This window comes from Lacerta agilis, chromosome 1, assembly GCF_009819535.1.
Source record: "Lacerta agilis isolate rLacAgi1 chromosome 1, rLacAgi1.pri, whole genome shotgun sequence".
In the NCBI taxonomy this organism is placed as follows: Eukaryota; Metazoa; Chordata; class Lepidosauria; order Squamata; family Lacertidae; genus Lacerta; species Lacerta agilis.
The window spans coordinates 73,708,599-73,852,777 of record NC_046312.1 but is presented as its reverse complement, the minus strand read 5'-3'; the positions used below and the strand labels follow the sequence as shown (position 1 = coordinate 73,852,777).

Below are 144,179 nucleotides of genomic sequence, written 5' to 3'. Positions count from 1 at the left end.
CTTGTCATCAGGCACCTAAAGTGATGGAATAAGGCTGATTTATAAGTGAAAGTGTTAAGAGAAAAGCGTCTTTGCATGAGAATAGTCATGGTTAGACCTGGGCCACATCAGTCTTCAAGTTATATAAGAATGGGGTATTTCATATGCTTGAACCATGTGTCTGTTTATATTGAAGGGATGCCATGAATGTTCTTAAAAAGATGAATTAGGTTTTTGTCACCGAGAGGTTTTCTATTTGCCACCTCCAGTTGCAATTTGCTTTATCTCCAGTGTCCAGCTGCCCTACAGCCACTTGGGGATCTTGATGGAGACAGTCTCAGGTTACCTGAAAATTGTTTCCAAGCTAGGCTTGGTGATCATGTGGAACCAAGAGGATGGCCTTCTGGTAAGAATATGAATGCTCAATATGCTGTTTTGTAATGAACAACCATGACACTATTTATCTTGTGTTTGTTAGCAAGTAAGTGGTGATTAAAAGTATTTGCAGTTTAGATATGATGCCATCCATTTCATTTTGAAATTAGGTAAAAACAAATTTTGAAATTAGGTAAAAATGTCTGTTTCTGGCATTGAAGATTGCCTAATGCAAGATTACCTTCTTCTTAGTAAAGAGCAGGGAAACAAGAAGAAAGCCGTTGCTAAAAATGAATCGCTTTTCTCATGTAATCAGCATTCCTGAGTGCATATCTTTTGGAGAAAGGTCTTGAGCTGCACAGTTTAGAAGATAAAAGCACAAGGACAATCCAGCACTTAAATTCAGACTATTTTAAAAGTGAAATGTAAAGATAGCTACAACTCTTGGGATTTTTAAAAAGGGTTTTTTTTTGTTTTGTTTCAGTTTAGTCATGAGTGACTTCATAAGTCATGCCTGATATTGTGAACCGGAATGATTATTCAATACGGTATATCCTATTGCTCTCTTGAGCGCTTGGATCATTTCTTTGGTGGTCTGGTCATTATGTTTCATCATGTTGTTATCCTAATTCAGTGGGTTGGATCAAAACTTGAAGAGGCAGAGCTGCACTAACCAGACACTCTTCCAGGCAGAAGTGATGAGTGTGCTTCCTTTCATCTCCCTCTTCTCTCTTCAGCCCCACATGCCCCCACTCAAATCTGTTCCAGGGGGTTGGGGAGCCTGTCAGACCAACATGGAAGATGATGTGGTGTGGAAGGGTTCAAGGAAGAAGGGGGAACTGTTCTAAGAATAGAGAGTAATCAAAATCAGCCATTCGAAATTAGCTCAGTCAGGTTAAATATTGAGTTCATCTATACATCAGTAATTCACCACTCTCATGCAAAACCTGCCATCAGCTCTCATTTTTATTCATCATATTCAACACTCTGTGCTTTCACTATACTTATCTCTTGCTTTCCCCATTTGTTTTAGCTTGAACTGAATGAGAAATATGCTAATCAGACTTGTGGACTTTGTGGAGACTTCAATGGAATCTCAACTTTCAATGAATTTGTTTCTAACAGTAAGTATACAAAAACATAAACGCACACTGGCAGTTCTGTTGTTATTGCTTCTGAAAGTTCATTTGTAAGACGGCAATGTTTATTTTGGCAAACACTTGTGAAAGGCTGTGTGGCATTTTAAAAGGACCAAGGCTCGTCTGCTGAAGTGATCTCTTACAAAAATTGCAGTCTTTGTTTTCCCTGTCTTTTTGTAGCTAATTGTGTAAATGGTCTATTACATCTTTAAAACATGATTATTATTTTTTTTACAATGTGGGAAAGGGGCTCCCAATTTCGAATATACGAACATAGGACCAGTTACAGGTAGGTAGCCATATTGGTCTGCCATAGTCGAAACAAAATAAAAAATAAATAAAAATCCTTCCAGTAGCACCTTAAAGACTAACATAGGACAAACATAGGAAGCTGCCTTATACTATTGGCCCATCTAGCTTAGCACTGTCTATGCTGGCTGGCATCAGCTCTCTAAGGTTTCAGACATAGTTCTCTTCTAGTCCTACCAGGAGACACCAGGAATTGAACATGGGGCCTTCTCTATGTAAAACACTTGCTCTACCACTGAGCTATGGCCCTTTCCTGAGTTTGTGTCAAGCAAGGAGAGTAATGATGTAGCAGAGAACACCCCCCTCCAAGTTTCTGACCTGGCTATATCTTGTCTCCCTGACCTATGCCACTATGTGGTGCTAGTCTGGGATGCAGGATCTTTCAAGGCAGACATGGGTAGGATTCCTTCATGGAAGTTTGAAAGAGGGCAGACCTACATTCTATTTTTAGTCATATGCTCCTACCCACCTGTCCTAAAGGATAACAGCCAATTCAGCAGGGAATTCACCATGGATCTTGTACAACTTCTGGTTTGATGTGGCCAGGAAGGCATCTTGGTTGGGATTGCCAACAAGATGATGCAGACAGATGTGGGTGTTTTTACTTTTCCCTCAATGACCTTAGTGGGAACTATAACTGTTAGATTAATCACAACTTGTTAATGCATAGGTATGGGACAAAAATCTGGGCTTTCTTGGGGTAAATGGGTAGAGGTGGAGATTTATAAAATATATCTTTCCAGCAGTTGACCTGGCTGTCACCTCATGGGCTCAAGCTCTTGCTTCTGCATCCATCTCCCAAACTTATCTAGCATAAAGCAAATAAAGTTGTGGCCTGTGCCACCCTGGACCGGTAGGGTTGGCTCTACCCTATCTACTCCTGCTCTAACTACAATTTTAGGATGACCATTTTGAAAATAATGCTATTCATACTTATTGCAGACATCAAATTGAATCCGGTGCAGTTTGGAAACATGCAGAAGATGGACGGACCCACTGAAGAATGCCAAGATCCTTCCCCTTCAGCTGCAAGCAATTGCAGTCAGGAGTTTGTAAGGATTCTTTTTGTTGTACCTTCTTTTTAAGGGAGATCTGATATTTTCTTTCCCTTTGCTTTGTCTTCAGGGAATGTAGAAGAAACTGAGACAATGAACTTTTGGAAATAAATGCTAACTTACAAATATCATTGGTTAAAAATCAGTACTAGTTCAATAGCTGACTGGTGCTTTACGAAGCCCCTTGTTTACACACACTGTCTATTTCCTACTTCCAGAGTACTGTCTGCCAAACTGTATTGACTGGTGAAGCATTCATGGGCTGCAATGCACTGGTTGAAGTACAAGATTACATTGATGCTTGCATACAAGACCTGTGCAGCTGTGATAAGTCTGCCACTGATTACTGCATTTGCAACACCTTTGCTGAATATTCCCGGCAATGTGCCCATGCTGGTGGACTGCCAATGGAATGGAGGACAGAAGATCTGTGTGGTAAGTATCTCTGAAAGGCACTTCTGCCTCTCTGGATCAGACTCATCAAATCATAATGTGGGAGGCACTGTTGTAGGCCATCTAGCCTAATCCTTTGCTTGATGCAGAAATCCAGTAATCCCAACAGATGGTTGCCCAGCCTCTGCTTAAAGACCTCTAGCGAGAGAGGGAACTCTCCAACCCCATGCAATGGCTTCCATTCTTGAATAGAACTTTCCATCAAAAAAAGATTCTCCTCCTGTTCCACTGAAATCTACCCCTGTAGCTTTAGCCCATTTGATTTAGTCCTGTCCTCTGGGGCAGCAGAAGACACACATTTTCCCTGTTTGGTGCAATAGTTCTTCATGTATTGTGCTTTCCTGTCCCTGCCTAGTATACATATACCCAGTTTCTTAATTTTCCCCTCACTGGGCTGGTTTTCCATACTCCTGCTTAAAAAACCCCTCACCAGAACATAAAAGACCATTTGTTTAAAGCAATTTCACCTCAAGAAAACAACAAACACAAAACTTACATAGCGGGTAATCTAATGTTTCATAATTCATGTCTCCTTTCAGCCAAGTCATGCCCTTTCAATATGGTGCACCAGGAATGTGGATCCCCCTGTTCTAATACTTGTACCAATCCTGAAAGGTCCCAGCTCTGTGAAGACCATTGTACAGATGGCTGCTTTTGTCCCCCAGGTAAGTCAACAAACACATGCATTAGGCTGACAGCAGGGGCTCCAGGTATTAAGAAATAGCTTTCCATAGAAAACAGCTTCCTCAGTTACAGTTTTAAATGAGATAGTCATGATTGCTATCCTCTGCTATGAAAATTAAGGGTGGTTCTTACTCTCCCCCCCCCCCCGCTTTGGATTTATTTTCCTTCTGTGATCTTATTCTTTCTATATATCTATATAGAGTGCTTTTGTGTATCGGCAAATTAAAAATTTAATATATGCACACTTCTTTGCATATTTTATTTTTATTTTTTAAATGTTTTCAATTATTTTTTAATATTTCTTGCTGGAAAGGTCATAAACACTATTGCAGAAAGGCAAAATAGAAATACATACAATCAAAAAGATTGTTCTTTTTCGTTTTTTCTAAAAAATGCATGTATTCATTTATTCCATGCTGAAGTGCTGGTGCTATTCTGAGTAACTTTCAGTTTCGGTGGGTGATGCTTAGTGCTTAGTTCTAGTATTAACAGAAAGAGGAAAAGGAACTTTGCTGAGACTGAATGACTGGCAAGTTTTATGAAGGCAGGGTGTTCAGTTGGATGGCTCAACGAACTGATCCAGCATGGTAGCTTGTATGCTATTAAAACAAAGCAAACCTGGTCAAGAACACACACACACACACACACACACACACACACACCTCCAGGTGTTTAATGTGTGGGAATGCTGAGGATGGCAGGAGAGGATATATTGATTTTTAATATCCTTCCCAAATGCGCTAGCAAGTTTCTTCACTTAGCAGAGTGCATCCCCCTTCTTACGCAGGAGAAAACTGGTTGCAAACTCATGTGAGTTTCTTAAGACAATAAATAATTCAATCTGGGTTGCCCAGATTGAGATATGTTCCAATATTCCTGGTAAGACCCCTTTTGAATCCCTCCTAAAAGAATAAAGACACAACAGTCTTATTCATAAGTAACAAAAAGTAGTTTTAGTTACAGGTAGGTAGCTGTGTTGGTCTGCTATAGTTGAAACAAAATTAAAAAATTCCTTCCAGTAGCACCTTAGAGACCAACTAAGTTACTGGTATAAGCTTTCGTGTGCATGCACACTTCTTCAGATTCAGTAGTTTTACTCACGATCAGGCAGAGCACAGTGTGATCCCTGAAGGCAGGCTTTAGGCTTAAAGTTACATACATGTACAAACAGGTTTACCCCATATGGGAGATAACATGGGGGACTGCTCTGGCAGCCAGTAGTACAGTCCAGGTGATGCAGGAAGCAGACAGGATGAACGGGAAGGTCAAAAGGGGGAAGGTAGCAGCATGACTTGGCCTTTTACCAGGTCTGGAAAGGTCATGCTCACCTATTAGTCACATGCAAGGAAGGATGCTCCAGGCCAGGAGGAACAGGAAATTTCGACTGGCTGGACCAAACATTCCCTTGCATGTCCACTCTAGCAAAACAAGGAATGTTGTGCTTGACTGCTCCCAGTGGATTACATCCCACATAATGCAGCTCCCACAATGCCACTTTCTCGAGCTACTGGAAAATGGTAGATTGCCATCAGGAGTCTGGCATGACAATACCAAAGTCAGTGGAACGGTGTAATGTGCCTCACAGATCTTAAAAACAATGAAATTGATACCTAACCTACCTCCTTATTCTTTTAGGCACTGTGTTCGATGACATAAGCAGCTCTGGTTGCATCGCTGTGAAGGACTGTCACTGTACTTACAATGGAGACACTTATTCTCCTGGAGCTTCTTTCGCATCCCAGTGCACTGCATGGTAAGACACCCACATCTGCTCATTCCTATTGCCTAAAAAATAAATGTGATGGGAATAATGACTCAAGTGTAGAATGTTGTGGTATTAAAAAAAGAATCTCCATATTGATGTTTAATACTTTAGTGTCAGTTGTGTCAAATGCTAAAACACTGCAGCATGGAGCCACATGGATGCTCCCTTGGGTTCCAGAAGAAAGGTAGACTATAAATGAAATGAAATGAATTCATAAAATAAGCTACAAATTACTGAAAAAACATCAACTGACAGGCATCAGATTAATATGAGTGAATTAATATGGCTGAATGTCAAGTACAGGTATCCATATTCAAAGGATATACTGTTTCTAGGATATCCCTCCAGGTATATTTGACATCAAAACTCACAAAGAAGAGGAGATATTTGAGGATTTTTAAAGGAGCAGGTTAATGTAATTGTGAAGGAGGAGGCGGGGGGAAACCCCATATTATTATTATTATTTTTTAAAAGCCCATTGAATGCATTCATATAGTATATGAAGGAGATGCAGGTTTAAAGAGGCTTTTGTTCAAATATGCAACATCAATCCATTTCTATTCCAAAATTAACCAAAGGGCCCCATTTCGGCAGTGTGTTTTGAAATATGAAGCCTTGAGGAATACAGGGGTTATGATTTCTTCTTTATTGTTTCAACGTCTTTTCAAAAACAGTTAATAACATTGCTATATCTCATCAAGGAACATTAGATTACCTACAGAAAAGTTGTTCATTAATAAAAGACCACACCCTACAGCAGTACTTAAAGAAAGGGAAATAAGTGTATTAAAATAACCTAGCTTTAGTTATCATACTTTTCTTCTTTGTTTGTTTTGTTTTCCTTGTGTACATTGTCACCTGATGCACACCACTCTCTTCTCTTCAGTACATGTACTGGAGGCCAGTGGGCCTGTGTCAGCCTTGACTGCCCCGGAATGTGCTCTGTTGAAGGAGGCTCCCACATCTCCACATTTGATGAGAAACGCTATTCGGTCTTTGGAGACTGCAGCTATGTCTTAACTAAGGTAACCAAAAGGCAATATTTAACTTTTGGGGAGGTTTTGCATTGGAGAAATCCCCACATGCAGGGATCGAAATGGCTTGGTTAGAATGTCACAGGGAAAAGGTTTGATTTAATTAAGCTATTGACATCAACAGTAATTTTTTATACACAGGAAATCCCAGCAAAGAGTCCAACATAAAATCAGTATGTTGAAGTCAGCAGGCTTTTGCAAAAGTCCCATAGGAAAGAACTGCAGTTGCCATGCTTTGAGGATTTCATATGCAACAGTTCAATTCAGCCTTCCCCAACCCAGATATTTTGGTCAACAATCCCCTTCAGCAGCAGCCAGCATGGCTCTGGTTGAAATCCAAAAACATCTGGAGGATACTGGGTTGGGGAAGACTAGTTTAATTCACTGCTGTTTAAGTATTGCGGTGTATTCCTCAGACTGGGAAACCAAGCACATAGAGTGTGTTTTAGTGGCTGGGGAGATGGAATGGGGCCTGGAAAATCCTGCGTCTGGGTCCCTGTTGGATTTCATGTGTATGCTACATCTGATTGACACAGCCTCATTGACAAGGCTCATCTCACACAAGGCCAATTGAGACTAAGCTAGTTGGACTTAGTTCCCATTAAATTAATGGGACTTGAGTTTAGCCACGACTTATTTTCAATGGGGTTAAAGTATGACTAATTTAGTTTACATCCAGCCCAGAAGCTTTCACTTCAAATCAGCACCTCTCCTCAGATTACCCCCTGTATAAAGCCCTAAACCAGGGATGGGGACCCTGTGGCCTCCAGACAGTCAGAGATGATGGGAGTTGTAGTTCAGCAGCATCTGGAGGTGTTGGTGTTGGTCCAGCAAAACTTTGGGAGCTCTTTTACCCCATGAGCCCTCTTGCCCATTAAGATAATGGAGAGGATGCCCTATTCTTGTGCTAGCTCCTTGCAAGGAAACATCAATGGGAGCAAAGGATAAACCCTATACAGCATTGGCTCCTGTTCTGTGAAACACCCTTCTAAGAGAAATGCCAATTCTTTGATCTTCCTGGCCTTTCAAATGCAAGGTAAAGTATGTTTGTTTAGGCAAGCTCTTAATCTTCCATAGGAGCTCGGTATGATATTTGACCTGTTAAATTATATAGCTGTCAACTTTCCCCTTTTTTAAAGGGAAATTCCCTTATTCCGAATAGGATTCCTCGCAAGAAAAGGGAAAAGTTGACAGCTATGGTTAAATTATCACGTTTTAGTCTTATTTATATCATATTCTGTTTTTTAAAACATGTTAGCAATGTGTTGTAAGCACGACGTTATATTGTTTTAATTGTGGGAAGTTGCCCCATATTGACAATGAAGGGCAGGCTATCATTATTTTAAATAAACAACCCAACTAGCTCAAAAGCCATGCAGTAATGGTTATATAAAAAGCCAGGCATTGCATGCTGCCTACACTCTGTATTCTTCACTTCCAGCTCTGTGACAGCAATGCCTTCACTGTTCTGGGAGAAATTCGAAAGTGTGGCTTGACAGACACCGAGACCTGCCTGAAAGGCATCGCCATCAGCATAGGTGGAGGAGAGACAGTAAGTATGGAAAACAAGGCCCAAATATATGCTTAAATTACACACTGATTTATAGAAGCACTCCCCCTGATTACACACTGATTTATAGAAGCACTCCCCCTGCCCCCAGTGAAACAGCAAATATGTTCAGTCTTATGCAATATGTGTAGAACTGCTCAGTTTTATCTCCTAGTCTCAATTACTGCTCCTAACAATAAACCAGCTGAACTTCAGTCCCCTTGTGTGGCCCTCATTTCCCCTCTAGGTTACAGTAAGTCCTTTCACAGTCTAGATTTCATAATATTGCAGGCCCACTGCCCCACAACCTCAAACCCTCCACCTTTCCTTCCTTGCACATTTCCCTTCCCTTCCTGTTTCTTTGTTTCCAATGCTGCTTTCTTCAAGTCTCCTTCCCCATATCTATCCTTTCCTCTGGTTACTGTTTGTTGGCCTAGTGCTCCCTTTCTTCAACTAACTTGCATCCGGTTTCTCCCTCCCTCCCTTTGCTTCCTTATCGCCTTGTGATTCTTCCCATTCTCCGGACTGCCCCACAAAATTGCTCTGATCCATAGAGAGCCGTGTGAGGAAATTGACAGTTGTCCCTTCCCTCATAAAAGCTGTTCCAGACATTCTAGCAGCTTTGTTTCCTGAGCTGTTGAAGCATTCATGAACAGTCCATTTCCAGCACAATCAGCTGCTGTCAGAGGCTTCACTGCTACAGATGCAATACAATTTGGATTTTGTTGGCAGTTTATGTGCATGAAAAGAGTAGGGAAACAGGGAAACAAGCAGATATTTCCTGTGGTAAATATGATATTTTTAACCATACCTGTTCATCATTATCTTCACCTTTCTCCTCTGCCAGGTAGTTGTGATCAAGTCTACTGGGGTCGTGTATGTGAATATGATCCTTTCTCAACTGCCTATCTCAGCATGTAAGTTTTCCTTTTAGAGATAACATGTGTGGCACTGTGGGTTAAACCACAGAACCTAGGGCTTGCCAATCAGAAGGTCGGTGGTTCGAATCCCCGCGACGGGGTGAGCTACTGTTGCTCGGTCCCTGCTCCTGCCAACCTAGCAGTTCGAAAGCACATCAAAGTGCAAGTAGATAAATAGGTACTGCTCCGGCGGGAAGGTAAACAGCATTTCCGTGCGTTGCTCTGGTTCACTAGAAGCAGCTCAGTCATGCTGGCCACATGACCCGGAAGCTGTACGCTGGCTCCCTCGGCCAGTAAAGCAAGATGAGTGCCGCAACCCATGAGTCGTCCGCGACTAGACCTAATGGTCAGGGGTCCCTTTACCTTTTTATGACATTCATCATTCTTCACTCTCCTACTTTATTATTGTTCTCAACATGAGGGATACCTTCAGCAAGGCTCTTATGATGTTCTTAGAATTTTAGACTTTTCTCTTATGCTAGAAGGCTATTTACTAGGGGAAATGGTTAATATGCTTAGCATAAGCAGCTGTTACCTCATTGTTAAGTATGCAAAATGCAAACACCCTCGTACCCTCCCCCTTGTAGCAAATGCCATAGCCATATGAATCGTCAGTTGACACCTGATGAAATGTTTGATCCCATTGGTAAACTCATTATATTCCACTTCGACAGCCAATGTCACCATCTTCAGGCCTACATCCTTCTTCATCATTGTGGAATCAAATTTTGGCCTCCAGTTACAAATCCAGCTCGTGCCCATCATGCAATTATTTGTACGCTTGGACTCTGCCCACAAAGAGCAGACATGTGGTAAGTGAGTCTATTAGTCATTAGTCTTAAGACATAGAGGAAATGTTCACTGAAATCACTGTGATACTGTATGAAGGATTGCAAGGATCTAAAGTTGAATCCTGACAAGAAAGGTGTACTGTTTGGGGATAACAGGAGGTGGGCAGGTGTGGGGGACTCCCTGGTCCTGAATGGAGCAACTGTGCCCCTGAAGGAGCAGGTGCCCAGTCAGGGAGTCATTTTGGACTCACAGCTGTCCATGGAGGTGCAGGTCAATTCTGTGTCCAGGGCAGCTGCCCGTGGACTGTCTCGCCAGAGTGGTGCATGCTCTAGTTATCTCCCGCTTGGACTACTGCAATGTGCTCTATGTGGGGCTACCTTTGAAGGTGACTCAGAAACTAAACTAATTCAGAATGTGACAGATAGACTGGTGGCTGGGAGTGGCTGCCGGGACCATATGACACTGGTCCTAAAGGATCTTCACTGGCTCCCAGTACATTTCTGAGCACAATTCAAAGTGTTCGTGCTGAACTTTAAAGCCATAAACGGCCTTGGCCCAGTATACCTGAAGGAGCGTCTCTACCCCCATAGTTCAGCCCAAACACGGAAGTCCAGCTCTGAGGGCCTTCTGGCAGTTCCCTCACTGTGAGAAGTGAGGTTGTAGGGAACCAGGCAGCGGGTCTTCTTGGTAGTGGCGCCCACCCTCTGGAACACCCTCTCATTAGATATCAAGGCAATAAACAACTATCTGGTTTTTAGAAGACATCTGAAGGCAACCCTGTATCGGGGAATTTTTAAAATGTCTAATGTTTTACCATTTTTATGTGCTGTAAGCCACCCAGATGGGTGGGATATAAATAATAAAAATATTATTATTATTAAAGTCCCCCTGGTTTTGTCCCAGGTCTCTGTGGAAACTTCAACAGTGTCCAAGCAGATGACTTCAAAGCTGCCAGTGGAGTAGTAGAAGGAACTGCAGCTGCTTTTGCCAACACGTGGAAAGCACAGGCCAATTGTCCCGACATCAAAAATATTTTCGAGAACCCATGTACTCTCAGCATAGAAAATGGTATGTGCACTGCAGAAAATATTTTGCAGCTTTTCTCCTAGGACACTCTTTAACCAACAGCCTAATTAGAAAGACCCTTTAGAATTATTATTTTTTAAGCAGAAACTCACATTAACTCTAAAATATTAACTATTGTATGATAGAAATTGCCCTTGTATAGGGCTGGTAAGGACATAAAGGTAATGTTGACTTTTTAAGCCTTTATATTCCACCCTTCCTTCAAGCAGCATCCTAATTCTTCTCCCTCCCATTTTATCCTCACAACAACCCTGTGAGGTGAGCTTGTCTGAGAAAATGTGACTGGTCTTTGGACACCTAGGGATCTTAAAAGCTGGGTGTGTGAGTCCAACACACACTCTCTAAGTCATAGTTTGTTGCTGTATGCCACACCGGCTCTCAGATGACAGTGGCTCCCTGTAAGAGAAAAAAGGCTTTGTGCAGCTGGAACAATCATTGCAGACTATTCCACATTATCCAGATCACATTATCCAGATCACACTAGAGAAAAGTTGCAAGGCAGACAAAAGATGACGGGTTAAAGCAGATTATAGGTGACTTGAGCAAGCAAGCACAACTATATGATGCAGAAGGAAGGCAGAAAGATACAGTTAACAATGAGAACAAATTCTAATACAGTATTTTCTCTGATTGACTGGCTGGAATAGGTCCTCAAACTCTGATAGCAATTCTTACATGCCTGGGTGGAGGATAGAAAGGGATGCATGAACTAGACTATTGTACAAAGGTGACGTTTGTAGCTCTGCCCTGCCCACCACTGGCATAAGGTCCCTGAGAGGTTGCACAGAAGGGAATGTGTTCCTTGGGCTGAAACACATTGCCCACCTCTGCAGTAATATGTATAAAACCACATTGCCCTCTGTCTTTTACAGAAAAATATGCTTCACACTGGTGCGGCCTGCTGACGGACAGCAATGGACCCTTTCAGAAGTGCCACTCTGCAGTAGAGCCTACTGCTTTCCACACGGTACTTTATACATTCTCTTTCTTTGAAGTACCAATGAGAATCTGAATGTAACTCGGGGGGGGGGGATTAAACTTGCCAGAATGGATAAGCAACACTAGGGCTTCAGTATACTCTCTGCCAGGGGACGCGGGTGGCGCTGTGGGTTAAACCACAGAGCCTAGGGCTTGCCGATCAGAAGGTTGGTGGTTCGAATCCCCGCAATGGGGTGAGCTCCCATTGCTCGGTCCCAGCTCCTGCCTACCTAGCAGTTTGAAAGCATGCAGTGCAAGTAGATAAATAGGTACCGCTCTGGCAGGAAGGTAAACGGTGTTTCTGTGCGTTGCTCTGGTTTGCCAGAAGTGGCTTAGTCATGCTGGCCACATGACCTGGAAGCTGTACGCCAGCTCCCTCAGCCAGTAAAGTGAGATGAGCGCCGCAACCCCAGAGTCATCCGCAACTGGACTTAACTGTCAGGGGACCCTTTACCTTTTATACTCTCAGCCAGACTTTCTGCCATTAATGTATATTATCAGTCCCCATATCATGTAACCCTACATATTCACTTCTTGCTTCACTACTGAATATAAACATCTCCTCATTCCATTCTGTGTGGTTGGCCACATAGTTTGCCAACTTCTGAGGAAGAGGTTAACATGTAAACAGCTGGTTCCCAGGAACCCCCAGGTCCTCAGTAGTTTAAAGCAAGCAGTGTGAAATATATAGAGGCATAAATCTGTTTTTTAAGATTAAATTCATAGATGAGTTCTGCCTGTGAAAGTTTAAGAGCAAATGTCCCTGAAGGGGAGAGTTAATATTAATGGCTATTCTCTGTGTTCCTAGACCTGTATGTTTGATACCTGCAACTGTGAAAGGAGTGAGGACTGTATGTGTGCTGCCCTTTCCTCCTATGTCAAAGCCTGTGCTGCAAAGGGAGTGCTGCTCAGTGGATGGAGAACCAGCATCTGTAGTAAGTTATGAGGATTTTGTAAACCAAAAAGCAAGTGACCAGAGGAGATTTTCAAAGTGTTTCAAATAGAACTCAAAACCATGATTCACCCCAACATTTGGAATTTTTTCAGTGTCGCTGAATTATTTTGCAAGTTTTCTTAGTAGTAAGTCTCAATGAAATTAGTGGAGCTTACTTTTAAGTATCCAACATGGTGCTAAGTGAATCTCTGTCAGCACAAGATGGAAAGTTCTTCTCTTTTCTCCCCCCCCCCCAGCCTGGGCACCCCCTAAATGTGTTCTTGGAGTTCCCCCAACCCTCAAGAGCAGGTTTGGGGAGGGTGCAGGGTGCATAATACATAATGTAACAATGCATATTACAACCGATTTTTTTAAAGAAGAAGAAGAAATAAATCCATTTTAAAAAAGAAAAGGTAGTCTTAGCATTTTGGGTTTTAAAATATACTGCAGTTGTTTAGAACACCACTTCATTTTTGTGACTTTATTTTTAATGCATCTGCTTCTCAAATAAAATGAGCTGCTAGAGAGAAACATCTGCTCATCTGTAGATGTGTGTGTTTTTCTATAGAAATTCAACTGCTGCCTACTAGTAAGTGGCAAAGAAGGCAGTTTTTTTATGTTGGCTGCCATTTTGAATTTCCTGAAAGTTTTGATCAGGTGAGCAGATGCAGATGAGGCTTACAGGAGCTGCAGAAGGTTCAGAAGGAAATAAAGTTATTGCTTGCCATGGGAGGCAAATCACAACCCAAAAAAACTTACAGTCTTATGTGAATAATGGAGCATGTGCTAGTTTCTCTCTCTAGTTACACCAAAGAATTTTTGACAGCACTGGATAAGAAATGTGGAGTAAAAGACATATTTTTCGGAAAAGATAAAAAAAACACAGAAACTATGAAATGAGTAGTTTTCAAAGCTGTGATTCAAAGATGAATCTGGAATCACATAGCTTGATTCAAAGGCCAAAAAATTACATGGATCAGTCACGTTTTGAACAGGCTCCTTTTCATAAACCCACACAAGACAGTAAATTCTCTTCTGCGAGTTAAGTTTAATTCAAGGCATCCAAGCAATCATTCATATAGTCTTTATGCACAAAGCAGCATACGTCACTTTATCCAGAACATCCCATCACACCTGGATGGTGAGGCAGACATCCCAAGCTTCTCCCACCTCTGGGACTAGAGCCCAGCATCTTGATATACAGATATGCATCTAAACACACACAACCAATATTTTTGAATATACCGGTGCATTGTACCCTGCCGTGTCTAGTAATTTATAGCCACAGTAGCCCTTAGATAACCTCTGGAACAACTTCTTTTCCCTCTCTCAAGCCAAATACCAAATGTGTCCCAAAACCCTGGTTTACCGTTACAACATTAATTCCTGCCAACCCACCTGCCGATCTCTGAGTGAGCCCGATGTCACCTGCAACATTAAGTTTACCTCTGTGGATGGATGCACCTGCGAAGAAGGGATGTATATGGATGAGAGTGGCAAATGTGTGCCTGCTACCAGCTGCCCCTGCTACTACAAAGGGACTCCTCTACTGTCTGGAGAAGTTATCCATGAAAATGGTGTCATATGGTAAGTGATGGTTTGAAATAAGCATTGTTATGAGGTGATGGGAATAGCCAAAATTTCCTTCCATAGGACCCTGCTCCTAAGCTGCCCTTAATTATGATTTTTTTAAAAAAAAAAAATTAGAAGATTCAGTCAATTTAATTTTGTAATGTCTGTTGCTTAGATATTGGGTGCCTTTGTGACACATTTCTAAATGCCCCAAAGTTTCTTATTTATGTCAGAAAAACATAATAGCCCAGCTTGATCAGACCAAAGGCCTGCCTAGTCCAACATCTTGTTCTCATAATGGCCAACCAGAAGCCTGTGCAAAGATCACAAGCCACTTATGAATGCAATAGCAACCCTGCTCATGCTCATTAGCAACAGGTATTCAGAGGCAATACTGGAGGCAATATAAAGACATCATAATTAGTAGCTGTGGGTGGCCTTATTCTCCATGAATTTGTCAAATCCTCTTGTAATGCCTTCCAAGTTGTGAACCATCACTATTTATCTGGTAATTAATTCCATAGTTTTACTATGCTTTGTGTTTCCCTTTGTCTGCCCTATATCTCCCACCATAAAACTATCGCATCTGTTAAAAATGGGCTTTCTAGTAATGGCTGGTGGAGGGTGTGGGTGAGGAGAGAACTTGAGACTGGCAACAACACTACAGGTGCCCTGTGGATCTCTGAGGTCTGTCCACTCCTGATAAAAATGCCTCACCCCAGTCCAGATCCACCAAGGGGGAATTCTTAAAGCATTTTAACAGGCTATTGAAAGGGAAACCTTTCCCTTTTGGTCACAAGGTGACAATTCAGCATTCCATACTGTGAAGGATTTGTTGTTGCTGTCCTTTAACCAGGCAAGAGCAACTGCTCTTCATAAAACTGGTTCAATTTTTAAGTAAGAAACATTCTTCATCTCTTGCAGCACTTGCACACAGGGAAAGCTTCAGTGCATTGGAGAAGTGAAACCACAACCAGGTAAGCCAAATCAAAGAAAAAGATAATAGTAGTTCCAGAGACCTTGTAAAATTGAAATATTCAATTGGACTTTGAGTCCTCCGCAAATTGGTTGAAAATATCCCATAGGTTCCCTCCAATGTACAGGTGTGAGTTGTTTTCCAGCCTTCAGTGATGCAAGTTCCTATTATCTGCTAAGCACCATAGCCAAGATAGCCACCATCCTCTGTCTTAAAATTGGCAGTGAAAGTATAATGTTGGCATAGTACAAGGAGTTTTATGTGTGTTTTTAAGTGAGGTGTTGATAATGGTGTGCCCTGAACTAGTTTTCATGACATACACTCACTGTTATGGTGACTAATGTCTAATTTCAAAATGAGATTTCATCTAGCTCTCCTTTCTATCAGAATGTTTTGCTCCCATGGTCTACTATGACTGCACCAATGCCACAGCAGGAGCCACTGGAGCTGAGTGTCAGAAGAGCTGTCAGACCCTTGACATGGGATGCGTAAGTGTGACTATATTGTAACCATGTCAAACCTAAATTACCTGTTCAACTTATGCATTACATTGTTCCCATGATGATTGCAGTTATCACTTATTTCCTGAATTTATGAAACTGTCAGCACCGCTCAGCATTCATCATGGTCTCCTGTTACAAAATAGGAGTCATGCTGATGGGTGATCAGGCAATGACGAGAGCTAGCCTACAGAACCCATCATAAGGTACTTCAGGGGTAGAGACAGGGAGGCGCAGGCCATGGGGTATGGTATGGTAAACCAGTTTAACCACCATGTTATGACTTGTGAATCACTCTTATACCCAACATTTTTTAAAAAATATCAAGGGTATCAAAAATATACCAAGTCACAATCTAGTGATTTCTAATAACATTCTCTCAAAGAGTTCAAGAAAAGTTTTGCACACCTAAACTCCCCTGAAAAAGTAAACCTGAAGCAGTTTTGCAAAGCTTGCTAATTAATTGACTCTCCATTGGTAACCCATCAGTAGAGACAGATACTGATTTGAATTTGTCTTCACTCTGTCTAGTACCTTAGTCACTTTTGTTTCTCACCTATTGATTTGTCAAGTAAGATCTTTTGCTGCCTTATCTTCTGTTACAGTACAGCACACAGTGCGTCTCTGGCTGCATGTGTCCCAAGGAGTTGGTGGCGGATGGCCAAGGTGGGTGTATAGCTGCTGAAGAGTGTCCATGCATTCACAATGAAGCTACATACAAGCCAGGGGACAGCATCAAAGTGAAATGTAATACTTGGTACGTACAGCCTGTTATAAGCTGAACTAAAATTATTGAACTCTTCCATCTAAATAGGAAAAGAAAATCAAACAAAACATCCCACTGTGAAATTTAACCATGTTTCTGTCTTTGCAGTACATGTAAGAACAGAAAGTGGGAGTGCTCCACTGAACCCTGCCTGGCAACATGCTCTGTTTATGGAGATGGTCATTACATCACCTTTGATGGCAAACGCTATAGCTTCAGTGGAGACTGTGAATACACACTGGTCCAGGTATAATATTTTTCTCCCTGAGCACATGCTTTTTTGAAATGCAGAGACTTTAGTCTTGATATGGCAAACTGTGTTCATGAACACCATATAACCTTCTTCTCCACAGGATCATTGCGGTAAAAACAATTCAAATGCAGGAACTTTCAGAGTGATCACGGAGAACATCCCCTGTGGCACCACCGGGACAACCTGCTCAAAAGCCATTAAAGTCTTCATGGGGGTAAGTAGCTTCATGCAAGATGCACGCAAAATATGACTTGTGCACCTGGACAGAACTGGGTTATATTAAATCTACAAATGGGGAAATCATGGAGTGCAAAGTAACTAAATTGGAAAGGTAGGTAGCCGTGTTGGTCTGACGTAGTCAAAATAAAAAAAAATGTCCAGTAGCACCTTAGAGACCAACTAAGTTTGTTCTGGGTATAAGCTTTTGTGTGCATGCACACTTCTTCAGATGCACTGAAACAGAAGTCACCAGACCCTTATATATAGTGGGAGGGTAGGGTGTTTTTTTTTAGAAGTGTAGTAGGAGATGGATGATTGACTCGATGGGTATGGTAAACCTGTTGACGAATGTTAATGACTGGAATTAGTCCTACAGGAAAAGCAAGGGATAGTATGCAGATGACCAAAAATAGCCTTAGCATGTGTAATGAGACAAGAATCCAATATCTCTATTCAGACCAGGTCTCTCCATAGTTTTCAGTTTAGTAATAAGTTCTAATTACTTGAAAGAGAAGTTGCTGAATTACAACTTATTGTTGCTTTTCATCTTTCAGAACTATGAGCTGATACTCGCTGATGAAAAATTTGAAGTGGTACAGAGGCTTTCTGGTGGAGGTGAAGTGCTATTCAAGGTCCGCTACATGGGAATCTACATGGTGATTGACACCACAGCTGGACTGGTCCTGTTGTGGGACAAGAAAACCAGTATCTTCATCAAACTCAATGACGAATTTAAGGTATGCTGAGGATGCCAGATCAGATTATATAGGGGTGTGTGTCTAATGAAAGAGAAGTGCTACAACATTCTTCCAGGAAATTCTGTAAAGGAAAAACATTAAGAGCTAATGTTAGCATTTAAATATTCCAGTCAGTTGATTTATCAGATGAATCCCCTTACTTGACCTCTTAATAGTTTAACATAGGTTCTTTGTCTGTATGAAGAACTATTGATAGCAATGAGAAACTGGTCACATTAAAAACAAAGTACAAGACAATGTACTAATTTCATTTTATGATGAAGTATGACTCTAGAAATTACCATTGATTATTCTTTATGTGATCTCATGGTGGGCTTCCCATGGGCATCTAGATGACCCTTGTGAGAAAAGAATGCTAGACTATATCAGCCAGATTCAGCATGGCTTTCTTTACATTCTAGCTATCATTTCTATCGCAGAACTATTTTTTCTTGCATGATCAATGTGCATAGGACTGGTTACAGGACAGTGATAGATAACATGGTGCCTGACATCAATGGCTGCATCTACTTTTGGTCCCATCCATCACTGTGATGCAGCCTTAGGAGGGTTGACCAAGTGTGAATGAATCAAACCCAAGGAGATTACCACCTCTGCTCTCAAAGACTCCCTAATGGTGCAGAAACAAATCACTCAAGTTTCTGGGTTTTTTTTATTTGTAATTATGGTAAGCAGTATCTGATTCCATTCACTTTTCACAAAAGAACTGCATATCATTATTTTTTTAAAGAATCTTTTTGAATGAAATTATTTTTTAAAAAATGTGATTGAGAGTGGGTGGGGAAATCAGGCTATGCCATTTTTTTCTGCTAAAAAAAGCAACTGTTAAAACAATTGTTCTTCTAGAAGCCTAAAATATAACTTTTAATATACTATATATGTTACGAAGCTATGCTTAAACAGGTGTGCTAATTCAGTGTGATGCATGTGTTTGATGTATACATAGGGTCCCTGAGCACATGAAATTATCAGTTCATGTAATGGGGACAGTCAATCTATCCTCTGCAGAAATTAACTAAAAAGTCCTCGTGAGTGGGAGAGCCCACAAAGTATGACAGTCACTATAAATAATCAAAGTATTATTCCATTTTGAAAATGCAGGGTCTCTAATCCCAGGAAAATAAATCTTCCACTCCTCATTAACTTGTGCATGTCTCTCTGCAGGGACAAGTTTGTGGCCTCTGTGGAAACTATGATGGCAATGACATAAATGACTTCACCACCAGGAGCCAGTCTGTTGTAGGAGACGTACTGGAGTTTGGTAACAGCTGGAAGGTGTCTCCCACTTGCCCAGATGCCCCAGGCAGCAGAGATCCTTGTTCTACAAACCCATATAGGAGTTCTTGGGCCCAGAAGCAATGTAGCATCATTAACAGCAAAGTGTTTGCTTCCTGCCACTCTCAGGTATGGGCAAATGCATTTTTAAAAGAATATATAGGACACTTGAACAGCTCCAAGCTTAAGACTTGATGTGCCTGCACTTGGGACAGGCTGTACCAACCACTGCATAAGAGCAACATAAAAATGTGTTGTCATTCTGTCATAGCAGGTACCTTACAAAAATATTGCAGGTAGGTATTCCAGGGTTTTGTAGTTCTCAAGTCAATGGGTCTTGACTGGACTTCTCTTTACAGCCAACTTTGCATTTACAGGTGATGCCTATAACAGTAAAATATTAAGATACAGTTGGTCCCTTTGTCATAGGAATGTGAAATGTTCACTTCACATGCCACCAAGAGTCATTTTAAATACATTGCCTTGCAAGGAGTTCCACTACAACGCAGTGTAGCTAGGATGAATCTTGCCGAATTGGTTGGCCTGTGGGAGGCGTGGAGATATTTTGTCAAGTGTGCAGGGGCTGAGCTCAGCCCCTACGCACGTGGTCGGGTCGTGACGCCCGCAAATCCACCTCCCTTCAGTGCGGAAGTGGCCTTCTGGGTACATTCACAGTGCTGAGGACATGGCAGCTATATAAGTTGTGCATGTTCTTCCATCAGTCTTGAGATGGATCAGCACAAGGAGTTTAGGAATCTTAATAACTGGTTACCTTTGCACACTCTGTTCTGTTCTGTGTACTCCTAGACAGAATCCAGAATATCTCTTCTGCAAATGAAACAGAACAGAACAAACCCTTCTGTTTGAGGATGCATCTGAGATCCTGTGGAGGTTCCCACTGGAGGAAGAGGATATTGTTTTTGCCATTTCTCCCTACGATTCCCCCAGGCCACAACCACACTGTTCCAGGTGGTCCCCCAGTCCTTCAGCTTTTCAGGGGACATAGGGGCTACAGAGGAAAGTGGCAAAAATCACCTTCTTCCTCCCTTCATTCAGAGAAGTAGTCCATGAGCTCTGTTTATAGGATCTTATAGGACCTCACACTATCTTATGACACTTCAATTATGGCTATAATTTTTTAATTAAAAAGCTCACTAAAAATAGGATAAATCCCCTTAATATATCTTTTCATTACCTTTAACTGGAGTTTAATAAGACCTCTCAAGTCTAAAACAATATTGGAGCCAACTACTTGTAGGCTATTAAGAACACTGACTGAAATTTCTCCATTTCTTCTAAATAATCATTGCTCTGATGATTTTTATATCATTGCAAGCATTTCAGCTAATAATTTGGATAAGAAAAAGTTAAATATGAGCCCCAGATTGGTTAGGCTCCCCAGCACAGTAAATGCCTTATGTTAACACATTTAATAGATAATTAATATTTAGGGGGTTGCCAACCAATTTTACTTCTTCCTCGGTGGATGCATAAAAATACCCTTTGCTTCAGTGACAAATTACTTCCTTGACAATTACTAATGGTAGATTATACATAACCTTTTCACGTCCTCTTGACGTTTTGGAAGCATTCATGTTTATTATTAACAACAAATTGCCACTGCATGCAATTCTGTTGCTATAACAAAATGTGCAACTTGAAAATAAAAACGACTGATGTCACAAATTTTCCATGCTGACTTTGTCAGAGAAATGAGAACTGTAATTGAAAAAAATCAGAAAATTCACACTCCTTCTCTGGCCATGGCCTGCTAAGACTGAACCACAAATCAAACCATGTGTATTCCTTCTCTAACAGGTTGAACCAACTAAATATTATGAAGCCTGCATCTCTGATGCCTGTGCTTGTGACACTGGGGGAGACTGTGAATGCTTCTGTACTGCTGTGGCTGCCTATGCTCAGGCGTGTAATGAAGCTGGCAGTTGCATTTCTTGGAGAACTCCATCCATTTGCCGTGAGTACTGCCCATTCCTTTTAAAGTAATAACAAAAAGATAGATTAGTGAGAACAAGGAGTAGGCTAATGTTTCTATATTTGTAGCACCATACTGTATATGGTATGTGGTAGGATGGCATGCGGTAGGTTGGAGCATTGCTGAATGTTTACATATTTTTGTAATCCAATTTCTGCATTCATTTTGGATGCAGTGATGCGATCACAACATGATTCCTGCTTGTCACATTCATATCATGAACATTTGAATTTATCCCAAATTTGCAAGAGCTAAATGTCTTCAGAATGTGCTAAATCTCAGCATAAAATCATCATCATCATCATCATCATCATCATCATCATCTCAGGGTTAAATCTTATATTCAGAGAGTTGTGTGGTTGGTGTACCCTCATGTCTCCATGCTGCTCTGGAACATAGGAAGCTGTCTAATACTGAGTCAGACCACTGGTTTACCTAGCTCAGTATTCTCTATATTAACTGGCAGCAGCTCCCTGGGGTTTCGGGCAGAGATTCTTTGCCAGCTCTACCTGGAGATTCCAGGGATGGAACCAAGTAAGTCCCTTATTCCCTGAACCAAGGAACTCATGGGTTCCTCTCATCCTTAGGATCCCTGGGAAAACCCAACACTCACAGTTAAGCTTCTCCTTCCTTTGACCAATGAACTCCTGTACTGTAGTTCCTGCATGCAAAACTTGGCCCAGCCATCCAATCCCCTCCTTACTGTCTTCCGTGCTGCCAATCCATTGCTGCCTGTGACCATGAGGTCAAGGAAAATAGGAAGACTTTGCCTGGAGCAAGTACCGCTGCTGCTGCTACTGCCTGCCTGCCTTGTTATTCATTAAATTTATATACTGCCGTTCATCCTAAGATCACAGGGTGGTTTACAGTACAAAAACACAGAATACATGACGTAATAACAAAACAAACCAGTAACATGTTAAGAAGACCATAGATCTTTTATATTTTGGCAGAGGAAGTGTAGCCATTCACCAGGCCCAGCATTCACCACCCAATCCTACCTGTGATTCACCCAGTCCAACATCTCTGATCCTACCTCCTACCAGCTGGGGAGAAGATATAGCAGGAGGGTAACTGGGTCTGTTCCTGACATCCCTGCTCACAAAATTCATTTGATGGTGTTCCTGACTGGTGAAATGAATAATGACACTGGAAAAACAAGCAACTAATATTGCTTACCAGATCACTGAACATAGAAATGAGAAAGGACTGGCATACAGTGCAAGGATAGGTATTGAGTGCTGTGAAATGAATGGATTTTGCTTGAAAGTAACATAAAAAACCTTTCCTCCTTTTGCAGCTCTGTTCTGTGATTACTATAATCCAAAAGAGGAGTGTGAGTGGCACTACCAGCCTTGTGGCTCTCCTTGTATGAAGACTTGCAGAAACCCAAGTGGAAAATGCCTGCATGAGTTACAAGGCTTAGAAGGTACAAGGATTGTGGACCTTACCCTTGATCTACAAATGATGATTATAGGAAACTAAAAGCTTCATTTTATATTAATTGTTATAAAAACTGTGGTTGCCCAAAATGAAATGCTTGATGCTCTGTGAAGATGGGAAGTTTGAGTTAGGAAAAGGGAAGTTACTGTTTAGTCCCAGTCCAGGGGACAGGATCTAGCCCAGTGGAGGGATGTGCTACACAGAAAATTCAAGGTCACATGCTGCTGGTCCCTGCCTGGGATCCAGAAGCAAAGACAGACTAAGCAGAGATTGGGTTTCAGCCGGGCAAGGTCAGATTCTGATGATCAGGATAAGGCAAAGTAAAACACAGATCAGGTTCCACTGAGGTCATTCCAGCAAAGTAGAGAGTAGATCCAGATAAGCAGAGTCAAGTAAAGTAGAGGTTGGGGTCCAAAAAAGGCAGATGAGCAAACAAACATAGTAGTAACACCCTAGTTAGCTCCAAGTGAAGTCTAGGCTGGAAAGTTGTTCCAGCACCCAACTATCCTGGACTGAGCCTTAAGTAGGATTGCTGCTTCATTTGGGAAGCTAACCCAGGCTTACTCAAACTCTGCCCTCCAGATGTTTTGAGAATACAATTCCCATCATCCCTGACCACTGGTCCTGCTGGCTAGGGATCATGGGAGTTGTAGGCCAAAAACATCTGGAGGGCGAGTTTGAGGAAGCCTGAGCTAACCTCTTCCCTGATGCATAAAGCCCTTATAGTTAAAGAGGACCAGCCATTAGGAGCCATTCACTTTGGAAGCTTGGGGGAGACCAAGGTTCAGTTATTGCCTCTAAGCTGGATACCTGAGTTCAAGGAAGACAAGGCAACTTCTTCAAGGTGGAGAGGTGCAGGCATCATGTGCTCCTCTGATGCTAGAACACCCAAGGAGGCAGGAATGTCTAAAGCTGGTTCTGAGGTCAATCTTCCTTTTGATCAAGAGATCCCCTCTGCATCCATGGCCTCTTCTCCTGAGCCCCAGCCTTGCTAAATGACAGTTGCTTGACTTTTCTGGAAGGGTCATGGTATAAATGCAGAACAACCTACCTCAGGACTCACAAAGATTCCACTCACAGAATCCTCTGCTGGACCAAAGAGCTTCTGCCAGTGGGGATACACAGTTGGATTCAAGCCAGTGTGACTACTAGCCTGAGTTTATGGATCAACATATGGCTTAGAATTGTGAGATCAAGATATGGCAGGGATGGGCAGCCTGTGGCCCTCCAGATGTTGTTGTACTGCAATTCCCATCATTGGCCATGCTGGCTATGACTGATGGGAGCTTGAGTCCAACAGTGTATGGAGGCCAAAGGTTCCTCATCCCTGGTTTATGGTGTGATAGCACCATACACAAAATCATCTTAAAGGTGGTGTAGTGGTTAAGAGCGGTAGACTTGTAATCTGGTGAACCGAGTTCGATTCCCTGCTCCTCCACATGCAGCTGATGGGTGACCTTGGGCTAGTCACACTTCTTTGAAGTCTCTCAGCCCCACTCACCTCACAGAGTGTTTGTTGTGGGGGAGGAAGGGAAAGGAGAATGTTAGCCGCTTTGAGACTCCTTCGGGTAGTGATAAAGCGGGATATCAAATCCAAACTCTCCTAACATTTGTACAGGGTATGGTAAAATATCATTTCTTAGAGCAAGGTCTCTTTCTTACCACAGGCTGCTATCCAAAGTGTCCAACTGATAAGCCCTATTTTGATGAAGATGAGATGCAGTGTGTTGATCTTCCAGCGTGTGGCTGCTTTGATGGCAAAGGAAACCACTATAAACCAGGAGAAAAAATGCCTTCACAAAAGAGCTGTGAATCATGGTAATGCTTGTCTTTCAAATGATGAGAATGAGAATGTGAATGTGAATGTAAAATTGTTTAAAGTTGTGGCAGAGGCATAGCATGCTCTATTTCATACTGCAGAAACAGGTTTGAGAAGGCAAAGTTTGGAAATGTTCTCCTTCAGATTAATCTGCTCCAGCATGTCTTACTACATTATAATATGGGTTCCATTCTTTTCTCCTGCCCCACCTCTTTTTGAACTTCTACTGTGGTAGAAAGAAAGTTTGCCTCAAGGCTCTAGTGAAATTACTACTGCTCTTCACTTTCACTCAGCTAATTTGTTTCTCCTCTTCTGTAGGTTCTGGTGAGGATTCTCTGCTATCCTAAGTGCTGTGCTTCTTCCTTTTATATAGGGACAGATTCTGATATTTAGGGCTGTGTACACACCATACATTGAAAGCACACTGAAAGCACATTCCCAACCCCAAAGAGTCCTGGGATCTGCAGTTTGTTAAGTGTGCTGGGAATTTTAGTTCTGGGGTAAACTACAGTTCCCAAGATTTGCTTTAAATGTTTGTTATGTACACAGCCATTGTTCATGCTGATTAGTAGAATGAATTACCAACCGAATCAGCTTTAGGAATAGAGCTGGAGGAAACCCTGTTTTTGAGGGTGTAGGGCAAAAACGATCTGCTACTGGATGTCATGGAATTTAGTTCTGAGTAAATGAGTAAAACCAATTAGAGTCAAAGCCTAAAGTTGCTTTCTCAATCCAAGAGTAGTAATTCATTCAGAATTTCGCCTCTATAGACATTATTTTATACTGGTTGTATATACTTAACCCCTGGAGGCACACTCCATTGTCTCTTGAAGCAGATGGATGCCAACAACTAATATAAGGAGGGCTGTTAGTGTCTTATTTGCTTACTAAAGAAAATTAACTACCTTCAAATGTGTTTTGTTTCCTTTCAGCTATTGTTCAATGGCTGGCAAACCAGAGTGTCGATATGATGAACTTGGTATGTCCTCAGTGCTAAGTTTTAATATGAATTGTGAGTGATTTGGAACAGCCTTTTACATTTTAAGAAGTTTAATGCTGACAATTCTTTTGAATGACAGAATGCCACTGTATCTATGAAGGGAAGATTAGCAAGCCGGGGGATGTCATCTACCACACAACAGATGGCATTGGAGGGTGCATCACTGCGATTTGCAGTAAGAATGGAACAATAGAGAGGAATATCTTCCCATGCACAACAACACCCACCACTACCACTACCACCACTGCACCAACCACTACCGTCTTTAACTTTTCCAGTACCTCTTCACCAGCAACCACTACTGCAGGTAAAAACTCTGATGATAGTGCAATCGTATGGTTCACTCCCTCCCCACCCTGTTCAGTGAAACCCATCTACAGCACACTGGAATTAGTAGATTGTAGTAGAGTAGAAATTTCAAGAGCATTACCATGCAACGTTGTCTGTGGATTTCTGTAGTTTCTTTACTACCTTTTGCATAACTGTATGGTACATTGCTATGGCAGAGATACAGTACTGCCAGTACTGCATGGGCATTTTTTACCCTTAGCATTTTCTGAGCTGGTGGAAATGAATACCAGCCATTTCAATCAATCTTGGAAGGGATGGGTGTTTTCTGGGAAGCCAGGATGAGAGGGCTACCTCTCCAGCTCCAGCAATGCTAAATATGACCTGCGCCTCTGTAGTTTAAATCATTCAATGAAATGTGTAAGTATGCTTTAGAAAACAATAAGCACTTTTTTACTATTGTGAAGAACTACTCATAAGTAAATGTATATAGGATACTTTTAAGTAAGCCAATAAGCTGTGGTCCCTCCTGTGATGTGTTTCCAATCTCCCAAAGAGCTGAGGAGAAAAGGGGAGGTGCTTCACTCCAGTTCTCCTTAACTAATTTCTGGGCAACTTGCAATACCCTGTTTATTCATAGTGCTTCCACCCATCTCATATGTGCTTCATTCAGTTTTCCTCCCATCTCAATCAGCTGCTATCCGGTTTCTTGATTCAGGTCTCTGAGGAGCTCTAGTCTCGGCAGCCCATATCACTTTTCCTTCTCATCTCCTCACTCGAACATTTTGATTTTACATTGTGTTCTTACGAAAGGAAATAGAGATATTTAAAATCCTGTGTTACTCAGCAACCAGTTCCAGAGGGGTCCAATGGACTGGTTCAGTCCAGATGGCTCGGATGAACTAAGTGAACTGATTTAGTTAAACCCTCAAAGTTTGCTTCCAGACCACCTATTTCTTGAGCATCCATTCTGATTTGTTTGCCAGGGAGGTTAGATAACATGGTTTCGAGCCAATGTTATCCCACCTTTTTCCATGGCATTTCCCAGTCTCATTGCAAGTAGCCCAGTTTTAGAAGGGAGTGAGTTTGTTGCTCAAGAGCACCAAATCAGCTTCAATTGCACCATATGAATTTGCTGGTATGTGACTGAATCTCACCTGGAAATGGTGGCAGTCTAGAAGAGCCCCAAGGAAACTTCCTTCTTACATACAGCTTCTACTGTACATGCTTAACATTTAAAAGTCGAAATATGCATGAAAATACTAATGTGCCATTTTATCTTTTTACCCCCACAGTGCCTGTAACAACATCTGTTTGTGTTCAGGAAGTATGCCAGTGGTCACAGTGGTATGATGTGAGCCAGCCTGGCTCTGGAGATGATGATGGAGATTTTGATACTTTTGAAAAACTAAGAGCAGAAGGATATAAAGTCTGCAGAGCTCCAAGTGCCGTTGCCTGCAGAGCTGAGAAATTCCCCAATACTCCATTAAGTGAACTGGGTCAGAAAGTAGAATGCAGTAAAACAGTGGGGCTAATCTGTTACAACAAGGATCAGCATCCAATGAGCTGCCATAATTATCAAATCAAAATCCAATGTTGTAGCTTTGAACCATGTGGCATTACTGCATCGACACCCGGGACTACCCACACAATAACACCAACTACTCTTCCTGTAACAACTCCTACTCCTGTAACAACACCAAGTCTACCACCTACCACAACTGTAGTAACCGAAACAACTAGCATCTCAACTACAACCCCAGCAACCACAACAGAAATACCACAGCCAACACCTTGTAAACTCACATGTAAATGGACTGAATGGTACGATGTGCACTTTCCCACTTTGGACAACAAAGGTGATTTTGAAACATACGACATCATTAAGGCTGCAGGAAAAGATATATGCCAAAAACCTGAACGTATAGAATGCAGGGCAGAGAAATATCCAGAGAAATCTATTGATGAAATTGGACAAACTGTTCAGTGCAATGTGTCATTTGGCTTTGTTTGCAAAAATGAAGAACAGTCAGGAATCTTGCAGATGTGTTATAACTATCAGATCAAAGTATACTGCTGTTATACTGACTGCTTGACCACTACTCCAGAAACTACGACAGCAAGCACAAGTACTGTTTCAGTAACTACCACAGTTACTAGTACAACTCCAGAAACAACATCTACATCAATAGTGACAACTAAACCAAAAACAACACCAGTCACAACCACACCTACTACTACTAAATCTACAACCACAACTACTACAACCACAACGTCCACTACAATTCCAGAAACTACAACGGAAACAACACCTTCTACAACTAAAATTATAACCACACCAACACCAAAAGAAACAACACATCCAACTGTGTCAACAACTACATCAACAACCTCACGGATTACAACAAAAGGTACAACCACAGTGTCAACTACTTCTGAAGCAACAACACTAACCACAACACCTCCAACTACAACACAGTCACCAACAACAGTAACAACTGTTCCAGGGACAACAAAAAGTTTAGAAACGACAACAATTTCAACAACAGCCCCTTCGACACCTGAACAATGCACTAAGGAAGTTTGTGAATGGTCACAGTGGTATGATATAAGTTACCCAGGATCCGCACCAGACGATGGAGATTTTGATACATTTAAGAATATAAGAGCCAAAGGATACAAAGTCTGTAAGGCACCAAAAAATGTTGAATGCAGAGCAGAAAGATATCCTGATACACCACTAAATGAATTAGAGCAAAAAGTAACTTGTAGTAAAACAGAAGGACTCATATGTTACAACAAAGAACAACTTCCACCAATTTGCTATAATTATGAGATAAGAATTGAATGCTGTGAAAAAATAATTGTACCATGTCCAACAACCAGACCACTAACAACTACAAAGCCTTTAACTACAACCTCACAAACAACAACAACCAGCAAAACAACCACAACAGCATCAACACCAATAACTACTACCAAAGGAAAGACTATTATTACAAGAACTCAGACAACTACACAGCCATCAAAAGCACCGCTACTAAATGGAACAACATCAGTCACAACTCAACCGCTACAAACAACAAAAGTCACAATAAGGACAACACCATTAATAACTACAAAACCTGAAACACCGAAAACTAAGCCAACAACTGAAGTAACAACAACTAAGCTAGCAACAACTACAAAATTGCAAACCACCACAACACAGACAACGGAAACTACCACCAGTGTCATCACAACAACAAAAGCAACCACCACACCTGTGGTAGTAAGTACGACTTTGCCTAGAATGACACCAGAAAGGACTACAACGGTGACAACAACCAGTGCCACCACCACCAGATCCATTCCCACCACCACTCTCAAACCAACCACTAAAGCTCCAGAAACAACAACAACCACCACCACACCAGTAACAACTACAGCACCCAAAAGTACGACAACACAACCAACAACGACAACCACCACCACCACCACACCTCGACCAGCAAGCACAACCACTTTGCCCACAACCACTGTGCCAGTCACCACCACAACTACTGAGATGACTACCACCTCTCCAGAAACAACAACCTGTGGACCTATATGTCAGTGGACTGCATGGTTTGATGTTGACTATCCCACTTCTGGACCTAACGGGGGTGACATGGAGACATATAACAACATTCGGGATGCGGGTGGCAAGATCTGTGCCAAGCCATCAAAAATCCAGTGCAGGGCTGAAAATCACCCTGACCTCAGCCTTGACAAACTCGGTCAGATAGTAGAGTGTAATGTTGACTCTGGACTAGTTTGCAGGAATGATGAACAAATTGGGAAATTCAAGCAGTGTTTGAATTATGAGATACGGGTGTTGTGCTGTGAAGTAAACCCACGTTGCCCACCTACAACCATCCCAACTACCACCACTCCCAAACCAACCACTACAGCTCCAGAAACCACCACCACCACTCTAATAACAACTACAGCACCCCAAACCACCACAACGCAGCCAACAACGACAACAACCACTACCACCACTCCCAAACCAACCACTACAGCTCCAGAAACCACCACCACCACCACCACACCAGTAACAACTACAGAACACAAAACCACCACCACACAACCAACAACGACAACCACCACCACCACCACTACACCTCGGCCAGTAAGCACAACCACCTTGCCCACAACCACTGTGCCAGTCACCACCACAACTACTGAGACGACTACCACCTCTCCAGAAACAACAACCTGTGGACCTATATGTCAGTGGACCGACTGGTTTGATGTTGACTATCCCACTTCCGGACCTAACGGGGGTGACATTGAGACATATAACAAGATCCGGGCTGCAGGAGGGAAGATCTGTGCCAAGCCATCAAACATCCAGTGCAGGGCTGAAAATCACCCTGACCTCAGCCTTGACCAGGTTGGTCAGAAAGTTGAGTGTAATGTTGATTCTGGACTGGTTTGCGAGAATGATCAGCAAATTGGGAAATTCAAGCAGTGCTTGAATTATGAGATACGGGTGTTGTGCTGTGAAGTAAACCCACGTTGCCCACCTACCACCATCCCAACAACCACCACTCCCAAACCAACCACTACAGCTCCAGAAACCACCACCACCACTCCACTAACAACTACAGCACCCCAAACCACCACAACACAGCCAACGACGACAACAACCACTACCACCACTCCAAAACCAACCACTACAGCTCCAGAAACCACTACCACCACCACCACACCAGTAACAACTACAGAACCCAAAACCACCACCACACAACCAACAACGACAACCACCACACCTCGGCCAGTAAGCACAACCACTTTGCCCACAACCACTGTGCCAGTCACCACCACAACTACTGAGACGACTACCACCTCTCCAGAAACAACAACCTGTGGACCTATATGTCAGTGGACCGACTGGTTTGATGTTGACTATCCCACTTCCGGACCTAACGGGGGTGACATTGAGACGTATAACAAGATCCGTGCTGCAGGAGGGAAGATCTGTGCCAAGCCATCAAACATCCAGTGCAGGGCTGAAAATCACCCTGACCTCAGCCTTGACCAGGTTGGTCAGAAAGTTGAATGTAATGTTGATTCTGGACTGGTTTGCGAGAATGATCAGCAAATTGGGAAATTCAAGCAGTGCTTGAATTATGAGATACGGGTGTTGTGCTGTGAAGTAAACCCACGTTGCCCACCTACCACCATCCCAACAACCACCACTCCCAAACCAACCACTACAGCTCCAGAAACCACCACCACCACTCCACTAACAACTACAGCACCCCAAACCACCACAACACAGCCAACGACGACAACAACCACTACCACCACTCCCAAACCAACCACTACAGCTCCAGAAACCACTACCACCACCACCACACCAGTAACAACAAAAGCACCCAAAACCACCACAACACAACCAACAACGACAACCAGCACCACCACCACACCTCGGCCAGTAAGCACAACCACCTTGCCCACAACCACTGTGCCAGTCACCACCACAACTACTGAGACGACTACCACCTCTCCAGAAACAACAACCTGTGGACCTATATGTCAGTGGACCGACTGGTTTGATGTTGACTATCCCACTTCCGGACCTAACGGGGGTGACATTGAGACGTATAACAAGATCCGTGCTGCAGGAGGGAAGATCTGTGCCAAGCCATCAAACATCCAGTGCAGGGCTGAAAATCACCCTGACCTCAGCCTTGACCAGGTTGGTCAGAAAGTTGAGTGTAATGTTGATTCTGGACTGGTTTGCGAGAATGTTCAGCAAATTGGGAAATTCAAGCAGTGCTTGAATTATGAGATACGGGTGTTGTGCTGTGAAGTAAACCCACGTTGCCCACCTACCACCATCCCAACAACCACCACTCCCAAACCAACCACTACAGCTCCAAAAACAACCACAACCACTCCACTAACAACTACAGCACCCAAAACCACCACCACACCTCGGCCACTAAGCACAACCACCTTGCCCACAACCACTGTGCCAGTCACCACCACAACTACTGAGACGACTACCACCTCTCCAGAAACAACAACCTGTGGACCTATATGTCAGTGGACCGGCTGGTTTGATGTTGACTATCCCACTTCCGGACCTAACGGGGGTGACATTGAGACGTATAACAAGATCCGGGCTGCGGGAGGGAAGATCTGTGCCAAGCCATCAAACATCCAGTGCAGGGCTGAAAATCACCCTGACCTCAGCCTTGACCAGGTTGGTCAGAAAGTTGATTGTAATGTTGATTCTGGACTGGTTTGCGAGAATGATCAGCAAATTGGGAAATTCAAGCAGTGCTTGAATTATGAGATACGGGTGTTGTGCTGTGAAGTAAACCCACGTTGCCCACCTACCACCATCCCAACAACCACCACTCCCAAACCAACCACTACAGCTCCAGAAACCACCACCACCACTCCACTAACAACTACAGCACCCCAAACCACCACAACACAGCCAACGACGACAACAACCACTACCACCACTCCAAAACCAACCACTACAGCTCCAGAAACAACCACAACAACTCCACTAACAACTACAGCACCCCAAACCACCACCACACAACCAACAACGACAACCACCACCACCACCACCACTACACCTCGGCCAGTAAGCACAACCACCTTGCCCACAACCACTGTGCCAGTCACCACCACAACTACTGAGACGACTACCACCTCTCCAGAAACAACAACCTGTGGACCTATATGTCAGTGGACCGACTGGTTTGATGTTGACTATCCCACTTCCGGACCTAACGGGGGAGACATTGAGACATATAACAAGATCCGGGCTGCAGGAGGGAATATCTGTGCCAAGCCATCAAACATCCAGTGCAGGGCTGAAAATCACCCTGACCTCAGCCTTGACCAGGTTGGTCAGAAAGTTGAGTGTAATGTTGATTCTGGACTGGTTTGCGAAAATGATCAGCAAATTGGGAAATTCAAGCAGTGCTTGAATTATGAGATACGGGTGTTGTGCTGTGAAGTAAACCCTCGTTGCCCACCTACCACCATCCCAACAACCACCACTCCCAAACCAACCACTACAGCTCCAGAAACCACTACCACCACCACCACACCAGTAACAACAGCACCCAAAACCACCACAACACAACCAACAACGACAACCACCACCACCACCACTCCTCGGCCAGTAAGCACAACCACCTTGCCCACAACCACTGTGCCAGTCACCACCACAACTACTGAGACGACTACCACCTCTCCAGAAACAACAACCTGTGGACCTATATGTCAGTGGACCGACTGGTTTGATGTTGACTATCCCACTTCCGGACCTAACGGGGGTGACATTGAGACGTATAACAAGATCCGTGCTGCAGGAGGGAAGATCTGTGCCAAGCCATCAAACATCCAGTGCAGGGCTGAAAATCACCCTGACCTCAGCCTTGACCAGGTTGGTCAGAAAGTTGAGTGTAATGTTGATTCTGGACTGGTTTGTGAGAATGATCAGCAAATTGGGAAATTCAAGCAGTGCTTGAATTATGAGATACGGGTGTTGTGCTGTGAAGTAAACCCACGTTGCCCACCTACCACCATCCCAACAACCACCACTCCCAAACCAACCACTACAGCTCCAGAAACAACCACAACAACTCCACTAACAAGTACAGCACCCAAAACCACCACCACACAACCAACGACAACCACCACCACCACCACTACACCTCGGCCAGTAAGCACAACCACCTTGCCCACAACCACTGTGCCAGTCACCACCACAACTACTGAGACGACTACCACCTCTCCAGAAACAACAACCTGTAGACCTATATGTCAGTGGACCGACTGGTTTGATGTTGACTATCCCACTTCCGGACCTAATGGGGGTGACATTGAGACGTATAACAAGATCCGGGCTGCAGGAGGGATGATTTGTGCCAAGCCATCAAACATCCAGTGCAGGGCTGAAAATCACCCTGACCTCAGCCTTGACCAGGTTGGTCAGAAAGTTGAGTGTAATGTTGATTCTGGACTGGTTTGCGAGAATGATCAGCAAATTGGGAAATTCAAGCAGTGCTTGAATTATGAGATACGGGTGTTGTGCTGTGAAGTAAACCCACGTTGTCCACCTACCACCATCCCAACAACCACCACTCCCAAACCAACCACTACAGTACCAATAACGCCAACTGCTTGTTTCTGCAAGATTAATGAAACCATTTACAGACGTGGTAAGTAACCAATGCAGATTTCTATAGGCTTTGCATATCGCTTTTTACTTAAAAATATAAAACTAATATTGCTTCTGGATTCATTTGCATATTCTTTCCATATTTTTGCTAAACCTTATTTTGCTTTAATACATACATTGTTCATTACTCTTTCATTATTTTGTGCCACTATGTTGTATGTAACAAATATTTACAGTTTAACTCTTCAATTCCCTTTTGTAGGTGATACGATTTACAATAAAACAGACAGTGATGGTTGCCTTTTCACAGCCGTTTGTAGTAAAACATGTTCTGTTGAGAGATATCAAGGGCCGTGCAAACTAACAACACCCAAACCCACTCCGACAGTTGTTGTCACAACCCCCACTACTACTATTGCCACTACCACTACCACAACTGAGCAACCTGGATGCCCAGATGCTAAACCACCCTTAAAGGTACCAATCTCTTTTCAACTTGTATTGAAATAATGTTTTTCCTTTGGAAGTTGATGCACAGTAAGCTGCAGGTTTGGTACCCGGAAGTACTCAATAGGGCAACAGGGTTTAGCCTTATTTCTTCGCAGTGCTTATCTTCTGGCTGGTTGGTGGTTAGGTTTGTATTAGCCTGGGTGCTATGTAGGTGTGTAACTCCAGTAATCCATGAAGTATCACCAGCTGCAAACCTGAGTGCTCCAGTCCTGGGGACGGGGACATTTTCAAACTTTGTATCAAGTGAGTTTCTATCTGTGTAGTACAGATGTGGGAATAGTGGTGAATTTTCTCTATTTATTGTGTAGGAAGAAATTGCCTCTAGATCAGTTCTGCATGATTCCCCCACATGTCATGACTTTGGGGGCTTTTAATATTTGCTAAGGTGTTCCCACCCCCCATGATGTGGGTTTAGAATGTGCATTCAAAATGTCCAAGCCGGAGGTGGTCTTGGGAAATCTAGTACAGGGTGATAATGGGTTGCCTAGGTTGCCCAGTGACTATCCAGGTATTTGAATATCTGTCATATGACAAGCGGTTGTAGGGCTGAGGAGGAGATATGTTTGCTGCATAAAAGATACATAGGCTGAGGCTTCATAACCAGGTGCCTGGAAGTGCTTGGACCTCACAAGAATACTTTAATAGGGGAATGCCAAGACTCTGTGGCCATGAGTGGCTCTGCCTGATTCAGCGTACCGTATTTTTCGCTCCATAGAACGCACCGGACCATAGGGCGCACCTCATTTTTAGAGGAGGAAACAAGGGAAAAAATATTTTTCTGGTTTTCCTCCTCTAAAAGCCCTTTTTTGTGTTGTTGTTTTTTTGAGGATCAGCTAAAAGTTTTGCAGCTTTTTTGCAAAGGGAAAAGCCCTGGCTTTTTTGAGGATCAGCTAAAAGTTTTGCTGCTGTTTTTGCAAAGGCAAAAGGCTTTTTTTTAGGATCAGCTAAAAGTTTTGCAGCTTTTTTTGCAAAGGGAAAAGCCCTGGGGTTTTTTCCCCGAGGATCAGCTAGGTTTTGCAGCTTTTTTTGCAAAGGGGGAAAAGCAAAGCTCCTTTTGCAAAGGGGGGAAAGCAAAGAGGAAAAGCCCCATTTTTATGAGCTGTAACTCACATTTCTGAAAAATCTTAAGGAAAGGGAGCCATTTCTACAGTTTCCAGACAGATAATCTAATCAGCCAGTCACATGTCCTGGGGAAACAAACAACCTCCCTCTGCAGCACATTCAACAAAGGAGGGCGGGGCTGAAAGGGAGCCGGGACTCTTATCTCTCTCCCGATCTCTTGCTGATCAGCTGCTGAGCGGGGTCCTTTCAACACTCCCTTTTCTCTTTGTAAAATAAAAAGCATGATCCTCTTTTGGCCCCTGGGCAATTCAGCTCCAGGGACCACCATTCGCTCCATAAGACGCACAGGCATTTCCCCTTACTTTTTAGGAGGAAAAAAGTGCGTCTTATGGAGCAAAAAATACGGTAAATCAGAAATCAGTGCAAATCAGAAGAATTTGTTACGAGGCATATAGTGTGGTGAAAGTTATGATAATCTGGACCATTAACTGTCTAATCAACTGCTTCAAACAATCCCTCTCACAATTCTCCTCTGCAAATCTTAATGTCACTTAGACTATAATCCAGTCCACACATAGCGGGGAATATGTCTCGGTGGGACTTACTTCCAAAGGGGCATTTATAGGACTACGTTGTTGTTATTATTATTAACAGGGTATCCTTGGAAATTTGCTGAATATTCACCAAACAATATTTGTTATTTAACTGTGTAGTGGTAGCTGATATGCAATGGTATTTAATATTTAACAGTATTTGCTGGTGGCCAATGGGACAGAAAAGGTATATGCAGTAGCCTGTGTTAAAGTAACTTGATACAGCTTTGGAGGAGATGTTTAATTAATTAATTAATTAATAAAAACTAAGATAGGTGGAATAAACCAAGGAACCAGAAATTATTTATGACCTGGCAAATAGAACGTAAGTAATTCAACAAAAAATATAGCAGGATTAAGGAGTTTTCCATAGTAGTCCCAGACTAGACATGCCAAAATTCATAGATATGACTAATATAGGTCCATTAATTTCAATGGGACTGCTCTAAAGTTTAATTGGATACAACCCAATGTGTTTTATTAATAATATTCAATAACTGTCATTCCAGTGGTGTAAAGGGCAGTATTCAGCACACTCATTCTGCCAGTGCAATGACTTTTGGCTGCACAACAATACTTTCCCTCCCTCTTCTCTTGCCATACCTGCCGATCTGGAGAGATTTGGGGAAGGTGACCATGGGATGAGAGGGGGGAGTTTGTGCAAGTGGAAATCATTTCACTCATGGAACACGTGCATTGGATACCACTGCAAATATTTGATAATGATAGTTCAATAGTAGGCAATAGTGTTTAGTACCGGACAATATTTGACAGCTGGCAGCATCAAAATGACCAAGTGCTAGAGACCTTTAGCCCTCCAGATGCTATTGGGCTACAACTGCAACCATCCCTGACCATTGGCTATGCTAGCTGATGGGAGATGGAGTCCAGCAACATATTGAGAGCCACAGGTTCCCCATCCTTGATGTAGGTGCAAAGCTTATGTGGTTAACCTCTGGTTGGCTGGTGCTGAAGAAAACTAGATACCAGGAGATTTCTGTTTTCTTAAGTAGGTTGCATTCACTTGGTATAAATAAGCAGGAACCAAAGAAGACGTGCCTATCAGTTATATATAAAACCGTACATAAAGCTTAGCTGGGCCTAACTGTAAGTGTCAGTGGCAACAATGTCTTTCTCTTCACAGACTGGCGACAAATGGGTATCGAACTGCACCATATCAACTTGTGAGGGAAACAATAAAATTTCTGTAAAGCAAGTACAGTGTCCACCAGTGAGGAATATTGTTTGTGAAAATGGGTACCCACCAAACAAAGTCTTCAGCGAAGATGGCTGCTGTTATCACTATGAATGCGAATGTGAGTGAAAATAAATCTCTAAAGAAGCACTCATGACTCTGTTTTCATGGTGCAAACATTACCTCAAACATACTCTTGTTTGAGTCATGGTTCATGCTTTTCTTAAAGTCTAACTTAAGTCCTAATGTTAACATCCCCTCCCCTCTAATTTATCAGGTGTTTGTAGTGGCTGGGGTGATCCTCACTATATCACATTTGATGGAACGTACTACACCTTCCTGGACAACTGCACATATGTATTGGTGCAGCAGATTATACCTAAATACGACAACTTCAAGGTTCTAATTGATAATTACTTCTGTGATGCTGAAGATGGACTTTCATGCCCTCAGTCTATCATTGTTTACTACAAAACTTCAGTGGTAGTGCTAACCCGCAAACTCTTTGATGGGGTGGAAGCTAACAAGGTAAAAACAGCACACTACTTGAATTGCTTCTTTTAATGTATTATTTTATAGAAAATGCAACAGGACTGAAGGAGCTAGGCATATTTACTTTAGTGCAGGCACTAAATGTTTAATGGGCAACTGTAAAAAGGCTATGTGCAAGTCAACTCACTCACATTTGATTAGCTTAGGGACACAAGGTGACAGGTAAAATGTGAAAAACACATTTTGTGAACAAATCGGAACTGAATGTCAGCTGTAAAAAGCAGCATTGTACATATTAAATAGCGCAGCAAGTCTGGGATCCAAGGTGATTTTCAGTCTCACAGTTCCTAACACAATCACTCACACTCCTCCTTTCCTTCTCAGACATTCAGGGAACCCTGTGCAGTGGTCTTCCATGAGACACAGGAGGCTATCACAGGAAGGGGAAATTGGCAAACATCTTATATGGAGTGCTATTTGTGTAGATTCAATTCATGTACTTTAAGTTTATTTTTGTAGAGCAAGTGGAATATGAATTCCATAATAATAATTCCATAATAAATAATTTAACAACATATCTACAAAAGTAGATAAATTACTTAAAAGCATAGCAAAGCATAGAGAATTCCTCATTGTTGCAACGTTAATCTCATTTACAGATCTACTTCGATGGTAAGATTGTCAACCCAGGCTTCCAGAAAGACGGCATTTTTGTCTCCATGGTTGGTGTCAACATGGTAGTTGAGATTCCTGAGATTGAGGCTTTCATCACCTTCAGCGGTTTGATCTTCTCAATAAAACTTCCATATAGCAAATTTGGCAACAACACCGAAGGACAATGTGGTAAGGGGGAAAAAATGCTTTACTCCTGTGGAAATTCATGTTGTTCCATCAACCATTGGTTCACTCTTTGGAACCAATTACCAATTTAAAGTTAAATCAGTACCATGTTTTTCATTTCAGTTTCACTTTTGTTATTTTCAAAATGCACCTTGGTTTCTCTTTTGACTGCTCCCCCTCAAAATCTCATTTATTTCCCCCCAAATTCTGGATGCCAGATATCCTGGATACTGCTGAAAATTTTGAGGAGAAAACTCAGAATGGAATAGCACATTTGCTTCAAAAGAAAGGAGAATGTTTCTTCAATCAATAGCATGATTTAAATGTTATGTATTTCAGTGATTTTAGCATTGCACTGAATGCAAATCACTGCGTAGTTTGTTGCAAATATATAAAGCTCTCTACCTTCCATTGTGTTCTGAATCTGTTTTGTTTTCCACCAGGTACCTGTACAAATGACAGAAAAGATGAATGTCGCTTACCAACTGGCGAGATAACCAGTTGTCCCTACATGGCTCCCCATTGGAAAGTCACTGATGACAATAAGAGCTACTGCAATAACAAAACAGTACTTCCTGTCACACCAACACCAGCAGTACCTTGCAAACCTTCCCCTGTTTGCGATATAATTTTGAGCGAGTAAGTTGGAAAATTGTTCTAATGTATGCTTTCCTGCTTAGATAATATGATAAAAGTATCCTATGGAAGGGGAAATAATGTTAAAGTCTGATGCACAACTTCCTCGGGGTCACCTCTACTGAATAGAGTGGGATGTAGTTCTGAGCCAACATGCATAGGATTTCTCTGTACAACGGCACAGCTATATAAAAGACCATTTAGCTCAAGTTCTAGACAGCTCTACCTCTTAATATAAAGGTATGCAGGGCAGAGGGTGTCTTAACACATCTAGCTTCACATTTCTTCAAGCCTGCATATCAAATCCACAAATTCACTGAAAAAATACATTTATAGTTATAATAGGGTTGTCATATTTCAAAAAGTGAAAATTTGGACACAAGCGTTGTTGACCAAATCCTGGCTATATCTGGGAAATTCCGGACGTATAGCAACCCCAAGTTATAATATTCTTGTTGCTGTTATTGGAAATTTGGCTTGTGAAACTTTGTTATAAATGTGAAAGTTAGTTTGTGACAGCCCCCCCCCCCGGTGCCGCCTTTTTAGGCTCTTGATACAATCAACTCATTTGCTGTGCATTTAAAACAGGCTTGCTTTGCACCATACAGCATCTTTCTTCCAGAAAGCTACAATTCTGTTGTGAATATGGGTTATATTTTATTCTGGAGGAAATACAATTGTTACCATTCCCTTTTGTGTCATATTTTTTGGCTGTAATTGAAATTAGTGAAAGCTGAAACCTTTTTTAAAAATCCTGTTTTCCAGCTCTTCAAATCCCAGAAGTGAAAATAGTCTTATTCAAAAATGTATGTTCATGTCAAGTGTTTATGATATCTTTTACAGTGTCTTCCCTGATTATCATGTCTTTGTGGTTTTGTTTTACAGAGTCTTCTCTGATTGCCATCAGATCATACCTCCAAAGCCCTTCCACCAAGGTTGCTCCTTTGATTCTTGCCACATAGTCAATACCACCATGCAGTGTTCAGGCTTAGAGATATATGCTTCACTCTGTGCCTCTAAAGGTGTTTGCATTGACTGGAGAGCGAAGACTAATGGTTCATGCCGTAAGTACTGGGGTGTTAATCAATGCCACAGTTTCTTCACAAATTATACAGCCATGGGAGCCTTGTTCATTAAATACTTCGCATGTGTCAGTTTTATTTTTGTAAATAGATCCATCTTAGTAAATTGTAGTTTAATGACTAAAATACAGAAATATGAGAAGACATTCTCAGCCTTTGAGAGCCTCTTCATTTACTGAGGTTTTAGAAAGGCACATGTCCAAATGAGATCTAGAGTCTGGGCCCTTCTGGTTCATTGAAGTATAGTGTTCTGTCTTTATGATCACAGGAATGTGCCATCATGTTCACAGGAAGCATATCTAATAAAAACAATTATATGAATAGAAGCAGAATATATGGCAACTAAACATGTTGAAATGTGGCTAGAAATTTTAGGGTGTTGGTTTCTGTTTGCTTCTTTTTAACAGAGACCCTCCCATGCAATTAACTACCAATAAAAGGAGAGAAAGAGTGTGAGGAAGGTAGCTGCAGTAGCTGTAAATGTAAAGTGTATCAAAGTATGTCTTTATGTTCACCTTGGTTTATGTTTCTCACCATGTTTAGCATACAGCTGTCCTGAAGGCAAAGTATATGACCCATGTGGCCCTATCAACCCTCCCACATGTGATAATAGGTAAGGAAAGAACGGAATCTTTGTTTCAGGTCTGTTTTACTCCAGTTGTTGGAGCCAGTGTTATGTAGTCAATAGCATGCTGGATTTGAACTCGGTTCAGAGTCATCACCCTCTTAACAGTGCTGATGATTCAAGGCACAGGCTGAATTTTCACATTGCAAAAGGGTGCTGTATGACCGTAACCCATGCTTTCTTTCTGCAGCAGGGCTAGTCACCATAATGGCACTGGCATAGTTGAAGGTTGCTTCTGTGCTCCTGGAACCAAGCTCTTCAACTCCTACAATGATATCTGTGTAGAAGAATGTGGTAAGTGTTTTTATTTCAAGGTCAGAAGAGGGTACCACACTGCAGCAACACTATATGGAGTAGAGGGTTCCTGAGCTGCAATTCAGGTCAGCCTAATCTAGGTTGCCTCAGCAGAGAAACAGAAGCACCAAGAGAAAGTGATTTCCAGAAACACCAGGAGTAACTCAATAAGAAGTAATAATCACTCAAGAGAATGTTATGTGATCAGTGGTCACCTTGCACGAGTTTCAGAAGGAAATGGAGTCTTGATACAATGAGGAACTTCCATGTATTCTTCAAACATGACATCCACAGCTACTGAAGATACAACTTTAATGCCCACATCTTCCAGAGGGATAGTCATGTTAGTCTGTTGCAACAAAAATAGCCAAAGAATCTTGTAGCAGCTTAAATAATTATAAATAACAGGCAGGATTCAACGAATGAGCCATGCTAGCAGAAGCCTGCACAAGGTCTTCCACCAATGCAGCAGGGCATTCCTTGTTTCTCCTCCCTCCATGCAACCCCACAACTGGCTCTGAAGGAGTCAATAAATGCTTGTGCTGACTTAACTAGCACTATGTTGAATTCCTCCCACAGAGTTGTTTAGTCTTTAAGGCACCACAAGAACTTTTGTTGTTCTTTCTGGTACAGTTCAGTCTTGGCAGCTCCTCACTGTCCCAGCACCTTTTCACTGCCCTTTGACCCAGATAACAATGCCAGATTGCGCTGTGGCCTGTTTGCTCAGGTAGATAAATTTGCTCCAGGACTCTTTGGGAACAGCAGTGCAAAAATCTCTGTTATTGCATTTCTTTCAGGTTGTACTGGACCAGACGGGATGCCCAAATTGGTAACTAAAAATATATACTTCATAAAATGTGGATGGGTCACCTCAAAAGGTGTTGGGAGCAGAGGCCGATTCAGGGCACCACAACTGGTTCCCCTGTGCTGGGTGCCAAGCCTTGGGGCGCTGCAACTATGATGTAGTGAATTGAGCAGAACAGAAGGTGAGAGGTCTCACCCAGTAGAGAGTGCCTCTTTTAAGATGCAGTGCCCCCCCCAAGGGATTGTACAGTAATTATTATGGCTTTAATCAGCTGATTTACTGGAGGCACCCTTTTTGTAGAAAAAAAATGGAGCAAGTAATTAAACTGATTATTCAGCTAAGTATTTACAGCCTTAATATATGTTGATGGCACTCTTTCTGACATGATCTCTGACAAGGCAAATTTAGGGATGGTAAGTCTTATTTTCTTTTAAATACCTTTTGTTTATTTTTTATTTATTCTTTTGTAGCCTGGAGCAAGCTGGATCAGCAACTGCAAGGAGTGTACTTGTGAAAAATATACTCTTAAAGTGCAGTGTACACAAAAAATATGTGCAACACCTGTCCCAGTGAGCTGTGAGTTTGAAGGCTTTGTGCCTGTCAGCGTCACAACACCTGAAGATAAATGCTGTCCTCAAATGAAATGTGGTAAGTACAATCTCTTGCCTGTTTGAAACAAAATATATCATGCTTCAATCCAGTGCTGCATGAGCGGAAGACAGCTCACACAACCGATCTTCCCCTTCCCTTCCTCTCTACCCCCTGCAGCCCCCTGTATCCTCCTAAAAAGCCTTTTTCTGGGGCTGATGGTGTGTGGGGGGACGACGACTGCTAAATACTATGGGCAATGTTATCTGGGGCTGAAGTGAGAGGGTGGAAATGCCTAGAATCAGTTGGAGAAATCTTGTACTAATGCTAGTTTTCTCTGCCCATTTTTGGGTGGTTCTTTCCTCCTACTGAAACTGCAAATGACATAATCTTATTTATTTATACATACATACATACATACATACCCTGTCCTTTCCCCTGGTGACTTTCAAGGTGACTAACCCACATATCCCATGCTGTCTAGTAGAAGAGGCTATCACTTCTCAGCCTGTTGGCTTAAGAAGTTTGTGTTGGGTACGGGGGACTGAAGAGGGAGGAGGCAAAGGGAAAGGTCCATTATACTTAATTTCCTTCTGCTTCTGCAATGTCGGATGCAATCCATTGTGAATAGCTCAAAGCAACCACTTCCAAATGGGTACCTTTTTCACTTAGGGAAATTCCCATTAATTACACCACAGGAAGTCCTACAATTGGGCTGAAGCCCTGTGCTGTAAATCATGTGGCATAGTGGCTAATCTATCCATACTACAGGAGTGCTGGTGGGCAGAGTTGGGCAACCTGTGGCCTCCAGCTGTTATTAGACTGCATCTCCATTGGCCACAGGGGCTGGGAGTTGGAGCCTGAAAACATCCTGTAGAGATTCACACCTCTTATTCAGACACTGAAGCATAGATTTCTCTGGACATAATTGGAGTGTTGAAAAATGCCCTGTATGTTCTTGTTATAATGAAAATATCATGACTTTCTTTTGTGGCTTTTAAATTTTTTGTCTTATATAGTATGCAACACTAGTTACTGTCCTGAATCCATTGAGACCTGTCCAGTAGGATATGAATTAAAACAACAAAAGCTGCCAGGAGATTGCTGCATTAAAGCCACTTGTGGTAAGAACTGAAACATGACATTTCTCAGGGGTATTTAAAACTTCTCTCCCCTCCCCCTTCCCCTCTCTCTTCCTCTCTCTCTACAACTCCCCACCCTCCAGATGAGTCATATTCCATCCCCACCTCCCATGCTGTGAGCTGGCATTTCAGTGGCCGTTTTGCCTCTTCAACTGTTTTTATTTACTGTTGCAAGAACCCTGGACTTGTTCTGAAGAAGCAGGTGTTTAATTTGTTATATATCCCATATCTGCTGACAAGCTGGTCAATTAAGCTGCTGCTGGCAAGTCCCAGTTTTGTTGGAGCTTCTTTTGCGAGGGGATATTTTGTAACATATACACACACATTTCTGCAAACCTGCATAAGGTAGGGTTTGCAGAACCTCAAGTTGAATCCTTACCGCTTGTGTACTTGATCCTGGCATGGTTACTAGGAGCAGACATTAGGGTGGATCCATCCACTTCCTGTCTACATCACTTTCACATGTGTGTATCCATAAACCTATTCTATCCCATTTCCATGCTGATCTGCATTTTTCAGATGAAGTCCCCATGAATGTTCAAATTTAAATACCTGTTTACATTTACTAAACAATTTTTCTCCCAAACCATATATTATTTAGGATATATATTTCTCTCAAAATATGTATTTAAATGTATATTTTGAAATATTCATATTATTGAGAACCACATTGCAGCTTTCAGTGAAGTTTAAAAAAAATGTAATCATTTTTTCGATATAAACATCAACCACAAAAGACACATACAACAAAAACCATAATGTTTGAAATCTGGTGGATAGTTAAGTTCTGATCTGTGCATTAGTCTGAGTCGTGCACATCAGGTTAGTTTGTACTGGACGTCCCAAAAGACTGAATTCCTCAAACAACTCTAAGGGAAGAACTCAATGCACACTCATCAAGAAACCATTTGAATCACAGCTACATTGGTACAGTGGTGCCCCACTAGACGAAAATAATTCGTTCTACGAGTGTCTTCGTAGAGCGAATTTTTCGTCTAGCGAAGCGGCAATGGAGTGCGGAGGTTTTCGCGCGCAAAAAAAAAGTCTTGCGGGGCAGCCTTCCGCTAGCGAATGCCTTTTGTCTAGCGAGTTTTTCGTCTAGCGGGGCACCACCGTACTTCCTTGTTTGCCTTCAAAGGTTCTGGACACACTATGCATCCTGGTAACACTAGTTTACCTCTCACAGAGCTACAATTCCCAGAATCCTTGACAAATTACCATTTCCAGGATTATTTGAGTCTTTGGCAGAGAATGTGTTTTACATGCATTTAAAATGCATACTCTGTAGCATACAGAGCAATATTCCATTCTTATCAATGAAAAGAAAACTTGGAGATTTATTCCATTGCACTTTTCTGTTTTACAGTGAGAATACCCGGCTGTATTGAGAAAGACGTATTCTACAAAGTAAGTACATTTTATAATAATGAATGCTAGAAGCAATAATTTGTTTGTTTATTTGGTAAATGTATAAATCACTTGCTCACAAAAAACAGTTCATGTCTGAATCTATATAAAGCAAAACTAGATTACACAAACCAATAAAAAAAGAAATATACACATAGCATTATTTAAAAAAATTATTTATTAAGAAAATGATCTCCACAGAAATGATTGATGCCATACGCACTGTGGGCCCCCTCGATTTTTGTTGTTGTTGAGGGGGCCGGGCCCCCATATTGGTGGAGTTGGGCATGGAACAATGTTAGGATGTTGTGTGATGTTGTGCTCGCAATGTCAGGACATTGCATCTTTGCCCTCAATGTGCATCAGAAGATGGTGCCTCTGATTAAGGCGGATTAATAGTGAGTGTGTTTAGCCCTCCATGAAAAGCTTTTAGAAGTTGTGATGTTACTGGAAAAACCATGCATATCTTCCTTTGATTCAAACTATAAGCTATCACAGTAGAAATACTTTAGCATCCAAGAGAATTCTCAATGTATCCTGCATTAAGATGCAGAATTTCCCCCCTTTAAATAAGTTGCCTATCAGTTCAGATCAAAGGAAGGGAACAGAAACCCTACATTTATTTTTCATCCCAGATTAACAATTCCAAATCCATTCCACAACCCATAGATAAATATACCCCTTTCATGGAAACATTTATGCATCCCGGTGAAAGGGAAAAAAACAAAACACCTTGGTTCATAAGTTGAAAGGGGGCCTGCTGGGGTTCTTTCAAAGAATCCTGAGCTAGATGAAGCAAAACAATCCACACATTTTCAAGTATTTTTTAGGATTAAATGAGCTTGTATACTCAAGATTAAATGAAGAGGCTGCATCCAATTGGTGATCCTTCACTGACAGAAAGTCTATGATCCAGTGGATGCTTCTGTCAGCAGAACAGAAAAAAAGCAAATTACAGTGTTTACCCCTCCTACTTTGCCACTTTGCCCCCCCCCCCAGCCCCAAATCTGCTTCAGAGGGTTGGGGAACCCCACAGAACAACATGGCAGGTGGTGCAGGAAGTTATAGTGGGAGAGAGAATCGCTGAATCACCTCCCTGCTCATGACACTGATGGGTCAATGGGCTTTCTGTCAGTGGAGGAAGACCAGTTGCATACATCTGTGATATTTCTGATTTATGAAAACAGTTTAGAATTATTCAGCACCATTTCTCCTCTGCCCTTTTTAGCCTGGAGCAGTTGTTCCAAGAGGAGACTGTGAAACGTGCAGATGTTCTGCTGAGCAAGATCCAGAAAGCCAAATAAACACAGTGGAATGTGTGTCACAAGTATGTGACAAAAACTGCCCAGTGGTGAGTTAGTGTTACAAACTGTTTTTCTAAATTCCCAGCTTTTCAGGAATTTATCTGCAAACCTAGCTATTTCATCTCCTTGATCTTATGAATCTCTTTCCATATTTTCCTCAAATACAGGCCCAGGAATACAAGGAAATCCCTGGACAATGCTGTGGTAAATGCTCAGTGGTAGCATGTGTTGTGAAAGAGGGACCCATTGTTCAGGTTATCAAGGTAGCTACATGCAATCTCATGTTCTATCATACTTGTGTTTCTCATGCTTGGAATGGAAACTTAGTAGAGGCCATGAATAATATTAACTGAAGCAATAATTAATAGTTCTGCATTTAAATGCCCATAGTTATCTTTTCCTACTATTGCCTTTTTTCTGCTCCATTGGATATTTTGAGTATAAATCTTTAGCATAAATCTTTTTTTGCTTGTGAAATGAATTGTGCTGTATAAAAATAGTAAAAAGGGAGAAAAAAGAAGCTGCCCCATCAGATGGTTGACCCATATAGCCTGGAAGGCCAATGTTGCGTTGAATCCCCACATTTTGTTAAGGAGATACCGATGCCTTATTTTAATTTGTAGTGTAGTTTTTATTGTAGCTTTATTAATGCATATAGCCTAGTGTTGCCTAGTCTGATTAGCAAGGACTCTCCTGAGTCTTACCTGTAGACTTGCAACCTGAAATCCCTGAGAGATGCCAGCAATTAAACCTGGAGCCTTCTAATGCCTTCTACTGAGTCCGGCCATTGGTCTGTCTAGCTCAGAATTGTCTAAACTCAACGGTTCTCCAGAATTCCTTTTCCTTTTTCGGTACCACTCAGCCTATGTTCTCTCCCAACCTTCTTAGGGTGGGGGGGAATCCAAAATTTCAGGCAGGGCTCTCCCTCAGCCCTACTTGGAGATGCATGGGATTCAGTCTGTGACCTTCTGCGTGCACAGCTGATGATCTGCCACTGATTTACCCCCCTTCCCCATAAAGTATGGGAAGCATGTGGTCATCCACCACTTCAACCCATCCCAATCCAGAGAGAATGCTTGAAAGTAAGATGCCACGTGTGACCAAGCTATGCCTTCAGACATTTGATCACACAGTCTGTTTCTCTTGACAGAACACAGTCATGAGTATCTGGGGGCAGAATTCCGACTCCGCGTGCCTGAGCTAAAGGTTTCATATATGGCCAAATCCTTGTGTCAGGGAGGCCAATTAAGTCACATTTAGCAAAGAAGATAGGCATGGAGAGAGAAAAAATGTATGTGTGTTTTATGTATATGTGCATTTGGGACAACCAGAGACCAGGAAGCAATGAAAGAAGGGACACAGTTTTATCAACAAATCCACATGGGGTTTGTTTGTTCTTTCCTTCATCTGTGTAATATGCACCATGATGAATACAGATGGCAAAAGCAGAGGGCATGTTTTGTTATAGTTTGATAAAGGTAGCTCAGTAGAGCTGAGTGGAGGCAAGTAAACCTAGCTGTGAATATGAGGGTTATAGTCTTTTCCACATAGTTTTAATAATGACCTTTCCTTATAGTAAATTTATAATAAATTTCCTTTGCTTTTTTACCCTCTCTATATTGTCTTGGTGATACAATCAAAGCCCTTTGTGTCAGCTTCTAATAATATAATTATAACTCTGACTTTTTCAGCCTGGGGAGATTTGGCATAATCCAGGAAACAACTGCACCACTTATGAATGTGAATTGGTTGAGGACCAGTATATTCTTGTCCCTATCAAAAGACCCTGCGCTCCACTTAACTGCCCACCTGTAAGTTTACCAATATAATAAAAAGTCTTTGTTAGATTAGCTACTCCATGAGATCAGGGTTCATCTAAGAAAAGCTGAATGAGGGTATGTTTTTTTAAAAAAATGCATAAATCATATGGGTTTGTTTAGGTAGTTTGGAATTATTATGATAGACAAGTGTCCTAAACCAAGCCTAAATTAACAGAGTCAGACTTGGGCCCTTATCAAGTTCCTGGTCTTATATCTCTTCAGTTCCCTACTTTATTTAATGCAGTCTGAGAAGTGTGATTCACTAGATACTGTAATGGTTAGATGAAATGTTCATGTACCGGTAGTTATAGAATTGTTGTTTAGTACTGTATAAATACCGTAGTCTAATTTTGGCCCATGTCAGTTTCACACATATTCTTTAATAAGTGTTTCATCCTGATTCTGCATCAACTGGATTATTATTGGGGGGAGGTAATATTTTAAAATGTGGATTTTTATGATTGTTGTTGTTGTCATCATCATTATTAAACACATGCAAATATGCATTTCCCCCCACAAAATATTGTATAAATTTCCCCTTAAAATACATACTTTTATATGCATTTCATAAAAATATTAATTATACAATAATACAACAAATATCACATAAAATCAAAACAAAAGGAACTTAGACAGTCTAAGGAGAGTAAATAAGATGAAGCAAAATGTCAAGCAGGAGAGAGTAGGAGAATTACTACACAGAATTGTATAATAGTTGGCAATGCTGTGTACAGTAAGAGATGTAAGGTATAACTTCTAATAAGCAGGTGGTGAATTATTCATTGAGAGATTAATTTACCCCAAATGTGCACATAAACATTTTTGTACATATTCTAACCTGAAATATACATTTTACAAGATTTTTAAGTGCAGAAAACTGCAAAAAAGAATGCTACTTTTGTTCTAATCTTTGCATTAGTGCTTAAAAATGCAGCCCAATAAAAATCTTAAAGCATCACAATTACAGTGCTTAAAATTAATAGAAGTTATTAACTGTATTGTGGGGGACAATGTGCTTTGGAGTCTATGGGCCCAAATATTGTTTACCTGCCTTTATTCAGTCCTGGCAATGGTGTGGGTCTCTCGTGGCCACAAAGAAACTGTATTTGTTCAGAGAATAATAATTGTTTAGGTATCTTTAAATTCATCTAATCCATTTTGGTTTTTCAGGAGAATGTGAGACTGAGTGAAGATGGCTGCTGCAAGGTGTGCGGACCTCCACGTAAGTTACGACAAAATTGTTAAAATAAGTTTGCACAGCAAAAAAAAATCAAAAAAAAAAAATCCCACAATGTACTAGAGCAAGGAGTGGGCAATCTGTGGCACTATCTGCACACGTCCTTATTTCATATGGTCCATAACTTAATTTCACGTGGGTGGCAAGGAGGAGAAAAACAGGGGAACGGGTTTAGGGGGGGAGAGAATGAAAGGTGTGTTAGAAAGAGAGGAAAAGCTGTGCCCCCCTTACCTTTGTCTCAAGCCCTACTCACTTTTGACTCTGGCCCAGTACCACCAATATGTGGTTCCAACAGATTATGCCTGAGGGGAAAAGGCCCTCTACAGGGGAAAAAAAGTTTCACACCCCTGCAGTAGACTGTGTTTTTGTCTATATTTGCTACAATTGGGCAGGAAGTGAGCCAATAAATTAGCTGTGCAGATAGAATGTGCTAAGATTTTCCTCTGCACCTTTGCAGCATAGGTGCAAGCCTCGAGACTAGTACTGTGGAACGAGAAGTCTTTGTGGTCAAATGTATAGCACAGGCTTCTTTGTCAAAACATACTAGTGGCATTAGACTAGATCAGTACAGGAGTTTATCATGTCCTTTCCTCCCTTCCTGACATTCCAGTGCGTCAAGAAGTGGGTTCTGATTATGATGGACCTACCCAGTGCTATAGAAAAAAAGGTGCCAGAACTCAGCAGGAAGGCCTCCCTTGTTCTCTTATAATGACAATGGTGCCCACCTGAGAGGGCCTGCAACTGAGTTCCAGCTGGGGGGGGGGGGAGCCCTGGACCTACAATTCCCCTTTCATTGGCATTTTCGACAGTTTGCACGTGTGCGCGCACACACCACCTTACCCTACTCAGTCTTCTGTTAGGCAGTATTTGTGAGCACACAGTCATGATGGTTTTTGTTTTTGGTTGTTCTCCCCACTCACAGCGGGAGATTGTATCCCAAAGAACATCACAAGTCTCATCAAACACAATGGATGTGAAGCTACTGAACCTGTTGAATTACGGTACTGCGAAGGACACTGCGGCAGTTCTTCAATGTAAGTAGAAAAGTGGGCATTGCTGCCTCCCCCGTGGAACAACTTTCACTCTCAAACTCTAACACCCAATAAATAGTCCAGGGGTCATTCAGTTGAAGTCCAGGTTGGCAAGACATGGGAAATTGTGCTGGGAAGCAGAGCACTTCATTTTTGAGCTCAATTATGTACTCATTTGACAGGTAACATCAGGCAATTCACTTTCTTGTAAAAAATAAAAATAAAAACTACTATAAATACTATCTGGACAGACCTAGAGAATTATATAGAATCCCTGGGATCCCTATATCCTACTGCAGTGTTTATCATTGCAGGGGATTTTAACGCACGTATGGGAGTAAACAATGTACACCCATTACAATCAGATTCTGAAACCAGGTATTTTCTTAGCCAGAGGTACCTCCCGTCTGTCTAAAGATCATAGATGTAATTATTCAGGGCTTTGTTTAGCCCAAGTTGTAAGGCGGAGGGACTTGCTAATATTAAATGGTATGATAGAGGGAGATTGGCCCAGGGACCAAACCCACTTTTCGAAGCATGGAGGCAGTGTGATAGATTATATTGTGATCTTGCAATTTGCATATAAGTTTGTTATGGAGTTTGAGGTGGGCCATAATATTGAGAGCGATCGTTCACTCAACAATGGTACTTGCAGGCCCAGTATTTAACAATTCTTTCCCCAAAACTCAATCTATCTCTAATGCAAACTTAGGTGTGACTGCAGGCAATAGAATTAAGTGGACACCAGTACTCAATCTATTCTAAATGAATCATGTCAGACTGATTGCTTCGAATACAAATGAAAGTGGAATGATGACACTGCAGGTTGGTGTGAGTGGTGGACTTGATTCTGCAGCAGCTAAAATCTTCTTTGTTTTCTCTTAGATACTCTTCTGAGGCTAACACATTGGATCACACATGTGCATGCTGTAAGGAAAGCAAAACCAGTGAGAGGCAAGTGACACTGATATGCCCTGATCGCTCCACCATTGAATATTCATACATCCATGTTGACGCATGTGATTGTGTGATCAATCAATGTGATGTGAAGCCCAGTCCGACACCAGGAGAGCAAGAACAGCAGCAGCAGCAGCAGCAGCAGCAGCAGCAGGAAGAACAGCAGCAACAGCAGCAAGAAGAACAGCAGCTTGGCCAGAAATAAAAACAGGAGCCAGGACTGACCTAGACATTTTTTAAATGACCAACACCAATAATTAACAGAAGATGAATTAAAATGAATCTTGCTGTTTTGAAATAAAAAGTATCCAATGCAGCAACTTGAACATACAGATGAATTTTTCTTCTTCTAAATCTACTCTTGGCAGAAAAGTATTTTCTTTTCTTTGGGGTGCCAAACAATTAGAAATTCTAGGTGACACTTTTCTTGGGGCAAGGCCTTGGTGAGACTACACTGTGCGGTCACAAATAACTTGGAGAGGAAAGTATTTGGCACGATAAAATGTTAGGGTGGGAGACAAAAAAAAGGACTTTAGCTTGAACTCTTGTGAAGTTATGATGCCAATATTAACAAAGCATTGGTACAGACACTGGCATTTCTAATACACCCAGAAGAATTTCCACCACCAAGTAGCACAAGCTAGTCATAACTTTGGAGCGGAAAGAGCTACTCATAGTGTCCAGTTCCATTTCAGTTCCATTAGTCAACATGGTCTGTTCTCCATCACCTTTGCAAAAGTTAGATCTCACTTTCATAACTTGGTCAGCCTTTTTTGTGTTTTTCCCCCGGGTTCGTTCTTCTACAAACTTCAACCTCTCAAAGGCTGTGGGGCTATAATACTCAGATATTATTTGTAGATCTATTTTTGTGCAAAAAAACTCCCATGAAGTATGGCTGCTGCTGAAGAAGACTGTTTACATGATATCATCAGCATATTAATTGTATGAAGATCTGGATTTTTAAAAATATAAATGTTTACAAAATGAACATAAGATATATAGATATATTTGCCGAATGGTCATATGAAGAACTTTTTAAACCAAAGTAGTAAATATCAATAATATAAATTCTGTTCTAGGACAATGAATTATTTTTTAACGTTGTACAATTACTATTTATTTGTTTCTGGAAAACAGACTATTTTCTTCTGTATTAGCACCATCTGTCAAATGATGCCTGGTTGAGGGATATCTTTACCTTTTTCTGTTTTTATTTGTTTCTTAAAGAGAAGAGTTTCAATGATTAATAAAATTTTAGCATTTTGCACCTGTTGTGTCATTTAATTTATTTTTTTACTACTCTGATCTGCCTTTGTGATGTACACCAATTCCATGTGTCATTCAGGTTGACCAGCAGCCACTGTTTTCCCTCAGAAATATAATGACCACAATTCTGCCATAGCTGTTATGCCAGACACCCATAGCTCAGGTGACAACTGGACCAGTTCGCATATTGGTCACTGCTCACCCAAATATAGCAATTTAAAAGCCACTGCATTAAAAAAGAACACACCAAAACAACTAAAGATCTTTGTGAACTTATGAAGCTTGCATCTTATGCTGAAAGTTAAGAAGTTTATTCGGAGTACATACTGTCTGCTGCTGAGTTCTTACTGGTTTCCAAACAATCTGTTTATTGAGCATCCATCCTGATTTTCTTGCACAAAGTTCTCTTGGAGTTTATACAGCATTAGCATTCATTCTCATTTGTTTCTGTGGAGGTTATGCAGCATCCCAGCAAGCCATTATTATTGCACAGTTTCCAGAGCATTTTCCTTTCACTTTCCTTATTGCAAAGAGACCAACATTTTGGGGAAGCAGAATTGATGTGAAATAGTGCCAAATCCAGTATGTGATTTAATTCTACTTGTAAAACAGTGACAGCCTTGATGTGTCCTTAGTCACAAGCAAGGTGTCTCTGGTTTAGGCAACACAGACAAGATGTCAATCCACATACAGTTGTAGGAAAAAATGCATTAAATGTTTTAAATGCACAATGTGTTTTTAACAAACAGCTCTTGAGCTGTTCTGATGAAAGGAGTTAGCAATACCATTAGTGCATTGTACATAACAAGCAAAAAAAAAATTCAAAAGATGTTTCCATCACATGCTGATGGAAGGGCACTAGAGGGCAGTGCATACACAATTTACCACAGTGTCACATTTCAAAAAGAATTGTCTGAGAGTGGACCACTTTATGATTCAATTATATTTTAAACTTAATAAACCAAAGTCTGATAGAAAAGGCCTATTCCAGCAGCACATATATCTTCTCAGTGTAATCCTTGGTATTGAACAGCCATTTGAGGGAGATCAGCAAAAAAACAGGGCCAAGATTTCAAAACCAATGGTTTACTAGGTAAAATAATTATATTCTAAATATACATAATCTCATTACACTAGCAGATATCCAGAGCAACTTTATTATCTCCAAAGAAATTGATTTAACAGTAGTTCTAAATTGTGTTCCACACTGTAGCTGGTGTTGTGCAATGGTTACAGTGTTGGATTAGGAGCTGGGAGACCTGGGTTCAAATTCCCACTCAGTCATGAAGCTGGGTGACCTTGGACCAGCCACTATCTCTCAACCCAACTCACAAGGTTATGACGATAAAATGGGGACAGAGAAAGACTACTGTTGGACCATCAAACGAGAATCCCCTGTGCAAGTCCACAAATGCAAGAGCTACAAGCGCAAATTCTTACCTGAATAATAACAGCTTGTAGATACTGTGTATCTCAAGGGAATTTTTTTTATATCTCCAACTGTACATAGATATACATGTCATTTTCAATGCTATACATGTCTTTTTTTTATATAAAGAATTTATTGGTATTTTCCATAACAAAGAATACCATCACCCACCCACATTTATACAAAACAAATACAAACATAACCACGATTCTTCTTGTTTACACACACACACAAAAATTCTAGTTCCGAATCTTTACAATTGACTTCCCCTGCCTTCTCTCCTTCGGTTCCAAATCCAGATTCTACTTTAATAACTTCATCTCCCTAAAAATTGAATTCATTTAAAAAAGTTCAAATCTAAACCATCATCTTAATCCATAATAATTAATAACAAAACTTTATATCTTAACAAATTATTCTTATATCAAATCTAAGCAAACTTCTTCTATCCCTTAAACTGCTGCTAAACAAAAAATTCAAAATATCCCTTTTCTTGTTAGAAAATAAAATAAAACTTAATGTCTTAACCCTCCGATTTCAGATTACCATAGCAAATCATTTATATTCTACACTTAATATACTTCACCCTATCCCCCCTCTATCCATTGTCCTTCTCCATCTTACACCGGAACCACTCCTCAAATTGTCCTCTTTCCTTGTGTGTCCACAGATCCAGACACAGTCCCCAACAGTCCTTGCATCGAACATCAGGGTACACTGTTCATCTTCTTTCAGCTTCTCCCATTCAATGCTGCATTCTTCTTCTATTTGTAGATATCTTAATTTTTTGCCCTTCACTCCCGAGCTCTCACCTCGGGGGCTGGATATAACATTCTTCACCGTCCCAGGGCTGCCACCGCCGAAGGACGTTTCTTTTTCCGGGAGTCGCCAAGCCATCTCTCTCAATTCTTCAATCATCCCCTTCAGCTCTTTGCCAAGGCTCTATTCCATAGTGTCGAATACCTGAAAGGTCTCCTCTGTGGGAAGTAAATTTTTCTTCATATCCCCACTCAAAACCTTCAATTTCTGATTAAGCAGTTCCAGTTTCAAAATAATAATCCTTTGTTCATCAGTTAGTCCAGAGTTCAGAACAAGTTCAAAAACAAAGCCCAACATGGTGAGAACGGGCATAGGTATCAAATTTCAGTTTCTATTTCAATGTTTTCCATCTTATACCAGTAGTTTTCCACTTCGACTCAGACTTTTCGCAGCCATTTTCCCTGAAACCAGGGCGCTAAGACCATAACTTTAAAAAGGGATATTCTCCATCCTCTTCCTCCCCAAAGGGAGATCTAAATAGTCTCACTTGTGAAAAAATCCAGACATTGTAACCATCTTGGTAGCAACAGTGTCATAAACCGTTATTTTCTTGCCGCTGAAGGGAGGGAGGCAGACTTCCTTTCCCTAAAACCTCCCGGATCGTTAAGACCACAAATTTAATCCAGTCAAGTACTCACAACCACCGGGCTTCATTTCCTTTCATCTTCTACAGGGAGAACGTCGTCGCTCGTCACGGCCAGCACTCGCCGCTTTTCCGCCCGGTTGGGGCATATCCCCTAATGGCCCAGCTCCGCGATCCCCTCTCACCCCCGCTCCCCCTTTACAGGGGGAGCAAGGGAAGGGGACGGAGCTTAGCGGGCCCGCCGGGGAGCCCGAGGCGCAGGACGCTCTTCCCGCGCCTCACCGGAGCCCCGCTTAGCGGTAGCGGGGCTCCAACCCCCGGGCTGGACTGGGTCGCCTCGCTGCCGAGGCAACCCACGACCGCCCGTGATGGCGACCTCGCCGGAAGTCAATCAATGCTATACATGTCATGTTCAATGCTATATAAGTCACTTACATTTATGCTCATATTGTACTACTTTGGTTATGTGTTTAATAAAATATTGAATTCTTGCATTGTGAAAAACGAAGATTATGGTGAAAAGTGAAAAACACGAATTGCAAAAAAAACTAGAGCTTACAGAACAAAACCAACTTCAGATGTGAAATCAGCACGTTGAAATTAGGTTAGAACAACTGCAGGTGTCAATGCAACAAAAAATTGTTCCCCAGTGATATTATTATGGGCATGTAGATAACTATTTCCTGACACACTATGCGGATTGGAGCGAATTCATTATTATTATTTTTTAAAAAAAGTTTGTGCTCTGGTTACACTTGTACATTGAGGAGATGCAGGTGAACAGGCAGGCAGTGAACCAATGGATTCAAGATATAAGAAAGGAGGTTCCAACTTAACATCAGGAAGAACTTTCTGTTCAACACAGGAACAGACTCGCTCAGGAGGCTGTGAACTCTCCTTCCTTGGAGGTTTTTAAGCAGAGGTTGGATGACCACCTGTCATGGATGACTTAGTTGAAATTCCTGCACTGCAGGGGGTTGGGATACAATTCTATGATTCTCTGTGTGAGGCAACTAGTGGTAGTTTACTGCCTGCCTGTGCAGAACCTGCTCCCCTTCCACACAAATACACACACACACACACACTCCTCTCCACTAGCATAGGACAACAGAGAGGTACATCATCTTACCCCACTCATCCAGCCATCAACATTTGGGTGGGATAAGGTCCTGGAACATTCCTTATATGTAGTCTTACTCTTTTTTTGGCCTAGATTTTCTATGAAATGGATAAGCCATCTAAAAAGAAAAGAAAATGTTCTCTGCAAAAAAAGGAAAGTGTGGGTTGATAGTACTCTATTCTCAGGAAATTAAGACAGTTAAAATCATGTGTCATGTTGCTTTTCTTTGGAAAAGAAACCAACAGTGTGGAGCATAATCCTATGCACATTTACTCAGAAGTAAGCCCCACTGGGAGCTTACTCTCAAGGAAGTGTTTGCAGCCCCAATTTATTTTATTATTATTATTTCAATAACAAGTAACACAACTCATAAGGTATTATTAAGGCTAGGGAGAGGAAGCAAATAATAACAAAAAACAACAATGGGGGAAAAACTCATTTCCTTTGGTTTCTGGAATGAAAAAAATAATAATAATGTTGATTTATAGTCCTTGCTGCTTTAAAATCCCACTGGGAGAAGAGGATGTTTGACTAGAGGGGCCACTGGCTTTCTTATATGAGTGAACTCTCCTTCCAAAAGTGCAGATCAGCAGTGACAAAACTAGACAGTTGTTGATCACTGCTAGCAACATTAAGATGAACACTGCCATCAAATGCACAGTCACCTGACAAGTTAACAACAGGAGATGGACACTGAGCATTTCTAAGACTTAGAATGTATGAGTATGCAATGTGTGTGTGTGTGTGTGTGTGTGTGTGTGTGTGTGTATGTATGTGTGTGTGTGTGTGTGTGTGTATATATATATATATATATATATTTGTTGGCCTTTCAAAAGGGAATATCTCCCCGAGGTGGCAATAGTACCATGAGCACTGGCACTGCCGTGCTTTAACTTACCATTCCAGTATTGCACAATAAAACCACCTGTTTCCTTTTCATGGTGTTGCAATTTGTTTGCTTTAGCAATCAGTTTAAAAGCTACTGCTTACCCAAACGATTATTTCTTAGATTTCTTTTCCATGACATTGGAAGACTGTGTGTGACCAGCTCCTGTATCAGTATTTACATGAGTATGAAGTTTCTTGTGACATTTAATATATCTGTCAGAAAACTCATAAAAGATCTTTGTTCTAGCAGCCCAAGAAACTGAAACCATTAGGACAGAGATACCCAATGTAGTGCCCTCCAGAAGTTTGGACTACAACTCCCATCAGCCCCAGCCAGCATGGACAATGGTCAGGGATGATGGGAGTTGCAGTCCACAACATCTGGAGGGTACAATTCCCAGCACCCTTAACAAACTACAGGTCTCAGGATTCTTTGGGGGGAAGCCATGGCTGTTAAAGTTGTTTAAGGGTGCTTTAAATGGATGGTGAAGAAGTGATCCTGGATTGGGAGAAATAAGGTGTCTACTTCGGGTAACGACCACCTAAAAGATAATCTCCATTTCAGACCCCCAAGTGATAGCTGCGCCCTGCAGAAGACAGCTTCTGCAGATACCATCTTATTGAGAAGTCTGTTCCATGTGATAGAGAATATGGTCCTTTTGTGTGGTGGCACCTACTCTTTAGAATTCCCTCCTGTCAGATATTTGGCAACAACTTAGAACCACCTGTAAGTAAGAGATATAGCTAATATGAGAGCAAAATATCTGTAAATATAATGAGATTTGACACCACTTGTATTATTGTAGAAAATTATGCTGTGATATTTTTAAAGAAAAAGTTGATTAATAACCTGCCTTTTAATAAACTGATCAAATCATTAATAGATTAAATTTGTACATTAACAAGACTTTAAGAGAGGTGTCCTTTTGAGGTATTGTTGGTAGTTACTACTAATTAAATGAAAATTGTCCCTAATCTTTGTCAGAAGAAAGGGCCCATTGACAATGTTTTATTTTTATTAGGTACTGTATCACAGTTAATGGTCAGAACCACTATAGCTGGAACAACAGAGGTGTGCTCTGAATGTTCACCCCCACCCATTAAAATCTGACTTTGCCAGTTAATTGCCTCCCATTTTTAAAATTAAACTTTATTATTTAATTAAACTTTATTATTTCGTGCTATTGGTACATTAAAAAAAATCAACAACATCAATATTTAAAGAATCGACCAATTAGACCAATTAAAAATTGAAACCCTAGTTAAAATAACCCTGAATTACCTTCCCCAAGGATATCACATTGCTTACAATTACAGGACAGCAATGCCATGTAGCCATCCAAAACCTATTCCCTGGCCTCCAGTACACAACCTAGGTACTGCGTATTACTTAACAAAAGATGCCATTCATGTTATACAAAGTGCCCAGTTCCAACTTTGTTGTTTCTACCTGTTGCTCTTTTTTTACTGGGAGAACTGACAAAAGCGCCTTCATTAGCTGCAAAGTGTTACTGAGATCCTTCTGGAGACTGCCACCCCCCCCCCCCCATAATTAGGGAGTTTTGCTACTATATTGGCATTGACTCAGTAGCCTACAGCTCTCCCTTTTCCAGCAGTCTGTCACTAACAGCTGGTTTACATTGAATATGCTTCCTGTGATACAAGCAGAGGCTGCCATTGTGGAATTGCCCACCTGGCTTCCTAATATTGTGTATTATGGCCAGTTACAGGGAGCTTGACACAGTGCAGGTGCAGTGGGTTGTCTATAAGCCCCCGCACCACAATGAGCTGCCTGTTACTTCACCCCTCTTCCTCTTTGTAACTGGCAGTGAGAAAGGATGGCCCACCCACACTGCCCCATCAGCCGGTACTATGCATACCCGACAAGTGTCCCGGAAAAACCGAGGCACACTGTCCGTCCCTGTCCCCGTCCCCCCTGCTACAGAACAACTGTCATTTTGGGCAATGTGATTTCCGTACCCTCCAACATTTCTCCGATGAAAATAGGGACGTCTTAAGGAAAAGTGGGACATTCCAGAACCAAATAAAAAACTGGGACAGCTTCTGTAAATCCATGACTGTCCCTGGAAAATAGGGACACTTGTAGGGTCTGGATCTCTCGTGATCTTGCCCAGAAAAAAACCAACACACTTTTTTTCAGGGCCACAATCTCACATGGTGCAGCAAAATGCAAGTTTTGGGACATTGTAAGAGCATAGCGCTGAAAAAAGAGCATAGCGCTGAGAAATTATGTCTGTTCACCATGAAAAAAAGGCAGTATAAATCCACCCTCCGTCTTACGAACATAGGAAACTGCCTTATACTGAGTCAGATCATTAGTCCATCTAGGTCAGTACTATCTACTCTAACCAGCAGTAGCTCTCCAGGATTTCAGGCAGGGGTTTCTCCCAGGCTCCCAGTCCCAGCTGGAGATGCCAGAGATTGAACATGAGACCTTCTGCATGCAAAACAGATGCTCGGCCACTGAGCTATGGCCCTTGTTTTGAAAAAAACAACAACCCCAAAACAAATACTGAGCAAGCGTAGTCTTGAAGGAAAAAGGAAGCATACAAATCCTATGAGAGTTAAGTGTCTTGTTGCTATGAAATCCTTTGCAAATCTCAGCAACATGTCAGAATGTGGGTGGAAACCTATTCAGTAATGGAGCAATTGACCAGTGGACCACAATTACCAGTAATGAAGACTGGTCAGTTAGAGCAAATGGAGCATTGCTCCACCAACCTCATTCTGCTCTAACTAGTTCCTCTTGCCTGCCTTCTTACTTATGAGGCTGTCAGCTTCCTCCTCCTTAGTCTCAGTTTTGCCCATGTAGAACTCAGCAGGGAGGAGGATGCAGACAAAACCAGAAATAGCTGGCTCTGCCTTTCACCCTACCAGTCCCAGTGGGTACCAGGCACCCCCGGATGATAGCTTTATCCTTACTTTCATGCTCTAGAAGCCAAGAGAAACATCAGCTTCTCTTTACATTGAAATTCTTTAGTCAACTTCAGCTTGACTAGGTAGCAGCAAACTGGGCAAACAGAAATCACACAAAAGAAGCAGACAGACCTTGCTATTATGGGATAAGCTGGAGCAGCCTCCCACCTCCTGCCTACCAGCCTATTTGAGGTGTGGCGCTGGCGGTATCACTGTGTGACGTGCTTGTACTCTGTGCCATGTTACCCAGGCTGAGTGCGTCAGCCAGGATTCATGTGAAATCCTTCTCAAAATACGACTGTCAGGTGAAAAGATGATGAGATGAGCTATGGAGATGAGCTATATGTGGCAACCATGAGTGGAAAAGGAGGGGGAGCAATAAATCAGGTGGTGAACTTTATTCCTCGCACTTCAGTAGCAGTCAGAGTCCCAGGATGCAAGCGATGTCCCACTGAATGGCAAGATTCATATTAGTTCTTATGGTCCTGTATTTTACCCACATTGTTTTGTTTTGTTTTGTTTTTTAAAAAACTGAGGCCATGGCCATGAAACGAAACTTGAAATGCTCACCAACAGAGATTGTGTGATAATGAATTCATTCTTCATGTCATCTTATCCCCCTGCCTTTGAAATAACAGTGTTCCTTTATACAGCATTAATAATTAGTAAAGATTCCTTCTCGGTTGCTGCCTCATAAGGTCAGATAAGAAAATATCTGAAGTAGGACCCACTTTGGTTCTAACCTCTAACTGTGACATAGATGTGGTCACAGTGCTTCACTGGAGACTAGGCACAGTGGCAGAAGCTGCCTCTATTATAATTAAGGTGTGTGTCATCATGGTCAGGTCTGACATCTCCAGGAACAGGAGTACAGTGGTTGGTGCACTGGCAGCGAGCCTCAACTGTTCAAAAGTGCTCCTGGCCACTGCTGAAACCTAGGCATTTGGGTTCAGGGCTGGATCCAAGGGGTACCCTCAAGTTGCAAATCCGAGTCCTCAAATGGAGTGACTCTCTCTGAAACGGGCTGAACCCCTATTTCCCAATCTGATGTTATTTGTAACCACAAGCCTTTTGGTTTTACTCCTGACTTTTTTGCTTGCTCCAACATTACTGTTTGGTTTATATCAACTATTTCTTTATTTATCGCATGCTGCACACAAAAGTCTTCAAATGACTCTCACTTATATAGCACATATAAAAATAATACATTACAATAAAAACGTAAAACAGTTCCTTAAAAAAATCCAGATGTCAAATACAAAGCAGAAAAGGCTTGGGTACGGGTAGGTTTTTATCTGCTTTGATTCCCCCACCACATTTTGGCATGAATGTATTTTTAATTTTTGTTTGCTTGTTTGTTTGTTACAGTTCACTTAGGAGCTGCCTAGAGTGCCTCTTATTGAGGCAGAAAGGCAAGATAGATTTTTTAAATAAAAAACAAATAAGCACTGCGGAAGGTGAAGGCAAGAGGACGGCCTGGGAAAATTCCTATAGAAAAGGCCAGCCCTGCTGCACATTCAAGACTTCTCTTCCCCTCCCATCACATTATGTACAAAAAAGTCATGCAGGAGGTGGCCTTGAGTGGGCATTTTCCATCGAACTTCTGTATTTTCAAGTATTGTTCCTGACTGGAGGGCTCCCCAAGCAACTTGCCTTTGATCCCTTGCCTGTCATGATTTCTAGGAAAGATACCTTTCTTCAGGCTTGGCGGGGATCAAGAGAGAAGAATTCCAATTGTAAATGAAATCATTATTTTAGCCACCAGCAATGATCAAGAAATGTCACTTCAAAAGTGTCTCTGAGATACAAGGATGTCAGCACACTGCCTCCAAGATAAATAAAATCCGCCTGCGTAACATTTTATTTTTCACAGCCTTCCCGGCACAGTGATACAGAACAAATTCTTCAAAGAAGGGGAGGATATAAGCAGACTTAGTTTCACATGACTCCACATGAAACAAGGTGCTCTGCAGAAATGATTACACTGGGCATTCTTTATGGCAATTATCTTATTATCCACATGCTCTATTTTACAGCAAAGTGGGGTTTATGGAAATGTTTTGTTATAGCTTGCCAGGAGTAAAATTACACACTGCCCAATACTAGCAGTTTGCCCTTTGAGGATTTCAACATGTAGGCTTCTTCACTGCAGACAACATGTTCACAGAATCCTAGAATGGTAGAGCTGAAATGGACCCTCGGGGTCTTCCAGTCCAACTCCCAGAAATGTATGTTCACCTGTGGACATCTACAGATTAGGATCAGTCATTGTGCTCAATGATAGGGGTGGGGCAAGGAGTGAGGCCTCATCTCCTGGCAACCAGATGATGTCCCTTTCATGCAAGTAACATGTGCAGGAGGCTTGGGCATAGTAGCCCAGGTATTGGTAATCTCCAAATTGGATTACTGCAATGAGCTCTGTGTGAGCTTTCCCTTTAAGGTTGTCTGGAAGATGCAGCTAATACAGAATAACACCTGCACTGAAAGAAGTTCATTGGCTGCCGATATGCTACTGGGCTGAGTTAAAGATCATACTATTGTCATGTGATGTCCTGAAAAACTTGGGACCAGATTACTACCAGGAACACGTTACCTTGTATTCCTCTGTCAGGTCTCTTCAACCCTTGAGGGAACCATTAAATTCAATGGACTTAAGTAACTTACTTCTTGCCAACAAAGGCAGCCTAATAATTCACTACAAAACTTTTTTTGTAGCATACCCTTCCAAGTTCTAATCAACAGCAGGCATAATTTTATTTATTCTTTAATGCAAAGCAAACTATCCATGAATCGATCATTTAATATCAGTGAAGTTAATTCAACTACAGTTACCAAAAATGTGGAATAGTTTTGTAACTATTGCTCTATATATCCGGGTAGCTACCGGTAATCCTTTCTTGTGCAAGGAGGAAGTTGGCACATGGATATCTGCTCCCTGTCTTCAGGACGCCAGTCTTCCAAGATCCTCTGACAAAAAGCATTTAAAAAAAATATCCGCAATACCAAACTAACATGCAAAACTGGCACACCTTGGCTGTCATCTGGAATTAGTAAGAGTCCACCGGTATGTAGGGGGCTTGAGACTGATCTTCCCAGGTAACAATTCGCAGGTAAACCCTCTGAGTGAATGAGTTGCATCTTCTTATCTTGGCATGGATTCCAGGTTATTTCAAATGCTTGTCCAAGACAAGGTGTACATACTACCGGTACTCTGAATTATAGCTGGCAGAAAAACATTCTGCTCATGCTATGAACTAATGCCACAAAATGGATCCTACTGCAGTGAAGTTCTACTGTATGTAATCCTTGATTTGTTGCATTTGGGCTGAGGTGCATTCATGTAGGGCAGAGATGACCAATCTGTGACTCTCCAGGTGCTGCTGGACTTTAATTTTCATCTTTGATAACCATGCTGTCTCATGCTGATGGCAGTTGGAGTCCAACAACGTCTGGAGGGCCACAGGTTCCCCACCCCTGGGCTGGAGAATCTAGGCATTATTAGCAATGTTACCCTGGAACAATTTTCTACACTACTGAATAGCCACCTAATCCTACAAGGCAGAGCAAAGAAAGCAAAATACATACATGCACACCCATTCTGTTCTTTCTCCCTTAATGTGCAAATATTAGCTAAAATGATGCTAACTGAATGGTTGCACCACAAAGAATGTTTCACCAGGTGACAAGGTTCGTCTAAATTCTATATTCTGCCAACACCCAAAAATTATAAATTGCATGTGCATTCCATTAAGACATGATTTTAAGAGGCCATAATTCCAATCTGGAATGATGTTCAAGATACTGTAAACCCAGCTGCAGTATAATGGACATGGGTGGACAAAATAATTAGAGTTGGATAAAACATATATTAGTAGTTTCCTCTCCTGCTGTCTCCCCTTCTTTCTGCCTCATTTCAAAATCCAGAAGGCAAATAATAAAATAACTTCCTTACAGTGCAGTCCTAGGAATGTCTAAGCCCTATTCAGATAAAAGTGTGTGTAGGTTTGCATTCTTAAGAATTTTACAGGGACAAGTATCCCAGGAGTACTGGAACAAAACAATGGATGGGAACCACAAGCCAGTAGTGAGGAATCAAGATGGGACCATGCTGGTGAGCATGAGTGCACAGAGAAACTGATGGGAAGGGTATGACAGTTGGGTATGTCAACGAAAAGTGGACTGTCCACACAGAGCAGTGGAAGGCTAAGCAATCCTTTTCTTTGTACACAAACTACCGGTAAGTAAAATATTGCAGGAGAAATGTTGTATTTCAGTAGACATTGGGGAATGAGGGAAGGCAAAATTAGGGAGGACTTTGTTAACCCTTGCAGCATCAAGATGGAGATACTGGTTTTATACAGAATTCTCTTACCTGTCATCAGCATATTGAACTGTTGGTTGCTTTAATGGAGTTTCACTAACAGATCTGAGAACTGAATTTGTGTCACTGTTTATACTGCAAAGTCTTTCATAGTATAGGAATAAGAGGAACCTTTCCTTTTAATTTAGCCAAAATCACAAGCAGATATATTAAATAAAAAATACCTGCTATTTAAAATGACATGATTTTTCTTTCCCCAACAGATGTTGGGGTGAGGAAATACCTTCAGATGAGTCCAAGTCTTCAGATGACAGTATAAGAACATATTGGTGTACTCTGAGAACCTTTGGTTATCATCTTTGAGAAATCCAGGAGTACAGCTGAGGTGCAACAGAGCTGGAGACAGGCAAATGTTGTCCCAATCTTCAAAGGCAGGGGAAGAAAAGAGAATCCCAGAAACTATAAATGGGTCAATCAGACTCTGCTACCAGGAAGATGCTATAGCAAATTATAAAAGAGTCAGTTTGCCAGCATCTTGTTAACAACCCAGTGATTAGTAGAAGCCAGCATGGATTTGCCAAGAACAAATTCTGCCAGACTATTCTTATTTCTATATTTATTACTAGCTTAGTGGGCTGTTGGAATGCTTTGGACGTAATTTCGCTTGATTTCACCAAATTATTTGACAACGTTCCCTGTGGTATTTTGGTTAAGGAAACTGGTTAATTGTAGGTTAGAGGATAATTCCATCAGGCGGAGGCACAGCTGATTGGAAAACTGCACTCAACATGATCAGCAGTAAGGAAAAAAGATCTATGAGGAAATGTTGATAGAAATTGGTTAACCTGGAGAAAAGACTATTAAAGGAGGATATGATGGCGCTCTCTAAATACCCGAAGAACTGTCCTGTAGAGGAAGGCAAAGATTCACTTTCAGCTGCCCCAGGGAGCACGACTAGTTCCAAGTGACAGAAGGATAGATTTTGTTTCAAGAATAGAAGTTCTAAAGAGTTCCAGTTGAAGAATGGAACCAATTGCCTGGGGATGCAGTGGGGTTTTCTTTTCTTGGGGGGGGGGGGGTCTTCTAGCCCTGGATTTCTGGCACTCAGCAGGGTGGGCAGGCAGGATAGATGGTTTACAAGCACCCCTCCTGCTCTACGATTCTATGTCATGGGGAGGCAAACTAAGGCCCGGGGGCAGGATCTGGCCCAATCGCCTTCTAAATCTGGCCTGCGGACAGTCCAGGAATCAGCGTGTTTTTACATGAGTAGAATGTGTCCTTTTATTTAAAATGCATCTCTGGGTTATTTGTGGGGCATAGGAATTTGCCCCCCCCCAAAAAAAAATAGTCCGCCCCCCCCCAAGGTCTGAGGGACAGTGAACCGGCCCCCTGCTGAAAAAGTTTGCTGACCCCTGTTCTATGTGGACAAACATGAATCAAAGTGAAAAAGCAATCCCCCAACAGCTAGGATTATTTGTTCCTGTGGTTTGTAATACAATCACTTCTGGTTATACTAATACAGCAGCATTTCTTTATACACATAAAGAAAGGTTATGGTGAGCAAATATTAGATAGATTAAAGGTAGTTTATAGTTCCACCCAAAAGCAAAACTTGGTCGCGTGAGATCCTGTTGACATTCTAATAGACTTTGAAAGAAAACAGAAGCATGTTAATACACTGAAAGCTATGGTTGCTCTGTACCTTCTTTTCACTGGAATAATGATGGCATCTCCATTCAAAATACCACTCCATAGTTAGTGATGGTTTTATAAGTGTATGCATATATAACACAGGTCTTTTGGGGCTGTAGTGCTCCAACAATAACATGAGGTCTCTAAAGCTCTATCATTGTGCTACCCATATGTAGTAAGGTAAAAGGGTAAAAAAGGATTGGGGCCACACCACTGGCACCATTCTGATGCTATGTGGCCATCTTAGCTCCAATTCTAATTTTTGGGTGTTGAGCATGCACATTTGTAAAGGAACCCCTTCAGACGAGCAGCTGTTCACAAATCGGGGATTCCCTGTGATTAGGACCCAGAAGTTCCTCTTCAAATGTCCACATACAGCATACTGTCCTGGCTCCCACCCAAAACATGATAGCAGGTGCATTACATATAAGTAAGGGATATTTATTACAGCAGATTCAGTGGCATGGAAAGAGCCAAATACAGTACAGGGACTCCTATAGGGTTGTAAGTCTTGGGGGTCACATCTCCTCTTTTCTCTTCTCCCTGGGAGAACGCTGGGCGTGTCTCCACCTCCAAATCCTCCCACTGTGGCACATCAGACCACACCCTGGAGTCATCCCTGCCCCCTGGTGGGGAAACATCTGCCACAGTCTCTGGCAGTCGCCTCTCCACAGGCATGGAAGAGGAAGCATCTAGGATTCCTGCTACAACAGTAGAGCTTGGCACATCCAGAGATTGGTGGGAGGGAGGCTCTATCAACTGGACTCTACTCTGTTGTCTCATTCCCTCTGCCTCCCATTCCTCAAGTGCTTGCTGCTCCTGGTCTGAATCAGAGTACTCCATGGGAATTATGTCACATACAGATACAGATGCTGAGGGGCATAAGAACATAAGAAGAGCCCGCTGGATCAGGCCAAATGGCCCATCTAGTCCAACAACCTGTTCTCACAGTGGCAAACAGATTCCTGTGGAAAACCAGGAAGCAGGATTCAAGTAGAAGAGCACTCTCCCCTCCCGTGGTTTCTAGCAACTGATATTCAGAAACAATGCTGCTGCCAACTGAAGTGGCAGATTCAGTCCATTAGGGGTAGGGACAGCAAACTGGCCCTGCTGCTTCTACATAGCAAGTAACTGAAGAGCAGGGCCATAGAATTATCCTGTTTTAAAGTCAGCTGTCTAACGCACCAGGCTTAATAGACCCTCCATGCTCAGAAGCAGTATACTTCTACATACCAGATACTGGGGACAAAGAATGAAGATGACCCTTTCTTTCAGGTGCTGACTGTGTGTTTTCTATAGCCACTTTGTTGTCCACACTGTTATAAATAGGGTACTGGTCTAGAGATGGACAGACCTTCATCCTGTAACCTTTTTTGACTCCCTCGAGTCTGAAAACAATGTGTTTATACTATTTATACACATAATTATTAATATTTATAATTAACATAGCATTTTAACTTACTGGGCAGCATTTATTTGTCCCCAAAACAACCTTGTTAAGGCACTACCACTCCATTTATTGATAAAATACTGAAAATGAGAGAAAGTGACAGGTCCAAGATTATTTAGTTTGTATCAAGCGTGGGACTCAGATATGTCCCGGGTACAAGTCCATCTGTCTGTCTATCTCCACTCAAAATGAACTATGAATATTTCCGGGTATCACTCATTGCCACTGGACTTCCAAACCCTAAAGCCCAAATCCATGTTTCAGCATGTGTTGTTCCCTGATTGTCCATGTGGCTGACAGATGCAGTATAGGACCAGTGCTGACCTTAGAACGTTTTGTACCTGAATATAAATATCAGATTACACCTGTTCTTGCTGAAACTGTGTCTAGAGGTGGGCATTAGGGGTCAAGAAAAGGGCACACTGATGCTCAGATTGACTATTATATACCACTGCATAGATATGGATGACTCCCAGTGAACTCAGGAGAAAAGGCCTCATCAATGGATGCATCCTGTGCGCCCACTCAATTTGGCAGCCCTAAACTGTCAAATTCCCCCCCCTTACAGAGGTGCGTCTGGCACGTTCATTGTATAATAATTAATGTAGAGCATTGCACTGAGTAATGTATTTGCCACTGAGTTTATGCTATGTTTAAGTGGCCCAGCTGAACCCTAATGTCATATTTTAATATTTGTTTTATAATTTTGTTACCTATTCTCAGACTGGGGTGGGTTGTAAAAAAACAAATCAAATAAATGTGCCAACACAGCAGCCAGACAAACTGTGCAAGTCTGCAAACTGCTGCAATGAATATGTCACCGATATTTTAACAGGCTCCTACCCAGTGCTATTTTTCTAGAAAAAGAGGTGCCGGAAATAATCATGAACACCTCCCTCCTTCTCTCAGAATGGCAATGGCACCTACCAGCTGAAAAAAAGCCCTGCTCCTACCACATATGAATGCCAAATGTTGTCACTGAAGTAAGTAATAGTGGCATGACTATGTCCCGAATGCTTCAGGTGCTGTGTAACAGCTTTGTGCAATGTTGCTATGGTGCTAGCTTAGCCAACAACAATTCAGAGACTGGCTGTGGCACCATGACCATGGGCTATAGCAGGCATAGGCAACCTCAGCCCTCCAGATATTTTGGGACTACAATTCCCATCATTCCTGACCACTGGTCCTGTTAGCTAGGGATCATGGGAGTTGTGGTCCCAAAACATCTGGAGGGCCGAGGTTGCCTATGCCTGGGCTATAGGATTGCTGAAAGAGGCTATCCAATGGGAATGCTCCTGAGAGACTGGTGTCTATCCTGTGATTATCTAATATGCAGGCCTGTCTTGAAGGTTTTCCTAATCCATAGATGTCCATGAGGACCAAGAGGTCCCACTGCAGGTGTATGGGTTGGGAGAAGGCAAGATTGGGAATGTATGGGAATGTAAGCAACAGCAGTCAAGAACAACAGTGGGAAGCCAGGCAACAAGGGTGTGCCGGATGCTCCCTTAATACTGAATTAACATTAAGAAAATCTTCAGTTTGTCACATGCATTCCACTGACAGATGATAATAAAGCATTTACTTTCTGTCCCTCAACTAGCCATACCAGCCAACAGCTAAACTTGTGAGCAGTGTTGCAGAGAAAGGCAAAGGCATCATCGGGAGAAAGGTGCATCTCTATACAGTGATACCTCGGGTTACATATGCTTCAAGTTACAGACTCTGCTAACCCAGAAATAACGCTTCAGGTTAAGAACTTTGCTTCAGGATAAGAACAGAAATCGTGCTCTGGCGGCGCAGCAGCAGTGGGAGGTCCCATTAGCTAAAGTGGTGCTTCAGGTTAAGAACAGTTTCAGGTTAAGAACGGACCTCCGGAATGAATTAAGTACTTAACCAGAGGTACCACTGTATTGTTCTTGGTCACTCTTACATAATTACCAACAATTCTCTATGTCAGTTACCCAACATTTTGTCACACTTCAGGGTGACCAAGCAACACAACCCACAATTCAACTATGTTGATAGGGACAAGTTTGGTTTTGAACTGCTGGGGTCTCCAACTCTAATGAATGGTTGCCTTTTCTTCCTGTGGGGGAATGCTGCACTTCAGAATGTTACAGTGGGAGCAAAACATGCCCCACCTACAGACTGTGGGTGGCTTAGTATCTTTGGGGCTATGATGATGGGAGAGCAATATCCTTCCTTTCTATTCTAAAGTCAGGCTCTTAGTTGTGAGGAAGGAAGCACCATGTTTCAGGCCCTGTCCCCTAAATAACTGTAATTCATACATTAATAGTAAGCATTTTGGACTCCATGGATAAACTTTCCCCTTCCTAAAATGTCCCCTCATATTGTTTAAGTGCAAATTTTGTAGTTTTGAAAAATGTTCTTCTTTGGTGAATTATTAAGGCCACTCCCCCTTTAAAGAAATGATATTGTGAGGATAATTGACTTCTACTGAAATGAGGATCAAGATTTATTGACCTCAAGGTAAATACATTCCCAGGGAGTGTTAAGGTCAAGCTGTTCCTTAAGGTACCATAAATCTTGGTTGGAATAGGAAGTCAGGTCACCCGTAATATAATACACACACAGTAAGAAGTCTGAACAATTCACCGATCAACAAATCTGTACTTTTTTACAGCAGCCTGGGCAGAAGAAAACCAACGAGGTCTACACTATCCTTTCTTTTGTTTATTCTACCTCTGTTCCTCTCACACTCTCTCTCATTCTGTTATTTGTTTGTGCAACATGACAATTGGGGATAGTCTGAAATTCTGTTTTGTACCTGGCATCTAGCTATGAGTTCTGCAAGAGCTGGCTGCAACTTTTAAGTTGGCTCATCTCTGCCTGACCTGGAAGGGCAAGAACCTGACAACCTCCGGCTCAAAGGCGCATGTTACAGGGGGATCTGCTTGTGGCGTTGATAGAGATTAATGCACGTGTGCTTTGGGCTGCCTTCTTCTTGCAATGCTGCTACTTTGGTTGAAATTTAATTGGTATAAAAATGACAACATTTCTATATCCATGTGCTTTCTGTGATTGATATCTTAGCAATTTGGATTCGATTGCAAAAGGTTTGTTGGCTAAAAGTGGATATTTTTTTATTATGGAAGAAATGTTTTTCATCTATGGATATTTTCCATCTGTTTACAGAAATGTTAATCGTAATGTTTGTTAGCTTGTTAACATGGATTTTGATATTTCAAAATGAATAAACATATATGTGTTTGTGAATTTTGTTGTTGTACCCATATATTGAATTGTGCCCAATTCCTGAAATAGGGCAGGTGAACAGGAGACAATGAGAAGCACAGGCAGGGTCAGAGGTCTTTAGGTTTGACAGTAGGCTCCTTGCTGGAGTGTGGGCCTCAGCTGGTGCCCAACAATATATGCCTCTCATGCTGGTTCTGCTTCTGTGTTCATAAGGCACTAATGCTCAATATCTTATATTTCCCAGTTCTCCTCTATTTTCCTGTGAGTGATATGCCCTGAAATGTGTGTTATATGCTGCTTCCCTATGGCCCTGGGAACTGATCTAGAGATGTACAGTACACAGAGCTGCCAGGTACCTATTGCTTTATTCCTCAAAAAAAAGCTTGGTGATGCAGCTCCCTAGCCAACCAATGTTTACAAACATTTATAGCTTTCGGGGAGAGTGTGTGTACAAATGCATATATTAGTGAAAATAGCACATAAAATTGCATTTAATTAGAGGAAACAACTTGCCAATTTTGTACATTAGTCAAAACTGCATAAATGCAAAACTGTCTTTATAGGGAGAAATTCATACTTAAATGCTGGCAAATCTTTGTGAGGATATTTAAAAAAACCAAAAAAACACCATAAACTGCTGCAGAAATGTGGATAACTGAATTTAAGATGGGGGAAATGAGAAATTGAGAGATCAAAAAAGTTACAGGTCTTTCAGAGGGCCTTCTCGGTAGTGGCACCCGCCCTGTGGAATACCCTCCCACCAGATGTCAAAGAGAACAACTACTACTAGACTTTTAGAAGACATCTGAAGGCAGCCCTGTTTAGGGAAGCTTTTAATGTTTGATGGACTACTGTATTTAATATTTTGTTGGAAGCCGCCCAGAGTTGTTGTTGTTGCTGCTGCTGCTGCTGCTGTTGTTATATTGTCCACATTCCACAAGGTAGGAATGTGCCTCCTGGAATTGGCTCTCAGGAGCACTGAGCACTATGCAGTACAATACATGCTTGACTTTGTTTCAAGTTATCTCAGTTGAAAACATTAAATCTAAGATGACAACCAGCCTAAACAGGATGATCTGGTTTCATCCCATCTCTGAGAAGGGATGAGCTTGATCTTTGCTAATATTTACAAAGCAATATTTGGGAACTCCTTCCAATGTGCAAATAGCCCAATACGTTGAGGGACAGTCAGATTGCCCTGGCAAGTGAATATCCTGGGAACCCCTGCATGCAGAGGGAGATGCTCTGTTATTAAGCTATGGCCCTTCTGTACATGGCTATAGTATGACTTCAGTTGTTACTGGCTATCTACTTTGTCATCCTGTCATTTACTTAAATACCTAGCTAAACAAGCATATCAAATATATTGTTAAGAGTTTGTGGGTATCAGATTCCCCAAAAATTCCTGGGTCCAGAAATGTTAAAATATAAGCCAGCCCTGTTTCCTGATCAGGAAATCACCTGGGGTAATGGGCAATTAAGAGAACAAAAGAAAGATGATGAGCCCTTAAGAAAGCCATTAAAAAGGCAAAAGCTCTGTGCCAGATCGCAATTGGGTGGGGCTCCTCCTCCAGCTCTGAGTTAGAAGACAATGCCAGAGTCTTGAGGCAGAGTTTTAGAATTGGTTGGGATGTGACCTAGAAGAAAAAGTTTGCAGTCTGGTAAAGGCGGCAAGCTGGTAAAAGGACCCAAGCCATGGCTGATGTCTGTTTGAATTCACAGTTGCAGCTATGGGAGAAAAAAGACTATCTTGGAGTGCTATGAACCCATCAATTGTAGGGTTGAGTTGTATATATGTGTAAATAAACCATATATCATAAAGACACAACAGTCCCCACTGTGCCTAATTTCCAAAAGGAAACATAAACCTTGGGTAAAGTGTCTGGAACCCCTAGAATCTTCCACCGCTCAAAGACTGGAGTGATTTGCAATGGTATTTATTTAAAACATTTTTGCTCATTTCAGGAGTCTGGATACTGAGGTGCCACGTGTGCTTTTCATGTACAGAGGTATTTGCATTCCATTTAAGTTGCTGGTACACATGCACACAGTTTCTCGGCAGGAAGCCCTGCTCTTTTTCTGTTCTCCATTCTATTTTCCATGTTTTATGAACCGTGAAGATGTAAACTTGGGGTGTGCAAACAGCTAACCACTGATTCAGAAGAAGTAGCTTCATCAAACATCCTGGACTGCTTGAAAAGGATCTCATAACATTGTGTAATAAGAAGGCAAATGTATTGACCTACTGATTAAGCATCTCAGATTTAGCTATACATTTAGACCAGCAAGATCGTTGCTTTCAAACTCAGTGTAGCTCAAGAGCAACCAGTCAGAGAATAAGGAACAGATTTATTCAAAGGTCAACAACACTCACTGCATTTCAGGTCAAATATTAGAAATGTATTAACCTTCAGATATGTAATATAATTTATAAATTTTCTTAACATCATAAATGAAAAACATTTGCATCTCATTAAAGCATCAGCAATAAAATGAAAAGGACCCCACCCCCTTGGCTTATGTATGAATATAGGCTGATACAGTGAATCAGGGAATTGGAATACTTAATTACATTCCCTTGGTATAATAAGGTCCATGCTTTGTAGTCCTATCTTATTTAACCATTATGTCTATGCTGTAAATAGCTCCATGCATTAACATATCTGTGCTTTATTTATTTCGGTTTTATTCTATGCCTGTTCGACAGTGATCTATATCACTGTATATGGACTCTGGGTGTTGCTGGGGGGGGGGGCAAGATGGCAGCTCCCCACCCTCAAGTAAATCAATAAAAATACTTAACTAACGGAGGTTCTGCCCTCCCCAACATAAAGCCTGCCCTCCTAACACAAATCCTGGCTATGCCCATGATATGGACTAATGTATATTTTCATCAGAAGCAAGAATGGAGTGAACTGATATAAAACAAATCTTACTATCTGTATTCTGTAAGTAATAGTGAACTACCAGTAATTCTTTGAATTTGGAAACAATCAAAATAGTCCATCTGTGCGTAAGTGGGAGACTAAGAGAAAAGTACCAAGGATCACAAAAAAATACAAAAACAAAAAATAGGGAGAGAAATATAAGCAACGGGGATGATAGGCCAGCGAGGACTAAGCATGGTTAGTGGGCACTTAGGGTGATAAAAGATCCAACCAAATCAATAGACTAAGTCTATTAATTTTAGTGGGTCTATTCTGACTATGACCTTATATGCTGACTGTTGATATAAAGGGGTGGGAAAGGGGAATGACTAACCTGGAAAAAGGCATGTCTGGTTGTGGGGAACCCTGAAAAGGACTCATCTATACGAGAGCTGAGCCAAAATTTGCCTTCCATTTTGCAATACCCTGCATCTCCTTGTTAATTGGAGAGTGACTGCCTGCAGTTTTCTATGATACAGTGAGAATTGCAGGAAGAGAGAGAGAAATTGGGGGTGGGGGGCTGCATTTGACTTATTTTACTGATCAAGGTGGCTCAGGGATTTTTATTCTTCTTTAAACACTGTGTAAGTAAAAGCCCTGTGTGTGTGCTCACAGCAGTACAAAGCTGTCTCCATGCTGGCTTCCAGCCCAGCAGCACTTCCTGGAATACCTATGTCACTACTACGCAGTAGTGTTTAGTCACACAGGCACCCCAGGAGGTGCTGCTGGGCTGGGAGTCAGCAAAGAGAGAGATGTGGGCTGCTGTGGATGTGTGCGAACAAGATTTTACTTGCTTTTTATGTACATAAAAATATCCCCCCTACCCCAACTACCACATACAGTAAAATAGGGTAAGCACAGCCCCCTGCTCCTGAGAAACAACAAAAAACATTCTCCCAATTTCATTTGAACTACACCATTTTCAAGGGCATGCTCAGTTTGGGTCCTATTTCTTGTGTTGTCATGGGGGCATTGGGAGAGAAGCATTAAACTGTGGAGGATCTTGGGGTCTCAAGTTTCAGTGGTGCCCTCTGCACCACCAAAATTTAGCGCCCCTCTGCCTCTTGCACTTCTTTCTAAATCAAAGATGCAACGTCTCTATTGGCACTCCTGGGGCTCTGCACCCAGTGCAACCAAACCGGTTGTGCTCTCCTAAATCCATTTCTGCATTAAACTCCCTCCACTCATTCACCACAATCCTGATCCTGATTTGGCATCTGAGCAGCTGCTACTAATAGTTTACATATACACATAACATGAAACCATGAATTTAGCATCGTTGTGCTTTGGCCCTAAATGTGCAAAAAGACTGTATTGAAAATAAATCCCTCAAGAAAATGGGCAGTAATCTATTGTTTTTCAGTGTGCATTTGGAGACTGAAAATCAAATACTGTAGAACAGATAACATGACTAGCAAGATAGATATAAATGGGGACGAAATTGAAAAAGCTAGGAGGATGGCACACAGCATGTGTTAAGAAAACCTACACTTGAAACATGCAGAAGAGTAAAAAGCAACAACCCACCAGCATGTTATGCCTCACATCGAATCTGAAAGGCTCAGATTCAGCTGAGGATTCAGCTGCCAGCCAGAATTTGACTGAAAAAAATGACATATGAAGCAAAATGGAAAATGTTATTTGGATCCTATTGATTTGAAAGCAGTAACAAAATTCAGTACCAAATTCGGCACCATCAATTACAAGGTTACAAGTAATGTTGTAAGCAGGGCGAAAGGTAATAATGGTCTTTAATGGAGTGTAAAATGGAGACAAGATGCAGTATTATAGCTTATGTCAGAAGGGGTGTTATACAACAGAAAACATTATGATCTGAGGGAGAGTGTCTCCATTTATCATCGCAGGCTGGGGTTTTCAGAGGAATCTAATTGAAATCTGATGATGTAATCGGATCATTGCTTGAAGGCCCATTCACTTCAGTGAGACTCCAAGACAGTTTAGACTTTTAGCAGAAAGTAATGGAAAAGTTTTTCCTGGACTGTACCATTTTGTGCTGAGGGGTCATGCTTCATGTTTGAATGGCTCCCTGCTCCCTTCAAAAGCAGCAGCAACAACCACCTTAGTGCACACAGAGAAAGAGCATGGGGAGAAAGATGGATTGAACCCTTGTCCCTGACATGCTCAAGGACTGCTCTAATTGTTGCACACCTGCTCCTTCAAGGGAATACGATGAATCTCTATAGAGGCACGGTATGAAATGTTGTGGTCCTAGGTGGTTTCTGAGAAGCTGACCACTGAAGTGAAATTATTTGGGGGGGGGAATAAAAAAGACCAAATTTTACACTATTTGTCTGATTTTCTCAATTATACAGCAAAATTGGAAGATCTGAACAGAATACCAGCATGGTATGCACTTATACAGAAGCAGAGCTGTCAACCTTCCTTTTTTTGCATTGGGAAATGGCCACAGCTGTCAACTTTCCCTTTTTTTGCAATGGGAAACGGCGCTGGAATAAAGGAATTTCCTGCAAAAAAGGGAAAGTTGACAGCTATGCACAGAACCAATAATTGCATCTTCTCTTCAGAGTCTGGATACATTTGATGATCACAATGAGTTATGATTTATTATATGTTTCTGTGAAGGACTAGACACATAATCTCTCTTTTACTAATATTTGTAGTTATGATTAATGAATATAATATAATAAGTGGTCCTGGGAATTTGTTTCTTCTAGTGTTTGGAATTATATATATATATATATATATATATATATATATATATATATATATATATATTGTTTCATTCCATAAGGTTTCTTTTGCAAATTGTTTTTAAAAAAACACACATCCAGAACACCAACCTGCGAACCACCAAACCAAGTGCCTCCATCTTGTTAGGATTCAGCTTCAGTTCATGTGCCTTTCTTTAACCTTCCAACCACCCAACCACGTCAGAGCTGTGTTGCTTTCCACACAGGCCTATAGCCACATGCACAATCATCACTGGAAGCTTCCAGGAAACAGCAGTACATGCTGGTAGTAATTGGAGTGACAAATATGCATACAGTGTCAATATTCTTTTCAGCAAGTGATAAGTATCTATGTTGCCACAGCAAGAACGTTACAAGAACAGTTCCCTACTGGCGTACATGTTCAGAAGATATAAATACTGTAGATGATAAGAATTACATTCATATTGTGCCTCTGGAAAGTAAATAGTACAGCATGGGTGTAAGCATTGGCTTCATGCATGTTGGGATTACTCAGGGCCGTCTTAAGTAAATCTGGCGCCCTGGCACGAAGATCCCTCTGGCGCCCCTCGTGCTCTGCCAGGCAAGGCCAGGCGCAGTGGGCAGCCGGAGGGCACGAAGGAGCGGGTGGGGACACTGCCAGCTGTGCTCCACTTCCGCCTGCTCGGCCGAAGTGGCAGCGCAACGCTGCCATCCAGGGAGCCCTGGCTGCAGTGCTAATGGGAGGCTCGCCGACAGCCTCCCTCCGTCCGCAGCCTGAGAAGAGGTGAGCTGCGGGGCGGGAGGGTGCAGGCACCCTCCTCAAGCCGTGGCGCCTTGCACCAGTAGCTGCAATGGCTAAGACATCCCTGACATTACTTGTGGTCCAGAACTCAATGGGATTCTGGATTTACTAGGGTTTTTGTTGCATCTGTCCAAAAGCATAGAAGGGGTGCTGTGCCTTCTTGAATTTCGTTTCCTTTCCCCCAGTTTTGCTTCATCTCACAAAATAAATATGATCTTTTAAAAATTGTGAATATAGCCCAAATGCTGCTATACTGACTAAATATATAGAGAGGGGAGAAGCAAAAAGCTGAGATATCTGAGGAGAAAAAGGATTCTTAAAAATCAAAGTTTGGGACTTACCAATTTATTAATAAATAAGTTAATAAGAAAATAACTTTTGATATATTTCTATTTCACCTTAAAGTATTTCTTTTTGTTTAATGAAACATATAGCATGGCATAAAGCAGAGCTTTCCAAACTTTTCATGTTGGTGACACATTTTTTAGACATGCATCATTTTGCGACACAATAATTCAGTTTTACTAGCAAACCAGAGGTTACAATGACTCCTTTCCAGCCCTGGGAGAAGCGCAGGAGAGTTTTTGTGACATAGCTACACACTGCAGCCGACACAGTAACGTGTCGCGACACACAGTTTGGAAAGCTCTGACATAAAGTCTGTAACTGGGTCCTAAATGCTCTTTCTGCATTTGCACTGGGGGCATTTCCTCTTCCTCTTCCTCTGTCCATTTGTATGTCACTTTTTGACAAAATGGTGCCCAAATGGTGGCAAATTGGCTCACAACACATCAGATGAACAGTAAGTGTTTTTTTAAAAAAAAAAATCATTTTTTCCACTCCCTTCCCACATAGCCTCTTTAGGATTTAGTCCCCCTGCCCCGCTGCACAACTGCCCAGTCCAAATCAAGTCCCTGTGACTGCTTGGGGGGTGGGGGAGATGATACGAGACAATGCAGTCATAGATCTCCCTGGTGACTCCCATGTAGTTTGACCCTTAGTACCAGATGTCAGGAGCAAACTTTTCTTGGCCTGTTTGTTAGCAAATAAGCACCTCTTTGTCCTCTTTTTTTTTTTTGGCAATGCATAAGTGGCCTTCCTGTTCTTTAGAGATGTTCAAAGCCTTTACAGCAGGCATGGGGAATGCGTGGCCCTTCAGATGTTGAACTTTAATTCCCTGCATCCCTGACTATTGGCCATGCTTGTTGTAGTAACGGCATATATGGTAAACCCTTGTAGCTGCAATTTAGATAGGTAGTTAGGTAGGTAGGCGGATAGTTCATGGCCCATTATTTAGTACAAGAGGAGTAACAATCTGAAGTAAAGGTAAAGGGACACCTGACTATTAGGTCTAGTAGCGGACGACTCTGGGGTTGCGGCTCTCATCTCGCTTTACTGGCTGAGGGAGCCAGCGTACAGCTTCCGGGTCATGTGGCCATCATGACTAAGCCGCTTCTGGTGAACCAGAGCAGCGCATGGAAATGCCGTTTACCTTCCCGCCAGAGTGGTCCCTATTTATCTACTTGCACTTTGACATGCTTTCGAACTGCTAGGTGGGCAGGAGCAGGGCCTGAGCAACAGGAGCTCACCCCGTCGCGGGGATTCGAACCTCTGACCTTCCGATCAGCAAGCCCTAGGCTCAGTGGTTTAGACCACAGATTTTAAGAAGTCATGGTTAAATAGCTGTTGGGGGGGGGGCGCTGGTGCCTTAAGGAGAACAAAAAAACCATTTTTATTTACTTAAGGAGGCTTCTTTGTAAGGTACAGCAATCCTTTTGATCTCATTAATCCATAAAGCAATATTGCTTGTGAGTTCTGAAAATATATTCAAAGGAAAAAAGGGGAAAGTGTCTAAAAGGTGTGTGGGAGAGAAAGAACTCTCTCAAAAGACAGCAATTGATTCTCAAACAACAATGAATTTCACAGCTGAGTTGAAAATAACCAATTTCTAAAACAGTCAATAGATAATACCAGGCTCCCAAAAGTATTTGAGCAAATAGGTCTGTTTACTCAAATGCCTTTATTCTCAAACACCTCCATTTTCACATGGTATTATTTGGTTTTTCTACTTGGCTATGAATTTTGGAGAGCATTTGAGAAATAGCTGCTGTGCAGATGTGTAGAAGCCCTCATCCTCATCACATCTTATGATAGTGCATTCTGATAATTGCTTTCACATTGAGTAAATTTCTTAGAACTGTCAGTCCTGCAAGGACACAAAGCAGACAAGTATCTGTATATTACAGTACATAGGAAGCTGCCTTAAACCACTGGCCTATTATAGCTTAATATTGACACTCACGGGCAGCTGTCATCCAGAGTTTCAGCCAGGATTCTGCCCCCCTCCCCCAACTGGAAATGCCAGGGATGAACTTGGGACTTTCTGCATGCAAAACGTGGGCTCTATAACCAAACTGTGACCCTTCTCCATTTTAGTGCAACAAACAAGTCCTGCTTCTGAAAGGTCTACTTGTAGGCAAACTTTGCTTACCTGCATTCAGAAAACAACACTAGACAATGACTATTTAACTTGCCTTGATCAGACATTTTCAGGAACATTCTCCTACTTCACATCACCAAACAGAAAAACATTGACACTGAAAAATGATCAAGCCATCCTTGTAGCATATGGATTGTAAGCTATCCCGTTCCACTTGCATCGGTGGCATCACAGAATAATACATGGGGAGGTGTCAGCAGTGATTGGTGGGGAGCACAGGCAGCACAGTATCACACACCTGATTTCCTGATGCCGTTTTTTTGAAGAAGAGGATGGGTGAGACATGGGGAGCTGAGTGTGGTGCATGCACAATGACAGAGCCAATTCAATGCTGCAGCCACAATGGCCACACTGCACTGATCTTGGTCATTCTCCTCCGCACACGTTCCAGCTTGTCAGTATCCTTCTTAAACTGTGGTGCCCAGAACTGGCCACAGGACTGCAGGTGGGGTCTGACCAAGGAAGAATAGAGCAGTACTATTATTTTCCTTGACCTGGACACTATACCTCTGTTGATGCAGCGTAAAATAGCATTAACTTTTTTGCTGCTGCATTGCACTGCTGACTCATGCTAAGCTTATGGTCTACTAAGACCATCCTTTTTACATGTATTATTGCCAAGTTGGGCGCCTGGTTATTCCTGCCTAAGTGCAGACCCTTACATTTGTCCCTACATTTTGTTAGTTTTGCTCCAGTTCTCCAATCTGTTAAGGTCATATTGAATCCTGATTCTATCTCCTGGGGTATTAGCTACCTAAATTTGATAAGAAGGTCCACCTCAGTTCCTTCATCCAAGTCATTTACAAGGATATTGAACAACACCTGGCCCAGAACAGAACCATGCAGCACCACACGTGTCACTTTTCCCCAGGATGTCAAGGAACCATTTGCGAGCACGTTTTGGGTTCACTGTTTCAAGCGTCACTTCTGGCTCTCCTCTTGCTATCAGCCCCTTAGAGAGGATTTACCCAGAAGCACAATGGCTGCTAGCCATGATGGTTATCTTCAACACCCACTGTTAGATGTGTTATGCCTCTGAATACTTGTTGCTAGAAACTGCAGGAGGGGAGAGTGCTCTTGTGCTTGGATCCTACGGGCTTCCCACAGGCATCCTTTCAGCCACTATGAGAACAAGATGCTGGACTAAGGTGGGCAATTGGCCTGATTCAGCAGTCTCATTGTATGTTCAGAATAGAAGGTCTCAAATTATCATAGTTTTTCATACCTCAAAAAGCTTTCACTCCTCCTCAGCACTAACAAGGAAAAAAGAGGCGTTTGCCACACTAGATGGCCATCACTTAACACAGTAACCAGAATATTAAACAGTGACCTGCCTGTCACTCAGAAAACCACAGATTGACTCAAAAGCTCCCTGACTTTTTTTCCAGGATCTTCAATGGCAATGCCTGGGGAAGAAATATTACCTTTTTGCTATTCATTTCTAATTTCCTTTATTAGATGGAACCTTGACAAAAAAAAATATACCTCCCAAAAGGCAAACATGCTTGGCCAGTCATCAAGGAACTGAAAGCGCATCCGCTATTTACCCCTGTATCTGCTAAGATCCTCACAGCCCCACCTTGTTAGACCATGTCAAACAAGCTGGGAAAATAGACAGAATCTCCTGCTATATAAGCCTCTGAGAGTGCAAGTGAACTAGTCCTTCTGGCCAGAAGTGGGCTGAGTACCTTAACACTGAACTCCATCCAGTATGGGGTCAGGTAGAGGGATGAGGGTGCCGTTATGGGCCCTAGCATTCATGATCTGCAGCATCCAACAGAAAGGTAAAAACTCATTTGTTTTGCTTCTTTTACAAGGAAAAAGTGCCAATGCAATTGAATATCTCGATTCACTTTGAAAATTATACCTCATTCTATTTTGTGAGTCATGCAAATGTTTGAATTTCAAAGAGTTTTTCACCCTTTTAATACTGTTTCAGTTAAATATTTAACAATTCCGAATAAACTGGGGTATTTTAATATTGTACTGCCTGAAGCGAAAACATTTAGTGACATCTTAATGTAGATTGAATGGGGATCAAATAGAAAAGTATGATTTGCACCTCTCCTTGAAAAGTTATAAAGTATGAAATGCATGTTTCCTGGTTAAAAGTCTGTCAGAATACTAACATACTAACATTTTAAAGTTGCATAATACTGTATTTACTTGACTCTAATGCTCACCTTTTTGGGCCAAATTACATTGGGAAAATGAAGGTGTGCATTAGATTTGATGGCACATTTACATTCAACAGCAAATACTTTTTTTGGTTTCAAGGTTCTGAAAATTGAGTGTGCATTAGATTTGATAGTGCATTAGACTCTCATAAATACGGTAGTATGTACAACAGCTAAACTCCAAAGGAGATAGACAAAGAGGGAGGCATCACTTTGCATTATCCCTCTACAGCCTTGTTCATATGAATGTATCTGATGTGTAAATTCATGTGTGTGTGTGTGTGTGTGTGTGTGTGTGTTATTTTTAAGTGAAGTAGCTCCCAAATGCAAAATCCAAATGTTACCACCCCTGAAAAAAAGCACTGAGGTGATCCCTAATTTACAAACAAGTCTGGGAGTTGCTTACTGAAGACCCACAAGTCTTCAGGCCTGAGCTCATCTTTTAATCGGGTCCCTCATTCTGTTTCCTGAACTACACTGGCTAAGAGGCAGGATAGAAAAGGCACAAAAATTCCCTCTATACAGAGCAGCAGGGGAGAAGAATTAAAACCCCTGCTTAGTCCCAAATGTTATCTGTCTCATTGTATGTTAAAGGGTACTAGAGTCTCATGTGAATCAGGAAGCATTACTGATGCCATGTAATTGCATCCTGGGATGTGGTTGATTGGTACAGTTCCTTACTACAATATAAGCCAAAACCTGTATTCAGTGCCAAGGTTCAGCACTGGAAAATGTGAAATAGAAATGAAGAAGAAATTAGAAATGGTGTTGAATCTCACCCAACCCACCTGACATAAATGAGGGGTAAGGCTTTTTCAGGGCAAGTGTGAGATTTCTAGGCAGGGATTAACATTTTAGGTCATCATCACTATCATCACCATCACCATCATCATCATCATCATCCAAGAGCATTATTTTGGAAGCAGATTCCATTAAAATCAATAGCACTTGCTATCAATAGGACTTGAGTGCTGGGTATTTAGAGTTCTTGTGCCAGGTTCACTCCTTTTTATTATAGCCAAAGCCTCTTATTGCAGTACAATTTTCCATTTACCTTCAATGAGGGACTCTTTCTTTTGATTTTTATCTATGTTTGTCTAATTTTATACCATCAATTAAACCCCCACATATATCTGTGGGATGTATACCGGTAGCAAACTATCTTTAGTTAGATTGTGCCAGAAGTCACTGAAGGCAGGCCCAGCAACAGCAATCGGTCAGATCAGGCCTTCCTCATTGGCCAAACCCAAACCATTAATTGTGTCCTCTGCTGGACTCTTGGAAGTTTTAGAGCAGTGGGTGGCATTGTATCTAATAATACCTGTTGCAGTAACATTCTCCAGAGCCAAGATGTGTCAGAGCCCATCAATATTTTGAATGATAAAGATTTGAAAGATTGATTAACTTTGGCTGGATTGTGCCCATTCACGATATCTGTTAGTTTGATATACAAACTAAAAGGAAAATACATATTTATAATTTCAATGAAATTGAGAACCACTGTCAGCAGCTGGCATATTTAGAGTATCCACCAATCTCAGTCATGCATATTCTACACTTCGTGGTGCGTGTGCTCTTATAAGAGTTTCACACACTGCTTTTCGATTGCCAACTTTTGGATTGCTATCTTCCAACATGGGCTTTCTGCACACTGTTGCAAAAGCACAATCATAGCATTTCCCAGGCCCTGAAAGGTGAGATTATGGCTTTAATTGTTTAAAGAATTCACACAAATGAACATACATACAAATTATGGTTTTTCTTTTCCCTTTGTTTGTAGCTTCTAGAGCAGAAGGTGAAGCAGGAAAGCTTACCATCATCCCACCATTGACAACAACACCAGTTATAACATGTAAGTCTACCCATAAATTGTCTCGGTTGTTTCCTTTTATCTGTCAGATATACTCATAAGAAAGGCCAAATGGGTAAGATCAAGAAACAGATGAACAGATGGGTAGATGATTCAACAAGTAAGTAATAGAACAAACATCTTGGCAAATTTGAAAAAAACAAACAAAACCCCAATGCAATCTCTTTCTGTGCAAGGCCCTCCCTGATTCTGTACTCCTGGCACCCCTCTTATGGGTCTTTGGTGCCAAGTAAAAATTGTTTTATTTACTCAGGTATTTTATTGTGGCATGTTGTGGGAGGGGAGGGGGCTTGCTGCTGCTTTTAAATTTCAGATTTTATCTGCACTGTTTTATTTGTTGCAGTGCTGTTTTTCCTCTTCTTGTTGCTTTTATCTTGGCTTTATTACTTGCTCATTTTGTTTAGTTTGATCTTTATTTTTATCTGTCCTATCAGTGTACTAATCAAAGAGAAAGAAGCAGAGAGTTTATAAAAGCAAGTTAAGCTGGTGGACAATATAACACAAGGACGCTGCAGTTCTTTACTCATGTACTGGGGAGCAGGGACTGTAGAACTCAATGGGACTTACTTCTGATCTGCATAGGACTGCACTGTAAATAACCTTAAATAAAGCCCAGCCAAGGATATTCCACTTTGTGCAAGTGTGGGCACCTAGGGAGGCTGCAGAATGCAGAGCACCATAGAAATGATATGAAGAATGAAAGGATGCTCCCAAACACTCCTTGGCCACCTCAGAAGTAAAGAAAGTGCAGGCAATTTATTTTCTCATTAATTGATAGAGAATGGTTAATTTTTTTTTTAAAGTAGGTCTATTATTTCCAGATCTAGTAGGTATATCTACATATATTTGCTCACCCCTAAAGAAAGGTAGAAATAAAGGGATATGCCTCACACTTCCTTGTGACCTTTGAAGGATTTCCATCTAGAGCAAAGAGATAGCTGAAATCGAAACTATTTACTTTCCTTCTATGCTGTCACGGTGTAAGCACTTACTTATTTCTCATTGTAATGAGATTACAAAATTCCTGCCTAGGTTTTGGCAGGGGGTTTAAGGGGATGAAGGTGACAGACTTTGTGACAGTTATGAAAGGTCAAGGCAATGACTATATGGAGAGAGGTTGAGTATACACTATTTTCTTCCCAGCTCTGGAGATCTTTTACACCTTTGTAGATTTTACACAGTAAATAGGACTGTGCTTTCCCTTCTCCCCTTCACATGTTTTAGTGCCCTTTGAGTGCTAAGTAACATATTGCATGGTGTTTGATCCTCTGTTCTCTGATTTAAACTTATTTTGTACTCAGTGCATATCCTGCAGTGAAATCTGATTCCAGTTGTGGGTAACAAAAGGGCACAGGGCTTCCCCTGCTTCTGTTGAGCATGCTCTGTTGCACTTTAGTAATCAATCCTGCCATAACTCTAATTTATGTTGAACAACAGAATAACTTGAAGGATTATGTTCTTCCTCTGATCCCCTACTCAGCTTGGTTGGGGAACCTGTGACGCACCAGATGTTGCTGAACTCCCAAGTCCCATCATCTCCGACCACTGGATGTGCAGGCTAGGAGTGATGAGAGTTTGAGTCCAACAACATCTGGAGGGCCACAGCTTCTCCACCCCAGGCTAAGGGAAGGCTGGCATCAGCATCAACTTACTTCTGAGCTGAGCACATACAGCGGCAAAAGAAGTAACAGTGTCTACCCAGGGCAAATGCAGGCAAGGAACAAAAGCCTGTTTGTAATGGGTGATAAGCTAGTAATGTCACTATGTAAGCTGGCATAGAAAATGAAGAAATGAAGACATTGTCAGCAAATAGTGTACAGTATACCTTTACAACCTTTTGTGAATTTGCAGCCTTCAACTCAGCTCACAATGGGCAAGTCTGCAGCACGTGGGGCCACTTCCACTACAAGACGTTTGATGGGGACATCTATCATTTCCCTGGGACCTGCAACTATGTCTTTGCCTCTCATTGCAACGCTGCCTTTGAGGACTTCAACATCCAGATCAGGCGCACAATGGTGAAAGACATTCCCACTATCAGTTCTGTCACCATGCGGTTGGATGGGATGGATTTTGAAATGCAAAAAGATGCCATTGTGGTGAATGGTGAAAGGTAATAACATAGACTTGTGTCCTGAGCAGACCTACTTCCACTAATAGATTCCTTAATAGGCAGATAGAGCTCAGTCCTACCATGATCTAAGAACCAATAACCATGAAAGCTCCATGGTAGCCACTTCTAATCTGGGTGTCAGTGTCCAGCCAGTGGTGTACAGTGACTACCATGTTCAGGATCAATCTGTGGTCCAACACCCAGAAATCCCCATGCTGAAGCACACTGAGAAATACATTAATGAAGCCATTAAAGGCTGTTGAAAGTCCAAAATTCCCAACCACAGAGGAGGCTGCTTGTGGCCTAGAGTAGGTTTTGCTGCTGTGGTCATCATAGCCACATGCCCTTCTAATTTGTCTTGGCTGGGCATGAGTAATTTTACGTTCCGTTCTGTAACGGGATAGTTCAATCACTCATGATGGCAATTTGGCAGTTATACACCCTCAAATAAAGCCGTATGTCACTTTGCTTTGAATTACATCCAGTATTTCTGATGCTTTCTCATCAGGGTTCAGCTGCCTTACACTGGATCAGGATTCAGTATTGAGAAATTTACCATCTATGTGAAAGTGATTGTCAAGCTGGGCCTAACCTTACTGTGGAATGAAAAAGACAGTCTAATGGTAAGTGCTACATAATATAGAGAATTGACAAGTGTGACCCCAGCAGAATGTGGCAGTGTAGAATGTTCCTGTTCAGTATTCACAATACCCAATTCCACTCTCCCTTCCTGCTGCTTTTCTACTTCCCCACTCGCACCAGAAACTCAAAATTCTGTCACCACTGAGCATGCTCAGTCTTCACAGGGTTGTTTGGGGGGAGGGGTCACCCCTTTAGATCCCCCGTAATATTTTTCTACATCTGCAAGTCCTGGAGTTCCCATGAAGCATGCTGATGCCTCCCTCATATTTTTCACTTGCCTTGCTCTGGCTTCATCATAATCATCATAACCCAGCAGCTGAGTTTACTTTTTGTATGTATGATGTCACCTGAACAACATTACAAATAAAATCATGATACCACGAGGCAGTTTGTCATATAGGGTCTTTGCAATATGCTCTTATGTCGACTCATGCAAGTTAACATCACAGATTTTCAGTAACTGTTGAAAAGAAACCACCCAAATAATTGCTTCTAAGAACAGATTGGGCATTGATATGCACAACGCTCCTTGGGGTATTCATGCCTGCCTGCCTGCCTGCCTGCCTGTCTGCCTGCCTCTCCTTCCCTCCCTCTCACTCTCTCTCTGTGTGTGTACACACACATATACACACATACATACCTAACATCCTGTTCTGTTCTGTTCATAATAAGCTCTTAGTAAAAGGTAAAGGACCCCTGACAGTTAAGTCCAGTCGCTAATGACTCTGGGGTTGTGGTGCTCATCTCGCTTTACTGGCCGAGGGAGCCAACGTTTGTCCACAGACAGTTTTTCCAGGTCATGTGGCCAGCATGACTAAGCCGCTTCTGGCAAAACCAGAGCAGTGCATGGAAACACCAATTACCTTCCCGCTGGAGCGGTACCTATTTATCTACTTGCACTTTGATGTGCTTCCAAACTGCTAGGTTGGCAGGAGCTGGGACTGAGCAACAGTTTACCCCGTCGCAGGGATTCGAACTGCTGACCTTCCAATTGGCAAGCCCTAGGCTCAGTGGTTTAGACCACAGTGCCACCCGCGTCCCCTTACTTACTTACTTCCCTTACAAATCTTATTTGCAGTCAGTATCTAACTGCAGAAATCAACCAAGATATGTTTCCACTTGACATTTTATCTCTATTTTCAAAGAGATGAAAACACGTTTGAATTACACATTTAACATATTCACATTTTTGTAGGAGGTGCCACCTGTTGCTTCAATTTTTCATTTTCTAGTAAAATTTCACTTTTATAGGCCCTAACCTTATCTACAGATTGCAGAGCAGGGAATCGCATTCAAAGAATAGAAAGCATAAGTGGAGAAGAGTCAGCTGCTTTTATATATATAAATATTACAATGAAAACTAGGTTGTTATGAATAGCACAGACTGGCTGAGACTCACAAATGATACCCCAATTTTCTATTCACTAAATTTGAATTGCAACATTGATGGAAGTTATCTTGGTGTCTCCAGTGCAGCTGCTGTCTTGAATTTTCAATCTATATCATGGATTAACTTTCATCAACTTTCTCCTATATAATTTCAGCTGGAACTTGATACAAAATATGCCAATCAGACCTGTGGACTTTGTGGGGATTTTAATGGCATTCCAAAATACAATGAGTTCTTTTCAAACGGTAAGGATCAAAAACACTGCTTACTGAAATTGGGTATCAACTATTTATATGTCATGATTCATTGAGTGCTGTGGAACTACAATCTCTTCAGACGTTTGGCTTTTCGTCCATTTCAAAATATTTTAAGTGATATAAGCAGTGCTTTTTGGGGGGGGGGGAAGACGTGCTGGTACTCATATAGATATTGATAAAAATGACAGCACAAAATGGCTGTTATTGGCGGGGGGGGGGGGGGATGAGGTGCCAGTAGTCTGTTTTAGTGAGCACCCATCATAAGAAAAAGCCCCAAAGATAAAAACCTGGTGGATTTGTCTGATATCTGTCATTCTTCACTTTTAAAAACAACAACACACATTGAATACAGTATTTAGATATTAAGCGAATTTCACTTTTCATGCTCATCAAAATAGATTTTCAACATATGGATGATATTGATTCATTAAGTAAATGAATTAGTGATTGGAAAAACATTTCTATTTCTGGGGTTCTAAACCAAGGCCACCATGGTGCCCTCAGACACAAGCTGTGATGCATAAGACCCTTTGCTCTTCCCAATGTTTTATCCTTTTAATTAAAAAACCATGATGGCATTTTGTTGTTGAGCAGAAGAGTTGCTTGCTATTTCTGTCTGTATTAATTTGTTTGGGTGGGGTGTAGATGTTTTGCTTGTTTTGATAGATGGTTCAGCATTGCTGCTTTAACTTCTGAAAAATGAGTACTCTTGTTTCTCTTCGGCTTGTTTTTGCTGCAATCATACTTACCTACTGAGATTGCTGTTAGGGGGAATGTTGGCCAATGGTGTTTTTACATCAATAGAGAGTACAGTATGTACTGGAGCTTGTACATAGTCAAAATGCCCTTTTAAAGTTACTGTTGCTACAGGGGAGCTGCTTTTCTTCCAAACAGCCTCAGTAAACAGCCATTGGGGTTTGGAGGGGGGGCACTCACATGACCTCTCTGTGGAATCGACAGCCCTCCTGGAAGGGTAGCAAATATGAAGTTGGGACCCTCACTCACATAGTTGGTTGTTTAAACATTGCCTTGGCCATACAGAAGCAGCCCATGTAGAAGCGACTTCCACGCAACTAGGGTTCAGAATCATGTGCTGTTCCCATACAGTCAATAGCCCTTTCCCGATTGAGACAGATGTGTGCTTCAGCCCATGCTGGCCCTTTTCTGTCCCACTGGATGACAGAGAGCCATGTGATCTGTACAGTTCTCCCAGCTGGTGCTCTGAGGGGTTGTCCCAGCGGGGGGAAGCATCTGGTTTTCCACAAGGTATTTACTGTACATCCCATTGTGCTATAATGCTTTACTAAAGAGTAGGGGAAAGAGCCATGTGGCTATCCCTCTTAGCATCTCATTTGCCAAACTAGAACGAGAACCTCTATGCAACATACTTTCTCATATGAATCTCTTTGAAGTCGTGGGTTGCTGTTTCTTATTACAGGGGCTGAAATAACTGCTTTGCAGTTTGGGAATATGCAGAAGCTGAATGGGCCGACAGAAGAATGTGAGGATCCTATACCGGTCTCTCTGAGCAACTGCACTGATGAATTTGTAAGATTTTTTTGCTTATTCTTACACTTTACATTTGTTTTATTTCCAAAAAGGATGCTTAAATCTTAAGGAAGAGTTGTAATGGCAGAGAAAATATATTGTTGTTTCCTCAGCTCCTGAAATTAATATTATAAGCTCCTTGTTGCAAACACCTGATTTCTTTTCCTTGTACTTATGGCACTTTACAAAGTGCCCTGCGTACTAAATATGTCATTGTCATCTAAGACAGGAATGGGTGAACTTGTCGTTCTTCACATGTAGTTGGACTGTGCAACCCGCATGGCCACTGATGAGAAACATTGAGAGCTGGAGCCCGACGACATCCGGAAGGCCACAGATTCTTCATCTCTGATCTAGGATCAGTTAATCACCATTAAAAACAGTCCTTCTTGATAAAAACTTTTTTGCTTTTGCTTTTCCATCTAGGATCTTTGCCAGCATGTACTGACTGGCTCTTCATTCTTTCAATGCAATGCTGTGGTGGGAGTTAATGACTACATTGAGGCTTGTGTACAAGACCTGTGCCTCTGTGAACAAGATGATATCACCTCCTGTCTCTGCGACACTTTTGCTGAATATTCCCGACAATGTGCTCATGCTGGTGGGGAACCTCAGAACTGGAGAAGCCCAGACCTGTGCCGTAAGTGTAAATCACAGCTAGTCAATTATTTCAGCTGGACATTTGATACAGTTTGACATGATATTCAGCAATTACTCTGGTGAACTGGAAATTAGAAGGTGCAACCCAAAGTAGAGTACACACAAAGTTGCATGCTTATAAAGGTATTAATTAATTAATTAATTAATTAATTGAATTTGTATACTGCCCTATACCCGCAGGTCTCAGGATGAGCACCTGACTAGTGGATGAGCAACAGGCTGTAAGAAGCTGAAGTGTTTCACAGATCCCTATATTTAGTTTGTCCTGTTTGTGAATGACTTGCATAGGTAGCAGGTGGTGGGAGATAGAGAGATACCTCTAACTTGCAGGTGATACATAGCTGAGAGAAACTGGAAAAGAAGCAGACTAGAGGACATGGTGACAGCTAAGTTATTTGAATATATCAGAACACTGTGTTTTCAGCAATCAAATGATAAATGCAACTAATTTAGAAGTTTAGATATTCATCTGCTCATCGACTCTGCTGTTTTGGGCAATGGCAAGTCTGGGAGGTATGATCTGCAGTGCATAGAGGAATGAAGTCATCAGAGACGCCTCAGCTTATATTGTTCCTGCTTTTGAGAAGACTTTTTCCCCACAGTCTTACCACTTGACCAATAAACTATGAAAGGAGAGAAAGTCCAGAAGGAGATATTAATAAAATGTAACTAATGTCTATTAACCAAATAGTAAATACCAGCTAGGCCACCAGGGCCCACCAAAAAAGTGGAGGCACATATACCACTGAGCAAATGGCAAGCCACAATACATGCCTGGTTGGTCACATGATGTGCTGGACCACTCCCTTTTGGCTGGAGGGTCAGATCCAACAGTGGCTAACCCTCTGAGAGGGCCACTTTGACAAGTGGGTGGGGCCTGAATTTCCAGCTGTGGCCTGAATTCCAAAAGTGCAGAATGGCTTCAATCAAAGAATCAGGACCACACTCTTAAGTCTACTTCTGACTCTTCCTTCTGGCACCTTTTGCATTTGATACATTTTTCTGTCACCTTGCAGGGCAGCAGAAAAAGGCACCAAATTCAAAAAGTGTCAGATTCAAGCCACAGCTTGACGTTTCCCACACCTAAGACCATATGAAACCAGGCACAGGGGAGCTGGCCAGATTCCGAAGTCAGGTGGGCTGGTGCTTCCCCACCACTGCTCTAGCATAATGAAAAAAATCATAGGAATTATAATAGACCCCAGTCAAAACATTCATCAGTTGTGGTATGTGGCTACAAAAGAAAGCAGGTGCCATTTGGAGTTGCTGTAGAAAAGCATTAAATGCAACACACAGAAGGCAGGTCTCTGTTCAAGGCAGAATCACTATAAGGAATTGTTTATTAGCTGAGTGTGCTGCATGTATCAAAAGGGAACTGAGTTATAATTAATATCCTTCTTTTCAGCAATGGAATGCTCTTCCAACATGCAGTATCAAGAATGTGAATCACCCTGTACAGACACTTGCTCCAACTCTGAAAGATCTCAGCTGTGTGAGGACCACTGTGTGGATGGTTGCTTCTGTCCACCAGGTAAGCTTCCATCTTTGTATCCAACTGTTGTAGCCCTTTACACACTTGCTCAGTAGTAAGTGCCACAGATCTTAATGGGACACTCGCCTCATGGTATTCAACGTGCAAGCAAGGAAATCTACAGAAAAGGCATGTTTTTAGGAAAAGAGATGGTACAATTACAATTTGTGTCAGGGAAGCTATGCATCTATCATTTAACGTCTTTTAACCATTATAATGTTTAAGTTATTTCTTCCTTTAGGAACTGTATATGATGACATTGACAATGCTGGCTGCATCCCCCATGAGCAGTGTTCCTGTGTTTACAATGGAAAATCCTATGCTCCAGGAACAACTTATTCAGACAACTGCCGTTCTTGGTAATTGACAACCTTTAATATGATGAACAAATACTTTGTGTAGGAATCTAGGCTTGATCCATGATTTCAACATTTTAAAAGCTCTGCCTAATTATTTGAATGAGTTATTTCTGAACATGATTCCCAATGAAAGTTCAATTGTATTTGTGATAGATTCCTTACCTTGGCCTCTGCCAAGTGCAGGGGTTGGCAACGTGCAGCCCATGGGCCAGATGCGGCCCACAAAGACCGTTTTACCAGCCCATGAGCCGCCCCCGAACCAAGCCGCCCACTCGGCGAGTCCCCCGCGCGCTGCACTAAACCAGCGCAGTGCAGCGTGGCGTGGGGACTCGCTGAGCTGCACCAGAAATCGTGTCTGCACAAGCACAGATACCAAAAATCACATCTGTGCACGTGCAGATACCGGAAATCACGTCTGCGCATGTCCAGACACCAAAAAACGCCTCTGTGCACGCACAATTTCTGGCATCTTGGCATGCACAGAAGCGATTTCCAGTGCCGCGGACATGCGCAGACGTGATTTCCGGTATCGCGCTGCGCCAGTCCGGCCCACGGATGATCTCTGTGGGAGTGATCCGGCCCATGGCCAGTAAACCTTGCTGACCCCTGGCCTAGTGGCCACACTCCAGCTTATGTTCCCATGCATGTCACATTAGCCCTGCCCATAAGGCCTCTGCTAGCCATTCTGCTACATAAAAAAGGTAAAGGGCCCCTGACAATTAAATCCAGTTGTGAACGACTCTGGGGTTGCGCCACTCATCTCGCTTTACTGGCCGAGGGAGCCAACGTTTGTCCGTGGACAGTTTTTCCAGGTCATGTGGCCATCATGACTAAGCTGCTTCTGGCAAAACCAGAGCAGCGCACAGAAACGCCGTTTACCTTCCTGCCAGAGTGGTACCTATTTATCTACTTGCACTTTGACGTGCTTTTGAACTGCTAGGTTGGCAGGAGCTGGTACCGAACAACGGGACCTCACCACATCGTGGGGATTCAAACCGCCGACCTTCTGGTCGGCAAGCCCAAGGCTCAGTGGTTTACACCACAGCACCACCCGCGTCCCACTCTGCTACATACCAAGCTGCTATTTGGGCATAACCAAATGAAGCCAGTCTTCTGTACAACTCAATGGGTCAGGATTACCACTGAGATTGTTTAGTAGTGACTTTTCACATCATTAAGCTAAAATTCTTCAGTAACAATAGGATCCTAGGAAACTCCCTTCTGGCAGATTAGGCTATTTGTTCATCTTGACTATTGTTATCTACTCTGACTGGCAGGCAGCGATCTTTCCCATTGCATGCTACATCATCCTTTTAACTAGAGATTCCAGGAATTGAATCTGGAACCTTTTGCATGTAAAGTTTGTGCTTCCCACTGAGCTGTGGAGCCCTTCATAGGGAAGAATTCAACATTGCGCTAAGGCAGCTTTGGTGGACTACAACTCCCATCATCCCTGGCTACCAGGACCAGAGGTGATGAGAGTTGTAGTCCAACATCTGTGGACTCAAGTTTGAGAAAGGCAATCATTCCATCAGGGCAAGCATTTTGGTCCTCTCCCTGTTTCCCCTGTATGCTGTTTCAGGGGTTCTCCTGACCACCACCCCAGCCAAGTTCAGAGGGCACCAGGGGACATGGCAGGAGGAGAGGAAGAAAAGTCCTATTGGGCAAGCAGTCCTTGTGTGGAGCTTTCACTGATGGGATGCATTAGATGAGTCCCACCCATAGCTTTTAAGTTCCCACAGGTTGACTCTTTAAACACAAAGCTGTGCTGGTTCCTACACTTTACAAACGTTTCCACATACACTTCAAAGAATGGAACTAATAATGGAAAATAATATAAGCTAATGTCAGCGGCAATATCTTTCCTTAAGATGTATGCTTCTTCTCTTTCTTCCTTTACTTCAAGTTCCTGTATTGGGGGCCAATGGAGCTGCACAGAACTCCCATGTCCTGGCATTTGCTCAGTAGAAGGTGGATCACACATCTCCACTTTTGATGAAAAACGTTATAATGTCCATGGAGACTGCGTTTACGTTCTTTCAAAGGCAAGTCACTTAAGATATACTGTCATTATAATTAGCAAAAATGTCCCTATTACCACAGTGCTATACAGGCACACAAACACACACTAATCCTCTTTCTGGGATTATAAAACCAGTGTAATTGTTCCAATAGTAAATCCCTTGCTTTGGATATCATGTTACACAGCTTATTCAGTTTCCCTTTACAAGTTTTAAATCCCTCTCACTTCCTTATTGCTTCTACATTATCACACAATTATTTTCCCTAAAGCAGTAGTGGTTTTTTTAGATGTGTAGAAGACACAGACTCAGAAGAGATATCTTTGGGGGAAATTAATAAAGCGGGAGGTGGGGGTGGAATCTCATTTCAGGAGAATTACACATGATACAACAATGAAACTAAAATAAAGTTGTTCAGGGAGATGCCACACATTCAAATAAAAGGCCTATGAGAGTGCCCTAAAACAACTAGGAAAGTTTGCTTACATATTTTTAAGAAGCCCAACACATTCAATAACTATAAAGGGGGGAAGTAGCAGATTTTCCTGTTCAACAGTTTTGACTCAAAATGTCTACTCTCTCATTTAAAATATCCTGAATCAGTTTCCCTAGCTAAAGCAACCTTTATAAGAAGTCAAGTCAAATCCTAAAACCAAAATACTTTTGAGTTCAAGGAAGCTAGAACTTTTTCAGTGCAATCTTAATTTCTAGGCGCTATTGCAGTAAGTTTGCAGTGCAGATGGTAATTTATGGGTGTTTGCTTGTTTTTTTAGTTTTGTGGAGAAGATACGTTTAGTGTTCTCGGAGAACTCCGCAAATGTGGCCTTACAGAGACTGAGACATGCTTGAAGATGGTTGCCCTCAACATAAATGGAGACCAGACTGTAAGTTTCTAAACCACAGGATAGAGAACACCTTATAAGCCACAATGCCTTAAGAGACAGGAGTAACTAGGGGTGGGGGTATTCAATTCCATTCACATTTAAAGGCAAACCTGGCTAATTAACACTTTCCAAAACTATATGGGGATTTCAACACAGGCACTCTTCAAAATTTGCACTTCTGAATTTTTCAATACAGTTCTGTACCCAAATAATTTGTGCAAAAATGCATAAACGGAAGATTAAAATACACTTTAAGTACAATTTAAGTGTGCTTAAAAATTCAATTAGTGAAAATAACATGCAAAAATGCATTATAGTAAGAGAAAAAGCTTTGCAAAAATGTGTATGTGAGCCAATTTGCATATAAACAAAATTGCATAAAACGTTTACATTAAAATGCTGATAAATTTTCATGAGGAGTTTTTGTAAAAATGCAAACTGATGCAGAAATGTGGAGTACTAAGCTTGAGACTGGAAAAACAAGAAACAGAGAGAGACCAAAAATGACAGATTCACCCATTCCTAGAACAGAATCTGTACGTAAAGGCAACTTGCTTTTTCTAGCTGATGCCCGAAGTACTAGATGTCAGAATAATAAAGTATCAAATAATTTGCCCTTATGTATTCCTGAAGACCAGAGGCATAGGAAGGTCGTGTGGTACCCGGTGCGGAAAATTTCTTGTCACCCCCCCATTGATTCCCCCCCCCCCCGCAAAAATGGTTTTATGTTATTTCATATTTTCTTACAAAAGAATAATAAAAAGTAATAATAATAATAAAACTTTTATTTATATCCCACCCTCCCCAGCCGAAGTCGGGCTCAGGGTGGCTAACATCAGATACATAACATTGGTATAAAATCAAACAATAATTAAATTACCTCCTAAAAGCATCTCAAAATCAAATTAAAGTCTAATTAGATGGCTTTCCACAGGGTTAGGGTTGGGAACAGTAAGTGCTCCACTGAACTGAAATTTCAGCCTTCACGACATAGGAAAATAGCCAAGTAAACAGCTATTTTGGTGGAGGAGGGTCAAGATATTAACTGATATGCATAAAATTTCATATATAGCTATATAATCCCTAGTGTAATAAGATAAGACCTTTGGAGTAGGCATTTCCAAAAGAAAGTTTTTTATGAACTGCCCTAGTAGGGCAGTAATTGTTCCTTGATATTTTGTCACCCCCCTCCATTATGAAACATGGGGCGGACCAGCCCCTATGCCCCCCTTGCTACGCTCCTGCTGAAGACAATGGGTCAAATCCAGACAACCAGTGAGTGGAACTGTACTCATGGAAGTGGGGTTTTTTTGTTGATACCCCACACACCCAAGGAGCTACTCCAAAGAGTTGGAGGAGCTTCCAGAAGAACATGGGAAGCAGTACAGTAAGCTGCAGGGGAAAGTAGTAGAAATCATCTCTCCTCACTCTTTTTTGTGAGTAGGACTCAATGCTGGGATGCCAGCTCTTCCATGACAATAATCAGCTCTGAAAAGGCATCTAGTCCATGAAAAGCAAAATGACTTAGTACCCACAAAAGTTCAATTAGAGAATGACTGCAAAATGTGTTTTAAATTGGTTGGAAGAATGTCATTTAAAGAACTATTTAAAAGAGAGGAAGAACAGGGGGTGGGGGTGGGATAATCAGCTGGGGTTTTAAATCATAAAAGCCAACACTGTCAACCATATTGTTCAGAACCTATCATCTTTCTGTTTTTACCAGTTTATGAAATTATGGCGTAATTTGTGCCCCTTACTGTTCACAGTAATAAATGTACACAGAGATGGAAAGAATCAGGATTGGATCGATGGAGCTTCCTTTGAACTTATTTATGAACAATATGCTTCTTGTGGTTGGCAACCTGGCAAAAGCTTTGCCTTTTTTAACATGCATATTAGATACAATGGTAACTCGAGTTACAAACGCCTTAGGTTACAAACGCTTCAGGTTACAAACTCCACTGACCTGGAAGAGTTACCTTGAGTTGAGAACTTTGCCCCAGGATGAGAACGGAAATCATGTGCCGCCGGCACAGCAGCAGCAAGAGGCCCCATTAGCAAAAGCACGCCTTAAGAACAGTTTCAGGTTAAGAATGGACCTCCGGAACGAATTAAGTGCGTAACTAGAGGTACCACTGTAGATGATAAATAGATAGATGATAGATAGATAGATAGATAGATAGATAGATAGATAGATAGATAGATAGATATAAAAAGTGGCCAGCCTCAAAATCAACCATTCAACATTGGTTATATTAACACTTAACACTCCCTATTTTCACTTATCTGATAGCAGGACCTGCATGTAATAGATTTTTTTGGTTTTTCAAATAAACCTTATTGGAAGAAACAGAAGATGTAAATTATCACCAAACTCATTATTACTCCTTTCCTCTTTGTCACCAGACCATTGTGATCAGTCCTAATGGTGGTGTATTAGTCAACTCGCTCTACACTCAGCTGCCTCTCTCTGCAGGTATGTTGCATGTCAGAAACTTCTGTTTGCCATGGAAGCCTTAAAGGTTTTGAAATCTTAGGGGCAAGCTCAGCAGAAGTGCTTGTTACTCCACAAGCTAGCAAGGTTTGATTGGGTTACTATTTTCCCTTTTCCAGTTCTGCTGGGAAAAGAAAGTTGGGTATGTGTAGAGCAGGTGTGGGGAACCTGTGGCCCTCCGAATGTTGCTAGACCACTACTCCCATCAGCCCCAAGAAGCATGGCCAATAGCAGAGTTGATGGGCATTGTAGTTCAGCAACACTTAGAAGACCAAATGTTCCCCACAACTAATGTAGAGGTTTCTCCTGGAAATAAAGGATTCTCTTACAAACATCCATGTTTTAATAACATCCAGCCTCAGCTACTATAATATAATGCATTGTATGTAAGGCAACCTTTGAAAGGAACTTCCAGATTAGGGTAGCAAATTTCTTAACCAGGACTCTCCATGAGCATATAAACTGCTGCTGTTTACTACAAGGTCCTAAGCTATCTCCGTAGCTGAGACCAGAGTATGGGAATGACAGCCACCTCCTATAGGAAACTACTCATCAGCTGAGATACATTTTGTGAAAGGTCTTTCACCTGGTGTCCAGAGATTAAGGAGTTGGCTGCCAGAAATAAGCCCCTTTTTGCACCCTATTTATGGGACTGCCTTCTGAAAGATGTCTGGTGCCATCATTGTTATCATTCTGGTGCCAGACTATTCTATCATATTCCCCCAATCCTTTGATGGTTACGATTTGTTAGATCCATGCCATATATGTCACATTACTGTTTCAGTTCATACCACTTAATCATCAACAAAACTGGGGCAAACGATGATATGGTGGCCAATGTAGATTGGGCTGATGGCTGGGCACAATCTGAAAGTAAACATATAACTGTTTCGGCTTGTATCAAACCCTTCACACATCCATCCAGCCCAGAGTCGCAACATGCCAATGTGCTTGCATGAATTGGCCTTCACAAATCTGGTTCTTCTTTCCCTGAGTAATGGGTGGCAGTTGCAGCTCTGAATCTCATAAGAATGGTGTCTTCTTTGTCCATAGCTAATGTAACCATGTTCAGACCTTCAACCTTCTTCATCATGGTGCATACAAACTTTGGCCTTCAGCTAGCGATCCAGCTCGTACCCACAATGCAATTGTATATTCATGTGGATCCATCTTTCAAAGGAAGGACTTGTGGTAAGAAGTATTTTAAAGCAAAAAGAAATTTGTGGCATGCCAGGGGGGCACAGTATTGTAAAACTGGACTATAAAACTCTTTTGGGTTTGTTTTTTTTCAAAGGTCTCTGTGGAAACTTTGACAAGCGCCAGATGGATGACTTCACAGCCATAAGTGGAGTGGTGGAAGGAACAGCATCTGCATTTGCCAACACCTGGAAAACTCAGGCTGGATGTCCCAACATCAAACAAAGTTTTGAGGACCCTTGCACGCTTAGCATTGAAAATGGTAGGCATATTTGAGAAGTATAAACAAGGCTCACAAACACTTCAAAATTATAATTCTACCTAGCTCATGGGGGAAATTAATAGAAATAAATTAGAAGAACTGACTGAAAACAAATATTAATAAATGGGGAAAGCAGGGGAAATAAATAACAATAAAACCTTGCAAATCAAGATCCTGTGGCCACAATCTAAACTGAAGAAGTTAGGTATGCCAACCCCCATTGAAATAAGTGGATGTATACATGGCTACCTTTTTTTAAAGACTGTGGCTTGTAAGTTTTGCAAGCAGTCTATAACCTAACAGCCCTATGCATAATTGGGCATATTGTGTATCCGTAGCATGCACATATTCAAGATTTAGATCATTTCCTTCCTCAATCCATGGCTTCAGGAGGTTCAGCAATGACTGAATAGCAGTGAGTAGAACAAGCATTGTAGCAGCACCAGGATATCCTGTCTAGAGTCAATGATGTGAGTTGAGGTAAAAGCTGCCATTTGCGCCTATAGAAATTCCCAAAATGATATGGATCAATTTCTTCTCTTTGTAGAAAAATATGCCCGTCATTGGTGTGGATTGCTGACTGACTCTGAAGGACCTTTTGCTGAATGTCATGCCTCAGTGAATCCAGCTTCTTATCATACGGTATGAAGCTACCTGTTACCTTTCATTGAAAACAGTTTATTGGAGGAAGCTGAAAAGTATCTTTGATTGGGGTAGGCAACCTGGTGTCCTACATATATTTTGGACTGCAACTCCCACTGTCCATGACAATTGGCCATGCTAGCTGGGACTAGTGGGAATTGTAGTCATAAACATCTGGAGGGCACCATGTTGGCTACCACTAATCTATAAGGAAACATACTGGTGGGACAAGACCAAATGGGTGGAACTAAATGGAAGGTGTCATCAGTATTGGATCACTGGGGTCCAAGCCATGCTATCACATGTTTCAGGGATGAGGCAAGGTATGTCATCTCACAGAGAAAAGCAGAAATCAACAACTGGAGAGGGTGAAACTGACAAGGGAGTAAGAGAGCTGAGTGCTGGGCAGTTAACATAGGCCTTGCTGAGGCAGTGAAGTGCTGAGCATAAACAGAATGTCCAGGAGTGAAGATGATGTGAAATAATTTCAATAGAGCTTCTAGATGTTCTGAAGGCTGGGAGAAAAGCCAATCAGGATTTGACTAGAGGGCACAGAAGAGTTTAAAGGACTAGTTCACAAATGCATGCGCATCACTTGATGACTACAGTATCAAATGGTGATTCCATGAGTAAATTGGCCCAGTGGTGGAGAAAGGGGGTGCGGGTTTCCCCAGTTGTCATCACTGAGAGGGGTGACAAAATGACAAAAATATAAGTTGTTGTTGTTTTTAATGGGCTCATGAAACTTTTTAGTTCAGTCAACAAACGTAGTGAAACGCGGCTGGCACTGGGCGCCACACCGCAGGGCCCAGCACTTACCACGGGGCCTGCAGCATGCCCAAGCAACATTTCTCTCCTGGGAGTGATATGGTGGCTTGGGCGCCTGCAGGCTCCATGCTGCCTGAAATGGCAGCGTAGGACTTGCGTTTTGCCCTCTACCTCTCCCTCAGCCGTCCTACAGCTGAGGGGGAGATGGCAGAGAGGTTCCATACAGCCCGCCCCGCCCCACCCCTAGCTGCAGGACATGCATGCCGCATCCAGCACCCAAGCGGCTAGCTATGCCGCTGAATTGGCCATCACAAATCAAATACCACAGACAAGATTTTCAATGCCTTTCCATATCACCATACATAAACTTTTCAAAAGAGTCAGTTCACATATTCTCCTCTGTGTCATCAACTGATGAGAAATCTAGTGTTGCACATGTATAAGCTCACTGGCCTTAAGACAGATGAATGTCTGAACTCAATGAGTAGTATTCAGTGATAGCCCTATTCAAAGTAGACCCACAGAAGTTAATGGCCATGAGTAACTTGGGTTCATTAATTTCAATGGGTCTAGTCTGAGTAGGAATACTTATGTCAGCTCCTGGATCTAAATATAAATAAATATTTTCCCCTTTTATTCACATACATGCCACATGATACTTCATTTTGCTTTGAAGCATAATGCTTATAATCCTGGGTTGCTTGCAAGTAATGTTGATTTCCCTTTCCAATTATGAACCAAAATGTAAGACTGACTATAGTGAAACTAGAACTGGAAATCCAATTTGGGTCAGCAATTGTTATATTGCTAAAATGGCCTGAAGGCACATGATACAATTCTACTGCTGAAGCCAAGTGCATCGAGCCCCTGCCTGCTAAGGGATGAGAGATGACACTGAATGCGATATAAGTTAGTCTGAAAAAAAGTTACAAGTGAAACCTAATCTAGTCAAATTGAGAAACAGTAGGAAAGGGATAACTGACTTGGAATGGATTGTTTTTAATAAGAGCATTTTCCTCTTCCCTAGAATTGCATGTTTGACTCCTGCAACTGTGAAAGAAGTGAGGATTGCATGTGTGCTGCCCTCTCTTCCTATGTTAGAGCCTGTGCAGCTAAAAAAGTAGAGCTTCCAGGATGGAGGACCAATGTCTGTTGTAAGTTTTCTAAGCAGCCATCTCGGGTCTTAAAATGAAAGAACTTTTTGTGCCAATGAATCTTAGCATTTTCCTTGTTTTGCTGGGTTCTCTTAGTGATGGTCTGGAGTAATAGACTTCAGAACACACACACACACCCCCCGCCAAAAAAATAATAATTCCATTTTTTAAAAAAATGATGGATCTAGTCATGGACATTCATGACTTGATTTTATCCAGGCTAGGTTTCTGCAATGCACTCTATGTGGAGATGCTTTCCAAAAGCATCTGGGAGCTGCAGATTTCAAAATGCAGCAGCCACACTACTATCTGAGGTGAATGTATGGAACACATCACTAATACTACTCTAATTTCACTGGCTATTTGCGTCTGGTCTCAATTCCAAGTACTGGTCTTAACCATTAAATTCATATTCTGGGACCTGGATACCTAAAGGATTGCCCTCACCCATAAGAACCCGCCCTTGCAGGTTCTGCTCTGTGTCTCCTTGATGCTCTGTGGCAGATAGGTACTAGGGACAGAGCATTTTTAGTTGTGGCACCCTCACTATGAAATGCCCTCCTGAAGGTCTGGCTGGCTTCTGTTTCAGCAGCTTGTTAGCTATCTATATAATCACATGTATTCTTCCTTTAGTAATTTATTATTTTTTAATTCTGTAAACTACTGTGTGTATGTCTGTATGTCTGTGTCTTAGAGTGAAAAGGCAGGTCACAGAAATGCTTTCAATCAACCAATCAATCAATCAATCAAGCTGTTTGTTTCTCTCTTTCCAGCCAAATACACCACTTCATGCCCCAAATCCCTGAATTACAGCTATTCCATCAGTTCTTGTCAACCTACTTGCCGATCTCTGAGTGAACCTGATGTTACCTGCAATGTCAAATTTGTCCCAGTTGATGGATGCACTTGTGAAAGTGGAACCTACATGGATGATTATGGAAAATGTGTACCTGCTAACAAATGCCCATGCTATTACAAAGGGACGTCAATACTCCCCAGTGAAGTGCTCCATGATGTTGGTGTTTTGTGGTAAGAGGGTTCAAGCTGCTGCCTTTAACTTTTTAGTACAGCCTTCACCAACCTGGTGCCCTCCAAATGTTAGGGACTACAACTCATGGCAAAGACTCTTCTAGCATTATCAGAATACATGACTAAGCAGTGCCGGTATCTGGAATGCTTGCATTTTGTCCCAAATTCTTTTATCACTACCTAACTTATTTCCCCTCCATATCTTACAAGTAAATAGACTAAAATGCCTAAATACATGAAGAGCAACAGAATTTGGAAAAAACATCCAAATTAGTGACCTTTATGGTCTCATTTTCAGATTCTCAATATCCCTAAATCACTGGTATTACTGGAGTAAACCCAACTGCTCTACTCTGTATAGGGCACAACAACAGACTCACAACTTGAAGGCTCCAAGTTTTGAAGCACAACCAGAAAGTGAATGCAAACCTAATTCCTCTTTCTTTTACATAGCACATGTAGCCAAGGAAAGTTGAACTGCATTGGTGATGGGGACACAAAACAGGGTAAGGAGAATATATCTATATATGTAAAATATGTTATATATACTTACTTTCCATCTTGGAAAGTTGCAGACGGTTGGGCCATGTTCCTTATTTTGTTAATTAATAGCCTTTTATATTGTAGATGGTTACAAAATGACAACTGGGCACAATTATTAAATATTCACTGGAAAACCATATTCATTAAAAGCTTCAAGTTAATATGGGCTTCATAGTTAATTATATAATAGTTCCACAAACCACAGCAGACTTCAAAAGGTTTGTCTGAGGTCTTCCTGTTCTGTGGTACCCATGCCTGTCCTTTCCTCTCTTACACATTTTCTCTCCTTTTGCCCTGCTAGTCTGTGTTGCCCCCATGGTCTACTTTAACTGCAGAAATGCCACTGCAGGCCAAACTGGAGCTGAATGCCAGAAAAGCTGTCAGACTCTTGATATGCACTGTGTAAGTATGCAGAACCGGATGATATTTTAAGAGACTGTGCTATCAATCAGAACGTCCTTTGCTTTTGCCACGAACTTATTAGCTGACCTTGGACAAGGCACTCTCCTTTCCTCACCCTCTTTCCCATCTAGAGTAGGGAGTGAGGGATCTCACGATGTTAGCTGAACAGGGCCCTCCCAGCCTGCGTATCCTCAGGCCTCTTTTATTCAGCCCATTCCCCTCCCCGGTCCTGCTTCATGTCCTCAAGTGCTTTTGCCTGTTTGGAATGTGTTTTGAACCATGACAAATGCCCATTGCTTGCATGGATGAAGGATGGAAGACGGAGAAGTGTGTGAACTTCTGCCTTTTGCATGATCAGAATGTAGCCTACTGTACATAAGGTTAGGGTCTGTTGCTCCACTCACTTTTACCTCTGACTCAACCTACCACTGGCATGAAACTCCTGGAAGGTTGTCAACAAGAAAGGTGGACCTCGGACTGAAAACATTCCCCATCCCTGAGCTGCATGAATATAATGCAAATATTGGAACTTTTCATAATTTGTTACTTTTTTCATTAAATATACATACCACTAAATTAAAAACACACACACACACCTACAAGTGGTTTACAAAAAAAGCAGGGGATAAACATGGGATCTTCCATTCTCTTCAGTGTTAGGGAAGGAACAGTCTTCACATGCACCAGCATCAAAATTAAGTGGACCAGCCACTGCTCATTCAAAGCTTAATGTATACACTGGAGACCTCCCGCCTTGCAAACTGGGGCTCCTGGTTATGCACAGGAGCTGCTGAATTAGGTGTTAGTTCACAATTTAACAAGCATAGGCTTTCACCCACTTGAATTCCCACAGCCTACAGTCTTTTGATCCAGCCCTGTTTTAGTGGACTAATTCAATTGTTATCAGCATTATTATCTCTTCTGAAGTAATGCTTTCTTGTCTTTTACAGTACAGCACACAGTGTGTCTCTGGGTGCATGTGCCCTGCTGGGCTGGTGTCAGATGGTAAAGGGGGCTGCATCGCTATGGAAGAGTGTCCATGCATTCACAATGATGCCACATATCAGCCAGGAGAGAAGATTAAAGTCAACTGTAACACCTGGTAAGGACTTCTTAAAGAGAATGCCTCTTGTTACCATCATCTTATATGTTCCTAAAATAACTAACATGAAAATATAAATAATTTTCAGGTTGAATAACATGTTGGCAGATATACATAGAGTCATTTTACATATTACATTATTATGCGTGTACACCAGTGTTTACTTTCTAATGTACACCTATGTATACTATAAAGAACTAAAGAAATAAATACCTAAAAATATGATGTAACTGTGACATTTTTTAATTAATAAATGTGTATTCTATTTGTCAAATTAAATTTTCCAGGGTAACTTATGTAAAATCCACATACAACAATCAACATTTTAAGGCACTGTAGAATAACATCATGAAAGAGAGCAGATAAAAGCTTAATTAAAAACAGTCAATTCAGACTTTAAAGTTCTTTAAAAGGCCATAGATAACAAAGTGGCCCCCATCTGTTGCCAAAGAAACATAGCAGCATGGGCACCAGCTAAACCACTCTGGCTGTTCCTTAGATGGGCTGTGACCACTGAACAAGCTCCCTTCCTGGTCACCCCCTGCCACACCCCGAGTCAGTGGGCACACCTAGAAGAAAGCTTCTGATGGTAACCTTTGTGCATTGACAGGCTGATGTGGAGGTGAATGAGCCAAGTAACCAAATACAGCTGGATGGGAGGAACTTCATACCCTCAACAGCACAATTATACATTATACACACAGCACACACATACATCTTGCTTATTTCTGAACAAATCAGGAAAGTGTTATAAGGGATGATTAGGCTTTTACAAGGCACCTGGTTGGCCATTGTGAGAACAGATGCTGGACAGGATGGGCCATTGGCCTGATCCAGCAGGCTCTTCTTATGTTCCCCTTAGGCTAGTCTACAATATGGTACAGTGAACTTGTAATGTTCTTGAGTGGCCTATGAAATAACTTACATAGCTCATTTCTTTTAATTCCCATCTTTCTGATGTTTTGCAGGTTGTAAGAAATAACACAGCTTCCCTTGCTCTCCCCTCCCTTCTCCACACACTACCTATGATTAATTTAAGAGATAAGTCATTTAACCCTGTGTTAAAGGAATACATGCCAGCTTATATCTGCACAAACCAAGGAGTCACTTTAAAATGCTCTATTCTCTCCCTTCTTCTCCCTCAGCGTATGTAAGAACAGGATGTGGGAATGCACCAAGGACAGATGCCTAGGTACCTGTGCTGTTTATGGAGATGGGCATTATATCACCTTTGACGACAAGCGTTACATTTTCAATGGGAAATGTGAATATACACTAGTTCAGGTACTGACCAATTTGTCTTGGTCTTATGAATGGAGAATTAAGCTGAATACACCACAGAATGAAGTCATCTCTTCCCTTATTTCACCCTCCCCTTCTTAGGATCACTGTGGACAGAACAACTCTGCCCCTGGAACATTCCGAGTCATCACCGAAAATGTTCCCTGTGGTACTACTGGAACTACTTGCTCAAAATCTATTAAAGTCTTCTTTGGGGTGAGTAGTGTTACCAGTACTATTAGGGAACTGTATCAAGGTTTAGCATGAGATGATTTAATCTGCATACTAGGTTCCAAACAAGCAACTAAATGAGGCAAGGAGGTGAACTGGAAAGAAAGAGTGAGGGCAAGAGGAGAGACTTCTATCCTCTCACCACCTACAGACACCCCCTCCCTCCTGCTAGTCTTGCACCTATTGAGCCTCTCACCTTCAGGCAAGCTAGCACCAGCAACTGAGAGCAGCAGAGACAAGGCTACTGCTACAATTGTTTTAACTGTTTTTAATTTGTGTGGTTTGTTGTTGTTGTTGGTTTTTACTGAGTGAGGGGAGATGCATCTGAGAAGAGAGGAGATGGGGGAGTGCCCCAATCAGAGTGGTTCAGGATAGGGGGGAGGTATAATGTGGGGCAGGCCGGATAAGGGGCACGTGTCACAGACAGTTAGCAACTGTGCCGTGTGCCAGCCCCTTCTCCAATCTGGGTAATTGTGATTGTCATATCAGCCAGCCCTTGGTTCTGCGGGTACTATTGCTGAATGCCAGGTCAGCTCTGAACAAGACCTTCCTCATCCCTGGTCTGATTATGGATGAGGAGGCCAATCTGCTCTGCATCACTGAGACCTAGGAGGGTGAGCAGGGTGGAGTTGGTCTCACCAAGCTGCACACACACATACACTCCGATACTTGGTGCAGCATCAGGGCAGACTTGAGGGTCAGGGAGGGGAAGTTGCTGTGGTCTGTAGAAATTCTCCCTCTCTCGGCTTTCTGAGCAGTTGGAGGTGGGTGGCATCTAGAGGGTGTGCTCCTGGCACTGGGCAACCAGGACAGATTAGGAGTTCTGGTTTACCACCCACCTCGCTGCCCAGCAGTCTCCCTGCCTGAAATTTCTGCAACACATTATACGTAGGGTTGATGGATGATGAACACCAGTTTTAGTTTTTGAACATTATAATGACTTTCCCCCCATTATTTATTTTCTTCCCCCAGAACTATGATCTGATCCTCGGTGAGGAGCGCTATGAATTAATACAAAGGGGTGATGGAGGCCAAGTACCTTACAAGATTCGCTACATGGGCATGTACTTGGTTATTGAAGCCGACAATGGGCTGATCCTTTTATGGGATAAGAAAACCAGCATATTTATCAAATTACGTGATGATTTCAAGGTGATGCACTTTTTACAAGACTAGTGCCTCTTACATCTTAAGTTTAATTACACATAATTTAGATACAAATCCCACTCATTTCCATGACAATTACTTCAACTGTAAGTGTTCTTAGAGTCACACCCTAAGAGCTGATTTTCATGACAGAGATCATGGGGAGGTAATCTGAAATAGCCTCTGCAAAGAGGATGGTCCATAAGGGAAACTACTTCATATGCCTTGTCTCTTTGGTATATATTGGTTCCCCTGCATGATTGGCTTTCATGCAGCTGCCTCCACCGGGATTGTTTGAAGATGACATGGGGCATATCAAACAAACAGGGCTATTCCATAGGGAGCTGCTGCTGCATGGAAGAAGTTGCAAACAGCCTCTGCTTGTCATCCATATTGTAAAAAGTATCATTAGTCAACAGGCATAGCATTCTGATTTAGATGAGTATCTGTCTGCAATCTCACCTTGCAAGCATCTACTTTTCAACTGACCCAGAAAACACATTTTGATAGGGAGACAAAATATAATAGTTTTGTTATAATTTCAAAATATGATCAGTGTTTGAACATTTCAATGAATTTTATACCAATGCAGTATATTTTCAATATATGTCTGTTGCCCTTTTGATCAGCATATGGCAATAAGATGGAGAAGTTATGAATAGACAATAACTTGTAGATTAACAATAACTGAGAAATCTAATACAATATAAATTTTTCTTTTCTGTATTTTTGAACAAATGCAAAATAATCTTCATAGGAAGGAAAGAAAAAACAAATCTCTTACCTCCTGGCACACATGGCTTGTGTTTTCTAAATGCAACAAATAATGATAGTTTCCTGTAATAAGAGATGGCAGCGTGTTAATTAACCAAATGGGGAAAAAATCAAAAATTAAGTTGGTCTAAGAGGTTCATACAATTTATCTGTAACTCAAGTGTTTTCATTGCTTCTTTGCGCAGGGTCAGGTCTGTGGTTTATGTGGGAACTATGATGGCAATGGAATGAATGACTTCACTACCCGGAGTCAGTCTGTAGTAGGTGATGTGTTGGAGTTTGGTAACAGTTGGAAGGTGTCTCCCACGTGTCCTGAAGCCAAATGCACAAAGGATCCTTGCTTCAAGAACCCTTACAGAAAGTCCTGGGCACAGAAGCAATGCAGCATCATCAACAGCAAGGCCTTTGCTGCCTGCCACTCTCAGGTATACCTTGGGGCAGAACTTTCTTGATGTCTAGAATTTTTCAGGTGTTCGCCACCATTTCTGAGCAATAACAAGTCTGTAATTATACATGTGGTGGTTTCATGGATTTCAACAGTCCATTACTGAAGGCACGTAACACACTACAGGATGTCACCAACTCTGAAGACTGTCTAGTAGCACCCTTAAGTAGTGCCTTTCACAACCCTCTACTATGTGACCCACTACCAACATATTCTAGATTTTGGAGTGTGTTCAGTGTAAATGTTTATCACTAGATCCTGTTTCTAATGCTTTGGATTGTGAAGGCGCCATTTGGAAAAAAATACTAATAAGAATTCAGGCTAAGTCAAAACAGACCATTCAGAAAATTAGCTCATGCTGATATCTTTTCTTCCTGTTTTAAAAGGAAGTCCCTAATTGACTATTATGACCCATTTTATTGCCTTCCTTTGCTAATCAAATCTTGATGTGAATATTCAACTATGGAACTTTTACCACCCCAGTACAGAAGGCAAGATATGTGTGCATAAATGGAATTTTGCTTAGAGGCCTGTATTTCTGCCAGTGCAAAAAGATAATGGGAGGGCAGTTCCAGGTCTGTGCTGTGCAGTCTTTTGGAGGGCAAGAGTGAATATGGGAGTCAGTCTGGATACCCCTTCCCCTCCCCTCCTCTCTCCAAGAGGTGAACCACGCTGCCTGAATGAACAGTGCTCATATTCTTCAGCAGGTTGCATGAGCACACCAGTTGGTGCACAGCCTTCTGTGTGAACACTCTGGATCAGGGCCTCTATCTTCACCACTTAGGGCAAAGTGTGAAAGGATGTTAAATGTGCCTTCCCATTTCACCTGGAGGTTTTGGGGGTATTTTAAAAAATACAACTAGCACTCCCTGAAAGGACACTTTTCACAGAGAGACATTTTAGATATGAACTTCTCGTTGACTTTGAATTTCTTACTTTCCTTTTGTTTTGGTTTTTGTTGCACTGTATGCAAATATTTAATGTAAATAGAATCAGCTGGTGTGACGGAGGGGCTGATAATTACTGTTTACACATTAAATGAAAAGATGCATTTCGACCTTACATTTTGTTTGGCCCTTTGGATCTTTTGCACACTAGCCAACAGTCTATTAAAGCAATTGTAAACCCAGGGGGCAGGGGCAGGGATATTACCAACAAGTTCTCAAACATACTGTCGCCCGTGGAACAAGCTTAGGAAATGTCAGAAGGACCCATAGCTGATGCTTCAATGTTTTAACAGGTTGAACCGACGAGATATTACGAAGCTTGTGTAACTGATTCCTGTGCTTGTGACACGGGGGGAGATTGTGAATGCTTCTGTACAGCTGTAGCTGCGTACGCTCAAGCATGTAGTGAATTTGGAGTGTGCATATCATGGAGAACACCGTCATTCTGTCGTGAGTACTGGCCCACACTTGAATGTATACTGGAAGTGGTAGGAGGGTGAAGGGGAAATGAGTTACTAGCTTCAAGATATTTTTTCCATTAGATATATATGACAATAAACAGCACACTGAAGAAAACGTCTGGATTTTTGTGTGTGTATTGTACAGTACTGTGAATACCTTCAATGAATCAGCAACTGCCTAATGCAGGATGATTGATATAACTACAGTGGTGCCTCGCAAGACGAAATTAATTCGTTCCGTGAGTGCTGTCGTATAGCGGAAAATTTCATCTTGCGAAGCACGGTTGGAGGAAGTGTGGCTTTACGGGGGGGGGGGGGGAAACACAAAACGTTTTCGTTTTGCAAGTCGCGGCCATAGGGAAATTCGTCTTGCGAGTCTCCCTTTTGTTAGCGAATGCCTTTCGTCTAGAGAGTTTTTCGTCTAGCGAGGCATTTGTCTAGCGAGGTACCACTGTATGTTGCAGTAAATAGAAATAACTACATTCATTTTCAGTATTGGCCTGTATGTATTGGCCTCATGAGCATACTTTGTCACAGTGCCCACAATTATTTTAATGGCATTGACAGCAATACAGATCCATGCTGGAATGTCTGGTCCTCAACCTTTTTCTTTTGGTTCGCCTTAGCAATGTTCTGTGACTATTACAATGCTGAACGAGAATGTGAATGGCACTACAAGCCTTGTGGAGCCCCATGCATGAAGACATGCAGAAACCCGAGTGGGAGATGCCATTATCAGTTGCCTGGCTTGGAAGGTAAGAAGACTTCTGGTGCCTTATAGTGCTCATTAAGCCAGCTATGCACAACATTTAATAGGTTTCAAGTTTTGGGGAGTGTTGTTGGTTGTCTAAATCAACAGAAAATAGGTCACCTTGTGTTATCATCTTTTTGGGCTTCAAATGACTTGCAGTCAGGCTTAAATTCTATGAGCCAGCCTAGATGTGATCAAGGGCTCATTCCACACACCTGCAAATGACCACACCCTTTTTCCTTTCACGGAAACTTGGAAGCATGTGGAAAAGCTATTGGTGGAAAGATCCCAGCACTGGACTAGATGACAAATTTTAATTAAAATACCCTCCCCCCAAAAAAATAAATAAATAAATGGAATTGCTTTTTGACAGATTTTATATATTGCTCTTATCTCCCTCATACCTTCCTTTGTCTCAGGCTGCTACCCACACTGTCCAGCGGACAGGCCTTATTTCAATGAGGATGAGATGACTTGTGTTGATGTGTGTGGCTGTTATGATGATCAGGGTAACTATCATCCACTAGGAAAAACATTTGACTCAAGAAAGACATGTCAGTCATGGTAAGTATGTATAGCCTGACAACACTAAGAGAAATGATCATAGTAGAGTTTAGTTTCCAATTACAGTAGCACCTCCGGTTACGTTACCCTCGGTAACGTAAACTTCAGGTTGTGAAAGTGGCAAACCTGGAAGTGTTTCGCCACACACGCATGCACAGAAGCGGTCTACCACCGCACGCACATGCGCAGAAGTGGCCTACCACTTCTCCTCGGGTTGCAAAAACCTTGGGATTCAGCCAGACCTCCGGAACGGATCCCGTTTGCAACCAGAGGTACCACTGTACTCTCTGTATACCCCCTGAGATGTTAATTCTTGTTGATTCTAGAATGAATCTTGTTGCTCCGATTGCATCCTTTATCATATACTCACAATATACCCATAGCTGTCAACTTTCCCCTTTTCTTGCTAGGAATCCTATTCGGAATAAGGGAATTTCCCTTAAAAAAAAGGAAAAAGTTGACAGCTATATTAGAATGAAATATGCTGAGAATCTAATTGGTTAAAGTAATATTTTAAATTAGATTTTACGTACACAATAAATCCCAGAAACCAGAACAAGAAAATTATTAGAATGTTCCTATTTGCAATTCAGTGTGAAAGTGGTAGCTGAAATCACAGACAAGAAGTAGTCATCATGTGTACCTTACATTTAGCAAGTTTCTCTTTGTATTATGGGTTTCTTTTTCTGTTCTGTGGATGAAACAAATAGTGATGAATCTGAAAAGTCACATGCAGGAGGTTCATTCCAGAGTAGGCACTGGCAGTGACAATATTTTCCATATACGATGCCCATATAGAATGTCAAAACAAAATAAAAAAATTCCTTCCAGTAGCACCTTAGAGACCAACTAAGTTTGTAATGTGTAGGAGAAGAGGTTGGTGTTACAGTAGAAAACAGAAAACCAAAGAGAAATAAACCCTAAATGTAGCACCTACTTAGGCCCAAACACTGCAAAAAATAACTATGAAGAACAAGAAACAAGCTGTCAAATGGTCCATGGTTGGAAGTGGGTGGGCAGAGCAATTCAAACCCTTCCTAGGCCAGGCTTGGGGTATGTGTGGTTTGGGTAGAGGTGTTCCTCTGCCCTGTTCTCCTGGCTAAGCTGCCCTACAACTGGTGGCCATTGATGGAATGGCACATGTGCAGCAATTGCCCTTCCGCCTGCCAAAAGCCAACAGGATAGCATTGAAATAAGGAAGGCAGCATGATGTTCCTGAGGTGGGAAGGGGCTTCCTTTCCATTTCTAGCAATCCAGATAATGAATGTTGCCGAATGTATATGGAGGGCAAAAAAAGGTTGGAGGTACATTGAAAAAGTAATGATTCAAATAAATTGCCTTCAGCTATGCACAACATGGGAGATAGGGTCAATGCAAGCAGTCCTTAATGTACGAGCAGGGTGCTACAAGTAGCTGTTTTTCATCTATGTAATACAGTGGTACCTCAGGTTGCAGATGGGATCTGTTCTGGATGTCCGGTCGGATCCTGAGGTTTCCGCAACCGGAAGTATCGCTTCCATGCACGCACGCAGCAAAACCCAGAAAAACACTTCCAGGTTTGCCGCATGCGTATCCCAAAGGATACGCAAGAAGAGGTGAACGCAAATAGAGGTACCACTGTATTGGATAATATATCTTTTTAAAAGTAAATATTCAATGAATGCTTGAGGGGGCAGGGGGGAAACTATGAAATTAACTTCCAGACCAAACTAAGTAGAAAATAAACAGCAGAATGCAGTTTTATTATTCCTGGGTCTCACATTTTCCTATCATTTCTTACAGTACATGCACCACTAAAGGCATAGAGTGTAACTACGATGCCAAAGGTAAGCTGTATGTAGTGAGTTATGAATGACACCTTTTATCGTATTTCATCTGATGTTACCTGACCATTCTTACTCTGTCAATTTTCAGCATGCTACTGCTATTATGAAGGAAAGACATATATCTACAAGGATGTCATCTACAACACGACAGATGGCTTGGGCTGGTGCATGACTGCAACCTGTGATGTCAATGGAACCATCCACAGAGAACTATTCAGATGTGGTGGGACTACCACAATACCACCTACAGTTTCAACTACAGCACCAAGTGAAGCAGGTATTTCAATCCAAATCTTTTGCTTCAATTCTTTCCAAACTTCTCTTAGAGTAAGTTCCATTGAACACGGTGAATAATACTTCTGAGTAGACATGCACTGCACCACACCAAAGAGCAGAGAAGCAGTTCCTACCACTGCAGTAGTAGCACAAATAACACCACATCTGGGGTCAGCTGTTAAAATCAGAGGTGCCATACAACACCACAGGAAGGGACAAATTAAACTAAATACTTCTGTTAACAGAGCCAGCACAAATGAGTCCCACTAGTGCAACAGGGCTTCTACTAATGGAGCAATCTCCTTAGCGCTATTTAGATATTTGAGCTAACTCCATAACATAAATTTTATCAATTATTTCAACTAAACTAGATGTAAATGTGACATGATGAAAAGCAAGTATTTCTAAACAAGGTATGAAAGAAAATGAAGTGATAATGAAAAACTTTACAAATCTTCTATAACATAGGAAAATATCCCCAAATACACCATATTCGTATTTTTTGTTACATGTTGCATCAATCATTTAAAAAATATATATACAAGATGGAAATCAACATAAAGTTAAGTAGAAGGTTCCATCGATTCAAGCATGGCAGTTCCCCAGATAGATAAATCCGCTTCCATCTATGTGCTCTTCTGGTTCCCCCCGCCCCCCAATCCCTGCCTCATCTACAGAAACAACTTGTGAGAGAGGTTACATGCGAGAAGGGAAGAGGAGGCAGATAACAGATAGGGAGATTTAGGCACTAAATAAACCGGATGAAAATAACCAATGATGTTGTTTCTTACAGAAACCACTACAGTGCAAACAACAGTATGTGTCCATAGAACATGTGAATGGACTGAATGGTATGATGTCAGCTACCCTAAATTTGGACGAGACAATGGGGATTATGAAACACCAGAGAAAATAAGAGATAGAGGAAACAAAGTATGTAAAATGCCAGATGAAGTAGAATGCAGAGCTCAGCGCTTTCCTAATGAAAAAATAGAGACTCTCGGACAAAACGTACAGTGTTCCAAGTCTAATGGTTTGATATGCCACAATAAGGATCAGATACCACCAATATGCATGAATTATGAAATCAGGTTCCTATGCTGTATATACACACCATGTGGTGCAACAACACCCATTACTTCAAGTAAGCCAGAAACAACTCCAGCAACACCAGAAATAACAACAGGATCCAGAACTACATCTAAAGTGACAGGTGGCATAACAACAACTCTGACACCCCTTGTTACCACTACGCCAGGAAGCACCACTACCGGTTGCCAACCCAAATGCCAGTGGACCTCTTGGTTCAGTTTTCACACTCCAAGCTCCGACCCCGGGGATGGCGATCACGAGGACATTAAGAGCATCCAGGCATCGGGGGGTACCATCTGCGAGCACCCTGAAAAGGTGGAGTGCAGAGCAGTGGACTACCCAGACCTCAGCGCATCTGAACTTGGACAGGACATCCTGTGCGATACCAACACTGGACTCCTTTGCGAGAATGCCAAACAGAGAGGGAAGTACAAGATCTGTTACGACTATGAGATGAGAGCACTGTGTTGCGACTACAAGCACTGTGAAACTACGCCAACGCCACTGGTCACAACAAGTGCCACCACCACAGAAGCCCCAGGTAGCACGGTGGGCAAGAGCACGGCTCCAGCAACTTCCACAGGCTCTACACCACCTCCCGTTGTCCACACCACCACCGAAAGCACCACCCTTGTTTCAACAACACCAGGAGTAACCACAGGAAAGCCAACAACCACAGAAGCACCAGGCAGCACGGCGGGCAAGAGCACAGCTCCAGCAACCTCCACGGGCTCTACGCTACCTCCCGTTGTATTCACCACCACCGAAAGCACCACCCTTGTTTCAACAACACCAGGGGTATCTACAGGAAAGCCAACCACCACCCACTCAACGCCGCTTTCCACCCTCCCTCTCACAACACCAGGCTCAGTCAGCACAGCAGCCGTCTCCACTGGAGTGGTCCCCACTGTGACAGCCACAACACTCCAGTCCACTCCTGTTTCCAAACCTTCCTCAACAATACCCACCACCGGGACCACTGAACAAACCCCTCCAGGCCTGCTGACCACAACAACCACCCTGGCTCCCCTTGTTACCACTACGCCAGGAAGCACCACTACCGGTTGCCAACCCAAATGCCAGTGGACCTCTTGGTTCAGTTTTCACACTCCAAGCTCCGACCCTGGGGATGGCGATCACGAGGACATTAAAAGCATCCAGGCATCGGGGGGTACCATCTGCGAGCACCCTGAAAAGGTGGAGTGCAGAGCAGTGGACTACCCAGACCTCAGCGCATCTGAACTTGGACAGGACATCCTGTGCGATACCAACACTGGACTCCTTTGCGAGAATGCCAAACAGAGAGGGAAGTACAAGATCTGTTACGACTATGAGATGAGAGCACTGTGTTGCGACTACAAGCACTGTGAAACTACGCCAACGCCACTGGTCACAACAAGTGCCACCACCACAGAAGCCCCAGGTAGCACGGTGGGCAAGAGCACGGCTCCAGCAACTTCCACAGGCTCTACACCACCTCCCGTTGTCCACACCACCACCGAAAGCACCACCCTTGTTTCAACAACACCAGGAGTAACCACAGGAAAGCCAACAACCACAGAAGCACCAGGCAGCACGGCGGGCAAGAGCACAGCTCCAGCAACCTCCACGGGCTCTACGCTACCTCCCGTTGTATTCACCACCACCGAAAGCACCACCCTTGTTTCAACAACACCAGGGGTATCTACAGGAAAGCCAACCACCACCCACTCAACGCCGCTTTCCACCCTCCCTCTCACAACACCAGGCTCAGTCAGCACAGCAGCCGTCTCCACTGGAGTGGTCCCCACTGTGACAGCCACAACACTCCAGTCCACTCCTGTTTCCAAACCTTCCTCAACAATACCCACCACCGGGACCACTGAACAAACCCCTCCAGGCCTGCTGACCACAACAACCACCCTGGCTCCCCTTGTTACCACTACGCCAGGAAGCACCACTACCGGTTGCCAACCCAAATGCCAGTGGACCTCTTGGTTCAGTTTTCACACTCCAAGCTCCGACCCCGGGGATGGCGATCACGAGGACATTAAGAGCATCCAGGCATCGGGGGGTACCATCTGCGAGCACCCTGAAAAGGTGGAGTGCAGAGCAGTGGACTACCCAGACCTCAGCGCATCTGAACTTGGACAGGACATCCTGTGCGATACCAACACTGGACTCCTTTGCGAGAATGCCAAACAGAGAGGGAAGTACAAGATCTGTTACGACTATGAGATGAGAGCACTGTGTTGCGACTACAAGCACTGTGAAACTACGCCAACGCCACTGGTCACAACAAGTGCCACCACCACAGAAGCCCCAGGTAGCACGGTGGGCAAGAGCACGGCTCCAGCAACTTCCACAGGCTCTACACCACCTCCCGTTGTCCACACCACCACCGAAAGCACCACCCTTGTTTCAACAACACCAGGAGTAACCACAGGAAAGCCAACAACCACAGAAGCACCAGGCAGCACGGCGGGCAAGAGCACAGCTCCAGCAACCTCCACGGGCTCTACGCTACCTCCCGTTGTATTCACCACCACCGAAAGCACCACCCTTGTTTCAACAACACCAGGGGTATCTACAGGAAAGCCAACCACCACCCACTCAACGCCGCTTTCCACCCTCCCTCTCACAACACCAGGCTCAGTCAGCACAGCAGCCGTCTCCACTGGAGTGGTCCCCACTGTGACAGCCACAACACTCCAGTCCACTCCTGTTTCCAAACCTTCCTCAACAATACCCACCACCGGGACCACTGAACAAACCCCTCCAGGCCTGCTGACCACAACAACCACCCTGGCTCCCCTTGTTACCACTACGCCAGGAAGCACCACTACCGGTTGCCAACCCAAATGCCAGTGGACCTCTTGGTTCAGTTTTCACACTCCAAGCTCCGACCCCGGGGATGGCGATCACGAGGACATTAAGAGCATCCAGGCATCGGGGGGTACCATCTGCGAGCACCCTGAAAAGGTGGAGTGCAGAGCAGTGGACTACCCAGACCTCAGCGCATCTGAACTTGGACAGGACATCCTGTGCGATACCAACACTGGACTCCTTTGCGAGAATGCCAAACAGAGAGGGAAGTACAAGATCTGTTACGACTATGAGATGAGAGCACTGTGTTGCGACTACAAGCACTGTGAAACTACGCCAACGCCACTGGTCACAACAAGTGCCACCACCACAGAAGCCCCAGGTAGCACGGTGGGCAAGAGCACGGCTCCAGCAACTTCCACAGGCTCTACACCACCTCCCGTTGTCCACACCACCACCGAAAGCACCACCCTTGTTTCAACAACACCAGGAGTAACCACAGGAAAGCCAACAACCACAGAAGCACCAGGCAGCACGGCGGGCAAGAGCACAGCTCCAGCAACCTCCACGGGCTCTACGCTACCTCCCGTTGTATTCACCACCACCGAAAGCACCACCCTTGTTTCAACAACACCAGGGGTATCTACAGGAAAGCCAACCACCACCCACTCAACGCCGCTTTCCACCCTCCCTCTCACAACACCAGGCTCAGTCAGCACAGCAGCCGTCTCCACTGGAGTGGTCCCCACTGTGACAGCCACAACACTCCAGTCCACTCCTGTTTCCAAACCTTCCTCAACAATACCCACCACCGGGACCACTGAACAAACCCCTCCAGGCCTGCTGACCACAACAACCACCCTGGCTCCCCTTGTTACCACTACGCCAGGAAGCACCACTACCGGTTGCCAACCCAAATGCCAGTGGACCTCTTGGTTCAGTTTTCACACTCCAAGCTCCGACCCCGGGGATGGCGATCACGAGGACATTAAGAGCATCCAGGCATCGGGGGGTACCATCTGCGAGCACCCTGAAAAGGTGGAGTGCAGAGCAGTGGACTACCCAGACCTCAGCGCATCTGAACTTGGACAGGACATCCTGTGCGATACCAACACTGGACTCCTTTGCGAGAATGCCAAACAGAGAGGGAAGTACAAGATCTGTTACGACTATGAGATGAGAGCACTGTGTTGCGACTACAAGCACTGTGAAACTACGCCAACGCCACTGGTCACAACAAGTGCCACCACCACAGAAGCCCCAGGTAGCACGGTGGGCAAGAGCACGGCTCCAGCAACTTCCACAGGCTCTACACCACCTCCCGTTGTCCACACCACCACCGAAAGCACCACCCTTGTTTCAACAACACCAGGAGTAACCACAGGAAAGCCAACAACCACAGAAGCACCAGGCAGCACGGCGGGCAAGAGCACAGCTCCAGCAACCTCCACGGGCTCTACGCTACCTCCCGTTGTATTCACCACCACCGAAAGCACCACCCTTGTTTCAACAACACCAGGGGTATCTACAGGAAAGCCAACCACCACCCACTCAACGCCGCTTTCCACCCTCCCTCTCACAACACCAGGCTCAGTCAGCACAGCAGCCGTCTCCACTGGAGTGGTCCCCACTGTGACAGCCACAACACTCCAGTCCACTCCTGTTTCCAAACCTTCCTCAACAATACCCACCACCGGGACCACTGAACAAACCCCTCCAGGCCTGCTGACCACAACAACCACCCTGGCTCCCCTTGTTACCACTACGCCAGGAAGCACCACTACCGGTTGCCAACCCAAATGCCAGTGGACCTCTTGGTTCAGTTTTCACACTCCAAGCTCCGACCCCGGGGATGGCGATCACGAGGACATTAAGAGCATCCAGGCATCGGGGGGTACCATCTGCGAGCACCCTGAAAAGGTGGAGTGCAGAGCAGTGGACTACCCAGACCTCAGCGCATCTGAACTTGGACAGGACATCCTGTGCGATACCAACACTGGACTCCTTTGCGAGAATGCCAAACAGAGAGGGAAGTACAAGATCTGTTACGACTATGAGATGAGAGCACTGTGTTGCGACTACAAGCACTGTGAAACTACGCCAACGCCACTGGTCACAACAAGTGCCACCACCACAGAAGCCCCAGGTAGCACGGTGGGCAAGAGCACGGCTCCAGCAACTTCCACAGGCTCTACACCACCTCCCGTTGTCCACACCACCACCGAAAGCACCACCCTTGTTTCAACAACACCAGGAGTAACCACAGGAAAGCCAACAACCACAGAAGCACCAGGCAGCACGGCGGGCAAGAGCACAGCTCCAGCAACCTCCACGGGCTCTACGCTACCTCCCGTTGTATTCACCACCACCGAAAGCACCACCCTTGTTTCAACAACACCAGGGGTATCTACAGGAAAGCCAACCACCACCCACTCAACGCCGCTTTCCACCCTCCCTCTCACAACACCAGGCTCAGTCAGCACAGCAGCCGTCTCCACTGGAGTGGTCCCCACTGTGACAGCCACAACACTCCAGTCCACTCCTGTTTCCAAACCTTCCTCAACAATACCCACCACCGGGACCACTGAACAAACCCCTCCAGGCCTGCTGACCACAACAACCACCCTGGCTCCCCTTGTTACCACTACGCCAGGAAGCACCACTACCGGTTGCCAACCCAAATGCCAGTGGACCTCTTGGTTCAGTTTTCACACTCCAAGCTCCGACCCCGGGGATGGCGATCACGAGGACATTAAGAGCATCCAGGCATCGGGGGGTACCATCTGCGAGCACCCTGAAAAGGTGGAGTGCAGAGCAGTGGACTACCCAGACCTCAGCGCATCTGAACTTGGACAGGACATCCTGTGCGATACCAACACTGGACTCCTTTGCGAGAATGCCAAACAGAGAGGGAAGTACAAGATCTGTTACGACTATGAGATGAGAGCACTGTGTTGCGACTACAAGCACTGTGAAACTACGCCAACGCCACTGGTCACAACAAGTGCCACCACCACAGAAGCCCCAGGTAGCACGGTGGGCAAGAGCACGGCTCCAGCAACTTCCACAGGCTCTACACCACCTCCCGTTGTCCACACCACCACCGAAAGCACCACCCTTGTTTCAACAACACCAGGAGTAACCACAGGAAAGCCAACAACCACAGAAGCACCAGGCAGCACGGCGGGCAAGAGCACAGCTCCAGCAACCTCCACGGGCTCTACGCTACCTCCCGTTGTATTCACCACCACCGAAAGCACCACCCTTGTTTCAACAACACCAGGGGTATCTACAGGAAAGCCAACCACCACCCACTCAACGCCGCTTTCCACCCTCCCTCTCACAACACCAGGCTCAGTCAGCACAGCAGCCGTCTCCACTGGAGTGGTCCCCACTGTGACAGCCACAACACTCCAGTCCACTCCTGTTTCCAAACCTTCCTCAACAATACCCACCACCGGGACCACTGAACAAACCCCTCCAGGCCTGCTGACCACAACAACCACCCTGGCTCCCCTTGTTACCACTACGCCAGGAAGCACCACTACCGGTTGCCAACCCAAATGCCAGTGGACCTCTTGGTTCAGTTTTCACACTCCAAGCTCCGACCCCGGGGATGGCGATCACGAGGACATTAAGAGCATCCAGGCATCGGGGGGTACCATCTGCGAGCACCCTGAAAAGGTGGAGTGCAGAGCAGTGGACTACCCAGACCTCAGCGCATCTGAACTTGGACAGGACATCCTGTGCGATACCAACACTGGACTCCTTTGCGAGAATGCCAAACAGAGAGGGAAGTACAAGATCTGTTACGACTATGAGATGAGAGCACTGTGTTGCGACTACAAGCACTGTGAAACTACGCCAACGCCACTGGTCACAACAAGTGCCACCACCACAGAAGCCCCAGGTAGCACGGTGGGCAAGAGCACGGCTCCAGCAACTTCCACAGGCTCTACACCACCTCCCGTTGTCCACACCACCACCGAAAGCACCACCCTTGTTTCAACAACACCAGGAGTAACCACAGGAAAGCCAACAACCACAGAAGCACCAGGCAGCACGGCGGGCAAGAGCACAGCTCCAGCAACCTCCACGGGCTCTACGCTACCTCCCGTTGTATTCACCACCACCGAAAGCACCACCCTTGTTTCAACAACACCAGGGGTATCTACAGGAAAGCCAACCACCACCCACTCAACGCCGCTTTCCACCCTCCCTCTCACAACACCAGGCTCAGTCAGCACAGCAGCCGTCTCCACTGGAGTGGTCCCCACTGTGACAGCCACAACACTCCAGTCCACTCCTGTTTCCAAACCTTCCTCAACAATACCCACCACCGGGACCACTGAACAAACCCCTCCAGGCCTGCTGACCACAACAACCACCCTGGCTCCCCTTGTTACCACTACGCTAGAAAGTACCTCAACTGTGTGCCTCCCAAAGTGTAATTGGACCTCTTGGTATGATTTGCACCGTCCTACCAGCAGTCCAGATGATGGCGATATTGAGAATTTTGAGACCATCCGAAAAGCTGGAGGAAATGTTTGCAAACATCCACAAGACATTGAATGCAGAGCTGAAAATCACCCTGATGTCAGCCTGTATCTGCTTGGTCAGGAAGTGCAATGTAACCTCCATGTTGGACTCTTGTGCGAAAATTCAAAGCAAACAGATAAGATGTGTTATAACTTCCAGGTTAGATACCAGTGCTGTGAATACAAGCCCTGCTATCCTAGCACAACACCACTGAGCACACCAGCTACCACCACCACAGAAACACCTGGCAGCACAGCTGGCAAAAGTACAACTCCGGCATCCTCCACGGGTTCTACGCCACCTCCCATTGTATTTACCACCACCCAAAGCACCACCCTTGTTTCCACAACTCCAGGAGTAACCACAGGAAAGCCAACAACCACCACCCCTTCAACTCTCATTTCCACCACCCCTCTCTCAACTCCTGGCTCCGTTAGCACACCTTCCATCACTTCTGGAGTGGCTTCCACCATTTCAACCACATCACTTCCATCTACCCACGTTACCAAACCTATGTCGACGATATCCACTCCTGGGATCACTGTAGAAACAGCAACTGTCCCTACCAGAGTGCCATTTTCCACTAAGCCTTTGGTCGTTGTTACGACAGGTAATTACAGAATGAATCTGCATATTCTGGTATGAAAATATTGTTACCTTTGGTAAATATTCCAACAGTTAAATTTATTAAATGTTACTCACTTCCAGGTGTCATGCCAAATGTTAGCAAATTGTTTCATATTAATGAGGGCTTCGAGATCTTATTTCATATACCACCCTTTTCAAAAATTGGTATCCCAATTACGAGACCTAGTGTCTATCAGCTAGCAACTTATCAAAAATGTTTGCCTAGATCTCAGTGTGCATTTTTCAAAGATGTTTTCAATGCTATTTCAAGTAGTAGATAGCTCTCTGGCTAGATATTTGGAATTTTATTCACAGCACCTTTGGACTGGAGGAGTTAAATTCTCCAACCCCAAAGATACATGTAAGTCCGGCTGAGCTCAGTTGGAATTCTGAATTGTTATGCTTCAGTTGGTGCTTTGGAAGTGTACACTGAAGTCTTCAGTATCTACAGTGTTCAGCATCCATTTCCAGCAGTATGTCTTCAACAGTACGTAACAACTGCTTTACTTACTTGTTTCTTTTCTATTGTGTCTTCAGCAGCAACAAGTACTTCCATGCCTTCTACAACAGGAACTAGAACATCCACTTTGAGCAATACAACTCCATGTTTCTGTCGTGTGCCCGGATTTAGTAAGGGCTTGTTTTCTCCTGGTGAGTTTCTCTTAATGAATTTGAGAAGCAGCTGAAGCAATGTTTTCATTCACATATTGCTTTGATTGTACATATGCTCAATACGTCCTTCCTTATACCTGCATCATGATTGTGCACCACTCTCCACAAGGGAGTCTACTTTGGTGCTCGGCTGTATAGTTTGAGGAGGTGTAGAAACCTTTTTTACTTACTTTTTACATTTACATTTAAATCATTTTATTAATCCTGCTTTATCTGGGCTTTTTTGTTTGTTTTTTGCAAGTTTGGGACTGATATTTTCAATGCTTTATTGAATTTATGTATCTGTGTTTTACTCTACACTGCTTTACATGTTTTTAACAACCATGGGAACAAAAGTATTAGCTGAGATCAATTCTGTAATTCTCTCGTGCCATACATTCTTTGAACAGTATTGATCCACAGAGAGGTAATAGATCCATCTCTCAACTATCACCTATCCCCTTTTACAACTGACTCATATTCATGTACATCTACTACTATCTGCCAGCAATTACTTTTAACACAATCCCTAGGATTGTGAGTCACAAGTTATACTTGTATATGCTTTACTGGCTAAGGAGCAACTGGTAAAAAAGCCTCAGCTGAAACTCTTGCTGATCTCCCATGGTGGTGTGGGGTTGGAGCTTGCCCACTACAAATTACACAACCCAATGCATGCTTTCTCAGACTTGCTTCTGAGAAAGCAGGCTGAGAGTTGCACTGCATGTCAGTAGACAAATTCATCTGAACTTTATTTGCATTTTAGAATGTTATGACACATTTTGTTTTACAATTTTCGTACATGGTGCTTTATGATAAATTCCCTCCTTTTTTAAAATAGGGGAAGTAATATACAATAGAACTGATAGTTCCGGATGCAGTTTTTATGCAGTTTGCAACAAAAGCTGTGAAATTGAGGTGTTCCAGGGACCATGTCCTTCAACAACTCCTTCCCACCCATCAACGCCATCAGTTACAACTGCAGGAACCCCGCCTTCTCTGTCACCCACTATTGTTGTTCCATCAACTAAAGTATACACTACTGCAGCTGTATCAACCCCCACAACTCCTGTAACAGGTTGCCCTGATATTGATCCACCCAGAAAGGTAATTATCATTGTTTCCATACATACATTGGTGATAGCTTTTGCTAGCTGATGAGAGGCCGTAGCCCAAAACATCAGAAGGGCTCCATGTTGGGGAAAGCTGTTGGTTACCAAATGTCTCTCTCACTCCATTTTCACCCATCTTAAAAACCATCAAATGAATCCTCTCTTGGTGAATGAGGTGTCTATGTTGAAAAGAAAATCCTGACTATCCCAGGGACTTTTGCCCACAATTCATGCTGTATGAACACCGCTATTTTGGGAGGTATGAGGAGCTGCCATGTGAACATGCACTTGGTCACAATCAACTCTCTTGTTATAGAACATGGGTCTTATTTGTGCTATTGATCTCACTAAAAATGGATGGGGATCTTGATGTTACCGGATTCAAGGACTCATTATCCCTAACCACTGGTGGCTGGAACTGGTGGGAACTGGAATCCAACAACTTTGGGCAGGCTACAGGTTGCCTACCCCTGCCACAGAGTCATATATGGAGAAATCTCAGTCAATTCCAAATGTTCTTGTTTGCCTCACTTTTCTAAAACATAGCAAGCTGGTTTATACCAAGGCAGACTATGGGTCTATCTATTTCACTGTTGTCCTTGTTGACTGCTAATGACTCCTCAGGGTTTCATATAGGAGTCTTCCCTGGGGCTACCTGGAGTTGCTAAGGATTAAACATGGGACCTTTTGCATGCACGCCATGTGCTCTACCATTGAGAAACAGCCTCTCCCCTAACACCCCATTTTGCCTCCAGATGGGTTTTCCTCTCCCAATAGGACAAGAACCCTTGGTAGCAGAGATGGTGTCTTTCTAAGAGCATGACACTTGTAGAATATTTTTTCTCCGGTTTCCCTCTAGACCAATGAAACTTGGATGTTTAACAACTGCACTGTGGCAACTTGTGAAGGAAACAACAAAATAGTTCTGAAGCCGCAACCACCTGTAGAGAAGACAGTATGTGTCAGTGGACTCCCACCGATAAAAATAGTAGATAAGGATGGCTGTGTTGAACGCTACGAATGTGAATGTAAGTATAACTGAGCATTCAGAAAAAGTACATATATCTTTATGATATGGAATGAGAGGTTAAGATATTTAACTTGCAGGACTGTATCATACAAAGCTCAGGGGGTGTAATGTCATGCAGTTGCAATTCCATTTATTGAGGGAGGTGAGATTTTGAGGGTCTGTCAGGGAAGGCTATGGATTTACAGAAGCCTAAGACCTCTTGTTTCTCCAGCATACTCCTAAAAAAAGTCAATGGGTGGGTTTTCTTTTCTTTTTTAAATGGAAAGCAGTAATGGAGAAAATGCTGTGGTTCCACCAGCTCCTGCCCTGGCTGTCACTAGTCATCAGGACTCTGGCTATGGCAGTTGCTTCACCACAAAATCTGCAGCATCAACATTGTTCTCTTAGAATTCTCTTATTATTACCACTTTCTAATTGGTGCACCAGACTAGGACCTAGCCCATCAAAGTTAACACAAGCAACAGTATAATAACCAATGATTTCACAGTGTATATTTATTTTGGTTACTCTGGTTTGCTCAAGACTACACTCCAGGTGAACCTTATTTGATCTTTTGACTTCTGTTACAGGTATTTGCACTGGTTGGGACACTAACTATGTGACATTTGATGGCACTCAGTACACTTTCCATGACAACTGCACTTACATCTTGGTGAAAGAGATTGTGAATATACATGGAAACCTCAGTGTTTTGGTTGACAATTACTTCTGTGATGTAGCTAGCAATCAGTCCTGTTCCAGAGCCATCATTGTAAATTACAACTCAATGGAAGTTGTGCTAAGCAGCGAAGTGCATGAAGGAGTGAGAATTAACAAGGTACGGTGTTTCACAGATTTTTTTGAACTGTGTTAACTTCCTATAATAATTCTTTTTTACCAAAACAAAAATGACACTTTATAAACCAGCTAATGGGTTGTAAAATTTACATAACAATCATGGCAAAGTGCCTGTTTGAGGAATGTTACTTAATCCCATTATGTAGATTATGTTTAGGATTGAGATGCCATTCTTCCAACTGTGCATCTCTATAATAACTACTCAGAAGAAAACCCCCACTGAGTTCAATGCACTTTACTTCCAGTTAATGGTTATGTGTGTGTGTGTGTGTGTGTGTGTGTACCTTTTTATATATCAGTTTTCAGTTAAAAACTACCAGAATGGCTTACCGTTTTTAATTAAATACAATAACACAGTAAAATAATCATTGCAGTATTAAAAGTAGTATAAAAACAGGGAGCTAGGAAATATCATCATGGCCAGGACTGATTGCCCTCAAGTGCTCTGGAAGACTCTGAATCCTCCAGATTTATATTCTTTTGCCTCTTTTGTGCTGCTGTTTCAGATTATTTTCAACCATGAGCCAGTCAATGGAGATTTCACCAAATATGGTATTTCGGTCACCAGTACTGGTACTGTCATGAGTGTCGAAATCCCTGCACTCCAAGCTTTTATATCTTTCAACGGGCTCACTTTCTCAGTAAAACTCCCCTTTGGCCTATTTCAACATAACACAGAGGGGCAATGTGGTAAGTAAAGGGATCAAAACATTCCCAACCATTCAAATCCTTTTTCACAATGTTATTCCTTCAAAACAAATTTCTTTACATAGGAAGATATGGAGCATTAGAAAAGCAATAAAGAAAATTTAACCATTGGGGGAAGGGGCCACAGCTCCATGGCAGAACACATGTGTGTGGTGTTAGACCATCCCAAGTCCAGTTCTGGTATCTACATCTGAAAGAACTGCTGCCCATCAGAGTAGACCTAATTGCGCTTGGTGGACCTATGGTTTGACCAGGCTTCCTCAACCTCGGCCTTCCAGATGTTTTTGGCCTACAACTTCCCTGATCCCTAGCTAGCAGGACCAGTGGTCAGGGGTGATAGGAATAGTAGTCTCAGAACATCTGGAGAGCCGAGGTTGAGGAAGCCTGGGTTTGACTAATATATCCATATTGAAGAGTAGGAAACAGAATGTGCATATAAGGTACACTTTATGATAGCAACAATGGCTTTTTCAATTAGGAAGTCCGCTTCGTTATTTCAATGTCATTCAGAGTGACATTAATGTATACTGCATATTCAGCACACTTACGATGCAACCCTTTCTAACTCCTAGGGGTATGTTCAAATGACAAGACAGATGACTGCCGCCTCCCCAACGGCCATGAAGCTTCCTCTTGCTCAGAAATGGCCAGCTACTGGAAGACATACGATAAAAACAAGCCCTATTGCTATGGAGTGCCAACAACATCACCTCCAACAACAACACCACATGAGCCAAGAACGACAACACCAGCACCAACACCCTGCACCACTCCATCTCCTCTGTGCGAGCTGATTGTGAGCGAGTAAGTTCAACACAGCCATTACAAATGCTTCAGCTGTTAGATCCTGCAGAGCAAACAATTGCTTTGGCAACTAAAAAAAACACCCCTCTCCTGATGAACACATAGGAACATAAAATCATCCAAGACATTGTGTAGATGACTTTCATCTGTCCATCTTGTGGGCAGGACATAAGCCACTGGTTGACCACAGGACTAGAAAGATAGAGCTTTGGTCTGCTCATCTTATATTCTTATGATTTTATCTACTGCCAGGACATCAGAAATGTTTTCTAGGGATAGATAACACCCTTTTCCTTTATTGTTCTTATATTTCACAGATCCATCCAACAATAAGCATTGTTTTAGTATCTTCAAGGCATCCCGGCTACCTTATACCGGTATACCATAAAGAGCTGTAACATTGCAACACTGTAGGATTTTTACTTCCATAGTAATACAAAGCTGATCTTTCTAGAATTTCTATCATTGTGAAATGTACATATTTGCTAAGAATATTATCCTTTCAGTTGCAGTTTCATACTGAAAATGGGGTGAGAAGGGGACATTGCAATATTTATGAGCCATAGTTCAACCATGTATTCTTCTGTATTTGAAGTGTCTTTGAAGAATGCCATAAGGTTCTGCCTCCCAGAACATACTATGAAGACTGCCTCCTTGAAACCTGTCAGTCTTCCAATGATTCTGTGCCTTGCTACAATTTGGAGATATATGCTTCCCTCTGCATAGCTAAAGGGGTTTGTACTGACTGGAGGAACATGACGCTAGGAAAATGCCGTAAGTGGAAGACAATGTATTTTCAATTATCCTAAAGTGAGTGGCAATTTATCATAGAGCAATAACAGCTGAGTGAACCATTCAATCAACCATTCAAAACAGTGTCAGCAGATGAATAGTTATCAATGCAAACTGAACAAACTGGCATGTTCTAACTTCAGTTGCATGTTTGTTTCTATCTATCAGTCTTTGTCCTTTTTCCCCAAGGATTAAAATTTCAGCTTCTGTACTTCATAGTGGGTTGAATCCAGACTTTGCTCCTGTTGAATGTAAGGGAGCAGCAGAAAGGAAGATAAGTTGACTTTTGCTAATTGCCCCATCTCCCTGAAGCCTATTGCAACCTCTGAAACTGTTCCAGAGGGTTGGAGAATCCTCCAGATCAACATGGGAGGTGGCACTGCAAGAGGATGGGGGAATTTGCAAACGTTGCCTCCCTCTCTTTCCACCAATAGGTTCTCTCCACTGGATCAGAATCCATCTGTTGATGTCTGTATTGAATCCATTGTGTATTATGTTCTCAGCTATGGATATTTCCATTTGTACATCACAATTGAGCATGCACTGGGGCTTACAACAGTCCTCTGGGTGTGGGTGTGCCTTGCCTTGGCAAAAAAAGCCACTCCTTCATTCAATCTGATGCCAACCTTAGATGCTTTATGTGGTTTTTTAAAAGCTAATGGGAAAAAACATAATATGACAACACGTATTGCACAGTCCTGCCTCATGCTGGAGTCATTCTGCTTTTTAATGACACATTTTATTCTCTTATATACAGCATACCACTGCCCCAAAGACAAGGTTTACAATGCATGTGGCCCCATTCACCCTGTCACCTGTGATGATGGGTATGTATTAACCAAATACAGTAATTAGCTCTCTGAATGCTAATGACTGCACTTTTGTATCTTTGAATAAGAGACAAATATGAAATATGTATATGACTTGCTAGAAAACTGTGAATGTATAAAGCTCATATCAAGATCTTTATATTGAGATCTTTAATTAGTTAGTATGGTCCCAAGTATGGCAGCAGCAGATAGTTGATGTGTTAATTATTAGGGGGATGTTGCATTAATTAATAAGATTTGTTTTAAAAAATGAATTCTTATCTATTTATATGCTTATTAATTCCATGTCAACCCCCCCCCCCCAATAATTATGATTGCCAGCTTCAGGTTTCTAACCCTGGTTAAACTGCATTCTTTGCTGGTAGATACCTGCCAGAGTCTGAGCAGTTCCCACCACAGAAGTCCCTGCCTTGGTCTTTCTACTCTAATCATTTTACAAGGATGTTCTAAAGATTCAGTCAGTTCTCCAGGGCACCATAAACCCTTTCAGGTTCTCCAAGCCCTATCCCTATGGCTAATCCAGGGCAGGGTGATTCTAGTGTCTGCTGCTAAACACTTCTACTCTAGAATCACATATTCGCTTGTACTCTGCACAAATTAATGAGGCAAGAGTACAAATATAGGCCACATAAATGGATCAGCATGCTTACCTGGTACCATAAATCATGGTAATGTTGAATAGTTATCCTAGCTTTAACTCTCTTTATTCAGCTTGGTTACCTTAAGTCAAGGGTGTTAAAAGGTGGGGTCCATCCCAAATTAAGTAAAGCAGAGCAGGTGAAAAGAGTTTAAGGCCAGGATAACTATTTTGCATTACCTTGTTCTTAGCTCAAAAATGGGATTGTGTTTCAACCCTGATCCCATGCATAGTACAACTGGATAGCATTGTAAAGTAGATTAAGAAAGGTCCTTTCAAATAGTTCTTCCTTCTAGTGTTTACAGCTTGAGCAGAGTGGCCTGGCAGACTAGCATTCACTGGTTTAAATTGGGGTGGAGAAGAGACAGCCCATAAGCCAGATTCAGCCTACAGCACTTTTGACCTGAGTAGACATGGTTCAATGTGCGCTGTTAATCTACAACCGTATGCACACTTACTTGAGAGTGAGTGCCATTCACCTCAAAAACTTATTTCGGAGTAGACATCCAAATAGTTGTGCTGACAGGATTCCCAACACACACACACACACACAATTCTTACTCTTAACATAAGTGGTTAAAATTAACCTGTTGTCTCTTATTATGCCCTCTATAGTGAATGGCTCCAGTATTTATTTACTTCTTAGGAAAGCGCCAATTTTCTTTTGCGTTTAAATAATCCCTTAGAAAAATAGTGTTTACACGAAGGTGAGCACTGAAGCTATTAAACTGTTTGATTATAGAACTGGAAATAATATTATCTGCTCTTCTCTTCCTTGCAGACCAACCCAGGATACAAGTGAGCATGTTGCTGAAGGGTGCTTCTGCCCAAAGGACAAAATCCTCTTCAATACATACACGGATATCTGTGTCAAAACATGTGGTAAGTTTCTCTTTTCCTGATGGGCTGGTTATGTCAATTTATACCAAAAGCAGATGCTTAATTAAAGGTGTTGGAGTTCATCAGCAAAGGATTGGCCCTTTACTGGCCAAATTTCCAGGAAGGTCAACTCAATTCTATGTTAAACATTTTCTGGGAGATAAAATCCCACAAGCTTTAAAGACAGCAGTCAAATTTCTGTTGGCAGCTGTGACAATAAGAAGTCAGTTAACCACCTAAAGCTGGAAGGATTATTTACAGGGGCTTACCTGAAGCTATTGTTTTAAAGAACAACGTAGGAAGAATCCTGTAAAAATTCACCATGTGGTGAAATTCTCTGTATAAACTGGTTAATTAGCTGGAAATAGCTGCATAATAATGTTTAAAAGCAAATGGTTATGTCTACAGGAAACTTGTGTTGAAGTTAAGCCAGTTTACATCTTTATGGAATATAAGGGATCTGTACGAATTCTTACAGCTTTATTTATTTCCAGGTTGCGTGGGACCAGATGGATTGCCCAGACCAGTGAGTATTTCACTTGGAAACATGATGCCTAGACCATTGCCCATACACAGGCAACATAGAGAATCATCCAGAACTGACAAGGGACTAATAATTGGCCCCACTATGACTGCAGCACCCTGCACCCCTGCACATACATTCACAAGGCAGCAAGCTGTTATTATTAGTGCTAAACTTCTGCTTTGCCAGACAATGGCGTCATTTTATATTGTAGTAGGGTTCGGAGATCATTTCAGATTTTAGGAGGGAGGGTAAAGTCATGGGGGGGGGAATTCAAAATATTTTATTTAATTTAGTTTCTTGTTTTTGTTATACACCGTGTGTGTGTGTGTGTGTGTGTGTTGGAGAATAACCAAAAGAAAGCAATAGAAGTCATTGAAACTTTTCTTTGTAGCAAAAAGATTTGTAGTTTTGGTATGCATAAATGGCATGTAGATCCAGATAATTATTTAAAGTAATCAACATGCAGAAACACTGAGTTGGTCAGAAATATAGAAGTGCTTCTGAAGGAGAAGCAGACATAGTCTGAAATACCAGCCTCTACTTGCTCCCTCGGACAGTAAAGTGAGACGAGTGCCACAACCCCAGAGTCGTTCACGACTGGACCTAGTGGTCAGGGGTCCCTTTACCTTTACCTTTATTCTGAATAGGACTAACATCTAATGCAACACTTTGTGATCTCGAAGACAGACTCTGCATGGAAGTGATGGAAATTAAAATAGCAGCTGGTAGAGGTTGTGGTCTCCATCACTGGTACTTTGCTTGGGTTTCAGAAGAAGACCAACAAGACTTTCAGAGGGACTAAGAAGGCTGTGCCTAAGGCACATATAGAACCAATGCTATATATGTGCTTCTCCCTTAAACAGCATAGAAGGAAACTGAACCTGGTTCAGCATAACTTTCTGTATCTTATAATTTAAGGAAGCCTTTTTATAGCCATTTGTGGGGTGGTGGGAACAATCCCTAAGAAGCCCCTTCAGGTTGTAATGCATGGCTCTGGTCCAAAGTTTATTGCACAGTTAAGTTTGATATTACAGGTAGCCTAAGATCAACTAGGTGCCCCTTCTAAAGAAAGCTTAAAGTCTAATAATTGACAAGTAAGCAGATGATGATAGGTTTCATTGCTGCCATACAGTGTTAACTGATTTGCTTTCTTTTTCATATAGCCTGGCTCCTCATGGAAGAGCAACTGTCAAGAGTGTATTTGTGACCCATTGACTGAGAGCGTCCAGTGCAAGCCACAGACATGTGTGTCTTCAGAAGCACCCAAATGTGAGAAAGAAGGGTTTGTGCCTGTCCCTGTGCTGACATCAAGAGACCCGTGCTGCCCAGAAATTCAATGCAGTATGTATTTGTATTATTTATTGATAGCCAATTCCAATCAATCCAATTCTGCCCTCTGTTGATGAAACAGTTTGTGCTATTATGGTTACTGTTGATTTGGTTGAGGGGGAAACACAGACATCCAGACATCATTACATGTTGACAGGTAACATCAATTGCACAATTCCATCCCAACTTAATTATCTCTATAGTAAATAACCACATAAAAAATACAAAAAAACACCTTTTCTCTTGTCATATGGGGACTGACAGGCAGATCAAGTGTTAAATCAATAGTTAAAACTATTGATTTGTAGTTTAGCATCTGTATATAATATCTCATTAGAATACAGTGTTGGTCTTTTTTCATGATCTGCATATAATATTTTTCTCATTAGAGCAAGGATCTGACAAGCAATAGTAAATGTTCCCTACTAAAGGCAACTGTAGAGCCAGTGTGGTGTAATGGCTAGAGTGTTGGACTATGACCTGGAATACCAGGGTTCAAATCCCTGCTCAACCATGAAGCTCACTGGGTGAACTTGGGCCAGTCACTTTCTCTCAAGCTAACCTACTTCACAGGGTTGTTGTTAGAATAAAATAGGGAGGAGAGCCACGTGCACCACCTTGAGCTCTTTGGGAGAAAAGGTAGCATAGAAATGTAAGAAACAATAATAGTAACTGAACAGGCAAGCCGTGTGTTTGATATATGAAAACTCTGGTAAACAATCTTTGGGCTTGGATGCTTCACTTTGCTCACCATATACTCAAAGAGCTTTACTACAATTAACCTGCAGTCCTACATACATTAACTTGGCAGTAAGTCCTTCAACCTTAGTAGGAATTTTTGACAGAAATCTGCTTAGGACTGAGGGTATTTGTCAGAAACAGGAGATTTGCTAGTCTCCTTTCCCTCCCTTACAATATGATCTGAAGGCAATCTAAGTCAGTACTGAAATTTATTTATTTATTTATTTATTTATTTATTTATTTAATGCATTTTAGTCTACCTGTTAGCCAGAAAAGGGCCCACAGCAAAACTTACAATGATCAGTAATAAGACAGTCCCTGCCCTCGGTCTTGACATATAAAAGACATGGCATGAGAGGAAAAAGAAGCAGGAGGGAGGTGTGGGGGAAGAGGCATACTCAGACCTTGGATCTTACTGTTCTTTCTAGCCTGGAGGGGTGAAACAAGCTTATTGTGGATGGTGGATGGGTGGGGATTGGATCAGTCTCCCACTTGCCACTATGACCAGCTTGGGAGGCAAGGGGAGTAAACTCCTAGCAGCTTTTAATGCCCTGGAGTATGCTGTCCTTCAGCTCTACAATACTAGCGTGTGATGTGTTGGGTAGAGAATGGGTATGTATGTGTCAAACCTCCTCCAGCTGTTATTTCTCTGGCTGATGGAGGGGCCCATGCTGGTCTTCCTCTTGCATACTTACCCCACCCCAGTACACTCTCACCCACCAATCATGATACTGAATAGGATTATTGTCCTAGCACCACAGGAATGTTTGCTGGTCTAAACATTTAAGACTGGGGTGCTAGACTTGCTTCTTCAGCTCTCTTATGTTTTCTGATTATTCCACAGAATGCAATACTACTACCTGCTCCAACGAAAAGAAACCTTGTGAACTTGGATACGAGGCAACCCCAGTCCTGCTTGAAGGAGACTGCTGTGTCAGCTTTCCCTGTAGTAAGTGCTAGCATTCTGACACGTAGAGAGAGAAGGTAGATGAGAGAGATTAAAACATCAAGTTAGGCTGAACCCAGACATAATTTACATACAGTGGAAGCATTCCTTAAAACAAACAAACAAACAAAAATGTTGCCATGAAAACATTTTGGAAACTGAAGACACATTCTGGAGTGCAGCGTTAAACAGTATGCACTACAATTCAATGCCACCTTGGACTAGTGTCAGACTAAAAGCTGGAGAAACTCATCTTCAAAACTCCACTTGGCCGCAAAGCTCATTGAGTAACTTCGGGCCAGTCACTGTGTACACAAAATACCTTTAAAGCACATTTGAAACACATTATTTCCTCCAAGAGAACTCTGGCCATTGTAGTTTACCCCCTCGCAGTTAAAATTCCTGGCAACCTTTAACAAACCCTCACAAATTCTCGTGAGGGAAAGAACATGTTTCAAATGTGTTTTACAGATTTATCTCTCACCTGAACCCATCTCACAGGGTTGTTGTGATGGTAAAAGTGTGTGTGTGTGTGTGTGTGTGTGTGTGTGGTGGGAGGGACTACGTACATTGCCTTGAGCTCCTTGGAGGCAAGGTGATATATAAATAATAAAGACTGGCAATAAATAAATACACACATACAAAGTGTTCGTGTATCTCCTTTCACTTTTGCACAGACAGGATGATATCCAACAGTCAAGTGAGCAATGAGGTGTCACCTTACTCTCCTCTCCCCCACCCCCAATCTTTTTCAAAGAGTTTCCCTGTCAGATAAGTTATTTAAAGCTGGAGTCAGCAAAAGTGGATGTAAACCATAGCAACATCAAAATGATCCCCCGCCCACTTAAATTAGGCAGGTGAAATGAAAAAAGCCTAGGGGGACGAGGATCCAGAAATGGACCTTATAAACATAATTTCCCCACCATATTTTAAAGTAATTGTCTGTTTCTGTTTTCAGCACCGATCCCAGATGTCTGTCTTGTCAATGGAACACTTTACAAGGTAAGATTGCGAGTTTTATGTCAGCATATACTATATATACACAGATTAAAAGCCTTCTTTTCTATTGTTCCCTTTTCAGTCAAAGTCCAGCAGCAGCCAGACTTTGAAATTAATTTCAAGGGGTACCTGTCAAGTCAAAGCAAAGCTGTTTGAGCATGCTTTTTTATATACTGGTTTTCAGACATATTTATTATACCTTTCAACTGTGAAGGTTCTCAGAGTAGCTAAAAACAACCAAAAAGAAACGTGAAACGGCAGAACCGCCAGACAACAATAAGAACGGATGTTAAAACCACATAATATAAAACACCATAAGGTTCTGAGGAAATAAAAGAAGGTATTTTGGCTTCATACCAAAAAGACATTGAAGTTAGTGTTAGGTGAGCTTTCCTGGGGAGGGTGTTCCAGAGGAAGAAAATGGCAATGGCGCCCACCTGAGAGGTGCTAGAACGGAGTTCTGGCAAGTTCTGGCTGAAAAAAAAAATCCCTGCCTGTCACCCTCGTTGGCCATTGGGCATACTGACTGGGGCTGGTGGAAGTTGGAGCCCGACACCTAGAGGGCGGCTTGCGCCGCCCTGCCTAAACCATGGAATGATTTGCATGTGCAAATCTTCACTGACTGCTGTGCTGTTGAGTTGGTTGCATCACCCCAAAAGCAGCCATTTTCCAGTCACACTGCTACTTACCAAGTATGCAGCACCCAGGGAGACTGATGTATCCAGTAGGCCTTCATCACCAGCATAATGCATATATGCCAGCGAGATGAACAAGAACCGGTTTTATTTGGGGGTTTCGCCGTTTTTTGGCCTGTGACATCTTGAAACCGCTCTCCAGAGCACAGGCCTCAAAACGTGCTCAGTTCCAATTTTCCCCTCAAGAAACCCTTTCAACTTTTGGCCACTAGGTGGCAAACACATCAACTTACTGTACCATTTTATTGGTTCTGACCATTTAAAATGTTCCTTCGTAAGCTGCTTGGAGCACTCTAGTAGGCTAGGTTGGGGAAGGTGCAAAATGAAATGTAAACTTCAAAGTTAAGAATTTGAACTTGAGGCCATATTAGAATACTACAGAGGGCTGGGGAGGGGGGACTTCCCAAGCAAGCAATTTTTGAGTAAAAGTGCAAATCATACTAAATTATTTAAACCACCTACACTTAAGTGTCAAAACAGGGAAGTTTTTAAATGACCGTTTCAAATGGACACCTGCTTCATTAACTGTGGAAATGTTTGGCAATGGGCAGATACTTCTGCCAGATGAAAAGCAACTCATTGAGGCAATTCAAACCACTGTTTTCTGCCTTCTAATAATAGGTTGTTCTGGGATGCATTTAGACAGGAGCTTAATATTAGAAACGGGTTGTTGAGATATCGCAAATGGGTCACTGGCAACATTTTTTTAACCTAACAGAGTTTCTCTGGAAAAAGTAAATCTGAATTAAAGATGGGGGTAATACAGGTTGATATGCTGATGACAATGTCATGTGGATCCTGGGTACAGCTAGGCAATATATAAATATATCATCCAAAACTGACTTGAAATCCATATTGTGATATTGTTTCATATTTTTTGACCTCGCAATATATCATGAATCATAGCATGTGTGCTGCTTCACAATCATATTTTTCTTGGGTTGCATTTCCCACAGTAAACATCTCATGTGTGAAAGTCAGAACCACATTACAAAATACTCAAGGATGCATGCCAAGGAATGGCCACAGCAAGTTTAGCAAGTTTAGATTAGGGTTGCCAAATATCTAGAAAAACACCTGACCTGCTCTGGTGCAGCAGCTTGACTTTCGAAAATTAACACTCTTAGAAACGTGGTTTCAAATATTTGCTCATTTCTGAACCCACTTGGTGGCCTTCGATAAGTTGATATCATTCATCATTTTTCTGTTCCCTGATTGCTTATTTAGAATATTAATGGAGTTCTTATAAAGTGAAATAAAAGCAAGAGTTGAAAACAATTTGTATGTTAGAAATCTTTAACAAGAATTTGATACTTGGCTCACAAAGTTGCTTTATACACTCTGTTTATAAATAAAACTTCTATTCTTTGACTTTTCCCAGGCTGAAATGCCTGTTCCTAGCAAGCCTTGTGAAACGTGTGTCTGCAGCTCTGAAAAGGACCCAGACTCCAATACAAATCTTGTAAAATGTCAACCAGTTACATGTGATAAGGATTGCCAAGAGGTAAGCACAAATCTTTATTTCCCCTATTACTGCTTATTTCCCAACAGCACAATCCTAACTTATGTCTGTGCACAAGTAAGTGCTATTGCTAGGGTCTTTCCCCTAGGTAAGTGGAGTTAGGATTGCAGCCTTAATCATTGCAGGTGGCTGCCTCTTCCACACGTATCATTCATGATTAACTTTTCCTGTCTGCCAAACAGGGTTACGAGTACAAGGTAGAAGCTGGGGAGTGTTGTGGAAAGTGTGTCCAGAATGCATGCATAATCAACATGAATGAAACCACTGAGATACTACAGGTAATTATGTATTCTCATTCTTCTTCTACTTTCTTTACCCAACTGACAATGATGATTGTAGGCGTTCTCAAGCATACTTTTGCTCATACTTGGCATTCTTTTAAAATTGGTAAACATGAATTTAGAGAACCCAAGTCTACACTGCATACACAAATGAACACTGAGGGGTCCAAATAAATGACTGAAATGTGAACAGGCTGAGCTGAACAGGCAATTCTGTGGGGATTTGAATGGTCATTCACTATCTGTAAGCATGGCTTTCATGGCAGCAACTGTCTACCTGATATTTGAGAACTTGTCTACGACTTGGCTAGGAGGTCAGAAGGAAGGCATGTGAACGTTCTGTGGATTAAGGATCTAGTGAGCTGTGAGACATCAAACAAGGAAACACAGAAACTAGCACCCAAAATAATGAGAGTCACTTGCAGGAGGTGAAGAATCTGATCCTGCAAATAATCTGTTGCTCCCTAAATAGGTGGTGCCCAATCATAAAATAAAAAGCTAGCTAGTTAAACCTGATTATGCAATTGCCTTTTGTTTATCAAGCACTGAGGTCAAGCTGGGTCCAGTGAGATCCAAGTAGCCAGACAGACTACCTGAGTTAGTGCTTAAATCAAGGGGAACTTGTGGCCCTTCAATTGTTGTTGATTCTAACTCACTTCAACCTCAGTGGTCAACAATGATCAGAATTGTAGTTCAGCATATACTTTCTGCTGTATTAGAAAGTATATTAAATGTAAGGTAATAATTATAAGTACATTCAAAATCACACATGTCAACAACAGTCGAACCTCGTGTTACGAATGCTGCGTGTTGCGTTCGTCACGGGTTACGAACCCGCCAAACCCGGAAGTACCGGAACAGGTTACTTCCAGGTTTGGTGGTTCACGCATGCACAGACGCATCAAATAACGTCATGCGCAGAAGCTCCGAATCGCACGGCGAGCATGCGCAGACGCGGTGCTCAGGATGCGGACTGCTCATGATGTGAACGGGGCTCTGGAACGGGTCCCGTTCGCATCCAGAGGTACCACTGTATATCGGGAAATGATGGGAAGTCTATATTTATTTTACTTTAGTTTGTTGTTTTTTTACTTTATTTTATGTAACATCATATGATTTTAGCTTAGCGGATATCTAAGCAGAATTAGAAGGTTAAATTAACATTTTATGTTAAATTAATTTAAGAATATATTTTTTTGTATGTATGTGTATGTGTGAAGTTAAATTTGTAATGACATTAAATAATTTCAATAAAGAATTTTATAATCAAAAAAGAAAAAAGAATAAAAAAGAATTGTAGTTCAGCAACATCTGAATGACTATGGGTTCCCTACCCCAGCTAATATTTGAATCAGTAGGACAAGGTAGAAGAATTGTTCATTACTATTAATGTCACATTTTGAATTGATTTAGTAGCATTTAAAAGCAGCCTTGACTGCTCTAAGTTCTCATCATTTCTCATCATTCTAATATATTTATAATGTATTGGATTTGGATGCCAGGTGATGCAACTTCAAATGTCGTCTTGGTAATGTGGCTCATAGCTGACTAGTTCAGGGACAAGCCAATCTCTCAGTCCCATATACAATATATCTCACATGCAAAGCCAAAGCCCACTTACCTGCGTCTAAGTAAAAAAAAGACCAATTTCCAACAAGTGTGATTAGGATTATAACTACAGAGTTGCTATGGAAAATGAGGGTTAGAATAAATTGTGACATGTCCTGAACCAAAGAGATCTGATTGTGGGCAGTGGCAATCTAGCTAATTTTAGGGTATATTTGGTATGCTAAAGCTTACAAACCAAACGAATAATGCTGTGTTTTATTCATGACAACAGCCTGGTGATATTTGGCCACCAGGAGGAAATAACTGCAGCTACTACGAATGTGAGCAAATGAATGATACATTCATTCTGGTCCAATCTAAAAGGAAATGTCCCATCATTCACCCAGAGGAGTGTGAATCTGTAAGTTTTCTTTTCCCATTCATAATTTATAATAATTTCTGCTCTAATTATGTTAAAGCTCAGACAGTAAGTTCTCAAGAAGTTTTTGAGTAAGATATTATGTGCAATCACTGTCACCAGTTTTAAAATAATAAACAATACTTGTTTGTCAGACTTATCCTGGACAATGGATATAGGGACACTTGGGGGGGGGGTGTCTGTAAGGGCACAGTGCAAATCCAGTACTAGAAAGTTCCCACTTTTGCATGCAGCAGTAGTGTTTTGTTTTGTTTTTTAAAATAACGACAACAACCTTCTTTTCCTGTTCTATAGCATGAACTTGAACTGACTCCTGATGGCTGCTGTGAAACATGTAAACCTAAAAGTAAGTGAAGTTTTTGCTTACCTTGTTGATTACTGGGACATTTCACAACAAATGACGTTTGAACAATACTGTGCCTAGGTCCAGGTCAACTCTATTTAGATTAAGAACCATCTCCTGTTATCTAACCTTCATATATTGTTTGAGATGGAGAGAAGCCTCTTCTGAAACCTGCAGCTGTAGTTTGTCCTACTTCTTTTTGCTGAAAGTTTTGTTTTGCACTGAGTCTTCATAAGAACATAAGATCAGTCTGTTGGATCAAGCCTATGGCCTACCTAGTCCCGCATCCTTTTCTCACAGTAGCCAATCAGATGCCTGAGGGAAGCAGTACAGCAAGCAAGTAGCAAACTATGGTTGCTTTGAAAAACAGACCTACCTACAAGAAACTTTCTATAAATAGCATTTAGCTGAATGTTATCTATTACTAAGGACCTAAATTAAACCTACTCTTTGATGCCATATGTCTATATGCCTCTTTTGTTTTGTAGCTCATCTGTAGCCAGAGGTAGAAATCCACATCAGTGAACATTATGACATATTTATTGATTACCCTCCCAACCTCTTTTTTCTTTCAGCAAACGACTGCAAGGTTCACAAGAACCAAACTCTTATACGTCAGAGTGAATGCATATCTTCTGAAGTTGTGGAACTGACCTACTGTGAAGGGGCTTGTCCAAGTTCTTCAAAGTAAGTGACAAAAAGTCCACTTCATTTCGGGATATTCAAGTCATACCAAGTAGAAAATTACAAAGGTCCTCACAGTGAACTTCATATGCATTTTGAAGCAGGAGCACTCCCAACTCTTGTATGTAACTAAATACACCAGTACGCTGATTACATTCTGTCATTATGACAATGTACACAGAATCCTAGTTTAAGTGTGCTGGAAATAGTAGTTCTGGGAGGGGAATATAAACCAACCGCAGGATTGTTTTGGGGGATGAAAATTTGCTTTAAATGTATGGTGTGTATGTAGCCTATATCAGTGCCATTATTGCACTTCAGCTTGCTGATTGGGCTCTCAAAATTGCATTGTGTCCCTAATATAAAAAACCAGGGGAGAAATCCATTGTCACAGCAGTGGATGCAACAGGACTTCCCCTTCCTCTCCTCCTCCCTGTGCCCCCTCAAATTTGTTCTTTAGGGCCCCCAGGCCCTCTGGAACAGACTTTAGGAGTGCACAGGAGGCTGGAGTGGACAGCAGAGGAATGGGAAGCCCCGTTTGCACAAGTGGAAGTCCATTGCACAACAGGATGCTGAATTTGGTTTAGTCCCAGATTCAGAAGTGTTGTGCATGTGATCATTTCCTGTGTGGGTATGAACTGCCAATCATTGAATAAAAGACTGTCATCCTGATTCTACACTTTACACAACTATATACAGGAAAAATATTGCTGTTTCCTTTTTTTCTTTTTTTTACATTTGGGACAAACTGTACTAATTGTGCTTTACTCCAAATATTAGAAGCAAAATGAATACACAACAGTATTTTAATCATTTTTATTAAACAACAGACAAGTTGTAAGTGGATTGGATCACTATTCCAACTTAGACACTGCAGCATTCAGGTGCATTCATTTCAAACACCTGATTTTCCATCTATCCATGTGGCAGAACTAGAGAATCCTGATCTGTGCACAGATTCTTCAATCTATGTGTAGGAACATTGGTGTGTTCCTACAGGAATATTGGAGGGGCAATCCCAATCCACAACACACTTTTACTTCCCCAGATGTGTTTCCCTTCCCATATTCTGGTTTGGAAGTAAAACTTGAATCATGTGAAAGGAAAGTGTTTTATGTAGACGTAGCCTTTTGCATCCCCACTCCTCCACTCCTTGTGTTGCTTTGGTTCCTCCCTTGATTTGGTAGCATGTTGAGGACCAAATTGCTCATGAAACAAAAACTATAAATAGAAGCTTTGAAAGCAAATACATCTCTTAAAAATCAGCACTTCACCTAAGCCTGATTTGATAGGCAAAAACCTCCTTCTCTTAAAGCCACTCATTGGAATTTGATAAATCTAAGCTGGGATTAGTGAGATAGATCTAGACTGCTAAATGTGGCACAGTCACATTTTCTGGAAAACTTCTAACCTAATATATTTCACTTGGACAGGTATTTCAGTGAGGCAAAAGCAATGCAACACGAGTGTACCTGCTGCCAGGAGCTCAAGAGCCATAGGAGAAAGGTGACCTTGACATGCCAGGATGGCAAAAGCATTGACTATGACTACATCTATGTGGACGAGTGTCAGTGCATGACTGCGTGCATTCCACAATCCAAAATTTAGCTAAGGGAAGAGAAGAAGTGGTGAATTTGCATTTGTCACAGGAAAAGGAAACCAACATGTTCCAAAGCAGCTAAAACCAGTCACCATCTAAATGCTACTTCATGTCTCTCACTATGTCCCTGAAAAGGTCAATAGTAGCCTTTTTCTTGGTCAGCTGCCTAACCAAATTAATGTTCTATTTCCTGCATGATCATTGTTGGTCATTTTGGCTAGCTATTTACAAAAAACAAGTGCATTTAGAAAAGCCTCAAAGGATCCCTATAAATATAATAAAATGATGATAGAAATGTATAACATTGTACTGTAGAAAACTAAACTTCTGCTTCAAATTCTCTGTGCAATGCTGTTTATTTTCGGCAACTATCTTTTAAATTACTGAGCAACCTTTGCTACAGAAGTAGTATTTTGTATAGCGTCAGCAGGCATGTGATTGTGACAAAGATAAAGCTGCTTTCCTTTTTACCCCTGTTTCTTAAGATTAATAAAAAAATTTAAGCATGTTTCAACTTTGACATCTGCTGATTTCATTCACTGGGCATTGACATCCCTTAAGTCACATCACACAGGGCTATGATTCTGTTTGAGGCATCATAAAGGATGGGGCCCAGTTGTAGTGTTTCAGGATGCTTTGGGGCTTTGCATGGATGTTTCTTCTACCCAGTTGCAAAGCGCAAAGCAATAGCTAAATCTTCTTTATTTTAAGCTGCATCTGAAGATTATTTATCATTACATTACAATGTTGTTTTACAATTGTTTTTATGCCATTTTTTTCTCTTGAGCCATCCTGGGCTCCCTTTGCGGAAGAAGGGCAGGTTATAAAACTGAAATAATAAATGATTAATGATTGGGATTTTTATACCATCCGTTCAATCCTATTTCATTCAAAGTAAGCAATTTATCATTTCAGTAAATTCAGTATATACACCAAATTCAGTACAGACCACCCTCAAACTTTCCTCTCCTATGCCACCGAGCTTCAAACCAATCTCTTGAGCTGTTTTCTAAACATAAGCCATAGAACCTAGTGTCTCCCTACCCTGCATTTCTCATTTTAATGGTGGAATGTGAT

General features: G+C 42.2%; 2 protein-coding genes across 3 annotated transcripts in view; both read left to right on the top strand.

Moving 5' to 3' along the window:
• MUC5AC (mucin 5AC, oligomeric mucus/gel-forming) overlaps positions 1 to 52,983 on the top strand; it is a 57,845-nt gene extending 4,862 nt beyond the window's left edge. The window contains exons 4-48 of one of the 2 annotated variants that reach the window (XM_033155362.1): positions 271 to 385; positions 1,388 to 1,478; positions 2,745 to 2,854; positions 3,076 to 3,292; positions 3,850 to 3,975; positions 5,630 to 5,747; positions 6,646 to 6,784; positions 8,235 to 8,345; positions 9,190 to 9,259; positions 9,937 to 10,074; positions 10,958 to 11,122; positions 12,013 to 12,107; positions 12,927 to 13,053; positions 14,387 to 14,639; positions 15,549 to 15,601; positions 15,988 to 16,088; positions 16,706 to 16,857; positions 16,975 to 17,113; positions 17,220 to 17,333; positions 17,893 to 18,075; positions 19,261 to 19,500; positions 21,190 to 21,346; positions 22,665 to 22,793; positions 24,475 to 24,625; positions 25,559 to 25,605; positions 25,706 to 25,933; positions 27,210 to 34,136; positions 34,359 to 34,573; positions 37,406 to 37,577; positions 37,734 to 37,984; positions 38,608 to 38,791; positions 39,232 to 39,427; positions 40,310 to 40,488; positions 41,050 to 41,119; positions 41,322 to 41,425; positions 42,223 to 42,254; positions 42,701 to 42,878; positions 43,838 to 43,942; positions 45,327 to 45,367; positions 46,596 to 46,718; positions 46,839 to 46,934; positions 48,363 to 48,482; positions 49,662 to 49,713; positions 50,651 to 50,762; positions 51,645 to 52,983. In XM_033155362.1, the coding sequence (XP_033011253.1) occupies positions 271 to 385; positions 1,388 to 1,478; positions 2,745 to 2,854; positions 3,076 to 3,292; positions 3,850 to 3,975; positions 5,630 to 5,747; positions 6,646 to 6,784; positions 8,235 to 8,345; positions 9,190 to 9,259; positions 9,937 to 10,074; positions 10,958 to 11,122; positions 12,013 to 12,107; positions 12,927 to 13,053; positions 14,387 to 14,639; positions 15,549 to 15,601; positions 15,988 to 16,088; positions 16,706 to 16,857; positions 16,975 to 17,113; positions 17,220 to 17,333; positions 17,893 to 18,075; positions 19,261 to 19,500; positions 21,190 to 21,346; positions 22,665 to 22,793; positions 24,475 to 24,625; positions 25,559 to 25,605; positions 25,706 to 25,933; positions 27,210 to 34,136; positions 34,359 to 34,573; positions 37,406 to 37,577; positions 37,734 to 37,984; positions 38,608 to 38,791; positions 39,232 to 39,427; positions 40,310 to 40,488; positions 41,050 to 41,119; positions 41,322 to 41,425; positions 42,223 to 42,254; positions 42,701 to 42,878; positions 43,838 to 43,942; positions 45,327 to 45,367; positions 46,596 to 46,718; positions 46,839 to 46,934; positions 48,363 to 48,482; positions 49,662 to 49,713; positions 50,651 to 50,762; positions 51,645 to 51,921 (13,003 nt within the window). In that variant the 3' untranslated portion in view covers positions 51,922 to 52,983. Of the gene's footprint in view, positions 1 to 270; positions 386 to 1,387; positions 1,479 to 2,744; positions 2,855 to 3,075; positions 3,293 to 3,849; positions 3,976 to 5,629; positions 5,748 to 6,645; positions 6,785 to 8,223; positions 8,346 to 9,189; positions 9,260 to 9,936; positions 10,075 to 10,957; positions 11,123 to 12,012; positions 12,108 to 12,926; positions 13,054 to 14,386; positions 14,640 to 15,548; positions 15,602 to 15,987; positions 16,089 to 16,705; positions 16,858 to 16,974; positions 17,114 to 17,219; positions 17,334 to 17,892; positions 18,076 to 19,260; positions 19,501 to 21,189; positions 21,347 to 22,664; positions 22,794 to 24,474; positions 24,626 to 25,558; positions 25,606 to 25,705; positions 25,934 to 27,209; positions 34,137 to 34,358; positions 34,574 to 37,405; positions 37,578 to 37,733; positions 37,985 to 38,607; positions 38,792 to 39,231; positions 39,428 to 40,309; positions 40,489 to 41,049; positions 41,120 to 41,321; positions 41,426 to 42,222; positions 42,255 to 42,700; positions 42,879 to 43,837; positions 43,943 to 45,326; positions 45,368 to 46,595; positions 46,719 to 46,838; positions 46,935 to 48,362; positions 48,483 to 49,661; positions 49,714 to 50,650; positions 50,763 to 51,644 lie in introns of those variants that run through there. The other variant, XM_033155352.1, reaches the window with a different exon arrangement.
• Positions 52,984 to 82,102: 29,119 nt separating this feature from the next.
• On the top strand, positions 82,103 to 143,627 carry LOC117038798 (mucin-5B-like). The gene is made up of 49 exons (XM_033136114.1): positions 82,103 to 82,143; positions 84,436 to 84,506; positions 86,258 to 86,519; positions 87,028 to 87,142; positions 88,706 to 88,796; positions 90,247 to 90,356; positions 90,783 to 90,996; positions 92,422 to 92,547; positions 92,789 to 92,906; positions 94,813 to 94,951; positions 95,701 to 95,811; positions 98,218 to 98,287; positions 99,359 to 99,496; positions 99,600 to 99,764; positions 100,312 to 100,406; positions 102,202 to 102,328; positions 103,102 to 103,357; positions 103,811 to 103,863; positions 104,202 to 104,302; positions 105,253 to 105,404; positions 106,550 to 106,688; positions 106,788 to 106,901; positions 107,889 to 108,068; positions 109,022 to 109,261; positions 110,522 to 110,678; positions 111,316 to 111,444; positions 111,860 to 112,004; positions 113,787 to 113,830; positions 113,919 to 114,107; positions 114,900 to 123,152; positions 123,707 to 123,820; positions 124,662 to 124,927; positions 125,792 to 125,960; positions 126,532 to 126,779; positions 127,306 to 127,489; positions 128,080 to 128,311; positions 128,907 to 129,085; positions 129,861 to 129,930; positions 131,352 to 131,452; positions 131,944 to 131,975; positions 133,139 to 133,316; positions 134,890 to 134,994; positions 135,950 to 135,993; positions 138,067 to 138,189; positions 138,390 to 138,485; positions 140,329 to 140,457; positions 140,770 to 140,821; positions 141,394 to 141,505; positions 142,936 to 143,627. Exons 1-49 carry the CDS (start codon positions 82,103 to 82,105, stop codon positions 143,108 to 143,110), a joined length of 14,754 nt encoding a protein of 4,917 aa, XP_032992005.1. The 3' UTR covers positions 143,111 to 143,627.
• The last annotated feature ends 552 nt before the right edge of the window (positions 143,628 to 144,179 follow it).

What these genes read in the sequence shown, in the direction of transcription:
- LOC117038798 (XM_033136114.1), top strand. Translation starts at nt 82,103, where the DNA reads ATGGGCCCTAGCATTCATGATCTGCAGCATCCAACAGAAAG. An exon ending in TTTGGTCGTTGTTACGACAG is followed by an intron (nt 123,153 to 123,706) that starts GTAATTACAGAA and finishes TTGTGTCTTCAG; the next exon opens with CAGCAACAAGTACTTCCATG. An exon ending in ATATTGATCCACCCAGAAAG is followed by an intron (nt 124,928 to 125,791) that starts GTAATTATCATT and finishes GTTTCCCTCTAG; the next exon opens with ACCAATGAAACTTGGATGTT.